Source organism: Salvelinus alpinus, chromosome 18, assembly GCF_045679555.1.
Source record: "Salvelinus alpinus chromosome 18, SLU_Salpinus.1, whole genome shotgun sequence".
NCBI classification, from domain to species: domain Eukaryota; kingdom Metazoa; phylum Chordata; class Actinopteri; order Salmoniformes; family Salmonidae; genus Salvelinus; species Salvelinus alpinus.
This window is the reverse complement of record NC_092103.1, coordinates 13086887-13231065: the sequence shown is the minus strand read 5'-3', so window position 1 is coordinate 13231065 and position 144179 is coordinate 13086887. Positions and strand designations below refer to the sequence as shown.

At 43.1% G+C, this 144179-nt stretch overlaps 5 protein-coding genes, 1 long non-coding RNA gene and 4 other non-coding genes across 17 annotated transcripts; all 10 read left to right on the top strand.

Annotated features, from left to right (window-relative positions):
- The first annotated feature begins 20024 nt into the window (after window positions 1–20024).
- Window positions 20025–24803, top strand: ppp1r3b (protein phosphatase 1, regulatory subunit 3B). 4 transcript variants are annotated; one of them, XM_071350251.1, is made up of 3 exons: window positions 20096–20217; window positions 21620–21673; window positions 22147–24803. In XM_071350251.1, the coding sequence occupies exon 3, from the start codon at window positions 22178–22180 to the stop codon at window positions 23039–23041; it is 864 nt and encodes a 287-aa protein (XP_071206352.1). In that variant the 5' UTR covers window positions 20096–20217; window positions 21620–21673; window positions 22147–22177; the 3' UTR covers window positions 23042–24803. The 4 variants fall into 4 exon arrangements, with proteins under 4 accessions (XP_071206353.1, XP_071206352.1, XP_071206351.1 ...); XM_071350249.1 differs by lacking the exon at window positions 20096–20217 and adding an exon at window positions 20256–20493; XM_071350252.1 differs by lacking the exon at window positions 21620–21673 and having other exon boundaries at window positions 20025–20217; window positions 22147–23192.
- A 9574-nt stretch (window positions 24804–34377) lies between these two features.
- On the top strand, window positions 34378–37224 carry LOC139543812 (3'-5' exoribonuclease 1-like). Its single transcript, XM_071350247.1, has 7 exons — window positions 34378–34908; window positions 35029–35201; window positions 35363–35585; window positions 35753–35836; window positions 35959–36068; window positions 36179–36293; window positions 36400–37224. Exons 1-7 carry the CDS (start codon window positions 34831–34833, stop codon window positions 36640–36642), a joined length of 1026 nt encoding a protein of 341 aa, XP_071206348.1. The 5' UTR covers window positions 34378–34830; the 3' UTR covers window positions 36643–37224.
- A 1645-nt stretch (window positions 37225–38869) lies between these two features.
- On the top strand, window positions 38870–73161 carry LOC139543811 (malignant fibrous histiocytoma-amplified sequence 1 homolog). The gene is made up of 3 exons (XM_071350246.1): window positions 38870–42261; window positions 71419–71748; window positions 71949–73161. The coding sequence occupies exons 1-2, from the start codon at window positions 39306–39308 to the stop codon at window positions 71547–71549; spliced, it is 3087 nt and encodes a 1028-aa protein (XP_071206347.1). The 5' UTR covers window positions 38870–39305; the 3' UTR covers window positions 71550–71748; window positions 71949–73161.
- A 3051-nt stretch (window positions 73162–76212) lies between these two features.
- Window positions 76213–82006, top strand: LOC139543814 (large ribosomal subunit protein uL22-like). 2 transcript variants are annotated; one of them, XM_071350253.1, is made up of 7 exons: window positions 76213–76354; window positions 76821–76870; window positions 77121–77161; window positions 77463–77597; window positions 78040–78138; window positions 81353–81544; window positions 81928–82006. In XM_071350253.1, exons 2-7 carry the CDS (start codon window positions 76831–76833, stop codon window positions 81973–81975), a joined length of 555 nt encoding a protein of 184 aa, XP_071206354.1. In that variant the 5' UTR covers window positions 76213–76354; window positions 76821–76830; the 3' UTR covers window positions 81976–82006. The 2 variants fall into 2 exon arrangements, with proteins under 2 accessions (XP_071206354.1, XP_071206355.1); XM_071350254.1 differs by having other exon boundaries at window positions 76330–76392.
- On the top strand, window positions 76962–77031 carry LOC139544706 (small nucleolar RNA SNORD58). Its single transcript, XR_011668943.1, has one exon. It is a non-coding gene; the product is annotated as a small nucleolar RNA SNORD58 (small nucleolar RNA).
- Window positions 77861–77930, top strand: LOC139544704 (small nucleolar RNA SNORD58). Its single transcript, XR_011668941.1, has one exon. It is a non-coding gene; the product is annotated as a small nucleolar RNA SNORD58 (small nucleolar RNA).
- Window positions 78264–78324, top strand: LOC139544707 (small nucleolar RNA SNORD58). Its single transcript, XR_011668944.1, has one exon. It is a non-coding gene; the product is annotated as a small nucleolar RNA SNORD58 (small nucleolar RNA).
- Window positions 81758–81827, top strand: LOC139544705 (small nucleolar RNA SNORD58). The gene has a single exon (XR_011668942.1). It is a non-coding gene; the product is annotated as a small nucleolar RNA SNORD58 (small nucleolar RNA).
- A 13780-nt stretch (window positions 82007–95786) lies between the features above and the next one.
- On the top strand, window positions 95787–99214 carry nkx6.1 (NK6 homeobox 1). 2 transcript variants are annotated; one of them, XM_071350243.1, is made up of 3 exons: window positions 95787–96854; window positions 97181–97377; window positions 98160–99214. In XM_071350243.1, the coding sequence occupies exons 1-3, from the start codon at window positions 96302–96304 to the stop codon at window positions 98403–98405; spliced, it is 996 nt and encodes a 331-aa protein (XP_071206344.1). In that variant the 5' UTR covers window positions 95787–96301; the 3' UTR covers window positions 98406–99214. The 2 variants fall into 2 exon arrangements, with proteins under 2 accessions (XP_071206344.1, XP_071206346.1); XM_071350245.1 differs by having other exon boundaries at window positions 95788–96854; window positions 97205–97377.
- A 1758-nt stretch (window positions 99215–100972) lies between these two features.
- LOC139544657 (uncharacterized) lies at window positions 100973–129084 on the top strand. 3 transcript variants are annotated; one of them, XR_011668910.1, is made up of 5 exons: window positions 100973–101040; window positions 128007–128185; window positions 128437–128552; window positions 128677–128723; window positions 128966–129084. It is a non-coding gene; the product is annotated as an uncharacterized lncRNA (long non-coding RNA). The 3 variants fall into 3 exon arrangements; XR_011668908.1 differs by having other exon boundaries at window positions 128437–128556; XR_011668909.1 differs by lacking the exon at window positions 100973–101040 and adding an exon at window positions 115515–116056 and having other exon boundaries at window positions 128437–128556.
- The last annotated feature ends 15095 nt before the right edge of the window (window positions 129085–144179 follow it).

Below are 144179 nucleotides of genomic sequence, written 5' to 3'. Positions count from 1 at the left end.
GTTATGTAAGTTCTCATGTCCAGGTCTGTTGACGTCGTTTATTGTTTTGTAGTTTGTTCAAGTGTATTTTCGTCTTCGTTATTATTATTAAAATCATTATGTCTTCATACCTCGCTGTGTTTTGGTCCGATCCATGCTCCTCCTCAGACTAGGAGAACAATCGTTACAAGTACCTTGTGCACTTCTCCCCTTCTTCTAATTCCCTGTCCTTACTTCTTAAAATAACCCCCTTACTTTTCTGTTCTGCTAAAATGCCATTTCCTTTTTTACTTTAATTTCATGGTTAAAATCAAAGCCCTGTTGACCTAGATTAAAATACCTTTCCAGTCGCCTCTGCAGTCCCACCATGGTTCTATCTTTTTCTTTCCTTTTCTTCTTTCCTATCCCTCTAAAGAAGGTCCTCGTCCTACCCTTCACCATTTCCCACCACTGTGCTCGTGTGTCAAAGAAGTCCTGTAGCGTCTGCCACTGGCTGAACTGCTCCCTGTACTGACTAACTACTCTATCATCTTCTAAAAGGTAGCAGTTCAGTTTCCAGGGCCCTCTTCCCACAGTCACACCCGAAGTTAGTGAAAAGGTGCACGTCAGCATTACGTGATCTGAGTAGAAAGCAGGGGTTATTCTAGCATCAGTTGGGGGACAGTCCCGGGTAAACAGATAGTCAATGCGAGAGGCTCTGGTGCCGTCACCACTGGTCCAGGTGAAGCCCTCCTCTCTTGGATGCAGAGTTATAAAACAGTCAGTCAGTTTAAAATCCTTGCACAACCCTTGCAATAAAACACTTGACCTATCTACCTTAAAATCCTCTACCGCCCCTCGTCTATCTGCTCTACTTAAAACACAGTTCAAATCCCCACCCACAACTAGAGGATCCCTCCTTAGCATGTGGGACTGCAGGTCTTCTAAAACTGTGCACCGGTCATGTTTATCGTTAAAACCATACACATTTAGCACATTAAAATCCCTCCTCATAAAAGTGCAATTGGCTAAAAGAGCACACCCACCAACCAACACCGTGCTCACCCTCACCACCACCTGTGGGGTCTTGATTAAAATGGCAACACCGTCATTTTTGTAAAAATGGAACCACTCCAAATGGAGGGCCCGTGCTGCCACTTATCCTCCCATTTAATGTAAGAAGATAAAAAGGGTAGACCACACTCCTGTAATAAAAACACATCTAAATGAAACCTTTCTAAAAAGGATAAAACCGACTGTGCCTGTGTCTCTGATTTTACACTCCTTACATTAATAGTTGTGATGTTAATAGCCATAAAAGGGGTGAGTAAAAACAGTGCTAATAGAAAAGAAGGCATTTTGAATAGTTAAAAGGGGTTACTTTCCGGGTACTTTCTCTCTCTCCCTCCGGGGTAAAGGGGGTGGCAGGGAGAGGAGGTTAAAACAGGACTTAAAAAGGAGATTTTGTTGGAGGAGTTGAGGGGGAAGGTTCTAGATTCTTCCTCCCCCTGGGAGCTCTCCCATTCCAACTTGCCCTTTTTTTCCTCACCCTGTTCGGGGTCAGAGAGCTCCTCAGCATTTCTTTTTCGTGGGGGAAGGTGTTCCTCCAGAATCTCCCCCACATCTCCTGTATCTCCTGACACCGTCCCCATGCTGTTTGACCCACTTAGGAAGCTCTCGCTCAAAAACTCTCCAGAGCCGTCTTTCTCGGCCCTTTCTCCTTCAGGGGTCATAGCAGTCTGGGTCAGGGGGACTGGGGTGGGGAGGGTTTTTTCCTCTCCTCCCACTTCTTCCACTTCTCTCCTCCCACTTTCCTCTCTTCCCACTTCTTTACATACGAATAATAACGGGACTCCTGGGTGTTCAGTGCGTTCTGGAGTTTCCCCCAGAACTCCCTCAGGAAGCTGGCACACGTAAAACTAACATTGAAGCCTTTCCCATAGGAGAGGGCTAGGATGCAGTTCACATGCGCGGGTTTGAAAACGAGCTCTTTCTGGAGGAATTTTCTGGAGAAATCCGATCGGGATAACTTCCCTCCCTTCTCCTTTAAGAGGAGGCGCACATCATGGTGCCTCCTCATGCCAGCCTGTGCTGCTGACATGATGGAGGCCCACTCCCTTTAAAACCAAACACCAGTGAAAAGGGGGAGGGGAAGTGGAAAATGGGAGTGGGAAGGGAGAGGGGGTTAGGAGGAAGGGAGAGGGGGTTGGGAGGAAGGGGGAGGAGTGTAGGCAACCGAGGAAGGTAGCAGGCTCAGCTAGGCTATGCTAACAGGGCCTACCAGCACCACGGGACACACAACAAACTATCTAGCGCAGCACCAAACTAATCTTATCGACAATGGGAAGGGACACTAGAACGGGAATTTCAACTATCCACAAAGGGGAAGGGCACAAGTACACCACAAACCAAATAAAGGCTAGGAGGCCACACCAGCAGGTCAGGCTAAGCCTACCAGCTAGCAGGCCTGCCAGCCAAGAGGCCTCACAACAAAAACAAACAAAACACACAAACCAAAAGGAGGGACAAACTAGGGGGTAAAACTAGCGAAACAAAGATGGTTGGGGTAAAGAGGAATGAGGGGACAACAAAAACACTGACCAACAATACTTGCCAAACTTAAGGGACGAGAAAGCTAGCAAGCCTCGCCAGCAGGCCAGGCTAACCAGCTAGCAGGCCGGCCAGCAAAAAGGTCCCTCAGTTGACAACACAAAACAACAAGAAACTGAACAATGGGCAATTTGGGGAATAAACTAAGGGTACAAGATGGGTGGGGTCAAAAGTGGATAACGAAAGACTATCAAACAATGCCTGCCACGCCTAAGGGGCCAGGAGGCTAGCAGGCCAAGCCAAGCTAAAGCTAGCAGGCCGGCAAGCCAGAAAGCCACCCCAGCTAGCAGACAACACAAAACTGAACACAGTGGGAGGAGCTAGGGGAAGACTATAGGATACACGGGGGGAGGGGAGATGCAAAACAGGACAGGCAAAAGGAAAAACAAAAATTGAATTAATAAAGAAAAAGGACCAGAGGGCCTTAACTCACCCTACAGGTGCTAGTGCACCTGTAGTCCACCACCTGAACCACCACCTAACCCAGGACAAAAGAAAACAATGGTGAAACAGAACAAGAATAACACATTTAACAAAAATAACCCGGGCCCCCCCGGCTTATGATCGCCTCTCCGATCAAATGCAGCAACTGTTAAAGAAACTACACTTGATCTTAGCCAAAAGGCCGAGAAGCTGACTTCCTTCATACTGGACACGGACTTCATCATTGGCAGTGTACAATATATATTTTTTTAAACATTACACAACAGAACACTTAAACTGGAATGATACTCTCAGTAACGGTTGCACAAGAGGGAACTTGTGACTTTAGAACTACACCCATGTATCCCTGTCCTTTGCTTTCATCAAGCCCACCAAAGCCAAGGGACATGCTAATGAGGGGCTATTTTAGGCTCACAGTCTGACAAGTTCAGAGTCTACCTCGGCTGACTGCCAGTGCAAATGTTTGGCTTATCACAAACCTGGGCCTCTTTGAACTTCACCAGGCTGCTGATAAACGACTGGATCAATATTGACATGTGGCCCATCAGTCTGCCAAACACACTCTATTTCATAATTTTGTGTGCCAGTAACCGGTTCAGAGGATGGTGCTAGTTAGTGAGAAGCTCACCTGACTGGACCAGTGTAATGCTGAGAAGGAGGTGGCATGTTTGGGAGACGAAGAAACACATTTATTTCTGAATAGAGCAATTCCCTACGGAGACATTAAATTATTTTAATCTGCTCTCTTGTGAAATGCGCCTTTGCTCATAGGCTCCACATTGGCCCCAAGGCTTTGGCCCAGTTTTGCCCAGTGTGGGCAGCCCACAGGTGCTTCATTCTGTAGCTAGAGGATTCCTGATATCTCCAGGAGTGATTAGTATAATTTTTGTCTTTATCTGTTGTTGTCTAGTACTGTCTTTTTGCTAGCTAGGGCCATTTACTTTAGGTGCTGCCTGTCTTCCCAGTAGACTACTTGGTGTGTGAACTGCTGACTGCTATTAACTTGCAGATGATTGTTGACACAACCAGGATTAAGGGGCAGGGCAATTTGCGCTGTTGTTGTTTTGGTAATCAGAGGCTGTATTGGAGGGGGGGTGGTTTCTCCTCTCCTAGGCAATTAGTACCGGGAGGTGTGCTCTTCACCTTTGCAAAGCAATTTGCTATTATACTGAACAAAAATATGAAACGTAACATGCAACAATTTCTAAGATTTTACTGATTTACAGTTCATATAAGGAAATCAGTCAATTGAAATAAATTAATTAGGCCCTAATCTATGGATTTCACATGACTGGGAATACAGATATGCATGTGTTGGGCACAGATACCCCCCCAAAAAGTAGGGGTGTGTATCAGGAAACCAGTCAGTATCTGGTGTGACCCCTTTTTGCCTCATGCTGCGTGACACATCTCCTTCGCATAGAGTTGATCAGGCAGTTGATTGCCATACACATCGATCCAGAGCATCCCAAACATCCTCAATGAGTGACAGGCCATGGAAGAACTGAGACATTTTCAGAACTGAGACATCCTTGCGACATGGGGCCATGCATTATCATGCTTTAAATATGAGGTGATGGCGGAGGATGAATGGCACGACAATGGGCCTCAGGATGTCGTGCCATTCATGTCCGAAATCGTGTCCGTTTTCCTTAGCTTATGACTGTCCATACCAAAACCCCACTGCCACCATGGGGCACTCTGTTCACAACGTTGACATCAGCAACTGCTCACCCACACAACGCAATACTGGTCTGCAGTTCTGAGGCCGGTTGGACATACTGCCAAATTCTCTGAAACGACGTTGGAGGAGGCTTATGGTAGAGAAATTAACATTAAATGATCTGGCAATAGCTCTGGTGGACATTCCTGCAGTCAGCATGTCAATGTCATTCTCCCTCAAAACTTGAGACATCTGTGGCATTGTGTTGTGTGACAAAACTGCACATTTTAAAGTCGCCTTTTATTGTCCCCAGCACAAAGTGCAGCTGTGTAATGATTGTGATGTTTCATCAGCTTCTTGATATGCCACACCTGTCAGGTGGATGGAATATCTTGGCAAATGAGAAATGCTCACTAAAAGGGATGTAAACAAATTTGTGCAAAAAGCTTTTTGTGCACATGGAAAATTTCAGGGATCTTTTATTTCAGCTCATGAAATATGGGACCAACACTTTACTTGTTGCATTTATATTTTTGTTCAGTGTAGTATTAGTACTTCAGTCTCCCATTTTCTAAGTGGCAGCCGAAGACCGTTGCCGAAACAAAGACGATTATGCAGAGTTGTTCGAGGAAGGAAAGAGAGTAAGGCCCCACACCACTCTCTCACTTGAGTATTTTACACAGTTATTTTCAGATGATCTCACTTTGCTCTTTTGTAGCTTTGGCATCTATGTGTGTGTTTTCTATCCCTGTTTACTCCTCTCCCTGTAGGCTTTACAGACGCTCTCACCCCCTGGCTGCAACCCTTCTGATATAGATGCACGCACAACCCATTTGGAATTCCTGGTCTTTGGCAGCGTTTGGAACTGCCAATCTGAGCATATGGTGCCCTTCAGTCCCTCGACTCTGTGGCCCTGACGGAGACATGGATCACCCCAGAGAACACTGCTACTCCAGCTGCTCCCTCTTAATCTGACTATATTTTCTCTCATAGTCCAAGAGCATCCGGTCGTCACGGTGGTGGCACAGGGCTACTCATTCCTCCTAAGTGGAGATTTTCTGTTTTCTCCCTCTCTCACCTGTCCATCTCCTCGTTTGAATTCCATGCTGTCACTATCCCTTGTCCACTCGAGCTTAAACTTGTTGTCATCTGTCGCCCACCAGGTGTCCTTAGAGAGTTCCTCAATGAGCTTGACACCTTGATAAGCTCAGTTCCTGACGATGGCTTACCGCTTTTCATACTTGGCAACTTCAACCTCCCGACGTCTGCCTGATTCATTTCTTTCCAACTCTCTTGCCTCTTTTTACCTCACTCTTTCCCAGTCCCTTTCCACTCACAAGGCAGGTAATACGCTTGACGTCATCTTTACTAGAGGCTGTTAGCCTACGAACCTCACTGCAACCCCCTTCAGGTCTCTGATCACTACTTTGTTTCTTTTTCTGTGTCCCTTTCGTCCAACCTTAGCCATTTAGCCTCTACACAAATGGCTCTCCCCTCCTGCTCTGTGGCTGAGTGACCCCCTCCCCTCCTCCCTTCTCCAGACCATCTCTTGAGACCTTCTACCGTTCCTAACATCCCTCATCCTTGACCACTGGCTACATCCCCTCTGACTTCAAAATTGCCCGTGTCGCTCCCCTCATCAAGAAACCAACAGTCGACTCCTCTGATGTCAAAAACTACAGACAAGTATCGATTCTTTCTTTTCTTTCCAAAACATTTGAGAGTGCTGTCTCTGACCAAGCTCTCTCAAAACGATCTTCTTGCCCCTAACCTGTCAGACTTCAAGACCTGTCACTCGACCGAGACTGCTTTTCTCTGTGTCACGGAGGCTTTCCGCACTGCCAAAGCTGACTCTCTCCCCTCTGTTCTCGTCCTCCTAGATCGATCCACTGCTTTCAACAACATGAACCATCAGATCCTCCTCTCCACTCTCTCAGGGCTGGGCGTCTCTGGCTCTGCACACTCTTGGATTGTATCCTACCTGGCAGGCCGCTCCTACCAGGTGACAAGGAGAGGATCTGTCTGCACTTAATTATTTTTATTTTATTTTATTTTTTTATTTCACCTTTATTTAACCAGGTAGGCTAGTTGAGAACAAGTTCTCATTTGCAACTGCGACCTGGCCAAGATAAAGCATAGCAGTGTGAACAGACAACACAGAGTTACACATGGAGTAAACAATAAACAAGTCAATAACATGGTAGAAAAAAAGAGAATCTATATACAATGTGTGCAAAAGGCATGAGGTAGGCAATCAATCGAATAATTACAATTTAGCAGATTAACACTGGAGTGATAAATCATCAGATGATCATGTGCAAGAAGAGATACTGGTGTGCAAAAGAGCAGAAAAGTAAATAAATAAAAGCAGTATGGGGGGTGAGGTAGGTAAATTGGGTGGGTAGTTTACAGATGGACTATGTACAGCTGCAGCGATCGGTTAGCTGCTCGGATAGCAGATTTTTAAAGTTGTTGAGGGAGATAAAAGTCTCCAACTTCAGAGATTTTTGCAATTCGTTCCAGTCGCAGGCAGCAGAGAACTGGAAGGAAAGGCGTCCAAATGAGGTTTTGGCTTTAGGGATGATCAGTGAGATACACCTGCTGGAGCGCGTGCTGCGGGTGGGTGTAGCCATCGTGACCAGTGAACTGAGATAAGGCGGCACTTTACCTAGCATAGCCTTGTAGATGACCTGGAGCCAGTGGGTCTGACGACGAACATGTAGCGAGGGCCAGCCGACTAGGGCATACAGGTCGCAGTGGTGGGTCGTATAAGGTGCTTTAGTAACAAAACGAATGGCACTGTGATAAACTGCATCCAGTTTGCTGAGTAGAGTATTGGAAGCTATTTTGTAGATGACATCGCCGAAGTCGAGGATCGGTAGGATAGTCAGTTTTACTAGGGTAAGTTTGGCGGCGTGAGTGAAGGAGGCTTTGTTGCGGAATAGAAAGCCGATTCTTGATTTGATTTTGGATTGGAGATGTTTGATATGAGTCTGGAAGGAGAGTTTGCAGTCTAGCCAGACACCTAGGTACTTATAGATGTCCACATATTCTAGGTCGGAACCGTCCAGGGTGGTGATGCTAGTCGGGCGTGCGGGTGCAGGCAGCGAACGGTTGAAAAGCATGCATTTGGTTTTACTAGCGTTTAAGAGCAGTTGGAGGCCACGGAAGGAGTGTTGTATGGCATTGAAGCTCGTTTGGAGGTTAGATAGCACAGTGTCCAAGGAAGGGCCGGAAGTATATAGAATGGTGTCGTCTGCGTAGAGGTGGATCAGGGAATCGCCCGCAGCAAGAGCAACATCATTGATGTATACAGAGAAAAGAGTCGGCCCGAGAATTGAACCCTGTGGTACCCCCATAGAGACTGCCAGAGGACCGGACAACATGCCCTCCGATTTGACACACTGAACTCTGTCTGCAAAGTAGTTGGCGAACCAGGCAAGGCAGTCATTAGAAAAACCGAGGCTACTGAGTCTGCCGATAAGAATATGGTGATTGACAGAGTCGAAAGCCTTGGCCAGGTCGATGAAGACGGCTGCACAGTAATGTCTTTTATCGATGGCGGTTATGATATCGTTTAGTACCTTGAGCGTGGCTGAGGTGCACCCGTGACCGGCTCGGAAACCGGATTGCACAGCGGAGAAGGTACGGTGGGATTCGAGATGGTCAGTGATCTGTTTGTTGACTTGGCTTTCGAAGACCTTAGATAGGCAGGGCAGGATGCAGGGCACTATACACTTTAGATAGGCAGGGCACTATACACTCTCACTACTGGTGTCCCCCAGTGCTCGGTTCTAGGCCCTCTCCTCTTCTCTCTATACACCAAGTCACTCTGCTCCATCATATCCTCACATGGTCTCTCCTATTATTGTTATGCAGATGACACTCAACTACTTCTCTCCTTCCCCCCTTCTGACACCCAGGTGGTGACACACCACATCTCTGCGTGCCAGGCAGATATCTCAGCTTGAATGTCGGCCCACCACCTCAAGCTCAACCTCGACAAGATGGAGCTGCTCTTCCTCCCGGGAAGGCCTGCCCACTCCAAGACTTCTCCGTCATGGTTGACAACTCCACAACTCTGTCGTTTTCTGTAAACATCAAAGCAGTGACTCGCTCCTGCAGGATCATGCTCGACACCATATCATGTCAGCCCGCTCCTCCGCACACTCCACTGGCTTCCAGTCGAAGCTCGCATCCACTACAAGACCATGGTACCTGCCTACGGAGCAGCAGGAGGAACTGCCCATCTCTACCTTCAGGATGTGCTCAAACTCTGCACTCCAACCCATGCACTCCATTCTGCCATCTCTGGTCTCTTGGCCCTCCCACCCCTACGGGAAGGCAGCACAACAATGGTGGAACCAGCTTCCCCCTGAAGCTAGGACAGCAGAGTCCCTGCCCATCTTCTGAAAACATCTGAAACCCTACCTCTTCAAAGAGTCTTAAATAATCCCACAGCACCCACCCCCCCACAAAAAAAATTATTTTGTGAACTAACCCTCGCACTTGACTTTGTTTTCCACCTTACGAGCTCTGACCTTGCTGATAGCTACCTTGAGGAAAAACATGTACTTACTATGACTGTGATATGTGTTTGTCCCACCTAGCTATCTTAAGATGAATCTACTAACTGTAAGTCACTCTGGATAAGAGCGCCTGCTAAATGTCTAAAATGTAAATGCAGTCCATATCTGGTGAGGGCAGCCCTCACTTTGCCAGAAATTAGCCCATCTTTTGCCACTAAACATACCAATATTGGTGTAACGGATGTGAAATGGCTAGCTAGTTAGCGGGTACGCGCTACTAGCGTTTCAATCAGTTACGTCACTTGCTCTGAGACTTAAGTAGGGTTTCCCCTTGATCTGCGAGAGCCGCGGCCTTTGTGGCGCGATGGGTAACGATGCTTCGTGGGCGACCGTTGTTGATGTGTGCAGAAGGTCCCTGGTTCGCGCCCGTGTCGGGGCGAGGGGACGGTTTAAAGTTATACTGTTACATTGATGCTGTTGACCCGGATCACTGGTTGCTGCGGAAAAGGAGGAGGTTGAAAGGGGGGTGAGTGTAACGGATGTGAAATGGCTAGCTAGTTAGCGGGTACGCGCTACTAGCATTTCAATCAGTTACGTCACTTGCTCTGAGACTTAAGTAGGGTTTCCCCTTGCTCTGCAAGGGCCGCAGCTTTTGTGGAGCGATGGGTAACGACGCTTCGTGGGTGTCAGTTGTTGATGTGTGCAGAGGGTCCCTGGTTCGCGCCCGTGTCGGGGCGAGGGGACGTACTAAAGTTATACTGTTACATTGGCATGATGTGGGCTCAATGCGGGTTAAAACATTGGGCCCATGAAGGCTGCCCACATAGAGAGCAATAGTAATGGTGTCTTTTTGTAGGTACTAACTCCACCATGGGCAAAGCCTATGGGGATAATGAATAGAGTTTTTCGATAAATGCCAAAAATAAGGTCTGTGGTAAACACAGGCTTAGGAGATCTTACACGTTTTATTCTAATCAAATCAAATTGGTCACATACACATATTTAGCAGATGTTATTGTGGGTGTAGCGAAATGCATGTGTTCCTAACTCCAACAGTGCAGTAGTATCTAACAATTCACAACAATACACACAAATCTAAAAGTAAAATAATGGAATTAAGAAATATATAAACATTAGGACGAGCAATGTCGGAGTGGCATTGACAAAAATACAGTAGAATAGAATAAAGTATATACATATGAGATGAGTAAAGCAGTATGAAAACATTATTAAAGGGACTAGTGTTCCATTATTAAAGTGGCCAGTGATTCCATGTCTATGTATATAGGGCAGGAATGAGTAACCGGGTGGTAGCCGGCTAGTGATGGCTATTTAACAGTCTGATGGCCTTGAGATAGAAGCTGTTTTTCAGTCTCTCGGTCCCAGCTTTGATGCACCTGTACTGACCTCGCCTTCTGGATGATAGCGGGGTGAACAGGCAATGGCTCGGGTGGTTGATGTCCTTGATGATCTTATTTTTTTTTAATATATATTTTTTACAATTTTTATCCCCTTTCCTCCCCAATTTTCGTGGAATCCAATCGCTAGTAATTACTATCTTGTCTCATCGCTACAACTCCCGTACGGGCTCGGGAGAGACGAAGGTCGAAAGTCATGCGTCCTCCGAAGCACAACCCAACCAAGCCGCACTACTTCTTAACACAGCGCGCCTCCAACCCAGAAGCCAGCCGCACCAATGTGTCGGAGGAAACACCGTGCACCCGCCCCCCTCGGTTAGCGCGCACTGCGCCCGGCCCGCCACAGGAGTCGCTGGAGCGCGATGAGACAAGGATATCCCTACCGGCCAAACCCTCCCTAACCCGGACGACGCTAAGCCAATTGTGCGTCGCCCCACGGACCTCCCGGTCGCGGCCGGCTGCGACAGAGCCTGGGCGCGAACCCAGACTCTGGTGGCGCAGCATAGCACTGCGATGCAGTGCTCTAGACCACTGCGCCACCCGGGAGGCCTTGATGATCTTTTTGGCCTTCCTGTGACATCGGGTGCTGTAAGTGTCCTGGAGGGTAGGCGGTGTGCCCCTGGTGATGCGTTGGGCAGACCGCACCACCCTCTGGAGAGGCCTGTAGTTGCGGGTGGTGCAGTTGCCATACCAGGTGGTGATATAGCCCGACAGGATGCTCTCAATTGTGCATCTGTAAAAGTTTCTGAGGGTCTTAGGGGCCAAGCCGAATGTCTTCAGCCTCCTGAGGTTGAAGAGGCGCTGTTACGCCTTCTTCACCGCACTGTCTGTGTGGGTGGACCATTTCAAATTCTCAGTGACGTGTACGCCGAGGAACTTGAAACTTTCCACCTTCTCCACTGCGGTCCCGTCCATGTGGATAGGGGCATGCTCCCTCTGCTGTTTCCTGAAGTCCACTATCAGCTCCTTCGTTTTGTTGACATTGATGGACAGGTTATTTTCCTGGCACCACTCCGCCAGGGCCCTCACCTCCTCCTTGTAGGCTGTCTCGTCATTGTTGGTAATCAGGTCTACTACTGTTGTGTCGTCTGAAAACTTGATGATTGAGTTGGAGACATGCATGGCCACGCAGTCATGGGTGAACAGGGAGTGCAGGAGGGGGCTGAGCACGCACCCTTGTGGGGCCCTTGTGTTGAGGATCAGCGAAGTGGAGGTATTGTTTCCTACCTTCATCACCCGGGGTTGGCCAGTCAGGAAATCCAGGACACAGTTGCACAGGGTGGGGTTCAGACCCAGGGCCCCGAGCATAATGATGACCTTGGAGGGTACTATGGTGTTGAAGGCTGAGCTATAGTCAATGAACAGCATTCTGACGTAGGCATTCCTCTTGTCCAAATGGGATCGGGCAGTGTGCAGTGTGATGGCGATTGCATCGTCTGTAGATCTAATGGGGCGGTAAGCAAATTGAAGTGGGTCTAGGGTGTCAGGTAAGGTAGAGGTGATATGATCCTTATCTAGCCTCTTAAAGCACTTCATGATGACAGAAGTGATTGCTACGGGGCGATAGTTCAGTTACCTTTGCTTTCTTGGGTACAGAAAGTGGGGACAGCAAGTGGGGACAGCAAACTGGGATAGGGAGAGATTGAATATGTCCGTTAACACTTCAATGTGTCCGTAAACACTTAAATGTGTTACTCAAATGTCTTACCAGTGTCGGTGGCACTGTGTTATCCTCAAAGCGGGCAAAGAAGGTGTTTAGCTTGAATGGGAACAAGACGTCGGTGTCCGCGACGTGGCTGGTTTCCCTTAGTAATCCGTGATTGTCTGTGGACCCTGCCACATATGTCTCGTGTCTGAGCCGTTGAATTGCGACTCCACTTTGTGTCTGGACTGACTTTTTGCCTGTTTGGTTGTCTTACGGAGGGAATAACTACACTGTTTGTATTCAACCATATTCTGAGTCACCTTGTCATGGTTAAATGCGGTGGTTCGTGCTTTCAGTTTTGCGCAAATGCTGCTATCTATCCACAGTTTCTGGTTTGGGTAGGTTATAATAGTCACCGTGGGAACAACATCCCCTATACACTTCCTGATGAACTCAGTACCCATGTCCGTGTAAACGTCAATATTATTCTCAGAGGCTACCCTGAACATATCGCAGTCCACGTGATTAAAATAAACAATCTTGAAGCATGGATTTCGATTGGTCAGACCATCGTTGAATAGACCTTAGCACGGGTACTTCTTGTTTGAGTTTCTGCCTATAGGAAGTGAGGAGCAAAATGGAGTCGTGATCTGATTTGCTGAAAGGAGGGCGGGGGAGTGCCTTGTAGTAGTGGTCTAGTGTTTTTCCTAAGCGAGTACTACAGTCAATTTGTTGATAGAACTTCGGTAGCATTTTCCTCAAATTTGCTTTGTTAAAATCCCCAGCTACAATAAATGCGGCCTCAGGATATGTGGTTGCCAGTTTGCATAAAGTCCAGTATAGTTCCTTGAAGGCAGTTGTGGTATCGACTTGAGGGGGAATATACATGGCTGTAACTATAACTGAAGTGAATTCTCTTGAGAGGTAATACGGTCGGCATTTGATTGTGAGGTATTCTAGATGGGGTGAACAAAAGGACTTGAGTTTTTGTATGTTATCACAATCACACAATGAGTAGTTAATCATGAAACATACACCCCGCCTTTCTTCTTCCCGGAGAGTGATTAATTCCTGTCTGCGTGAATAACTGAGAACCCAGCTGGCTGTATGGACGGGGACAGTATATCCAAAGAGAGCCATGATTCCATGAAACAGAGTATGCTACAGTCCCTGATGTCTCTCTGGAAGGAGATCCTCTCCCTGAGCTTGTCTACTTTACTGTCCAGAGACTGAGTAATATACTCAGAAGAGGTGGATGGTGTGCCCGCCTCCTGAGTCGGACTAGAAGTCCACTCCAAGTACCTCTTCTCCACCGGCGGCGTCTTGGAGCAGGCTCTGGGATAAGTTAATTTGCCCTGTGGGGTACGAACAAAGGATCCAATTCGGGAAGTCGTAATGCTGGTGAGCTACCGCCACTCTGATATCCAAAAGTTATTTCTGGCTGTATGTAATAACACGAAAAACGTTCTGGGCAAATAATGTAAGAAATAACATACAAAAAAAACAAAATACTGCAAAGTTTCTTAGGAGCTAGAAGCAGAGCTGCCATGTCTGTCGGCGCCACATATAAACCTATAAGATCTTCATCAGCTAACATCAATTTTTGTGAATTTTGAAGCATTTATATAATATTAAAAAACACAAAGCACATAAACGCCTCAAAATTCATGAAGGTCATGTTAACTGACTGCTATTATCTTATAGAATAAAACGTATAAGGTCACCTAAGCCTGCGTTAACCTCAGACCATATTTCCTGAGTTTATCCCAAAACCCTATTCTTTCTCCATAGGAATGGCTGAACGAACCAGCGGTAACTTATTTAGGGTGTTAATGACTACAAGCTGGCGAGCTCTATTGGGCCTTTGCTCTTCAGCTCCACATTGGCCCCAAGGCAAGTTATATATGTGTAGCTATATACTACTGGTTTTTCTTTCTTTTTACTATTTTCTACATAGTAGAATAATAGTGAAGACATCAAAACTATGAAATAACACATGTGGAATCATGTACTAATCAAAAAAGTGTTAATCAAATCAAAATATATTTTATATGAGATACTTCAAATAGCCACCCTTTGTCTTGATGACAGCTTCGCACACTCTTTACATTCTCTCAACCAGCTTCACCTGGAATGCTTTCCCAAGTCTTGAAGGAGTTCCCACATATGCTGAGCACTTGTTGGCTGCTTTTCCTTCACTCTGCGGTCCAACTCATCCCAAACCATCTCACTTTGGTTGAGGTTGTGGGATTGTGGAGGCCAGGTCAGGCCAGGTTATCTGATGCATCTGATGCAGCATTCCATCACTCTCCTTCTGGGTAAAATAGCCCTTACACAGCCTGAAGGTGTTTTCCTGTTGAAAAACAAATGATAGTCCCACTAAGCTCAAACCAGATGGGATGGCGTATGGCTGCAGAATGCTGTGGAAGCCATGCTTGTTAAGTGTGCCTTGAATTCAAAATAAATCACAGACAGTCATCAGCAAAGCACTCCCACACCATAACACCTCCTCTTCCATGCTTTACGGTGGGAAATACACACGTGGAGATCATCCGTTCACCCACACCATGTCTCACAAAGACACAGTGGTAGGAACCAAAAATCTCCAATTTGGACTCCAGACCAAAGGACAAATTTCCGCCGGTCTAATGTCCATTGCTCGTGTTTCTTGGCCCAAGCAAGTCTTCTTCTTATTGGTGTCCTTTAGTAGCGGTTTCTTTGCAGTAATTCGACCATGAAGGCCTGATTCACACAGTCCCCTCTGAACAGTTGATGTTGAGATGTGTCTGTTACTTGAACTCTGTGAAGCATGTATTTGGGCTGCAATTTCTGAGGCTGGTAACTCTAATGAACTTATCATCTGCAGCAGAGGTAACTCTGGGTCTTCCATTCCTGTGGCGGTCCTCATGAGAGTCAGTTTCATCATAGCGCTTAATGGTTTTTGCGACTGCACTTGAAGAAACTTTCAAAGTTCTTGAAATGTTCCGCATTGACTGACCTTCATGTGTTAAAGTAATGATAGATTGCCGTATCTCTTTGCTTATTTGAGCTGTTCCTGCCATAATATGGTATTTTGCTGTATACCCCCCTACCTTGTCACAACACAACTGACTGGCTCAAATGCATTAAGAAGGAAAGAAATTCCACAAAATATATTTTAAGATGTTAATTGAAATGCATTCCAGGTGGCTACCTCATGAAGCTGGTTAAGAGAATGCCAAGAGTGTGCAAAGCTGTCATCAAGGCAAAGGGTGACTATTTGAAGAATCTCAAATATAAAATATATTTTGAATGTTTAACACTTTTTTGGTTACTACATGATTCCATGTGTGTTATTTCATAGTTTTGATGTCTTCACTATTATTCTACAGTGTAGAAAATAGTAAAAATTAAGAAAAACCTTTGAATGAGTAAGTGTTCCTAAACTTTTGACAGGTAATGTATATATACAGTGGGGAGAACAAGTATTTGATACACTGCCGATTTTGCAGGTTTTCCTACTTACAAAGCATGTAGAGGTCTGTAATTTTTTATCATAGGTACACTTCAACTGTGAGAGACGGAATCTAAAACAAAAATCCAGAAAATCACATTGTTTGATTTTTAAGTAATTAATTTGCATTTTATTGCATGACATAAGTATTTGATCACCTACCAACCAGTAAGAATTCCGGCTCTCACAGACCTGTTCGTTTTTCTTTAAGAAACCCTCCTGTTCTCCACTCAATACCTGTATTAACTGCACCTGTTTGAACTCATTAGCTGTATAAAAGACACCTGTCCACACACTCAATCAAACAGACTCCAACCTCTCCACAATGGCCAAGACCAGAGAGCTGTGTAAGGACATCAGGGATAAAATTGCAGACCTGCACAAGGCTGGGATGGGCTACAGGACAATAGGCAAGCAGCTTGGTGAGAAGGCAACAACTGTTGGCGCAATTATTAGAAAATGGAAGAAGTTCAAGATGACGGTCAATCACCCTTGGTCTGGGGCTCCATGCAAGATCTCACCTCGTGGGGCATCAATGATCATGAGGAAGGTGAGGGATCAGCCCAGAACTACACGGCAGGACCTGGTCAATGACCTGAAGAGAGCTGGGACCACAGTCTCAAAGAAAACCATTAGTAACACACTACGCCATCATGGATTAAAATCCTGCAGCGCACGCAAGGTCCCCCTGCTCAAGCCAGCGCATGTCCAGGCCCATCTGAAGTTTGCCAATGACCATCTGGATGATCCAGAGGAGGAATGGGAGAAGGTCATGTGGTCTGATGAGACAAAAATAGAGCTTTTTGGTCTAAACTCCACTCGCCGTGTTTGGAGGAAGAAGAAGGATGAGTACAACCCCAAGAACACCATCCCAACCGTGAAGCATGGAGGTTGAAACATCATTCTTTGGGGATGCTTTTCTGCAAAGGGGACAGGATGACTGCACCGTATTGAGGGGAGGATGGATGGGGCCATGTATCGCGAGATCTTGGCCAACAACCTCCTTCCCTCAGTAAGAGCATTGAAGATGGGTCGTGGCTGGATCTTCCAGCATGACAACGACCCGAAACACACAGCCAGGGCAACTAAGGAGTGGCTCCGTAAGAAGCATCTCAAGGTCCTGGAGTGGCCTAGCCAGTCTCCAGACCTGAACCCAATAGAAAATCTTTGGAGGGAGCTGAAAGTCTGTATTGCCCAGCGACAGCCCCGAAACCTGAAGGATCTGGAGAAGGTCTGTATGGAGGAGTGGGACAAAATCCCTGCTGCAGTGTGTGCAAACCTGGTCAAGAACTACAGGAAACGTATGATCTCTGTAATTGCAAACAAAGGTTTCTGTACCAAATATTTAAGTTCTGCTTTTCTGATGTATCAAATACTTATGTCATGCAATAAAATGCAAATTAATTACTTAAAAATCATACAATGTGATTTTCTGGATTTTTGTTTTAGATTCCGTCTCTCACAGTTGAAGTGTACCTATGATAAAAATTACAGACCTCTACATGCTTTGTAAGTAGGAAAACCTGCAAAATCGGCAGTGTATCAAATACTTGTTCTCCCCACTGTATATACAGTGCAATTGAAAACTATTCAGATCCTTTGAATTTTTCCACATTTTGTTACGTTATTGTCTTATTCTAAAATGGATTAAATCACTTTTCCACATCAATCTACACACATTATCCCATAACGACAAAGTAAAAAATGGTTTTTAGCCATTTTTGCAAATGTATATAAAAGAAAAAGAAATACTATGTTGACATAAGTATTTAGATCCTTTACTCAGTACCTTTGGCAGCGATTACAGCATTGAGTCTTCTTGGGTATGACACTACAAGCTTGGCACACCTGTATTTGGGGAGTTTCTCCCATTCTTCTCTGCAGATCCTCTCAAGCTCTGTCAGGTTGGATGAGGAGCGTCACTGCACAGCTATTTTCAGGTCTCTCCAGAGATGTTCGATAGGGTTCAAGTCCTGGCTCTGGCTGGGCCACTCAAGGACATTCAGAGACTTGTCCTGAAGCCACTCCTGTGTTGTCTTGGCTGTGTGCTTAGGGTCATTGTCCTGTTGGAAGGTGAACCATCGCCCCAGTCTGAGGTCCTGAGCGCTCTGGAGCAGGTTTTCAACAAGGATCCCTCTGTACTTTGCTACGTTCATCTTTCCCTCGATCCTGACTAGTCTTCGAGTCCCTGCCGCTGAACAAGATCCCCACAGCAGGATGCTGCCACTACCATGCTTCACCGTAGGGACGGTGCCAGGTTTCCTCCAGACGTGATGGTTGGTATTCAGGCCAAAGAGTTCAATCCTGGTTTAATCAGACCAGAGAATCTTGTTTCCCATTGACTGAGAGTCCTTTAGGTGCCTATTGAAAAACTCCAAGCGGGCTGTCATGCGCCTTTTACTGAGGAGTGCCATAAAGGCCTGATTGGTGGAGTGCTGGAGAGATGGTCGTGTTTCTGGAAAGTTCTCCCATCTCCACAGAGGAACTCTGGAGCTCTGTCAGAGCTCTTGGTGGTTCCAAACTTCTTCCATTTAAGAATGATGGAGGCCACTGTGTTCTTGGGGACCTTCAAGGCTGCAACAATTCCTTAGACCTCATGGCTTGGTTTCTGCTCTGACATGCACTGTCAACTGTGGGTTTTTATATTTGTGCCTTTCCAAATCATGTCCAATCAATTGAACTTACCACAGGTGGACTCCAATCAAGTTGTAAAACATCTCAAAGATGATCAATGGAAACAGGATGCACCTGAGCTAAATTTTCGAGTCTCATAACAAAGGGTCTGAATACTTATGTAAATAAGGTATTTCTGTTTTTTATTTGTAACACATTTGCAAAAATGTTTAAGAACCTGTTTTTGCATTGTCATTTTGGTGTATTGTGTGTAGATTGTGAGGGAAAACATTAATTTAATCAATTTTAGAATACGGCTGTAATGTAACAAAATTTGGAAAAAGTCAAGTGGTCTGAATACTTTCCGAATGCACTGTATATCCAGGTATCTCTGCCCTGGCACTTAATCCCATTACATTACACATAAGTCATTGAATAAAAGTGTCTTCTGTAGGGGATGAGATTTGTTAAGAGCCGTGACGCATGGTCTGAATCATAACAAGCATTGCTTGTGGTATGGTTTTGGAAACATAAGGATCTTATCTTTAATATCAGAGAGAAATACTTTTCAAAAAACAAAAGGTTGTTGATACACACCTTTTAATAGGGCTAGGGTTCCCACAAGGTCATATTTCCATGTTACAGCTCTTGTTTACGGAAAACAGACAGAAGACCATGGACTACCTGTACTAGTTAGCCATCTTTGTCTCCGAACACCTGTGTGTAAACGGAAGACCGACGACACAAACCTGTTGTCACTGAAAAATACTGTAGGCTGCAACTGTATACAGTACAGTAAGTGTGTATTTTGCATTTGTGAAATGATTGATGTGATATGAAAGTAGAGGGATTTATGTTGCTAGTACCATTCCGCAATTGAACATCGGGCAATTGAATATTGGGCATACTTGCCTTAAAATGCTTAAGCAGACTGGAAGTGTGACAACAAAAAAGTAATGGTAAACGGCCTGAGTGGGACATCTTCATTGATCCACCATCTTTGATTTTGCTTTAGGACCTAGGCAGAAAGTAAGATGAGAAGCGAGAGGGTTTGCTCAGCCTAAAATCTGTCCAGGATAATAAAACCAAGAAGTGAGGATTTTTTTATGGAAGTCAAAAATGCTACGTGAGTCGTATTTTATCGAATAGAAGTTGTATGCATACCTCACAAGACATGCCACAAGAGGTCTATTCACAGTCCCTAAGTCCAGAACAGACTATGGGAGGCACACAGTACTACATAGAGCAATTACACGGAACTCTATTCCACATCAAGTAGCTCATGCCAGCAGTAAAATTTGATTTTTAAAAATGATTAAAAAACACCATATGGGACAGCGGGGACTGTGAAGCAACACAAACATTGGCACAGACACATGCATACACACACGATAACATACGCACTTTACATACACATGGATTTAGTACTGTATAAATGTTGTATTGGTGGAGTAGGGGCCTGAGGCCGCACAGTGTGTTGTGAAATCTGTGAATGTATTGTAATGTTTTTTAAATTGTATAAACTGCCTTAATTTTGCTAGACCCCAGGAAGAGTAGCTGCTGCCGGGGATCCATAATAAATACAAATGGTTAGGTTGTTAAGACGCACGTGGCATTCCGGCAATAAATAAATAAAAACGACTATATTGGTGTTGTGCCACTTGTTGACAAGCAAAACTACCCTCTCATTTGCTAGAAAGGTCCCGCCTGATCTTGCCTGCCTTCTATTTTTGAGGACATGTATTTCCATCGTTAGAGCGGTCATTCGACTATCTCTAGATTTTCTTTCACCAAGTTGATGATTCACCGAGCGCTTCTCCACGGCCCACTGTGATTGGCTACAGGTAGGCCTACATGTTCACTTGAACCCAGTATGGTGTTTGAAACGGTGGCATGACCAAAACTGGATACAGTTTGTGAAGTTGCTAGTTACATTTTATTTGTAGCAATAGTAGAGTAGCATTGCAGCAAAATTGATTATAGCCTACATGTAAACGACAAGGAAGAGGCGCTTTCACCGCTGAGAGGGCAATGGTGATTTCTGACTGGTAGAGTAGACGTAGCCTATCACGTCAAGCCTACCTGAATTCATTGCAAATGTTTTAAACCAACTGCACAAGGTAAGCTTGTTTCATGACTAACGTTAGATAGATAAAAGTATCACTTTTGCAGGATTGTAATCCAATTCGCAGTGGTAGTTTATAACATTGCGTTAGTTCATAGCCAATGAACTCAAACCTCAGCCTCTGAGGTCGAGAATACATAGTCACTGAATATGGCCCATAGACAATGCAGTCATACAACATTCAACTAACCTTTACTTGCCGGTACTTTCTTCAGAAAGCTGCGGTGTATTATACACATCTGTCTCCAGTTGCAGGTGGAACGCCCAAAAAAAGAAAATATCCAGGAAAATCTTAAATCCACTTTTTGTATTAAGAGAGATGCGTCTTGCATGTGTGTAGATCTTTGTTTGGGTCGCGTGGCAGCGGCGTTGTCACTTAACTGAATAGTTGATGGAAACGTGAAATGTCTCCTAACTAAAATGTATCCTCACTCTGTGCAAAAATTGCTTTTAATATCTTTCTGATGAATATTACCTCATTATTGGGTTTCTACCTGCAACTAAAACAGGAGTTTATAAGACAATGCGGACTCCCGAATCGAGATTTAATAAAGTATCGCCAAGTAGTCTGAAGGAATGGCAAAACATTTGCTGATTAGGCAAATCATTAAACAGCACCATCATATCAATGGCTATTCGCAAGCTTTAACATGTAATGTTGGGTATAGTTTATTGGCTAGTTAGTGTACATTGTTTTTTGTTTCACAATGAACTTTCAGAAAAAACTGAAACCTGAAAAAGACACAATTATGTGTCTTGTGTTGCTCAGTTGCAACACCAGGGTTGTGGGTTCGATTCCAACGGGGGACCAGTATGCTAATGTATGCGCTCACCACTGTAAGTTGCACTGGATAAAATCGTCTGCTAAATTGCCCTTGTCTGGCATATTAGAAAATAAAGGACAACATGTGTGTAACACTGAGTAAGTAATGACCCTATCTGTAGCGTTTCAGTTCTGAAGTTCATGTTAGTAAAGTGGGACAAGTTTAGTGCATTAAGAATGGGCTTTAAAGTGATACTTCGGGATTTTGGCAATGAGGCCCTTTATTTACTTCCCCAGAGTCAGATGAACTTGTGGATACTAGCATTTTTAAATACTTTCTTAACTCTATTTCTGTCAGATATCAGATGCGTGCCTATGCCTCACCTCAAGACAAGGCTATCCAATAAAATAGGTAAAGTACAAGAAATTTGGATATTATGGAGACCTCAAACTCATTTAGCATTTCAGAAGAAAACCCCCCATAGCATTTCAGGATAAGGCTATACATGATCATCTTTGCTTTTCCAAATGATTGCATGATGGATTGTACAAATGCTAAAGCATACCCATGATTATACACATCGGGCAAGTAGGTCAGAGAAGACCTTTTGACAACTTAAATAGTGATATTATACGGCAGACAACCAAATACATGTGATGGTTGGCTGAACAAGAGTAACTTGGGGGTTGATCTATCAGCTGATGAAATTGATGCAATGTTTGCTCTGGCCATGCACTTAGCCTACGGTTGCTTAATGTTTCACATGCAAATTCGGCAATAAAGATACTGTATACATTTCACAAGAGAATGTGTATCCTGTCAAACATTGTTTGAAGCAACTGGACGAATGACAACTTTCTGGTATCTTTGTTTTTTCCCCTCAGTCTATTCAGCCTCTTTCCTCACAAGTCCACCATGCCGATTGAATTGGCCATGCCGCTCTACCTGTCAAACGACGACTTCTGCTACACGAGGTCCCCGAAATCACTACAACCACTACGACCCTGTCTGAAGCCCTGCATGCGGTTCAAACCCTCTGCCCCTCCTATGCAGACTGAACCAGATTTGCTTCATGAGAAGAATGGGAAACCTAAAAGGCGAGTGTCCTTCGCCGACCACAAGGGCCTGGCCCTCACCAAGGTGAAGTTTTTTTCTCATTTTGACACTATTGACATCCCGCTCAACATCACAGCGCTGTTCAGCTCTTCGCTCAAGTTACCATATGAGGAGGACAGACTGGTAATGGGCTTCACCCAGCCCTCCTCTGATTATCTGCTGTTCCGTCAGCGTCTGGAGACTGAGCTTGTCTGCCTAGAGCACTGCATGCTGAAAGAGAAGGCACTGTCTGGAACCGTGAAGGTCAAAAACCTGTCCTTTGAGAAGTCTGTCAAGGTGCGTGTAACCTTTGACACTTGGAAAAGCTACATGGACTTGGAGTGCCAGTACTTGAAGGACAACTACACAGGCTCGAACTATGACACCTTCGCCTTCGAGGTTTCCCTTCCAGCTGAGCTGAGGCCGCACAAGCACATAGAGTTTGCCATCTGCTACGAAGTCAATGGCCAGACATACTGGGACGGTAACCAGGGCCGAAACTACAGGATCATCTGGTCTGCTTTGAAGATGGACGGCCAGGGCAGCTTCAGCAGTAACCAGCAGAGACACTCGTTTGATCTTGGAATTCAATTCGACTTCTATGGAAGTCCCAGATGCTCCCATGGGATGTTCCCAGAGTGGCCAAGTTATGCAGGATATGAGGATATTAGACCTTACTACTGAAAAGCCGTCATCCTTAGAGTAAAATGTTTTTTTTGTTCAGAGAAAGTGCTGTTCCCGAAAATGAGTGATTTTTCAGGCCAGGCCCGTCCAGCCATGCTCGGGGGAACAAAAGCAATAAGAAAAATTTATACGTTTTGGGATGGGGGTTGTATACTCTGTGGATTATTAGAATATTCAGATGTGACATTTACTGATTGCATAGCAGGTTTAATTAACAGGCATATCCCAGTGTAGATGTTGACTGAACCAAGAGGAAAACATAATTAATATCTAGCTTTTGTACTTGATCTACAGTGGGTTCTGGAATTATTGGATCCCTTGATAAAGATTAGTAAAAAACGAACAATTCAAACTGGTCTCTATTCTATGGTCAAAAAATGTAGAAATTATTATATTTTATACTAATACAATTGCTGAGACAAAGATTTTGTTAAACAAGTCATTTAAAAAAATCTCAAAGATGAGGTCAAAAAGATTGGACCCCATGTTTTCAATAAGCCAGCAGCCTTCCTGTGCGAGGATAATGACAATTGATCCTTTTTCAAAAATGTTTTATTAGATCGGAGAACATGTTGGAAGGGATCTTAGTTATTGTCTTGCTGGAAGATTCACTTGCGGCCAAGTTTCAGCCTCCTGGCAGAGGCAACCAGGTTTTTGGCTAAAATGTCCCGGTCATGGGTAAATTTCATGATGCCATTGACCTTAACAAGGGCGCCAGGACCGAAATAGCCTCATAACATCAAAGATGCACCACTATATTTTACAGTAGGGATTAGGTATTTTCTGCATATGCGTTCTTTTGAAGGCTAAACCCATCATTGGTGTACATGGTCAAAGAGCTCTATTTTCATGTCATATGACCATAGCACCGCCTGAAGTTTGCTAAACGGCAATGGCACTTGGATTGGAACCGGTGCTATTGTCATAAGACATGAAAATAGTGGTCTTTGGCCACACACACCAATGGTGGGTTTAGCTTTGGAAAGAACAATGCCCACGCAGAAAATACCTCATCCCTACTGTGAATTGTGTCGTTATCCTCAAAAAGGGAGGGTGCTGGACTATTGAAAACAGAGGATCCAATAATTTTGGCCCTTTATCTTTTTGAGATTGTTTAACAAGTAATAGATAAAATATACAATTCATGCAATATAGCTCAGTATTTATTTTATACAGTGTATTTTGCCCATCTTTGTCAAGGGATCCAGTAATTCTGGACCCCACTGTATGTGTTGGGATAAGCCATTGTTGACTCAACAGGAAATTACACTAACTGGTAAAACTATGTACACTGTTATGTGTGATGCAGGTCAAAATAATTGGAAGAGCAATGTTTATGATGAAACTTTCAATGATTTTTAACAAATAGATTTGGAATCAAAATGTCTATGTACTTTCACATCACATTTCCTGTACTGAGTTCTTTAAGTTGATTTATGTTAAGTGATATGACTTCAGAATAGACATAGGTATTTTTAAGTCACTTCAGGATTTGCACCATGTTTGTACTGAGCTCATTCTGGTATGTGGGTGTTTGAGTTCAAATCCTTTAATTTTTAAAGGGGTGGGAATGGCAGGAATTTACTTGGGACGGGAACCTTAGAAATACACATTTCTGTCTGCTCCTGATGATGATTTAAAATGTTTTACAGTGTTCACTATGCTGCTCTATGTAAATAAGAGTCATTGGATATGTTTTTAAAGGAACAAGTATGAAGGATGGATTTTTGTATGTCAGAATTAAATATGTTTTGCAAGAATATTACATATTTTGTTTATTTAAACTCCTCATTGAAACCTTCAGTACAGAAGTGGTATTATTACTGTGGGTGATATGAAACGAGCCTTTTTATGTCAATTCAGTGAATGATAGGAGAGCTAAGCAAAGGTTTGTTTGACTTATCAATCCCATGACCTCGTCACTATGAACTATGATACTCAAACAGATGTCTATAGAAGTGACTGATGAAGCCTGTTCAACGCATAGCAACCTGTACAAAGGTCTGCCAGCTGAACTATATTCAGCAAGACCCTTAGACACCATTCACCAAGCCATACATTAACAGATAAGACTGTTTACTGTGGAGTTCACTACTATATCAAACACACGAAAAACAAAAATGAACTGAGTGAGGGGGAATAAATCTTTCTTGGTCACTAAGAACAATTTGCTGCCTTTTATAAAGGGTCTTATAAGAGGTGGCAATTTTAGCATGTAAATCTTGGTGGGGCAAACAAAAAATATAAGGGATTTGAAATGATTTATACTTTAACCTCTACTTTTGATACTTAAGTATATTTTAGCAATTACATTTACTTTTAGACTTTCTCAAGTAGTATTTTGCTGGGTGACTTTCACTTTTACTTGAGTAACTTTCTATTAAGGTATCTATACTTTTACTCAAGTATGGCAATTGGGTACTTTATCCATCACTGACAAACGGTGCCCACAAACTGTTAGGGCCTACATGAAGCTTTCCCAACTGCGGAGTACCAACATCAGTCCCAATGCCTTACCACTGCTACACCTGGCAATCAGCGGAGCCTTGTGTGGAAGCGAAACAGTTCATTCAGCCTCATTTACTGCCTTTAAAAAAAAATCATAGCTGACATGGCTGACTTGCTTAAACAAATGTGTTTTCTACTGACAATTGAGATGTACAAAATATGGCATAAGGGGACGACAAGCGGAAAAGAGGCAAATACGTAATTTTAAGACATTAATGAGCGAGCTAGGTTGGAGGTAGCCATAACTATTTGTTCACCACTTTTGAAATGTACAGTGACAAAATTCAGAACATGGGCCATTCTTCCAGTGTTCTGTAAGACCAAGTCAGAACCGTAGCATAGATAATGGGGGCATATAAGCAGACAATGAAAGCTCTTACAATATTCAATGATTACATTTCTCTAAAACTTGAACCCGATCGAACATGTCTGGAGAGACCTGAAAATAGCTGTGCAGCTACGCTCCCCATCCAACCTGATGGAGCTTGAGAGGATCTGCAGAGAAGAATGGGAGAAACTCCCCAAATACAGGTGTGCCAAGCTTGTAGCATCATACCCAAGAAGATTCGAGGCTGTAATCGATGCCAAAGGTGCTTAAACAAAGTACTGATTAAAGGGTCTGAATACTTACTACCGTTCAAAAGTTTGGGCTCACTTCGAAATGTTTTTGTAAGAAAAGCTTTTTTTTGTCCATTAAAATAGCATCAAATTGATCAGAAATAGTGAAGACATTGTTAATGTTGTAAATTTCTATTGTAGCTGCATAGAAAAAGCCATATCTCAGACTGGCCAATAAAAATAAAATATTCAGATGGGCAAAAGAACCCAGACACTGGACAGAAGAACTCTGCCTAGAAGGCCAGCATCCCGCAGTCGCCTCTTCACTGTTGACGTTGAGACAGGGGCGAAAATCTGATATCAACCTTGGAGGGGACAATTACATTAAATTTTCTCAAGAGCAATTCCTGAGGGGGACACCAAAAGTAGTGCTGTAACACATAGCATACGTTGTTATATGTTAAATGTATATTGAGGAACCATAATTCCTACAACTGGATAATTGATAGGTACAGTAGTTAACTGAAGGGTTTTCCCAACTTGTTCAAATGTTTAAATCATTATAATTCTACTACTAATAATAGTTATAGCAGTGCTCCTTACCAGTCCAGTATGTATGCAGGTATTTGTACTTACAACCAGCAATATCAAGAAAGGTCAGTAGGTGACAATGGTACTGTACACTGTATGGGTGTAGTTTTCATAAATACAATGAACATGGTGTGATCACATCTAAAAGAATCTCCATTGAGAACCATCACAAAGTTGGTCTCCGTATTGAATTGACCTTTTAATTTTACTTTTTCTGATACATTTATATAGTCATTAAATATGTGCACCTGGCCTGAGTCTAATACAATATCTTTGCAAGAACAAAAAGCTTAAAATAAGTACAGTTCTAAAAGCAAAATAACTACTTCAATGAAAAACCCAAATAAATCAAACAAAATATCCTTCAGTCAGTGTCTCAACTCTTCAAACAGCAGCTATGGACAAGTATGTCGCACAAAGTATGCAATTTTAAATAAAATAACATGAAATAAATCATTTGTAAGTGTACTGAAAACTACTAAACAAAAGAACAAATATCAATTACACCAGGGGTTCTCAAACAGGGGTCCATGGACTAATTGCAAGGGGTCCGTGAAATAAAAAAGTGTAATGAATGTAGTCAGTACCACAAGGTTTCCAGTAAGTTTACATATAATATAGAGGGGGTGGAGGTCCCTGAGGACCGCTCAAAACCTTGCCTGCCTTGCCTCAAAATATGCAGGGGTTCCAGTACCCCAAAAAGGTTGAGAACCACTGCTATACACACTACTGAACAAAAGAACCGAGCATATGTTTGCGGGTTTCCTCAACAACACATCAGTTGCCACTTTCGCAATGCCCTCGCCTGTTGTCTCAGACACCCTGTATAGCCCAATAAACTCCTTGTGAGGGACATGGTCATGGTCAACATAACGCAGACAGACATTCTCCTGTTCAGCACCAGAGACATCTTGAGTACCATCAACAATTAATGAAAATTGTACAATCGGAAGAGACCTAATCTCAGCTGCAATGCCTCGATTGACTATTGGCCATGATGTTCAGAATTTCATTCTGTGCTTTGGGGCCTGTGTACAATTGTGGTACGCTCTGTTAACCACTTCAGTAAAATGGGATCATCCTCTTCTGCCCTAAGTTTCAAAATCTGGTATAAATTCCCACTGTCATCCGTGTGGCCTCTAAAGGCTTGTCCCTGTCTTACTACATGCCGCACCGAACTAACAATTTTCATCAAGCAATGCCTTGCGTCATCCTGCTGTTTACCCCACGCGCTGGATAACTGGACACTGATTGGATTTAGCTGGTGTGCTGTTACAATTACAAAGTGGCGGTGGGTTTGGCAGTTTTGATGTGCTGTGAATTTTTCAATGGCTTTTCTCCAGTTCCTAAATCCTGCACTAATGAAGGCAGCATCTGCTCTTTGGCCAAAAGATGGCTGGCTTGAAAACCCTTGGCTACAGTGAAAACACAACACTCCTTTTATTGATGGATTATAATGTAGCCAGGGGAAATCGCGAAACCATCTCTCTTGAAACGTCAACACTCTGTTGGCAAGAGTTTGCGGTTCTATAAATTGTGGGTGTGGCTGATATGGTTTTGTGCCATCACTGAGGTAACTGGACAATGCTGTGCCACTGTCCCCTATACTGGTGCTGCTGGCAACAAGGGTGACACTTGGTCCTGCCGTGGCTGTGACACTGTCCTCTGAAGTCTCTCTCCCTGGCTCTTTCCCTTTCACCACCCTAACTGACTCACAGTCTGTCTCCTAGAAAATAAATAAGGTGTTTGCCGTACTCCTAACTACCGGTACCCAAAACTACACAATTAATCACAACAGCAATACCATTGCCGTAAACAAATCTTAGTTTAGTCACCAGTTTAAGTTGAGAGTGGGGGTATCCATGGCATTTTCCAATTATGTCCCTATTTTACAAGTCAAAAAAATTGAGAACCTTTCATAATGTTGCCAAACAAAGACTCAACAAACTTACCTGAGACTCCCTGTCTCTGCCAATCTGTCCCTGCATATCTGTCCCCAGCTCTGCTGTCTGTGTGCCATCTGTTGCCTGCTCTGCCTAATGACATCATTGTGAAACATTTCCATTAGCATTTCACTTCTTTCTTATGAACATTTTATCAACTAGTCTTTGAGATTAGGCTACTAGAGTTCTTACTATGCGTTTTGGTGTACTGACAAATACTCTGATGTCCGTCTTCTTACTTTTTTCTGCCATTTTTCTACCTGGCTGGCTGGCCTAGCTGCACACACACACATTTACACAACACATGCTGCAACCTTTTGTAATTTTAATAGTTTGTTTCATATTGGCTGGCTTCCAACAATAGCTGAATTTGGAAAGCTAGCGAGCACCAATTCCGTTTCTGTGTGTTTGCTATAATCTTTGCTACCTGGTTAAATAAAGGTGAAATAAAATAAAAAATAAAAAGTTCACTAGCGACAATTTATCTTTTGCAACGAGACCATTATATATATTTAAGACAATGGTAGAAGAGAGTGTAGTTCTGTTCTGTTCAGTTTGGACTGATCTTGGAATAAACTGACGATAGCAAAGATTCCATCTTTGACGACGCCACATAAATGGAATAGGTACTAGCTAGCTTGATAGTTAATGTTTGCTTTAGTTTGCGCGCTAGCTCTGCAAATTCAGCTAGTGTGTGAACCCTGCCAACGTAAAAATAAATAAATAACATTGCTATGGACCTGCTATGGATTGACTGGATTAACCTCACGTCAGTTACGTACATGTCCCTTTCGGACAGTATTTACGAACCCTCTATTACCTTGCCAGCTAAAGAACTGGCAGTGGATCAAACCATTGTGAGGCAAAGGGCGGGGGGGGTCGCAATCTTTTGAAACTTAAAAACGCGCTATTAAGTGTCTATAATCAGCACAAGTGCTTTCATTGCGTATTATTAATATTATTGAAATTACATAGTTATGTTTACAGTGATATATTGGGGGGGACAAATCATATTTTTCCCAAGATGGGGGGGTCGTGTCCCCCCCGTCCCCCCTGGGATTTCCGCCTATGCGTTGAGACTGGTGTTTTGCGGGTACTATTTAATGAAGCTGCCAGTTGAGGACTTGTGAGGTGTCTGTTTCTCAAACTAGACACTCTACTGTACTTGTCCTCTTGCTCAGTTGTGCACCGGGGCCTCCCACTCCTCTTTCTATTCTGGTTAGAGCCAGTTTACGTTGTTCTGTGAAAGGAGTAGTACACAGATCTAGTACACAGATCTCGTACACAGCTTTGCACGATATCTTCAATTTGCTTTTCTTTCAAAAACAAGGACATTTCTAAGTGTATGTAAATGTGATATTTCCATTTTTAATTTTGTATACATTTGCAAACATTAAAAAAAACTGTTTTTGCTTTGTCATTATGGGGTGTTGTGTGTACATTGAGGAAGAAAAAAACGATTTAATACATTTTAGAATAAGGCTGTAATGTAACAAAATGTGGGAAAAGTCAAGGGGTCTGAATCCTTTCCGAATACACTGTATGTACAGTACCAGTCAAACGTTTGGACACACCTACTCATTCAAGGGTTTATTTTTTATTTTTTACTATTTTCTACATTGTAGAATAATAGTGAAGACGTCAAAACTATTAAATAACACATATGGAATCATGTAGTAACCAAAAAAGTGTTAAACAAATCAAAATATATTTTAGATTATTGAAAGTAGCCACCCTTTGCCTTGATGACAGCTTTGCACACTCTTTGCTTTCTCTCAACCAGCTTCATGAGGTAGTCACTTGGAATGCATTTCAATTAACAGGTGTGCCTTATTAAAAGTTCATTTTTAATGCGTTTGAGCCAATCAGTTGTGTTGTGACAAGGTTGGGGTGGTATACAGAAGATAGCCCTATATGGTAAATGACCAAGTCCATATTATGACAAGAATGAGTAGATGTGTCCAAACCTTTGACTAGTACTGTATGTGGAACAACCCCTTACAAGTATGTTTAGTTATTCATTTAATTTGAGAATAATTCACATCCCACTGTTAAATCAACTTTCCATGCACAGTGTAAGCACCAGTATTTCTGCCTGAGTTGTGCTGTGACCAATGTACTGTAGCTTCACCATTATTGTATACTGAAGAACAATATCAACGCAACATACAACAATTTCAAAGATTTTACTGAGTTACAGTTCATTTAAGGAAATCAGTCAATTGAAGTAAATTCATTAAACCCTAATCTATGGATTTCACATGACTGGGAATACAGATATGCATTTGTTGGTCACAGATACCAACAAAAAAAGAGGTAGGGGTGTGGATCAGAAAACCAGTCAATATCTGGTGTGACCACCATTTGCCTCATACATTGCGACACATTTCCATAGCATAGAGTTGATCAGGCTGTTGATTGTGGCCTGTGGAATGTTGTCCCACTCCTCTTCAATGGCTGTGCGAAGTTACTGGATATTGGCAGGAACTTGAACACGCTGTTGTACACGTCGATCCAGAGCATCCCAAACATGCTCAATGGATGACATGTTACATTTACATTTACATTTAAGTCATTTAGCAGACGCTCTTATCCAGAGCGACTTACAAATTGGTGCATTCACCTTCTGATATCCAGTGGAACAACCACTTTACAATAGTGCATCTAACTCTTTTAAGGGGGGGGGGGGGGGGGTTAGAAGGATTACTTTATCCTATCCTAGGTATTCCTTAAAGAGGTGGGGTTTCAGGTGTCTCCGGAAGGTGGTGATTGACTCCGCTGACCTGGCGTCGTGAGGGAGTTTGTTCCACCATTGGGGTGCCAGAGCAGCGAACAGTTTTGACTGGGCTGAGCGGGAACTGTACTTCCTCAGAGGTAGGGAGGCGAGCAGGCCAGAGGTGGATGAACGCAGTGCCCTTGTTTGGGTGTAGGGCCTGATCAGAGCCTGAAGGTACGGAGGTGCCGTTCCCCTCACAGCTCCGTAGGCAAGCACCATGGTCTTGTAGCGGATGCGAGCTTCAACTGGAAGCCAGTGGAGAGAGCGGAGGAGCGGGGTGACGTGAGAGAACTTGGGAAGGTTGAACACCAGACGGGCTGCGGCGTTCTGGATGAGTTGTAGGGGTTTAATAGCACAGGCAGGGAGCCCAGCCAACAGCGAGTTGCAGTAATCCAGACGGGAGATGACAAGTGCCTGGATTAGGACCTGCGCCGCTTCCTGTGTGAGGCAGGGTCGTACTCTGCGAATATTGTAGAGCATGAACCTACAGGAACGGGTCACCGCCTTGATGTGAGTTGAGAACGACAGGCTGTTGTCCAGGATCACGCCAAGGTTCTTAGCACTCTGGGAGGAGGACACAATGGAGTTGTCAACCGTGATGGCGAGATCATGGAACGGGCAGTCCTTCCCCGGGAGGAAGAACAGCTCCGTCTTGCCGAGGTTCAGCTTGAGGTGGTGATCCGTCATCCACACTGATATGTCTGCCAGACATGCAGAGATGCGATTCGCCACCTGGTTATCAGAGGGGGGAAAGGAGAAGATTAATTGTGTGTCGTCTGCATAGCAATGATAGGAGAGACCATGTGAGGATATGACAGAGCCAAGTGACTTGGTGTATAGCGAGAATAGGAGAGGGCCTAGAACAGAGCCCTGGGGGACACCAGTGGTGAGAGCACGTGGTGCGGAGACAGATTCTCGCCACGCCACCTGGTAGGAGCGACCTGTCAGGTAGGACGCAATCCAAGCGTGGGCCGCGCCGGAGATGCCCAGCTCGGAGAGGGTGGAGAGGAGGATCTGATGGTTCACAGTATCAAAGGCAGCCGATAGGTCTAGAAGGATGAGAGCAGAGGAGAGAGAGTTAGCTTTAGCAGTGCGGAGCGCCTCCGTGACACAGAGAAGAGCAGTCTCAGTTGAATGACTAGTCTTGAAACCTGACTGATTTGGATCAAGAAGGTCATTCTGAGAGAGATAGCAGGAGAGCTGGCCAAGGACGGCACGTTCAAGAGTTTTGGAGAGAAAAGAAAGAGGTGATACTGGTCTGTAGTTGTTGACATCGGAGGGATCGAGTGTAGGTTTTTTCAGAAGGGGTGCAACTCTCGCTCTCTTGAAGACGGAAGGGACGTAGCCAGCGGTCAAGGATGAGTTGATGAGCGAGGTGAGGTAAGGGAGAAGGTCTCCGGAAATGGTCTGGAGAAGAGAGGAGGGGATAGGGTCAAGCGGGCAGGTTGTTGGGCGGCCGGCCGTCACAAGACGCGAGATTTCATCTGGAGAGAGAGGGGAGAAAGAGGTCAAAGCACAGGGTAGGGCAGTGTGAGCAGAACCAGCTGTGTCGTTTGACTTAGCAAACGAGGATCGGATGTCGTCGACCTTCTTTTCAAAATGGTTGACGAAGTCATCCGCAGAGAGGGAGGAGGAGGGGGAGGAGGATTCAGGAGGGAGGAGAAGGTGGCAAAGAGCTTCCTAGGGTTAGAGGCAGATGCTTGGAATTTAGAGTGGTAGAAAGTGGCTTTAGCAGCAGAGACAGAAGAGGAGAATGTAGAGAGGAGGGAGTGAAAGGATGCCAGGTCCGCAGGGAGGCGAGTTTTCCTCCATTTCCGCTCGGCTGCCCGGAGCCCTGTTCTGTGAGCTCGCAGTGAGTCGTCGAGCCACGGAGCAGGAGGGGAGGACCGAGCCGGCCTGGAGGATAGGGGACATAGAGAGTCAAAGGATGCAGAAAGGGAGGAGAGGAGGGTTGAGGAGGCAGAATCAGGAGATAGGTTGGAGAAGGTTTGAGCAGAGGGAAGAGATGATAGGATGGAAGAGGAGAGAGTAGCGGGGGAGAGAGAGCGAAGATTGGGACGGCGCGATACCATCCGAGTAGGGGCAGTGTGGGAAGTGTTGGATGAGAGCGAGAGGGAAAAGGATACAAGGTAGTGGTCGGAGACTTGGAGGGGAGTTGCAATGAGATTAGTGTCTGGTGAGTATGCAGGCCATGGAGGAACTCTGGTATTTTCAGCTTCCAGAAAATGTGTACAGAACCTTCCGACATGGGGCTGTGCATTATCATGCTGAAACATGAGTTGATGACAGCAGATGAATGGCACGACAATGGTTCTCAGGATCTCGTCACGGTATCTCAGTGCATTCAAATTGCCATCGGTAAAATTAAATTGTGTTCATTGTCTAGTTTATGCCTGCCCATACCATAATCCCACAACCACCATAGGGCACTTTGTTCACAACGTTGACATCAGAAAATCTCTGGCTCACACAACGCCATACATGTGGTCTGCGGTTGTGAGGCCGGTTGGACGTACTGCCAAATTCTCTATAATTATGTTGGGTATGGTATGGTAGAGAAATTAACATTAAATTCTCTGGTAACAGCTCTGGTGGACATTCCTGCAGTCAGCATGCAAATTGCTCATCCCTCAAAACTTGAGACATTGTGTTGTGTGACAAAACTGCACATTTTAGAGCTGCACCTGTGTAATGATCATCCTGTTTAATCAGCTTCTTGATATGCCACACCTGTCAGGTGGATGGATTATCTTGGCAAAGGGATGTAAACAAATTTGTTTACATTTGAGAGAAATAAGCTTTTGTGCTTGTGGAAAATGTCTAGTATATTTTATTTCAGCTCATTAAACATGGGACCAACACTTTATATTTTGCGTTTATATTTTTGTTTCGTAAATTAGATTGGTTGTTTATTACTTTCTAGTGACTCCTTGCTTAGATTCAACTAAAAAGAGGAGTCTGGCAGTCGATTTACTGGTGTAATGGTCTTCCCTGTCAGCAAGTGGCGCTAATGTATTTTAGGCGTCAAGTTTAACCGGAACTGCAACCGGAGATTACGTTTGATTGTTTATATTTTCCCAAAATGTTACGTTTTAGTTTGCTTGCCAGCTAGCTATCCAAATGTATATGTAAAATGTTTATTGTCTGAATAAGGTTGGAAAGATATGATTAAAGGGAAGTGTCTAATATCATGTAACGTTAACGTTGTTCCGCGACAAACTTCGGATAAATATTTTTTTTAAGCGCTGACCACTGGCACGGACACGCGGGAAGAACGCGCGGAAACAGGACATGACAGGAGGATTGTTTGCTACGAGAGACATCTACCAGTTAGCTAGCAAGTAGCACGCAAACATTTTATTTCCAGTCAACATACTTGGATTAGTTGGTTGAGACAATCCTATCCCTCAATAATGGAGGAATACAAGGAGAATATTCAAGACAAGGGTGACAATGTGAAATTGTCTTCTAAACCCGAGGAAGATGACAAGGTGAATAACTTACTGTACAGCTAATGTTAACTCTGCTACATTAGGAATAACAGCCAGATGATATTTTAAACGAGTTACCTACTTGTGAGACTAACGCTATATTCCTTTCTCTATTTCAAGTCTTGCAACAAGGTGTGTAGTAACATTGGTGAACCTGTCCCTCAAGTATCTTCTACTCGTGGCGAGTTCAGTGATCCTGTTTACAAAGAGATTGCTCTTGCAAATGGACAGATCAACCGCATGAACAAGGATGAGCTTCGGTCTAAACTGTCAGAGTGTAAGCTTGACACAAGGTATGTAGGAACACTTGTTTCAGCAGGAGATTGCTACAAACGTAATCCATTGGGGTTCAGGATTTCTATGTTAGGAAATCCCAGAGCTGCTTGACATGTCACTGGAAAAATATCTATCACTGAACATGATCCCAAGTGTGTGTCTCTCTCACTGTGTGTAGAGGTGTGAAGGATGTGATGAAGAAGCGGCTGAAGAACTACTACAAGAAGCAGAAGCTGTCTTTGATGCAGTCTGTGACAGAGGGTGCACCAACTGATGCCTACTACGATTTCATCTGTGTGGTGGACTTTGAGGCAACGTGTGAACAGGACAACCCCCTTGACTTCACGCATGAAATCATTGAGTTCCCAATGGTCCTGTTCAACACCCACACTTTAGACATTGTGAGTAAGTGAGGAGGGGACATTGTTAGAATCATTGCATTGTAAGGCTTGTGTGTACTATCAGATGTATGGCCCTTTTGAGTTCACATTAGTAGTTGATGCAAATAATACAACTTAAACACACACAAATGTTTTGTTATCATGAATGACACTGGATTTCATTGTAGGAGGACAGCTTTCAGGAATATGTCAGGCCAGAAGTCAACACACAGCTGTCAGAGTTCTGCATAAAGTTGACAGGGATAACACAGGTGAGACACCAGACAGATGTTGTCTAAATCAATTTTGAAGGACTAGAATACTATGATCCACAATACTTCACACATTGTAATGTTAATATAAGAGTTTTCTAACTGTGCTTTTTTTGGGCCAGAAAATGGTGGATGAAGCAGACACATTCCCCAATGTTCTTAAGCGGGTGGTGCTTTGGCTTCAGGAGAAAGAGCTTGGCACAAAATACAAATATGCCATTCTTACAGATGGGTACGTACGTGTTGTCAGAGGGTACTAACACTGCTTTTGTGTATCAATGATAACTAGCGAGATATTACATGTTCTCATTAGTACAACTATGTGCTTTGTTATTTCCACAGATCTTGGGACATGAGCAAGTTCATGAACACCCAGTGCCGTTTAAGTCGGCTCAGATATCCACAGTTTGCAAAGAAGTGGATCAACATCAAGAAATTCTATGGAAACTTCTATAAGGTTGTGATAATAAAATTATCAGAAATATCTCTAAATGTAGAGACATGTTAGACACGATCTGTTGAGTAGAACAATAGAACTAGAATCCTCACTTTCTTTTTCACAGGTCCCTCGTACCCAGACCAAGCTGAGCAGCATGCTAGAGAAGCTGGGACTTCAATACGAGGGCCGCCCTCACTCTGGCCTGGATGACTCGCGCAACATTGCTCGCATTGCGCTGCGCATGCTGCAGGATGGCTGCCAACTGCGCATCAACGAGCGCATGCACGAAGGACAGCTGCGGACTGTGCCCAGCTCTGCCCCTGTGGAAGGAGCCCCACCCCCACATACTCCTCGCAGCAGAGACTAGCCCCCCACCTCGACTTTAGCTCCACATCCCCTGGCTCTGACTTCCACATTGGGGCCTTCAAGCAGGCATCCCGTGTCTGTTTTACTCCCATGACTTGAAGATAATACATAGCATTTTCCCCACTCAATCTGAGTCTACTTTTTGTCCCAAATTGTGGGACTCTGTGGATAGTTTTTTAATTTTATTAGTAGTGCCACTTACCACAATAAAAATGTTGTTTCTGCCTTTTGACTACTTCTGTAGATTTCCACAGTAGCACTCAGACATTGTTTGCTACGAGTTTCTTTAAAGAATAATTGTTATTTCGCTGGGCTTTTGTATTTCATATTGTCTGAAAACAAAACAACCTTGCTGACCCTCAAATTTACTGTGTCTGTTAGAGGCCTGACTTCAGTTTTTTATTTTTTATTTTACAGAGCATGGCCTTTGTACTTATTTAACTTGGGTCCACTCTAAAACAGGTTCAAGAAAATTGAGGATATGTTTGGTGTAAGCAATGCACAAACTCGTGGGCTAAGAATGTATGAGCTATTGTCTTAAACCAATTCTCGTTTAATACTAATAAATATTTCCTTCGTTTTAGCTTGTTTTCTTTACTTTCTGGGGGGATGAATATTTTAAATGGCTTTTGTGGGAAAAATACCCAATTGTCATACTTAAGAAAAGTAAAGATACATTTTTAATAGAAAATGACTCAAGTGAAAGTCACCCAGTGAAATACTACTTGAGTGAAAGAATTTCGTTTTAAATATACTTAAGCATAAAAGTAAATGTAATTGCTAACATACTTAAGTAGTTAAAAGTACAAATCATTTCAAATGTCTTATATTAAGCAAACCAGATGGCACCATTTCATTTTTTTCTTTTTATTTATGGATAGTCGGGCACACCAACACTCAGACATCTTTTTAAAACGAGCGTTTGTGTTTAATGAGTCCGCCAGATCAGAGGCAATAGGGATGACCAGGGATGTTCTCTTGATAAGTGTGTGAATTGGACCATTTTCTTGTCCTGCCAAGCATTCAAAATGTAACGAGTACATTTGGGTGTCAGGGAAAATGTATGGAGTAAAAAGTGCATCATTTTCTTTAGGAATTTAGTGAAGTAAAAGTTGTTAAAAATATAAATAGTAAAGTACAGATACTCCCAAAACGACTTATGCTGTACTTTAAAGTATTTTTACTTAAGTACTTTACACCACTGGTCCTTAACATGTATCGTTTATCTCGGTTTTTGTTTGTGCTGCGTTTTTTAATCAGTTTGAACTTCATGGACTCATGACTGTTCAATGTACAGTTCCAATGCCAAAAGAGGGAGAAGGACAATTGCAATACAAACTACCATCGCATTTGCATAAAATATAATTTACAAATGGTACAACATCTAACATTCCTAACATTTCTGTGCATCATGGTATCGGTTTCACGAGAAAAGCATTATGCCCTTTTTATGTTGTGTACAAATCCAATCAAATTTCAACTTTGGGCTCCCGAGTGGTGCAGCGGTCTAAGGCACGAGAATGTGTTCTTAACTGACTTGCCTAGTTAAATAAAGGTAAAATAAAAATGTCTAATTTCAACACATAATCCAATGTGATATGGTGACGTAATGGTTTTACCAAACCCCGTGCATTCACATCATATCCGTTAGATGGAGACAAATCACATGTAACTCACCGTACAAAGAACACGCAGTTTCCCGTCAAGGAATACCAAGAGAAAGTGGTACAGTGTTTTGTATTTGCCCCCAATGAGACATCAAATCAAATGTTATTTATCACATGCGCCGAATACAACTGGTGTAGACTTTAAAGTGAAATGCTTGCTTACGAACCTTTCCTTACGATGCCTAGAACTCATTACATCATGTACGTTTCAGTGTCTGCTACTAAAAAATACCTTTGGAAGGGGGACATTAAATATGGTGCTTGATAAAAATAACATTCCAGAAACTTAATTCTGTACTATTTGGTCTGTATTTCTTATAAGCATTTTATATCCCATCTATGACCAGAATAATTATGTGGAAAATGAGCTCAATATAGAATCATTAATTCAACTTTTTCAACTCATCAGTTGGTGGGGAAAATATATCTAAATAAAATGGAAAACAGTTGTCTTCTCTGGATTAAATATACATATTCCTTTATTTATTATTATCAATTTTCTTTCCAAGCAATAATAATAGCTTTTCCTCATCATGGTCAATAGAATAAATAACTTAACGAAGAAGGTGTGCTCAAAAGCTGACGCAGTGTGTTCTAGGCGTTGGTGCTCTTTCCACACGTCCCTGAGCAGGAAGGACTGCAGTCACGAGAGAACACGGGCAGAGAGAGTAGCAACTAGCGAGACAAAAGGAGTGACCGTTCCCGTTGTTTGATTTCATGAATTGTTTGTTTGAATAAGGGACGCGATTGGATGCTACGATACCAGATAATGCTATGGAGTGGCCAGCCGAAACGCATGGGTTTTAAAATAGACTTGAAATTGCGGTAGGTTTCCCTTTTCATTGTGTGGTTCGCGGCCGTAGATAAAAGATGCGTGAAGCGCTGCTGCCCAGGTCCAATCGTCTTGATAGGATTGAAAAGCATGTTTTCTTGCTCCTACTCGAAATGGAGTTGTCGTTTTCCCCGTTGTTTGTATTGTTGATAAGAACAATAAACGATGAAACAAGCACCTAGACCACCATGCGACCAGGATAACAAGGAGGGGTCGGTCTGCAAAGCCATGGAGGACAAGGAGAACAATCTCAAAACGGCTACGCTGTGGAGAGATGCTGCTGTCCGCTCTAGGAAGCTGCGAAGCAACCTGCGTCAGCTCACTATCTGCTCCAAAGACAGGGAGAGGATAATTCTACCTGAAAATATAAGCGAGATAGAGGTGCTCAATCTGGGCAATAACTCGCTGCACGAGCTACCAGAAGGATTGGGGGCTACCCTCACAAACCTGCGTATCCTTATCCTCCGCAGGAACAAATTTGTCACAGTTCCTTTTGTGGTGTTTGAACTAGGTCAACTTGTGGAGCTGGACATGAGCCACAACTGCTTGAGCCACTTCTCTGAGGATATAGGCCTGCTGAAGGGGCTGAAAAAGCTCTGCATCAGTCACAACAAGATCCAGTACCTGCCGTCACAGATTGGGGCACTGCAGTGCTTGGAGGAGCTGGACATAAGCTTCAATGACATACGTGATTTCCCCAGGTCCTTCTCACAGCTCAAGAGGCTCCGTACTCTGGATGCCGACCACAACAACCTGGACCAGTGTCCCCCGGAGATTCTTGCCTTCAGTGACCTGGAGGAGCTCGACTGCTCTGGGAATACGTTTGCGTGTCTACCAGGGGACATCATGAAGCTGCAGTTCATCAAGATCCTGTGGCTCAGCAGCATTCACATCTCCTCATTACCTGACACCTTCTGTCAGCTGCACAACCTGGAGAGCCTGATGCTGGACAGTAACAACCTCTCAGCTCTGCCTCGTTCCTTTGGCAACCTGCAGAGACTTAAAATGGTCAATCTTTCATCTAATGAGTTTGAGGAGTTTCCCCAGGTTATCCTGAACATCACAGGACTAGATGAGCTTTACCTGAGCAGAAATCAACTGTCTTTTGTCCCAGATGAGATAGGACAGTTGCATAGGCTGGCAAACCTCTGGTTGGACAATAATAAGATTACTTATCTGCCTGACTCTATTGTGGAGCTAGAGAGATTGGAAGAGCTTGTTTTACAGGGTAATCAAATAGCCATACTTCCAGATAACTTTGGAAAACTCTCCAAGGTAAACATTTGGAAGGTGAAGGATAACCCCCTCATCCAGCCTCCCTATGAGGTCTGTATGAAAGGAATCCCCTACATCGCTGCCTATCAAAAGGAACTCGCACATTCCCAGCTCGCTGTGAAGCCCAGATTAAAACTGGTCCTGATGGGAATGAAAAATGCTGGGAAAACACGGCTCAGACAGAGTGTGGTGAGTGAGCAGCAGGATGCCAACTCTGCTCAGGGGAACAAAGGGATTGCTGTGACTAACTGGGTAGCGGACGCCGATCGCAGTCTTACATTTTTAGTGTATGACCTGTCAGGGAAGCCAAATTATGACCTCATCAAACCGTTTTTTCTCTCACCCGGTGCTCTGTATATCCTTGTTGTGAATCTGAAAACGTACTCACCCAAGAGCTTTTACGCCCACGTGGGGTACTTCCTCCACCTCCTCAGTGCCAAAGTGCCCCACGCTGTGGTCTGCATGGTGGGCACACATACAGACCTGTGTGGAGACATGGAGGTGGAGGAGAAGAGCCTGGATATTCACAGACAGATTGCCCTGCAGGAGAAGTGGGACAGCCATTGCCTGCGGACCCTCGCCCACCAGGTGGACCAGGCCCTGGAACAGGGCTACAACATCCGCACCTCCAGCCCTCACATCCTCTTCTACGGCGTCACCGACAAGAACCTGAGGCGGAAGAAAGCCCAGCTGCAGTACATGCTGAACCACAGGCTGCAGCTCCTGTCCCCTGTCCTGTGTGTCAGCTGCACGGAGAGCCAGAGGAACATCCAGAGGCTGAGGGAGAAGCTCATGTCAGTGGCTGACCATCGCGACATCTTCCCCAACCTCCACCGCGTGCTGCCCAAGTCCTGGCAGATGCTGGAGGAGCTGCACTTTAAGCCCCAGGACCTGTGGCTCTCGTGGTGGGACTCGGCCCGCTTGGGCCTCCAGGCAGGACTCACAGAGGACCGCCTGCAGAGTGCCCTGTCCTACCTGCACGAGAGCGGGAAACTACTCTACTTCGAGGACAGTCTGACACTAAAAGAGTACGTCTTCCACAACCTGCCACGCTTCATCGCCATCCTCAATGTCTTCTTCCAGAGTGATGAGTCCACGCTGCTGGAGAGGCTACTGTCAGATGGGGAGAGGGGGGACAAAAGGAGGGCCAGTGTGGTTATGGAGGGGGAGAAGGAAGAGGACCTCCGGGCTACCCATCTACAGCACCATGTGGAGGGCTTCCTCAGCCACGGCCTCCTGCCTTCCAACGTCATCCGGCTGCTCCTGAGACCTCTCATCCAGACCCAACAGGACCTCCACCTCATCATGGAGCTGCTGGAGAAGATGGGGGTCTGCTACTGCATCAACAAGCCCCGCAGCAAGCCTCTGAACGGGGCCACCGTCTGGTACAAGTTCCCCAGCTATGTCAGCAATGAGGAGCCCCATGCCGAGGCCTGGGTGAACGGGAGCTCAGTGGCTGCTAGTCCGTTCTTCTCTGTGGAGCAGTTGAAGATTGAATACAGCTTCCCCTTTCTCTTCCCACCTGGACTGTTTGCACGCTACAGTGTGCAGATCAACAGCCATGTGGTTCAGAGATCAGATGGGCGGCACCAGATATTTGCCTACCGTGGTAAAGTGCCTGTGGTAGTCAGCTACCGTCCGGCTCAGGGCAGACAGCAGTCCGAGACACTGTCCATAGCCAGCCATGCCTCCCTGCCAAATATCTGGACTGCTTGGCAAGCTATAACACCACTGGTTGAGGAGCTGAATGTCCTTCTGCAGGAGTGGCCCGGGCTCTACTACACTGTTCATGTTCTGTGTTCAAAGTGCCTCAAAAGAGGGTCACCCAACCCACACACCTTCCCAGGTAAATATGCTTTCTCCTCTCTCTGACTCTTTGATTCTCTGTCCCTCTCTTTCTCTATCACATCCCTCTCTCTATCGAGTCCCTTGTCAAGCCTCCCAGAAGTAGGCACATTTTCATTGGCACCCTTCTAATTTAGCAAAGATGTGTAAAGGACTTTAGTTTACATTGCCCCACCCTAATTTTCATTATTTTAATGACAATATTGAGGGTTATATGTGGTGAGAGCAACTGGAAGTGTAAAACTATACTCAAGTATATCAGTTACCAGTGGTTTAGAATCATCATGGCATTATGGAAATATCTCATGGAGGGGACATCTGATACAGGTGTTTTTCATGACATACTCCTCTCCTGGGATTCATTTGAATGGATGAAAGAGAATAATGAACTGCTAATAACAACAGATTTGAGTCAGCATCACGCCGTGGAATTACCCAACAGTAATGTGTTCTGACCTATTATGAATGTGTCTAACAATCTTTGGAGGTTTGAGTGAGAAAGTGAAAGCCGTTCTGTACACTCATTCACTGCTCTTGTGCTATAGTCAATCAAAATAGGGGTTTATTGCTGTGTTTGTGTGAGGATGACTCATTAGGTTTAAGTTCAGTCAGTCAGTGGGGGATGGAGGCTACACAAAGGCTACAGTGCCGCTGTAGGTGACATTAGCTCAGCTAAAAGAGGGAGGGAGGAAGAGCTCCGTGGGCTCAAGCCCCACCTCTGATACACAAATTGACCTCGGAGTTGTCTATTCTCGGCCTCTGGCTGAGTTCATGGACAAGTTCTGACGTGGTGTAGACTTGACGGTTGCCATGGCAACACACTGCCTTTATTGTCTTGGAATGTGACTATAGTAGATGGATCATGCAGCGCGAGCAAGCCCAATGTCGGCTCTTTTGTTATGATGCACAATGCCATCCAGACATCAGTAGACCAGTGCAAGCTCATATGGTGAAATCAGTAAAAGTCTCCCTTCATGCATTCAGTGGGAAGAAGTGTAGGCCTACAGTACATTGTCTCGTTACTGCTGCTAGTATGAGATTGATTTTGTTGTGATGTCATTGTATTACCACCTCGAGTGCACTCTTTTTTTTGTATGAGAATAGAGTGCCTACTCATTTTCCAGCTCCTATGAATGACAGAAAATCTGCCAGACTGATATCTTTCCCTTTTTTTAAATAGTGCTTTTAAATGGGCCTTTTCATACTGCAGATCTTGTTTGTATCTTCTGCTGAAGCAGTCTGTAGTGCTGGAGCTATGCGCCAACCAGGATTGTTGATATCGTAAGTTAGGTGAGGTCTGGAATTGAGCAGACAGCTGGGTCTTGGCTGGATGGGTAGCTACCCCAATCCCTGGCCCTCCTACCCTAATTTTATTTCTCCCTCTTTTCTTCTCTCTGTGTCAGTTCCCCACACTCGTGTTTTCACGCTTCAATCCCCACATCCACCTCTCCCTCTCTGGCCCAGGGAGGGCTTTGGCGGTCTTTTGGGGATTAGTTCACGTCTGTGGCGTGGCTGGTTTGAATCATTAGACATGAGACCGTGCTTTTTCAGAGCTGTTTCACTGGCATGCCTAGGCTTCCGGAGCAACCGTCTGTCTGACTGGCTCGGGAGCCGGGACACAGACCAGCGCCTGCTATACTAATAGACTGGAGCTTAGCTAGGCACAGAAACTGGCCGGTAGATCGAAATAAGGCAGTTCTCTGGCAGATAGACTAATGTCATATACTGTAGTAGAAACCTAGGAGGAACATACGAACTGTTGTAGTTTGCCACATTTCGGAAGGCACAACATACAGGGATTAAGTTTAGCAAGGTGATTGTCCTGTAGACACCAACAGTTTATTTAACTGAGTAGTAACTATATGGTGACTGCTTCGTGCTTATGTAAATCTGTCACATTTCATTGCAAGCGTCATTCTAATTTCTGCTAGATAGGAGTGAGTGAGTTACTCTACCACAAGCTCGTCTTTCTGCTTGGGTATTTATTGAAGCAAGGCTGGATGTGATATCATGCTTGGGAGACTTTGACAAATTTAATGGGGTGGGAGGGAAGGGAGGAGACGGTTTTGTTTGCGTGGGTGGGGGATGTAATGTGTTGCAGGTTAGTGATTTGGAATTAAATTAATAGCCCTGTGCACTGTAGCCTTCTTCTGACCAACCCCAGCTGTGCGCTTCTTAATTTCGACTGGCCAATAGCTGAACTTGAACAACTCACTCAAGTAGTTACTTTGCAGGTGACTGGCTCTCAGCTGCACCTGCCTGTTTCCATGGGAATGTGCCCTCTTGTTGTGTTCACTGGAGCAACTCAATGGTAGCTATAGGTTTGCTCTTCTGTAAAAACATTGGTGATTCAACTCCTATAGAATGTCCCTTTACCGCTGCTTTGTCCTTGTAGAAATGAAAATGTTCTACCTTTTTCCACAACCTGTGTTCCTCCTCCATTTAGCTGCACAGCTTTTCATATGTCCTAATATGGCCATGTTTTTGGCTGCTGCAGCTTGTTGACTCAGTGTTGGGGCTCCTCTCTTTCCGGCAGACTAAACATGGAGGACTCTTGAATATAATCTTTCTTCTGTGGAATCTAGGGAGAAGACCTCCATCGCAATAATCTTTTCCTTGCATCTGTTTTGGCCTGACATCTCTGAATCAAAGGCATGTACTCCCCTTTTTATTCATGGCCTGATCTGCCTTTATATGGCTGGAAAAAAATCTCGGCCATGCAGACCAATTTCCCCCCTACACGATGCAACCCCCCACAAACCTTGTATTCTGTGTGTGTTTGTGTACGTGAGAGTCTGTTTGTGCTTTTGCTTGTGTTGAATGTATGTGTAAAGTGACAGCGGATGGTGAGTGAGTAATTAGTAATGTGCAGTTAATTGTCATTTCCTCTTCCACACACTTCCAGATTCGTTTGTTGCCTTCTGCTGATCTGACAGATAATGACACTTGTTGTAAGCAGAAAGGATGTGATCCTTCACGTTCCACAGGGGTTAGTCACAAAGGTTATCCTTAGAATTGATGTGCCCACTCGCTCCTGACCACACAAATGGTGTTTTTAAAATACTGTTCAAATAGCCCTCGTTTTGGTGGAACTGTTATTGACCTCTTGAGTTTTTTGCGGGGGTACAGTACATGTTCCTGAAAATCGTCTCAAAGCTGCCGTCAGTCGACCCTGAGTGGAAGACGTGTGAGAAACCAGAGCATGATCTCTGGCTGGGCGCCCAGGGTCTGCCCTTCTCCTGTACTTCGTGTAGCAACCTTCTCCCCTGCCCAGTGCTTAAGCCTACTCTGTGAATTTCAGTACAGTAACAGCACAACAAATAAACCTGCTGGCCCACTGGCCTATATATCTGGTTAATCAACCTGTGAACTTTTAAACATGCTTGGTGCAATTTACATTCCAAGTTGCTAAGTGCATTAGATATATTTCAGGTGCCTACCAAGATGCCTTATCTCACAGCTCATTCGTGCCCATCATACAAGTTCAAAGGAAGAGGATAGTATTTTGTGTACATCTGCTCTTTTCAAATCAAATTTGATTGGTCACATCCAAATATTTCGCGGATGTTATTGCGGATGTAGCGAAATGCTTGTCTACCTAGCTCCAACAGTGCAGTAGTATATAACAATACATACATCTGAAGTAAAACAATGGAATTAAGAAATATATAAATATTAGGACGAGCAATGTTGGAGTGGCATTGCCTAGAATACAGTATATACATATGAAATGAGTAAAACAGTATGTAAACATTAAAGTGACCAATGATTCCATGTCTATGTACGTAGGGCATCAGCCTCTAAGGTGCAGGGTTGAGTAACCGGGTGGTAGCCGGCTAGTGACAGTGACTAAGTTCAGGGCAGGATACTGGGTGGAGGCCGGTTAGTAATGGCTATTTAACTGTCTGATGGCCTTGAGATAGAAGCTGTTTTTCAGTCTCTCTGTCCCAGCTTTGATGCACCTGTACTGATCTCGCTTTCTGGATGATAGCGGGGTGAACAGGCCGTGGCTCGGGTAATTGATGATCTTTCTGGCCTTCCTGTGACATCTGGTGCTGTAGGTGTCCTGGAGGGCAGGCAGTGCCCCCGGTGATGCTTTGGGCAGACCGCACCATCCTCTGGAGAGCCCTGCGCTTGCGGGCCGTGCAGTTGCCATACCAGGCGGTGATACAACCCGACAGGATGCTCTCGATTGTGCATCTGTAAAAGTTTGTGAGGGTCTTTGGGGCCAAGCCGAATTTCTTCAGCCTCGTAATGATGATGAAGCGCTGTTGCGCCTTCACCACACTGTCTGTGTGGGTGGACCATTTTCAGATTGTCAGTGATGTGTACATGAGGAACTTGAAGCTTTTCACCTTCTCCACTGTGGTCCCGTCCATGTGGATGGGGGCGTGCTCCCGCTGCTGTTTCCTGAAGTCAATGATCAGCTCCTTTGTTTTGTTGACGTTGAGGGAGAGGTTATTTTCCTGGCACCACTCCACCAGGGCCCTCACCTCCTCCCTGTAGGCTGTCTCTACTGTTGTGTCGTCTGCAAACTTGATGATTGAGTTGGAGGCATGCATGGCCACACAGTCATGGGTGAACAGGGAGTACAGGAGGGGGCTGAGCACGCACCCATGTGGGGCCCCTGTGTTGAGGATCAGCGTAGTGGAGGTGTTGTTTCCTACCTTCACCTGGGGGAGGCCCGTCAGAAAGTTCAGGACCCAGTTCCACAGGGTAGAGTTTAAACCCAGGGCCTGAGCTTAATGATGAGCTTGGTGGGTACTGTGGTGTTGGAAGGCTGAGCTGTAATAATCAAAGTATCTGTTGTTGAAGGGCAGAGATCTAGGGAGTGGTGTCCAAAGCCGGCTTTGATTCTTAGTGTCAAAGGCGAGTCCTCCAGCACTTTCCCTCTCTGTGTGGATCCTCAAGTCCAGTTTGACTCTGTACCACTGGACAAACCCCTCTAATCCAGTTAGGGGATCTGCTAGGATCAGGCTGCTAGTGATAATGGTCATTCAGGGGACTGGCCTAGAAGGCAAAGCTGAGTTGGTTAGATTATCACAGAAACACAGACGCATAGTCACATAGACACACGACCAAACACATTCATCATTTCACTTACCCTCAAGCTCCTCACAGCCTCATCCACCCATACCTTTAGAGGTATAGTAGTTACATTGAACTTTTTCCTGTATCATTTCATCGTTCTTTTGTATTCTAAAAATGAAAGAGATGAGATTACTGAAAGCTCACGACTTTAGGCTACCTGCCCAGCAACGACGGTATGAAGACATTTCAGTTCACTGGAACATTTGTTGGGACATGTTCCCACATAATTTTAATTTCATTCTGACTTTTTAGTGAATAAGAAAAACTGACTTTTCACTGTGGACGAACTGCTAGCTGCTTGCTGAGGAATTGGATGAGTAGCGATGAGCCGTAAGTGCCCATAGGGCTCCCTGCTTGCTAGTTATTACAGTCGGTACAGGCAGTCTATCCTCTTCCTCCCAGTAAGCCATGGATATACTGTATCAAGAAGGAGCATAGATCAGTCATACAATCATGTAAATGTTTTCTCACCACATGGCGGTCAATTTAATTGGACTCCTTAAATGTTATTTAGATCCCCTGGGGAATATCTGGAAAATTCTTAGGCCAACTTAAGATAAATTATTCTGCTTTACCCCAAGAGATAGAACTGGTGGGTGCTCCAAATATAGCCAAAGGCCTCCAAGGCTAACTTTACGAGAAAGTAAGACGAGCCACTACATTGATACCTGTCACAGGAATCACAGAGAAGATGTCTATGTGGTAGTATCGGCTAAGTTTCATTGTTTAAAAATGTAGCAAACCACCTTTCGAAGTCTTGAGCAATATGGAGCTGTCATTACCAGTAATTGAGTACAGGGGTTGGCGATGAAGTCTAAATGAGGAAAAAGTTGAAAACCTGTCAGTCTCTCTTGCAGCTCTTCAGCTGGAACTTCTCTGTCCGGTTATGACTGTGTGTTTGGCCCATTAAAACATTCCGCTGGTGGAAGTGCTGGGAAATGACGCAGCTTAGACGTTCTGGCCAAGGACTGACTGCAGGGTCAAGAGGAAACTGAGAGGCTGGTGATGATTGTTACCTCAGTAACAGCCAAGCACAAGGAACTCTGGAAGAATGAGCCAGAATCTAACAACCAAAGTAGAGCTGTTTTCAGGAACGGTTCGGAGACTGGAGATCTGAGAGGCACAGACTAAACTACAAATGCAGTGTGTTGATTAATACAAACTTAGTAAGCTGCTGAAGGGCCTGACTTGTGGCTGTATCTAGTGAATGTGGGCCAGTCACAACTGTTGAGGCAGGGAGAGAGTTATCATATTAGTGATTGTGGCAGGAAACCTGGGGCTGGTTCTGTTATAAGGGAGAGGTTCAGATGTCTTGCGTTTCCCGGCTCAGGGACAAGGCTGGAAGTGAAAGTGATAGAGCTCATATTGCCCCTCGGACTGATGTGCTGCTGTGGCCTTCTGAATTGTCTGTCTGTTCAGTACAGTTAGCCTAAAGTGTTCTTCTCGGTCGTGTATGTCTGTGTTGGTGACGTGAATGAGCCGTTGACCTGAAAGAAGGTGAGCCTAAAGGGTATTTTGTTTTGTTTTTAACTCTGTGGATATCACATGGGAAATGGTCTTATGGATGTGACCCTCTGATGACCTTACATGAAGTTAAATAGGGCTGCATAGGCCTACCTATGATTGTCTTCCTGTACAGCTCATGCTGAAATGGTTTTATTTTCTACCTGTGAATTCTAATTCTTGCTGTAGTCTGAGGAATTATTCCTGTCCGCACCTACCTGTGTACTCTTAACCACACACTAACTACACTTAGGTGGATAAGACACCAGTGAGCTAAATTCGTTTTCAGAGTTGCTGTGGGTTTTGGATGGTTTGGTCTGCTCTAAATGTTGTTTTCAATATCACCTACTTGTTTTGTTTTTTATTGCGCTGTATGAAATCTGTCCTCAACGCAGCCTAGTAATCTCTGAGAGGACGTCAATCCTGTTATGTCACCAGTTGGCTGCCCAACTGGAGTTGTGTGCAGTAAGCCTGTCCACTGTATTATCTCTTAGACATGTGACAGACAGTGGCTGTCGGGTTTGGATGGGTTCATAGCTTCTATCCCGTGGGAACGCAGAGTCAATGGTCACTTGGCCTCTGCCGAGTCCCCAACAATCGGCTGTTCAGGTTTTGTTGCTGTATTCATAATGTATGGGTTTTGCAAGCCTGGTCACCAGCCTTCGTTTTGTGTGATTGAATTATATCAAACCCTTTTCAGCATAGCTTTCCCCTTTTGCCCGCTAGCATCAGTCAAAATCCTGAATGTGTTGACCAAAGCCATCAAGGCTCAAACTTGTAGTTTCCTAGAAGGGAGCAGAGTTATTTTTTTTCTCCATTTGGCAGGCCATTGTCTGCCTTGAAAGGGAAATGGTGTCTGGAAATAAAATTAGGGCACTCTCATTTATAGTTCTTCACATTCAGGCCTTTCTTCCGGTCAGCGCACACTCCTTTGACGTGGTCAGATATCTAGAGCTGATAGCAATGGTGGAAATGGGCTGTTTTGGTCACCGTTGGACAGTTCACGTCTTGAGCACAATGTTCCTCTAGGCCAGGGATAGACAACTTTGATGGGGGAAGGAGCCATAAAAAATCTGAACTGATCATGAGGGGCCGCAGTTGCTCACGGATTTGCCTATCCACCCCCCCCCCCCCCCCCCCCACTGCGAGCAAAACATTTTAGTGACCCCCTCTTTTGCAATTACACACATTTTGCCATGGGGTGTAGAGAAATGTTTGGTTTACAGCTAATTTTCTGCAGTTCTACACATTTTGCCATAGGGTGGATAGAAATGTTTGCCGTTTTTAATATGATATCAGAGTCAGACTAACAAAATCAATAGGGGCCCCCTAGCTGGTAATTCAACCATGCTAACAAGGAGAATGAACCTGTTCTCCGATCATTTCAGTCCCTGGCAGATTGCCTTGCCAGCTGCCAATTACTCAGCTCCGCCTGAGGAATGATACATTTATCCACTTTAAACCCAACCAATGAGTGTACGTATTTATAGGGTTTATTTTCACCATTGGTGGACATATACAGTTGAAGTCGGAAGTTTACATACACTTTAGCCAAATACATTTAAACTCATTTTTTCACAATTCCTGACACTTAATCCTGGTGTAAATTCCCTGTCATAGTTCAGTTAGGATCCCCACTTTATTTTAAGAACGTGAAATGTCAGAATAATAGTAGAGAGAATGATTTATTTCAGCTTTTATTTCTTTTATCAGATTCCCAGTAGGTCAGAAGTTTGCATACACTCAATTAGTATTTGGTAGCATTGCCTTTAAATTGTTTAACTTGGGTCAAATGTTTAAGGTAGCCTTCCACAAGCTTCCCACAATAAGTTGGGTGAATTGTGGCCCATTCCTCCGGACAGAGCTGGTGTAACTGAGTCAGGTTTGTAGGCCTCATTGCTCGCACACACTTTTTCAGTTCTGCCCATGTAACGGATGTGAAATGGCTAGCTAGTTAGCGGGTACGCGCTACTAGCATTTCAATCAGTTACGTCACTTGCTCTGAGACTTAAGTAGGGTTTCCCCTTGCTCTGCAAGGGCCGCGGCTTTTGTGGAGCGATGGGTAACGCTTCGTGGGCGACTGTTGTTGACGTGTGCAGAGGGTCCCTGGTTCGCGCCCGTGTCGGGGCGAGGGGACGTACTAAAGTTATACTGTTACACCCACAAATTATCTATGGGTTTGAGGTCAGGGCTTTGTGATGGCCACTCCAATACCTTAACTTTGGAAGACCGAACGCGTCTCCTTCCTGAGTGGTATGACGGCTGCGTGGTCCCATGGTGTTTATACTTGCGTACTATTGTTTGTACAGATGAACGTGGTACCTTCAAGCGTTTGGAAATTGCTTCCAAGGATGAACCAGACTTGTGGAGGTCTACAATTTTTTTTCTGAGGTCTTGGCTGATCTCTTTTGATTTTCCCATGATGTCAAGCAAAGAGGCACTGAGTTTGAAGGTAGGCCCTGAAATACATCCACAGATACACCTACAATTGAGTCAAGTGATGTCAGTTAGCCTATCAAAAGCATCTAAAGCCATGACATAATTTTCTGGAATTTTCCAAGCTGTTTAAAGGCACAGTCAACTTAGTGTATGTAAACTTCTGACCAACTGGAATTGTGATGCAGTGAATTATAAGTGAAATAATCTGTCTGTAAACAATTGTTGGAAAGATTACTTGTGTCATGCACAAAGTAGATGTCCGACTTGCCAAAACTATAGTTTGTTAACAAGAAATAGATAACCGACTTGCCAAAACTATAGTTTGTTAACAAGAAATTTGTGGAGCGGTTGAACAACTAGTTTTAATGACAGCAACCTAAGTGTATGTAAACTTCCGACTTCAACTGTATCTGGTTCTCTCATGTTGTGACATTACCGTGTAATTTAATGTATCCATGCTCAAGCTGATTTTTAAGAGGATACTGGACTGTCCATTTTCAGTGTTGATATGGGCTACATTTGAATGTGACAGATTTTATGAAAGACATTTACACACAGGAAAAAAAATATTGCTCGAGTGGACAATAATTGCATGGATTTTGCTGTAGGGAATCTTAAAAAAAAAAAAAAAAAATTTTAAACTGTCCCCTGCTCTCTCCCATTTCCTTTGGGCAGACTGAGGCATATTTGCTAGTCACATCACTTGGTGTATTTTCCTGCGTTATACAGTCGCCAAGTGTTACAGGTGTTACCATTTAAACCCATATTTAGTAATTTTCTTGTTTGCATATATGACCTTGCTACAACAACCCGATATACAGCACACAGTGTTTTTAAACGGATATCCGTTTAATATGCATTACTCTATATTAGCATTCCTTTAGTTAAGCCCAAGGATTGTCTCATTCAAAATGAACATGATTGTGATGTAGGGCCTTAAGTCATCCGCACCAGCCAGGCCCATCAGTGTGAGTGGGCTGATAATGTGATTGGACAGCTTCAGTGTCAAAGGGAGAGGAGGGCAGTGGGGCTGTTTTTGACTGCTGTGCTGCATCAGGGTGATCATCTCATTATGCACCAGATGTTAACATCTGGCCCTGCAGCACGCACACACGTTCGCTCGTGCATGCACACACCACTGTCCGGACAGATGAGCAGCAACTGTCTCTGTGCGCACAATATACAGGAGAGAATATAATGGTCTGCTAGTAGTTATTCCATATCCTGCCCTGGCTGTGATAGGAGCCTGTCTGCCCTATGTTACTGCCCTGGCTGTGATAGGAGCCTGTCTGCCCTATGTTACTGCCCTGGCTGTGATAGGAGCCTGTCTGCCCTATGTTACTGCCCTGGTTATGATAAGTGCCTGTCTGCCCTATGTTACTGCCCTGGCTGTGATAGGAGCCTGTCTGCCCTATGTTACTGCCCTGGCTGTGATAGGAGCCTGTCTGCCCTATGTTACTGCCCTGGTTATGATAAGTGCCTGTCTGCCCTATGTTACTGCCCTGGCTGTGATAGGAGCCTGTCTGCCCTATGTTACTGCCCTGGTTATGATAAGTGCCTGTCTGCCCTATGTTACTGCCCTGGCTGTGATAGGAGCCTGTCTGCCCTATGTTACTGCCCTGGTTATGATAAGTGCCTGTCTGCCCTATGTTACTGCCCTGGCTGTGATAGGAGCCTGTCTGCACTATGCTACTGCCCTGGCTGTGATAGGAGCCTGTCTGCACTATGCTACTGCCCTGGCTGTGATAGGAGCTTGTCTGCGCTATGCTACTGCCCTGGCTCTGATAGGAGCCTGTCTGCGCTATGTTACTGCCCTGGCTATGATGGGAGCCTGTCTGCACTATGCTGCTACCCTGGCTATGATAATGCAGACAGGCTCCTATGTTACTGCCTCCTCTCTCTCTCTCTTTAGTGCAGATGTGTTCATGTTCAGGATAATGCCGCTGTGATTAAACTCTCTTCTCTCCCTGCCAGGATTAAGCTCCACTTTAACCACAGCCATCTTAAACACACAAGTGCTGCTGGCTGGTTCTCCCGTCTTCACCTCTTCAGCCTAAATTACCCCAGAAGGCTGCCTTTGACACTGCCAGATTCTCGTCTGGCCTACTTGCTGTTTGCCAGGCAGGCCCAACTCAGTCTCCAAGGCAACCCACTGTGGCATGGCCAGAATGGGTTATTTTTGTGCCATCTCCTCTGGCAGAGAAATAGGGCACACATTCCTCAGGCTGTGGGCCTGTCTGTGTCAGGAGGCAGGAGCCACTCGCTGTTCAAAAGGGATTAGTCTAATTTAACGTGTTTGAGAGACTGGTCACGTTATCTTCCCGTCTCTTTGTTAAGCTGCCTCTAAGATAGTCATGTCTCCAAACGAACTCCCTCTGTCTGTGTAACCCTGACTCTTATCAGACTAGTCAGCGAAGTGTTTCTACATTTGTTTCTAGTGTTTGTTTTACCCCACATCCTGTTCTATAGCGGACTACAGTGCTTTATGTAACTGATAGGAGCAACTATTTTATGATTTGGTCAATATTTCCCTCCTTTGGGATTTATGGAGTTTGTTAGAACTAGACTAGAATGCCAAGCAGCAAATTCTGATGTGTAATTATCCTCCCCCACTTTCTGGCAATGTGCATTGTTCATAAACAAACAGTCAGTTACCTCATCAGACAAATGATGATCTCATCGAGGTGGTGGTCCAAAGTGATGCAGCAACTAAAACTGGAACACTTACATTTGCTGGCCAAGGAAAGCCCCTCCAACACTCAAAGCCAATCAAATTGCAGGCTTTTTTTGTTGTTGTGGAGACTGAGTAGGTCTTGGCTGAGGCTACCAAGACCAAAGTTTATGCTCCACACCAGACGTCACAGACATAGGCTAGTAACAACAGAACGTTAAGTGATTTAAAACCCTTGTTATGCAGTACGTGTAAGGTAACGACCCTGGTGATCAAAATGTGTGTTACTTAAAGTAGAAAGAATGTGGTTTTCGTTAGGACATTTTTAAATGGCGTTCTGTTTGGGCCTCGTCCTGGGCCTTCTCACCTGCACAGCACAGAGTGGGCAGAGCAGACAGCTGCCTGTGTGGAAATCTCATTCGCAACCAGCCCTGACTCAACTGCATCTGACCACCAGATGGCTGCTGAACTCTGTGTGTTTGGGTGTCGTGGAAAACCGAACTGTGTGTGTGTTTGGGTATATGTAGCACTGCTATATGTCGGTCTGTGTCAGTGAGACAGAGTGAGTTGTCTCTGGCCATGTTTGTTGATCATGACCGGCTGCTTCATGTGATGTGCTTGGCCTGACTGTTGTTTTAACACACTGTGGTGTTAATCCTCTGACTGAGCTGCTGGCCTCTGGATCTGAACTCAGAGCAGCTGCCTCTCTCTGCCCTATGTCTACCACTGACTCACTGCTCTCTCTCTGCCTGCCCTGGGCACTACCACGTGGTCTGATGCTGCACTGGTGGCAACCTGAGCGCTGTGTCTACTCTACTGTCCAAGATGTCTGATCTGTTTACTAGAAACTCAAAGGTCAGAGTATGCCAGTACTCTGGCATCCAAACATCCTGAGGTCCTGACTGTACGAGCGACACTGTCTTTACTCAGGAAGAACCTGAACTGATCAGACTATGTACAGGCAAGCCGAGCTCTCTTTCCCTGTACTAGTGTAGATTTCCGTCACTGTTCTCTGTGAGGGGTCAAATGGTAGGCTGCTGATGAGGGACATTTAGTTGAAGTCGGAAGTTTACATACACCTTAGCCAAATACATTTAATCTGTTTTTCACAATTCCTGGCATTTAATCCTAGTAAAATTCCCTGTCTTAGGTCAGTTAGGATCACCACTTTACTTTAAGAATGTGAAATGTCAGAACAATAGTAGAGAGAATGATTTAGTTCAGCTTTTATTTCTTTCATCACATTCCCAGTGGGTCAGAAGTTTACATACACTCAATTAGTATTTGGTAGCATTGCCTTTTTAAAGTGTTTAACCTGGGCCAAATGTTTTGGGTAGCCTTCCACAAGCTTCCCACAATAAGTTGGGTGAATTGTGGCCCATTCTTCCTGACAGAGCTGGTGTAACTGAGTCAGGTTCGTAGGCCTCTTGCTCGCACACGCCTTTTCAGTTCTGCCCACTAATTATCTATGGGTTTGAGGTCAGGGCTTGGTGATGGCCACTCCAATACCTTGACTTTGTTGTCCTTAAGCCATTTTGCCACAACTTTGGAAGTATGCTTGGGGGTCATTGTCCATTTGGAAGACCTATTTGTGACCAAACTTTAACTTCCTGACTGTCTTGCTTCAATATATCCACATACTTTTCCTCCCTCATGATGCCATCTATTTTGTGAAGTGCACCAGTCCCTCCTGTAGCAAAGCACCCCCACAACATGATGCTACCACCCCCTTGCTTCACGTTTGGGATGGTGTTCTTTGGCTTGCAAGCATCCCACTTTTTCCTCCAAACCTAACGATGGTCATTATGGCCAAACAGTTATATTTTTGTTTCATCAGAACAGAGGACATTTCTCCAAAAAGTACGATCTTTCTCCCCATGTGCAGTTGCAAACCATAGTCTGGCTTTTTTATGGCTGTTTTGGAGCTGTGGCTTCTTCCTTGCTGAGTGGCCTTTCAGGTTATGTCGATATAGGACTCGTTTTACTGTGGATATTGATACTTTTGTACCGGTTTCCTCCAGCATCTTCACAAGGTCCTTTGCTGTTGTTCTGGGATTGATTTGCACTTCTCGCACCAAAGTACGTTCATCTCTAGGAGAGAGAACGCATCTCCTTCCTGAGCAGTATGACGGCGTACTATTGTTTGTACAGATGAACGTGGTACCTTCAGGTGTTTGGAAATTGCTTCCAAGGATGAACCAGACTTGTGGAGGTCTACAATATTTTTTCTGAGGTCTTGGCTGATTTTTCTTTTGATTTTCCCATGATGTCAAGCAAACTGGCACTGAATTTGAAGGTTGGCTTTGAAATGCATCCACAGGTACACCTACAATTGACTCAAATGATGTCAATTAGCCTAACAGAAGCTTCTAAAGCCATGACATAATTTTCAGGAATTTTCCAAGCTGTTTAAAGGCACAGTATGTCCTAACCGACTTAACAAAACTATAGTTTGTTAACAAGAAATTTGTGGAGTGGTTGAAAAACACGTTTTAATGACTCCAACCTAAGTGTATGTAAACTTCTGACCTCAACTGTATGTGGGCCAGTTGAACTGTAGGACAGAGGACACTCTGAGGTTGTTGAGATACAGGCAAGTCTACTGTCATGATAAATCACCCTGAAAATACCACAATTATTTAGGCCTGGTGCTGTTTGCCTCAGAAAATATGTCTCTCTTCATGATCAGTGTTGGCTAACTGTGAGCTGAATTTAGACAGAAAATTGTTTGAGCAACTGTATTCCAGTCATACATACGGTACAGCTGTTTGTTGTGTCCCTTGAACACTTAAGGTACATTCCCGGAGAGCTGGAAATACTTGACCCAAGTTTGACAGAAGCATGTCTCTGCTGGATGCGCTGGTGAAAACGTAATGGTATGTCAGGACTGGATAGTTATCATAGGATATTATTACAACACAAACATTACAGTAGTAGCTCTGCCATTATCTCAGCTTTGTGTTTGTGGGTCGTAGTTCAAATTCAGTAGGTTTACAACAACACATCAGTTATTGCGTTGGGAGGTCTGACTCATTTCTTTCATGAGTCATATCAAATCAATTACCCTGGTTAGTTGAGGTAATTGAGTTAATATGTACATGTAGGTGGAGTTATTAAAGTGACTATGCGTAGATAATAACAGTAGCAGCAGTGTAAAAGGGGAGGGGGGGGGTAATGCAAATAGTCTGGGTAGACATTTGATTAGATGTTCAGGAGTCCACATGCCGTGCGGTAGCGGAGAGAACAGTCTACGATTAGGGTGGCTGGAGTCTGACAATTTTTAGGGCCTTTCTCTGACACCGCCTGGTATAGAGATCATGGATGGCAGGAAGCTTGGCCCCAGTGATGTACTGGGCCGTACGCACTACCCTCTGTAGTACCTTGCGGTCGGAGGCCGAGCAGTTGCCTACCAGGCAGTGATGCAACCTGTCAGGATGCTCTCGATGGTGCAGCTGTAGAACTTTTTGAGGATCTGAGGACCAGTCTCCCGAGGGGGAAGAGGCGTTGTCGTGCCCTCTTCACGACTGTTGATGTGCTTGGACCATGATAGTTTGTTAGTTATGTGAACACCAAGGAACGTGAAGCTGTCAACCTGCTCCACTACAACCCCGTCGATGTGAATGAGGTTGTGCTCGGTCCTCCTTTTCCTGTAGTCCACAATCATCTCCTTTGTGTTGATCACGTTGAGGGAGAGGTTGTCCTGGCACCACACAGCCATGTCTCTGACCTCCACCCTATAGGCTGTCTCATCGTTGTCGGTGATCAGGCCTAACACTGTTGTGTCATCTGCAAACTTAATGATGGTGTTGGAGTCGTGCCTGGCCATGAAGTCATCAGTGAACAGGGAGTACAGGAGGGGACTGAGCACACACCCCTGAGGGGCCCCCGTGTTGAGGATCAGCGTGGCGGCTGTGTTACCTACCCTTACCAACTGGGGGAGGCCCGTCAGGAAGTCCAGGATCCAGTTTCAGAGGGAGGTGTTTAGTCCCAGGTAGAGGTCGACCGAATATGATTTTTCAACGCCGATACCGATTATTGGAGGACAAAAAAAGCCGATGCCGATTTAAAAAATGTCTTTGTAATAATGTAAATTACAACAATACTGAATAAACACTTATTTTAACTTAATATAATACATCAATAAAATCAATTTAGCCTCAAATAAATAATGAAACATGTTCAATTTGGTTTAAATAATGCAAAAAGAAAGTGTTGGAGAAGAAAGTAAAAGTGCAATATGTACCATGTAAGAAAGCTCATGTTTAAGTTCCTTGCTCAGAACATGAGAACATATGAAAGCTGGTGGTTCCTTTTTAACAGGAGTCTTCAATATTCCCAGGTAATACGTTTTTGGTTGTAGTTATTATAGGAATTATAGGACTATTTCTCTCTATACCATTTGTATTTCATATACCTTTGACTATTGGATGTTCTTATAGGCACTTTAGTATTGCCAGTGTAACAGTATAGCTTCCGTCCCTCTCCTCGCTCCTACCTGGGCTCGAACCAGGAACACATCGACAACAGCCACCCTCGACGCAGCATTACCCATGCAGAGCAAGGTGAACAACTACTCCAAGTCTCAGAGCGAGTGACGTTTGAAACGCTATTAGCGCGCACCCCACTAACTAGCTAGCCATTTCACATCGGTTACACCAGCCTAATCTCGGGAGTTGATAGGCTTGGAGTTGATAGGCTTGAATTCATAAACAGCAGAGCTGCTGGCAAAACGCAGGAAAGTGCTGTTTGAATGAATGCTTACGAGCCTGCTGGTGCCCACCATCGCTCAGTCAGACTGCTCTATCAAATCGTAGACTTAATTATAACTTAATAACACACAGAAATACGAGCCTTAGGTCATTAATATGGTCGAATCCGGAAACTATCATCTCGAAAACAAAACATTTATTCTTTCAGTGAAATACGGAACCGTTCCGTATTTTATCTAACGGGTGGCATCCATCAGTCTAAATATTCCCGTTACATTGCACAACCTTCAATGTTATGTCATAATTACGTAAAATTCTGGCAAATTAGTTTGCAATGAGCCAGGCGGCCCAAACTGGTGCATATACCCTGACTCTGCGTGCAATGAACGCAAGAGAAGTGACACAATTTCACATGGTTAATATTGCCTGCTAACCTGGATTTATTTTTAGCTAAATATGCAGGTTTAAAAATATATACTTCTGTATTGATTTTAAGAAAGGCATTGATGTTTATGGTTAGGTACACGTTGGAGCAACGACAGTGCTTTTTCGTGAATGCGCACTGCATCGATTATATGCAACGCAGGACACGCTAGATAAACTAGTAATATCATCAACCATGTGTAGTTATAACTAGTGATTATGATTGATTGATTTGTTTTTTTATAAGATAAGTTTAATGCTAGCTAGCAACTTACCTTGGCTTCTTACTGCATTTGCGTAACAGGCGGGCTCCTCGTGAGGCAGGTGGTTAGAGCGTTGGACTAGTTAACCGTAAGGTTGCAAGATTGAATCCCTGAGCTGACAAGGTAAAAATCTGTCGTTCTGCCCTTGAACAAGGCAGTTAACCCACCGTGTGTAAAAATAATAAATAAAAATCGGCGTCCAAAATTACCGATTTCCGATTTTGTTATGAAAACTTGTAATCGGCTTCCGATTAATCGGTCGACCTCTAGTTCCAGGGTCCTTAGCTTAGTGATGAGCTTTGAGGGCACTATGGTGTTGAACGCTGAGCAATGAATAGCATTCTCACATAGGTGTTCCTTTTGTCCAGGTGTGAAAGGGCAGTGTGGAGTGCAATTGAGATGGCATCATCTGTTGGAGCGGTATGCAAATTGGAAGGGGTCTAGTTTTTCCAGGATGATGGTGTTGATATGAGCCATGACCAGCCTTTCAAAGCACTTCATGGCTACAGATGTGAGTGCTATGGGTCGGTAGTCATTTAGGCAGGTTACCTTAGTGTTCTTGGGCATAGGGACTATGGTGATCTGCTTGAAACATGTTGGTATTACAGTCTTGGGACAGAGAGAGTTTGAAAATGTCAGTGAAGATATTTGCCAGTAGGTGAGCGCATGCTCGGAGTACACGTCCTGGTAATCCATCTGGCCCTGCGGCCTTGTGAATGTTGACCTGTTTAAAGGTCTTACTCACATCGGCTACGGCGAGCGTGGTCACAGTCGTCTGGAACAGCTGATGCGAGCGTAGAAGTAATTTAGCTCGTCTGGTAGGTGCATGTCACTGGGCAGCTCGCAGCTGTGCTTCCCTTTTGTAGTCTAATAGTTTGCAAGCCCTGCCACATCCGACGAGCGTTGGAGCCGTTGTAGTACAATTCAATCTTAGTCCTGTATTGATGCTTTGCCTGTTAGATGGTTCTTCGGAGGGCATAGCGGGATTTCTTATAAGTTTCCGGGTTAGAGTCCCGCTCCTTGAAAGCGGCAGCTCTACCTTTTAGCTCAGTGTGGATGTTGCCTGTAATCTGTGGCTTCTGATTGAGGTATGTACGTACAGTCACTGTGGGAACGACGTCATCGATCATCTTATTGATGAAGCCAATGACTGATATAGTGTACTCCTCAATGCCATCGGGAGAGTCCCGGAACATATCAAATAAATAAAAATATTTGTCACATACACATGGTTAGCAGATGTTAATGCGAGTGTAGTGAAATGCTTGTGCTTCTAGTTCCGACAATGCAGTAATAACCAACGAGTAATCTAACCTAACAATTTCACAACAACTACCTTATACACACAAGTGTAAAGGGATGAAGAATATGTACATAAAAATATATGAATGCGTGATGGTACAGAACGGCATAGGCAAGATGCAGTAGATGGCATAGAGTACAGTATATACTTATGAGATGAGTAATGTAGGGTATGTAAACATATAAAAGTGGCATTGTTTAAAGTGGCTAGTGATACATGTATTACATAAAGATGGCAAGATGCAGTAGATGGTATAGAGTACAGTATATACATATGAGATGAGTAATGTAGGGTATGTAAACATTATATTAACTTCTCTGGGATACTGTAAAAAGTTTGACGCTAACGTCCCACTTGGCCAAAAGCCAGAAAAAATGCAGTGCGCCAAATTCAAATATATTACTAGAACAATCAATCTTTCATGAAATCACACATGAAAGACACCAAATTAAAGCTACACATGTTGTGAATCCAGCCAACATGTCTGATTTCAAAAAGGATTTACGGCGAAAGCACACCAAACGATTATGTTTGGAAAACAGAAAAACACAGCCATTTTCCCAGCCAAAGATAGGAGTCACAAAAAGCAGAAATAGAGATAAAATTAATCACTAACCTTTGATGATCTTCATCAGATGACACTCATAGGACATCATGTTACACAATACATGTATGTTTTGTTCGATAATGTGCATATTTATATCCAAAACTCTTAGTTTGCATTGGCGCCATGTTCAGAAATGCCTCAAATATCTGGAGAAATTGCAGAGAGCCACATCTAATAACAGGAATACTCATCATACACTTTGATGAAAGATACATGTTTTACATAGAATTAAAGATACACTTGTTCTTAATGCAACCGCTGTGTCAGATTTCAAAAAAACTTTACGGAAAAAGCACACCATGCAATAATCTGAGACGGCGCTCAGATATAACAACATTTCTCCGCCATGTTGGAGTCAACAGAAATACGAAATTACATCATAAATATTCCCTTTGATGATCTTCATCAGAATGCACTCCCAGGAATCCTAGTTCCACAAATTGTTTTGTTCGATAATGTCCATTACTTATGTCTAAGTAGCTACTTTTGCTAGCACGTTTAGTGCACATGTCCAAACGCTCGCGCAGATGCAGGCGAACTCGGACGAAAACTTCAAAAAGTTATATTACAGGTCGAATAAACTGGTCAAACTAAGTAGCGAATCAATCTTCAGGATGTTGTTATCATAACTATCCAATAACGTTCCAACCGGAGAATTCCTTTGTGTCTCTAGAAGTAATGGAAAGCAAGACAATATCGTTTGGAATGCACGTGACCAGGAACTGGCATTCTGCCAGACCAATGACTGAAACACCTCCCATCCGGCGTAGGAAGTGCAAACAGATCCATATCTTACAGGGAATTGAATAGGCGATGAGTTGAACATCGACCAGCCTCAGAATTCTCACTTCCTGTTTGGATTTTTTGCCGGCCATATGAGTTCTGTTATACTCACAGACATCATTCAAACAGTTTTAGAAACTTCAGTGTTTTATATCCAATAGTAGTAATAATAATATGCATATATTAGCATCTGGGACAGAGTAGAAGGCAGTTCACATTTCCAAAAGTGAAAATGCTGCCCCCTATCACAAGTTAAGTGGCATTGTTTAAAGTGGCTAGTGATACATTTTTTACATACATTTTTCCATTATTAAAGTGGCTGGAGTTGAGTCAGTATGTTGGCAGGAGCCACTCAATGTTAGTGGTGGCTGTTTAACAGTCTGATGGCCTTGAGATAGAAGCTGTTTTTCAGTCTCTCGGTCCCTGCTTTGATGCACCTGTACTGACCTCGCCTTCTGGATGATAGCGGGGTGAACAGGCAGTGGCTCAGGTGGTTGTTGTCCTTGATGATCTTTATGGCCTTCCTGTGACATCGGGTGGTGTAGGTGTCCTGGAGGGCAGGTAGTTTGCCCCCGGTGATGCGTTGTGCAGACCTCACTACCCTCTGGAGAGCCTTACGGTTGTGGGCGGAGCAGTTGCCGTACCAGGCGGTGATACAGCCCGACAGGATGCTCTCAATTGTGCATCTGTAAAAGTTTGAGTGCTTTTGGTGACAAGACGAATTTCTTCAGCCTCCTGAGGTTGAAGAGGCACTGCTGAGTGGTGCCTTCTTCACCGCGCTGTCTGTGTGGGTGGACCAATTCAGTTTGTCCGTGATGTGTACGCCGAGGAACTTAACTTACTACCCTCTCCACTACTGTCCCGTCGATGTGGATAGGGGGGTGCTCCCTCTGCTGTTTCCTGAAGTCCACGATCATCTCCTTTGTTTTGTTGAGTGTGAGGTTATTTTCCTGACACCACACTCCGAGGGCCCTCACCTCCTCCCTGTAGGCCGTCTCGTCGTTGTTGGTAATCAAGCCTACCACTGTAGTGTCGTCTGCAAACTTGATGATTGAGTTGGAGGCGTGTATGGCCACGCAGTCGTGGGTGAACAGGGAGTACAGGAGAGGGCTCAGAACGCACCCTTGTGTGGCCCCAGTGTTGAGGATCAGCGGGGTGGAGATGATGTTATCTACCCTCACCACCTGGGGGCAGCCTGTCAGGAAGTCCAGTACACAGTTGCACAGGGTGGGGTCGAGACCCAGGGTCTCGAGCTTGATGATGAGTTTGGAGGGTACTATGGTGTTAAATGCTGAGCTGTAGTCGATGAACAGCATTCTTACATAGGTATTCCTCTTGTCCAGATGGGTTAGGGCAGTGAGGTTGCGATTGCGTCGTCTGTGGACCTATTGTGGCGGTAAGCAAATTGGAGTGGGTCTAGGGTGTCAGGTAGGGTGGGGGTGATATGGTCCTTGACTAGTCTCTCAAAGCACTTCATGATGACGGAAGTGAGTGCTACGGGGGGTAGTCGTTTAGCTCAGTTACCTTAGCTTTCTTGAACAGGAACAATGGTGGCCCTCTTGAAGCATGTGGGAACAGCAGACTGGGATAAGGATTGATTGAATATGTCCATAAACACACCAGCCAGCTGGTCTGCGCATGCTCTGAGGACGCGGCTGGGGATGCCGTCTGGGCCTGCAGCCTTGCGAGGGTTGCAGACGCTCTTATCCAGAGCGACTTACAAATTGGTGCATTCACCTTATGATATCCAGTGGAACAACCACTTTACAATAGTGCATCTAACTCTTTTAAGGGGGAGGGGGGGGTTAGAAGGATTACTTTATCCTATCCTAGGTATTCCTTAAAGAGGTGGGGTTTCAGGTGTCTCCGGAAGGTGGTGATTGACTCCGCTGACCTGGCGTCGTGAGGGAGTTTGTTCCACCATTGGGGTGCCAGAGCAGCGAACAGTTTTGACTGGGCTGAGCGGGAACTGTACTTCCTCAGAGGTAGGGAGGCGAGCAGGCCAGAGGTGGATGAACGCAGTGCCCTTGTTTGGGTGTAGGGCCTGATCAGAGCCTGAAGGTTTTACTCGCGTCGGCTGCAGTGAAGGAGAGTCCACAAGTTTTGGTAGCGGGCCGTGTCAGTGGCACTGTGTTGTCCTCAAAGCGAGCAAAGAAGTTGTTTAGTCTGTCTGGGAGCAAGACATCCTGGTCCGCGACGGGGCTGGTTTTCTTTTTGTAATCCGTGATTGACTGTAGACCCTGCCACATACCTCGTGCTTGAGCCGTTGAATTGCGACTCTACTTTGTCTCTATACTGACGCTTAGCTTGTTTGATTGCCTTGCGGAGGGAATAGCTACACTGTTTGTATTCGGTCATGTTTCCGGTCACCTTGCCCTGGTTAAAAGCAGTGGTTCGCGCTTTCAGTTTCGCGCGAATGCTGCCATCCGTCCACGGTTTCTGGTTTGGGAATGTTTTAATAGTTGCTATGGGTAAGACATTGCCGATGCACTTGCTAATAAACTCGCTCACCGAATCAACGTATTCGTCAATGTTGTTGTTTGACGCAGTGCGGAACATATCCCAATCCACGTGATCCAAGCAATCTTGAAGCGTGGAATCAGATTGGTCGGACCAGCGTTGAACAGACCTGTGTGCGGGAGCTTCCTGTTTTAGTCTGTCTATAGGCTGGGAGCAACAAAATGGAGTTGTGGTCAGCTTTTCCAAAAGGAGGGCGGGGGAGGGCCTTATATGCATCGCGAAGGTTAGAATAACAATGATCTAGGGTTTTACCAGCCCTGGTAGCACAATCGATATGCTGATAGATTTTAGGGAGTCTTGTTTTCAGATTAGCCTTGTTAAAATCCCCAGCTACAATGAATGCAGCCTCAGGATATGTGGTTTACATAGAGTCAAATAAAGTTCGTTCAGGGCCATCGATGTGTCTGCTTGGGGGGGAATATATGCGGCTGTGATTATAATCGAAGAGAATTCTCTTGGTAGATAATGCGGTCGACATTTGATTGTGAGGAATTCTAAGTCAGGTGAACAGAAGGACTTGAGTTCCTGTATGTTATGATCCCACCACGTCTCGTTAATCATAAGGCATACCCCCCCGCCCCTCTTCTTACCAGAAAGATGCTTGTTTCTGTCGGCGCGATGCGTGAAGAAACCAGCTGGCTGTACCGACTCCGATAGCGTGTCTCGAGTGAGCCATGTTTCCGTGAAGCAAAGAACGAGAAGTCTCTTATGTCTCTCTGGAATGCTACCCTTGCTCGGATTTCAACAACCTTGTTGTCAAGAGACTGGACATTGGCGAGTAGTATGCTCGGGAGCGGTGCGCGATGTGCCCGTCTCCAGAGCCTGACCAGAAGACCGCTTCGTCTGCCCCTTTTACGGTGACGTTGTTTTGGTTCGCTGGCTGGGATCTGATCCATTGTCCTGGGTGGTGGGCAAAACAGAGGATCCGCTTCGGGAAAGTCGTATTCCTGGTTGTAATGATGGTGAGTTGACGTTGCTCTTATATCCAGTAGTTCCTCCCAACTGTATGTAATAAAACCTAAGATTACCTGGGGTACCAATGTAAGAAATAACACGTAAAAAAACAAAATACTGCATAGTTTCCTAGGAACGCGAAGCGAAGCGGCCATCTCTGTCGGCGCCGGAAGTACCGGAATATTCCAGTCTGTGCTAGCAAAACAGTCCTGTAGCTTAGCATCTACTTCATCTGACCACATTTTTATTGATCTAGTCACTGGTGCTCCCTGCTTTAGTTTTTGCTTTTAAGCAGGAATCGGGAGGATAGAATTATGGTCAGATTTGCCAAATGGAGGGAGAACTTTGTACACCTCTCTGTGTGTGGAGTAAAGGTGTTTTTTCCCCCCTCTGTTTGCACATGTAACATGCTGGTAGAAATGAGGTAAAACGGATTTAAGTTTCCCTGCATTAAAGTCCCCGGCCTCTAGGATCACCACCTCTGGATGAGCATTTTCTTGTTTGCTTATGGCTTTATGCAGCTCGTTGAGTGCGGTCTTAGTACCAGCATCGGTTTGTGGTGGTAAATAGACAGCTACGAAGAATATAATGAAAACGTCTTGGTAAATAGTGTGGTCTACAGCTTATCATGTGATACTCTACCTCAGGCGAGCAAAACCTTGAGACTTCCTTAAATTTCATGCACCAGCTGTTGTTTACAACTATACATAGACCGCCACCCCTTGTCATACCAGAGGCGGCTGTTCTATCCTGCCGAAAAAGTGTAAAACCCGCCAGCTGTATGTTATTCATGTCGTCGTTCAGCCACGACTCGGTGAAACATAAGATTTTAATGTCCCGTTGGTAGAATATACTTGCTCGTAGTTCGTCTATTTTATTAGACGAACAGTGATTGTACGTTGACTAATAGGTTTGATGGTAAAGGCAGATTACCCTCTCGCCGTCAGATCCTTACATGGCACCCAGACCTACGTCCCCGATATCTCCGTCTCTTTCTCCTGCGAATGAGGGCCTTGTCAGGTGTCTGGAGTAAATCCTTAGCGTCAGACTCGTTGAAGGAAAAAGTATATATATCTTCCAGTACAGGGTGAGTAATCGCTGTCTTGATATCTAGAAGCTCTTTTCGGTCTTAAGAGACGGTGGCAGAAACATTATGTACAAAATAAGTTACAAATAACGTTTAAAAACATTCACAATTGGTTAGGGGACCGTAAAATGGCAGCCATCTCCTCCGGCGCCTTTCTCAGATAAACATAATGTGTTTTTTAAGTTACTCGTGACGTGGCGAATTCGGTGTTTTAGGTCGATTCCCTGTCCGAATATTCTGTTTGTTTCAACAGAAAACTGCAGTCAGTCCCGTGTGACTAATTAGAGCACGGGAGCTGGTGGAAATCCTCCTCTGGTGTGTGTGCATGCTAATGATGGTGAGTGTGGATACAGCGGCGGGGGTTCCAGGATCTCTCACACACAGCCCCTCCCAGTTGTAGCTCCATTGTGTCCACACAGCCCCCCCCCCCCCAACAGGACTGAGGCTGCAGGGGTGTAGCTTGAATACAGCCACTGTCCTCCTTTGTCCCCCTGCCTCAGAAAGGCTGGTGCTTCCTCCCTGTTTCAATCCACGAGTCCCAGCGGTATCTTTGTGTGCACACACACACACACACACACACACTAGTTATACATCTAGAAGGCTAGACCTGTGGGGCATGTTGTTTTGTGAAAGTGGCTGGCAGTGGCAGGCTGTAGGCTGATAGGAGGTTGGTAGTGTTGTTCTGTTACCCTTTGTATGGATATGCTCCAATAGGATAATAATGTAATGCTGCAGTAGACGGGTGGGGCTGGGACATGTGCAGATGCTATCACGAGGACCATCATCCATGGGGTTGGGGATTAAACTGTGGAATTGGTTCCTAAAATCCCTTTGCTGTGACCTAAGCTGATTTTTAGTATTGAAACCAAATATGATCTTTTGTGCTTTGTCCAATCCCCCCTCTGCCCTGTTTAGCCTTAAAGGTGATTATGAATATGGCTATGACATGCTCACTGTGTTTGTCCTGTGTGTATTCTTCTGTTTGGTGTAGTGTATAGGAGTTCTCCTCTTTACCCTTCATTAATATGGAGTAACCTAATGTAGTAGGCGTAAAAGAAATGCCTGAGCGGGGTCGTCAGAACCCGTACGCATCCGGTTTTCAGGCTTCACCTCTACTCTCATTTCCCCCTGAAAACTGGGTGCTTCTACAAACCCCCTGAGGGTGAGTGTGGATACTGGGCAGAAGGCAGCTAGCTGCCCGCCCTGTTTGCTTTAGGCCAGACCTGGGCACACTGCCAGCTTTGTCACGGCATTGGCTGTTAGTCTGCGAGGGAAAGTCGCCTCTTCTCGGTGGCATTGCCTTTTCTACACAGCTGTTCTAACAGAAACACTCTGGCTTTTTATCGATCTTCTCAAACCCCAGTGTGAGTTCTCACCTTCCAGTGTGGAGCGTGGCAGATGTGGAAAGAGGGAGGGACCCCTCCTTTTTGTTGTATAATGAATGATGTAACCTGAGGATGAGTAAGAGGGAATTAGTGTGTAAGAAGACGATGATTGAAATTTGGGGAAATGTTGATGTTGTGACAGAATGGAAGAGGGACGAGGCCTGTAAAATAAGTCTTGATTGGATGCTGAGGGTCATTCCCTTTGCGGGGGATGGAGGCTGACTACAAGTGACCCATTTGATCTTCCTACAGAAACATTGTGTACAGAGAAAGATGTATGAACGAGAAAGTCATTGAGTCCGACACCCTCAGAAACCAGGCCCTTTCATGTGTTCACATGCCCCTCCTCCATCCCTCTGAGTGTGCGTTGCTATCGATCATTGTCAATAGCCTTCTTTGAAATGAACCTCCTTCTATGACCCCCCCCCCCCAACCCCTCTTCACCCCTCTCCCTCTCTTTCCAATGATGCCTAAAGCCGGGGAAAAAGGGGAAGTGGAAGCGAAGGACTGAGTCCATTGTGAAAAGACCAGACGTGGACATTCTCAGCTAGACTCCTCCTGTGTATTTCCAAACACATCCAACATCCTACTGGGACATTCTTGGAAACAGGAAAATATATATATATTTTTTTTTTTTCTTCTAGCAAGCCTGGAGAAATATCAGTTTTCCTTTTATGGTGGCAGTGGTAGAGTTCAGTGGAGAGGAAAAAGAGCAGAAATGGACAACCTGGCAGAAAATCAAGCCTAGCAGAGCAGGGCAGCAGCACAGGAATGTACATGCTCATTATCCTACCTGCTTGCTGATGCTATTGTGAGGAGGGGGGAGTGGAGGTGAATAGCACATTCCTAGTCCTTGATGTCAGGGCCAACAGAGTCCTCTGTCCATCTACATACTGTATGACTAGTCTACACCCAGTGAGCAGTGAAGGAGGTGAGACTGGAGTGAGCGTTTTTACTGTCCTCTGTCTGACTCTCTGACCCAGATGAGGGGAGCGGCAGAGATAACTAACTGGCTGTGTGATTCGGCACGTATGCTTCCTGTAACAGACTCCCCACTGTTTCCACACAGAGCGATCTGGTGCCAGCAACATTCTCAGGAATGAACCACTAATACATCATGTCAGGACGTCCTGTATAGCAAAACTGTGATGTTATACATTCCGACTGTATTGCAGTGAACAGCAGCACTACAAGCACAATACTGTAAAAATCACATCTTTTTACCAGGACAAAAAACACCATGACTTTAACTTTTATTCCAGTCTGTCTGTTTCCGGTGCTAAACAACTCCAGCATGCTAGTTGGACCCCCTGCTTTGTCCTGATGAGAAGAGAAAATCAATGGGTTAAGTGCTGCTTAGGACAGGCTATTAGATTGGGTGTGTAGAGCAGTAGCCTGAGGGAAGAACAGGCATTGGGATGAATCCTATACATTGTGTTGAGTGTAGGGAAGAAAATCTGTGTGAACTAAGTTTTCAGGACTAAGACACACAGAGAAATGAACAGCGCTTGAAATTATTAGACATACCAAGACCAGAGCAAATATCAACCATGGTAACAAACTAGCCATATCCTTGGTAACAAAAAAATCCCCATTGCCTTTTGGATAGGGTTGCTACGAGGGTTTTAGTTTTACAGCATGGTGACAGTCATGGTCACACAGCCTCGGAGACAGTACTGGAGCTGAACAGTGTTGATCCAGCAGGTCATGACGATATGAGGTGCAGATAGTAAAACCAGGTCAATCTTTTTCTGTAGCAGATAAGCCCAGATCAGACCCTGCCGGTGATGGGCCAGTACAATATTAGTCAGCTATCTAGGCAGACTAACAAAGACAAACAAGAGGGGTGCATCATTGGTTAACCAAGGAAAAGGATCATCGGGCCTAATCCATTCCTATAGCTAAACCATTCAAATCATGTGAGCTCTGAGCATGGTACAAGCCAGTGAGTATAGATGATTCTGTCAAAGTAGCATGCAACATCTGTCTCTCTCTCCACCCCCCAACAACATATTGATTGGGTTTGCCTTTAAATCACACAACAGAGATTTTATAATAAAACCATTAATGATAGAGAATGTAGTGACATAGTATTACTGATGGGATTTAACCACAGTTTGTCTCATGGACTTCCAAGCACTATGTGAGTATATTATCCAGTTGGCTATAGTAGCAGTGCGTGGTCAGACTGTCTGTGTACAGACAGAGCATGTACTAAACCCACTCACTGTCTGATGGGTGTAGTCTCGTGCTGCACTGCATTACTGTCAGAGGCAGCCAGCCAGCCAGGCAGGATGACCGTAATCTTATTCAGTGACGGATGATGTAACAACATTGTTTCTGCCTGCCTCAATCGGACCGATACCCCGCCATCATCACAAACAGACCTACGCACAGCATCCCAACATGCCCTGTTAGTTGCGAACTGGCTGACAGCGTTTGGAGGAACCCTGGCTGTGCCACACAGGACTTCTCTTAGAACCACAGTCTCTTTCCATTAAGGATGCAGCAGAGAATGAAGGAGAATTGGGATGTTTGTTTTTACCTTTAGCTGGGTTTCTGATTCTGTTCGTGCTGCACCTGCTCTGTTTCCTGCTATTGTTCTGAAAACAGAGAAGTCTTTCAAAAATGTTCCGCATAGATCCCTCCATTCAAACAAACTAAGGCTTTAAGGGTAATAATTAAGGTTTAGTTTTCTAGAAGATGACCAGTAAATCTACCAACAACTGAAGTCTGTTTTACATGTTGCTCTTTCGATATGAAGTGGTCCTGGATAGAGAATGAAGTTCAGGCATGTTTTTCTGTACATTCACAATCACACAACACAGTGGTTAAAGGCCTGCAGATGGCCTGTTAGTGAGACAAATGGGGCGTTTTTGTTTTTCCTATAATTAGAAGGCCATAACATGTGACGTACAGCCTGTTCTGTGCAGATAGTCAGGAAACGGCCTTGGTTACAGAACATGTGGTGATAAACACCCATGCACGTTCACATGCACGCGCATATTCAAACACACGCAGGCATACACGCACAAGCGCTTCCTCTCACTAACATACATTCCCCAACAAACTGCCAGTACCTTGTGATTTTGCTGACGAGGACACACCCTTTGAATATGAGGGGATCTGCAGCTATTAAACAAAGCCTGTTAGAGCCCTCCACTCCAGAGGTCTCAAGGGAAATGAACATGCAGTTATTTTTCTCTGTAGCAGGCTCTGGCAATCAGTGGTAATGCAGTGAAATTGCCATCTAGTGGACAAATAAAGAATTATTTTGTTACAGCTCAAATTTTGGATCCTGTACAAAATCCACTATATCCTGATATCATTGGATAAATAATCTCTGTTGGTTGGATAATTAGAGTATTATTTTAAAACTAACTCTCCCCCCCCCCCTCCCCCTGTCTTGCTCTTTCTTAGGTGAGCTTCTAAGCCAGCCGCGCCCTGAGGGGCTGACTGAGATAATCTGCCCAAAGAATGGTTTGGAGCGGGTCGACGTGGCGCTGGTTTACCCACCTACGCCCACTGTGGTCAGCCCCTGTCTCAAATGAGCCCTGCGGCCTGGCCTCTACTGTCCTGTCTGACTGTACCCTCACGCCCGGCTCTCTAGCCAACACCTGAGTCTGAACCCCACACCCCAGCTCTCCCTCTGAATCCCCTCAACCCACCCAGGCAGCAGCCAGACTGGACACAGCCATGCAAGGTCACAGAGATATGCACCGTCAGCTGGATGCAGCAGAGCTGATAACTGTAAGTATCTACCAGAAAGGGTCATAGGTTGGTAACTAGAGGGTTAGATGCTTAGAAGCTTCTATATACTGTGTAAATGGATCGACATCTAACCTTTAATTGAGTATACCTGATAGCATTGATGATAGTGAAGCTGTACTACATATGACAAAGTATATAAGTAAGAGTATGTTATATTCTTTGTATTTTTTTATTTGCAGGTTATCCAACTGTTCTTACACTGCCTCACTATGATGACAAAGACCATATTACAGGACTTTGGCTGAAAGCAAACCTTCACCTTGGTTGTTTTAAGACCCATCAACAAGCAGTCTTTTTTTCCAACTCTCTTACTCCACGCTGCCCTCCAGATCTATGACAAACCTCTGCCTACAACCTAACCAAGACGAAACACAGGAAATCCACCGTATCAACTATCTATCCATGCTATCAATTATACAATCGAGAGACGAGGGGGCAAAGACTTGGACGGATTTCTCTCTTTACTACTTAGTGGCGTCATGAAATGTTGGAGACCTCTTGGCTGGACTGCTACCCCATTCTAATTTCCTGTAATGCTCATTTTCCTGTCCACGTGTAAAGGCTGTGATTGTAAGAACATAGGAAAGAGAACTGACTGAACCTCCTACTATATCATGCTATGACTGACAGTTGTGGGGTTCTATCCGCCTGTCTGTTTCTATGTCTGTAAACCAAATACAGTCTTGTATAGCCAAACACATGAATACCACCTACTCTTAAAGAACACAACACACGTTACCCATGTACGGACCTTAACCTTTTGCTTTAGCTTGCAAAGGGGCAGATGTATCATATGAAGTAAATGCTGGGATTACATATTATGTGAAGTCAGTGGACTGTGTTTATGCCAAGGAAATTCCATCTTGAATTCCATCACTTCATCTGGACTTGTTTCATTGTAGCATATCCTGACTATGGTGTGACGTATTTGTGATTTGCCATTTCAGCTTTAGTAAGAAAAGTACTCAGTTTCACTTTAGACTCGTTCAAAAATGATCATTGTATGTAAATAAAAGATGATCATGTTCTCTAAAGGAAACAGAAAAAAGATGTCTGTAGGTATTGAGTTTGAAGTCTTCATAATCTTTGGTCATGTTGGAATAGAGGAATTTATTTCAAGATGGTTTTCACTGGTATGGGGGAGATACTGCAATATGTTTAAAACATGCAAGAAAAAAGTTTAATTTTGTATATATCTTTATTTTTGTATATTGACACAAGTTGTCACCACCCTCTTTCGACATTATTTGCAGTGCAACGTTGTGCATGGCTCACTTAGCCATTGTGAGAGTAAGGCTACATACAATTTTATAAGTAGCAGGTCAAACTATCTCACAGCACAACATAAAAAGCACCAAATACAAAATAAACCAACTACTGGTTTAAATATGACCACGTGTCTTTTTCATTTGTCTTTCTCTACACACTAATACTGATTATACATCTTTATGGGAAAGATCATTTGATATTGGTCGCTGTGTTTAAATGACTTTACATAGAGGCCGATTAGTCATGACTGATGGCAGCAAACTGTCTCCCAGCACTGTGTATATCACATGTTTGATTGATTAAAGTCAGGAATGTAGTCTCTGAGCAGTAAAACTGCTCTAGCAGTAGAGCATGGGCGCTTAGTTGAAACGCCATGATAGTGGGTTCAGTTCCCAGGACCACCCAATATTTTATAAAGTGTATGAGCACAACTACGTCACTTTGAATAAAAGCGTCTACTAAATGGCATATATTATATTGAATGACCACGCTCATCTCCGCCAACTACACACACCCAGTTTAATTAGCTGAGGTCACGTTCCTGACCTGGACTCCCAGTCCAGGCCAGAACGCAAGGATATTACACTGATTAGATTGACTAGAGTTCAAAAAAAGATGACCTGCCATTTTTGAAACTCCTAATCTAGAATCTACATTAGATCTACTTAGAGGGGGCACCTCCACTGCAAACTGATCAGGTCAGAGATCAATAATGTTCTAGCTAGGGCAACAAGAGAAGAGGGGATGAGATACAGGATATTGTGCTGCTTAGGTGAGTTATTCCACACAACAACATATGCGCTGAACTCATATAGGTGATCGAGACAGTCTAGAATCAAGGGAAAAAATACAACATGCTGCATAGACCATATATTTTACAACCTGAATTTCACAGACTAGTTCACAGCACTTTCTGATAAAAAGGAGCTCTCGTATATCAGTTACTTACGTCACAGCTGGTCCAATGTTGACTATTTGCCAAGGTGGCAGCATCACAAAATCAGAGACTCCTACAAGCATTTGAATGATTAGCCCCTCTAGTGATAAAACAGACCTCAGCAGCACACCTAATCATTTGAAGTGGAGATGAGTGGTCCCAAAAACTCAGTGGTAGAAAAGGTACCCAATTGTCATACTTGAGTAAAAGTAAAGATTCCTAATAGAAAATGACTTGAGTAGAAGTCACCCAGTAAAATACTACTAGTAAAAGTCTAAATAATTTCAAATTCCTTAAATTAAGCAAACCAGACAGCACAATGTTCTAGTTTTTAAAATGTTTTTACAGATATCCAGGGGCACACTCCAACATCATGAAGCATTTGTGTTTAGCAAGTCCACCAGATCAGAGGCATGTTCTCTTGATAAGTGCATGAATTGTACCATTTTCCTGCTAAGCATTTTTATTTGAACCTTTATTTAACTAGGCAAGTCAGTTAAGAACAAATTCTTATTTACAATGACGGCCTACCCAGGCCAAACCCGGACGATGCTGGGCCAATTGTACACCACCCTATGAGACTCCCAATCACAGCCAGATGTGATACAGCTTGGATTTGAACCAGGAACTGTAGTGGCGCCCCTTGCACTGAGATGCAATGCCTTAGACCACTGCACCACTCGGGAACCCCAGCATTCAAAATGTAACAAGTACTTTGAGTGTCAGGGAAAATGTATGGAGTAAAAAGTACATTATTTTCTTAGAGGAATGTAGTGGATTAAAAGTAAAAGTTCTCAAAAATATAAATAGTAAAGTACAGATACCCCGAAAAACTACTAAAATAGTACTTTGAAGTATTTTTACTTAAGTACTTTACACCACTGCAAAAACTCCAGTACAAGAACATGATCTTATATTAAATACATATAAAGGTAGTTAGTGTGGTTTATGAAAAACAAGGCAACAGGAAACATGTTGTCCCTCACGAATGATGCAGCCTCCCACCTTGTACCAATCAGTGGAATTTAGTAAATGCCAGATCTCTTTGGCAAGATGCATCATTCACCCAAGTTTTGTCAAAATCCAGCTAGTGCTGTCTGAGATATCACATGTGACTAACGTACAAACGTACTAGAGAACGGAGACAGATGCACAGTTACCTCCCCGATTTCATCGTGGGGGTTAATCATTGAATTACTTACAGTATATGATCCCATCAAAATACTAGACTATTGGTCCTATCAGGCCTTTATTCTTATATTGATTTAGACAGGGGTCCTGAACTGCTCTGACTGAAAAACAGAAACCAAAATATATATTTTTAAAGGCAACAGTAAATATGTCGTCCCCCCACAAATGATGCAGCACCCCCCTTGGGCCAATCGGTGTAATTGTCTAAGTGATGGATCCCCTTGGCAAGACGCATCATTCACCCAAGTGTCGTCAAAATCGGGCCAGTGGTGTTTGATATATCACATGGGATAGCTAGACTCGTATCCCTGAGAATGTGTGCCAAATTTCAGCACTCTGAGTCAAACAGATCAAGCGATATAAACATGTCCCCATTATAGCACAACTGTGTGGTTGATATTAATGTTCTTTCGTGTACTGAGTCTTCACAGGGAAATACTCATATATGTAATAAACGGATGTAGTAAATGTATCACTAGTCACTTTAAACAATGCCACTTTATATAATGTTTACATACCTTACATTACTCATCTCATATGTATATACTGTACTCTATACCATCTACTGCATCTTGCCTATGCCGTTCGGCCATCGCTCATCCATATATTTTTATGTACATATTCTTATTCATTCCTTTACACTTGTGTGTAAAAGGTAGTTGTTGTGAAATTGTTAGATTACTTGTTAGATATTACTGCATGGTCGGAACTAGAAGCACAAACATTTTGCTGCACTTGCATTAATATCTGATAAACATGTGTACGTGACCAATAAAATTTGATTTGATAACTTTTTACGACGAAATTCCCTATTCAATTCCATTCATTTTTCAGCCCGGTATCGGTTTACCTTCAGACGAGTCCCGTGACACTTGTTTATTTTTATTTTTATGCCCAGCTCATGAGGCCTCTTGATGACGTGAGGCCTCTTCTGCCTAATGTTAAGTCCGCCAGTGCATCTAGTACATAAACGTTTCACAGTGCTTGTTCAAAACGAGAATGTAATGTCTTTGTAATACAACAGGAGGCGGTAAACTCTGTGTATTGGAATAAATGCCTGTCAGAAATTACACTAAAGAAGAACACCTAATCCCGTTCAAAGATCTCTGAATATATCGCGAGACGACATTCACGATTTCCACTCCCAGAATGCTTCTTTCTACCTCTTCCCTTCCGCGGCCTTAGAAAGTAAGTGAGCCGATATTCAACTGCTGCCGAGAATCCATGTAATCGCTTTAATATCTATGGCATCCCGATTCTTAAATGTTCAATTTACATGTATTTAAACCACTACTTAGAAACGTCGGTGTCCAAGTGTGTATCGGTGGCTATTTTCACCAAAAGTCATATTTGTGATATGCTTGGCCCCCAGCCACTTTTAGCATTGCTAACGAAACCATGACCATAATGTCGTCCCCGGCCCTACGAATGAGTTTTGATGAAATACATAGTCCCAGTGATGTGGTCTTTTGTGATTTTCTCGTTGTCTTGGGTTGTAATTACCCTACAGTTGCTGGTTTAACGTTTGCTATCTATCAACTAACACGTAGCGCATCCTCCAAGGTGTCTGACTTGTTTCTCAGTCAAGCAACACACTAACACGTTCTCCGACTAGTTTTAGTTAGCTAGTTAACAACCCGTTTATCTTTTGCAGATCTCTGAAAATGGTCCGCTACTCGCTCGACCCCGAGAACCCGACTAAGTGTGAGTACCAGTGTGATTGTTGCCCTGGCTTTATTCATTAGCTCGCTAATGCAAGTTAACTAGCTAGCTAGCTTATCAGACTTAACCATTGTTGCAATGATGACTTTCTTAGGACACCTTTAGATTACCCATGAAAATTAATATGAACGAGGCTGAGCAACCACACATTTGCACATAAATGGTTTATTCGCCATGTAAGGTTATTTCTGTCTTGTGACCTCACTGATCATTGCTGTATTTTCTTCTGAAGCATGCAAGTCGAGGGGTTCTAATCTCCGGGTTCACTTCAAGGTAAGGTGTTCTCTTTTCTGATTCACATGAGAAGTTGCCTTCAGACATTTTGTCTACTGTAGTTGTATCAGTGTGTGAGTTAGTTGCTGTTATGTATTGGTAGTCATAAATGTGTGCAGACTGAAAGGTATGATGCATTGCTTTGATGACAACTTTGGAGACCTTTGGAATCAAATGTGACAATATCTAACAAATAACTGAGCAATTTTGCATTCATGCCTATCAAGACAATTATAACAATCTGTTATTGATATAGCTAGCTATTACAGTATATGGATGCTTCTTGTTTGTTTCCCATCAGAACACCCGTGAGACAGCTCAGACCATCAAAGGCATGCACATCCGCAAGGCCACCAAGTACCTGAAGGATGTTACCATCAAGCACCAGTGTGTTCCCTTCCGTCGCTACAATGGGGGTGTCGGCAGGTGTGCCCAGGTAAACGCCAATCCAATTACATTTACTCTCGCCTCAATTTAAATGTGTATAGGGGACTTTGGTTGGTTATCTTCTGACAATGTTTACGCTTTATTATATTTCCCATGTAAAAGTATTGGGATTAGCAGGTATGAAAGGGATCTTTAAATAAAAAAATACATTTGTTCAACATGGGCTTTGGAGAGGGGCACGAAATGACTTAAAATCTTTCTGGCTTATCAGACCTGGCACTTATGGTTTTAATGCATGTCTGTATGAAATGGTTGCAATGATGACTTTCTTAGGACACCTTTGGATTACCCATGAAAATAAATACGAACGAGGCTGAGCAACCACACATTTGCGCTTATGTCTACATAAATTTTCCCCGGTGTTGACCAGAAATGAGGGCACCTATTATGTCCCAGTCTTGTACACGACTGACCCAACTGTTCCTCTGCAGGCCAAGCAGTTTGACTGGACACAGGGCCGCTGGCCCAAGAAGAGTGCAGAGTTCCTTCTCCACATGCTGAAGAACGCTGAGAGCAACGCTGAGCTTAAGGTAAGGTTGATAGTTTTGTTAGGCCTGCCTCTCATCGTGGCATGCCTGTAGTGGAGAGATTTGTGAAAAGTATGATGCTACCAAGCTTGTTGGGGTTCAAACTGTGAAATGGGCACAATTCATGATTGCAACGATGACCATTTGGGACACCTTTGTATTAACCATGAAAAATTACGTCTGAGCCACCGTGATGCTTGTATGAACAATATAATTTAAAGCTGGAATCCTTCATTGAGAAGATTGTTTTGGTCAAAAGCTGCGGGATGGGCCTGAAATGTTAACCCTTTCAAATTCAAAGCGAGAGCTTTGAATGCATGGACTGACATCCATGATATAAGCATTGGGTTCAACCGTGTTTTGAGGCTATAGTATTTGTTTAATATACTTTTTCAAACATTGGACTATAACAAGCTTATTGTGGGTTCTGATGGGGTACAACAGTTGAATTAAGCTCATGAGGCATTTAGAAATTATTTTCTTCCCGAATCAATGAGTACATATTATTAATCCTAAAATTGATGTAGCAATTAAGGATTCTAGCTTTGCCATTTTCAACACTTATATGAGTGTAAAGAATTAGATTTGTATGCTGATACGCCCCTAAATTGGAACGTAGTGGCTGTACAGTGACATGCAATACATGTCAGAGTTCTGGCTCTGCGCTGAATGGGTTTTGACTGATGGCCGTTCTGAACTTGAGCACCACGAATGACAAGTTGCTCCACCCCTCCCGCTGTTTGAGGAACTTTTGCAAATTTTGCTTGAACGAGGGAATTGCTGTAAACTAAGATGACAATGTATTTTGACAGATGAGATGTTGAGGATTATAATAAATACCGCTTTGATGTAGCAAGCCAAACAGATGTCCAAATGTGCACTTCACATGTCCAAATCATAAAACTCATGTCATAGTGTCAACGTTTATGATCACATTTAGCTGTAAAGTTACAAAGATGACATGTCTTTGAACAAAATTAGCTTGTTTATTGAGAACAGAATTCGCTGCAGCACACGCACCTGAATGCACTCATGACTCCTTTCTACTGTGCATTCGGGAAGTATTCAGACCCCTTCACTTTTCCCACATTTTCTTACGTTACAGCCTTATTCTAAAATGGATTACCTTTTTTCCCGTCGTGATTCTACACAATACCCCATAATGACAAAGCGTAAACAGGTTTTTAGTGCTCGGGTGCATCCTGCTTCCATTGCTCATCCTCAATGTTTCTACAACTTGATTGGAGTCCACCTGTGGTACATAAAGTTGATTGGACATAATTTGGAAAGGCACACCTATCTATATAAGGTCCCACAGTTGAGGATTGTGTCGAGGCACCGATCTTGGGAAGGGTACCAAAACATTTCTGCAGCATTGAAGGTCCCCAAGAACAGTGGCCTACATCATTCTTAAATGGAAGAAGTTTGTAATCACCAATAGTCTTCCTAGAGCTGGCCGCCTGGCCAATCGGAGGAGAAGGGAGCTGACCAAGAACCCGATGGTCACCGAAAGAGCTCCAGAGTTCCTCTGTGGAGATGGAAGGACCTTCCAGAAGGACAACCATTTCTGCAGCACTCCACCAATCAAACCTTTATGGTAGACTGGCCAGACCAAGATTGAACTCTTTGGCCTGAATGCCAAGCGTCACGTCTGGAGGAAAACAGGCACCGCTCATCACCTGGCCAATACCATCCCTACGGTGAAGCATGGTGGCAGCATCATGCTGTGGGGATGTTTTTCAGTGGCAAGGACTGGGAGACTAGTCATGATTGCGGGAAAAGATGAACGGAGCAAAGTGCATAGAGATCCTTGATGAAAATCTGCTCCAGAGCACTCAGGACCTCAGACTGGGGTAAAGGTTCACCTTCCAACAGGACAATACCCTAAGCACACAGCCAAGACAATGCAGGAATGGCTTCGGGACAAGTCTCTCAAGGTCCTTGAGTGGCCCAGCCAGAACCCGGACTTGAACCCGACCAAACATCTCTGGAGAGACCTGAAAATAACTGTGCAGCAATGCTCCCCATCCAACCTGACAGAGCTTGAGAGAAGAATGGGAGAAACTCCCAAATACATATGTGCCAAGCTTGTAGCGTCATACCCAAGAAGACTCAAGGCTGTAATTGCTGCCAAAGGTACTTCAGCAAAGTACTGAGTGAAGGGTCTGACTACTAATATAAATGTGATATTTCAGTTTTATTTTTAATCGATTTGCAAAAATGTCACCTTTTTTTGCTTTGTCATTATGGGGTATTGTGTGTAGATTGGGGGGGGGGGGGGGCAATTGAATCCATTTTAGAATACGGCTGTAATGTAACACATTTGGAACTCGCGAAGGGGTCTCAATACTTTCCGAATTCACTTTATGCCCACCAATTACGATGTTTCTCTGAATTACCTTAACACTGTAAAATTTTATTTTATTACTTAGCTAGTCATGTTGGTAATAGAACAAGCTTTCAAATCATGCCCACCTGACTCAGATTGGGACTTAAAATGGACCGTTGTTGTGTTCCAAAAGAAACCACTACAAGTGTGCCTGCTCTAGTTCAACGGCACAGCTAGGATAGCTCAAAGTACTTCGTAAACTAGGTTCCTATCTAATTGGCGACAGATTTTTATGCAAATATTCTCATCTGCATAAAAACAATATCTGCATTTTCCCTCCAGAGATGTTTCCATCAAATTGACCTGTTGCGGATAAAAGGCTGTGAGTGATGACGTAGTGCACATAGAAATAAATACAAGTGAAATGGTTTTGTCAAAAACAAAAGTTCTATTGCGACTGTGCCCAATCTGGTCTTGGCACGTATGCTCTAGCCGACAGCTCACAGATACAGTGTGGGTAGGATGACCTGCATGAGATTATTAGGGACGAGTGAGATTTTTTTTGTCGAAGGGCAGCCACGCCTCGAGTATATCTCCAGAAGAGTACCCTCTATTTCCTGGAGAGGAACATTAATCACTGTGCACTTTCACCACCTTGTGAAGTTCATCGCTTATTTCATTTGTAGCCTAATAAACTGCATTCTGTCAATTGCTACTTTGCATGTACTTTTCGTATTTCTTTTGTAAAAAAACATTGTAATTTAGCCCTATACACATGGGCCAATTCCCACAAGTGTCAAGGTTAAGTACTGTATCCCACAGACAACTGGCCATGTAAGTGGATTATTTGACTTGTTAACCGGTTTAATCTTTGCTCTATTCTGACAGGGTCTGGATGTAGACTCCCTGGTGATCGAGCACATCCAGGTGAACAAGGCCCCCAAGATGCGCAGACGCACATACCGTGCCCACGGTCGCATCAACCCCTACATGAGCTCCCCATGCCACATTGAGATGATCCTCACAGAGAAGGAGCAGATCGTTCCCAAACCAGAGGAGGAAGTCGCCACTAAGAAAAAGGTACGCATGCCAACGCCTTTTGCAGAAGACTGCTTGGTATTTTTCTGAAAATATGCACTTGTTCCCATATTTCCCATGTAAAAGCAGTGTGATTAGAAGGTACAAGCTCTTGTTGAACAAGAGCTCTGTAGACTGTAACGAAATAGTTTACTATCCTTCTGGCATTACTCGTTAAATCTTATCAGACCTTTCACATAAGTGTGTTTGAAATGGTTGCAATGATGACTTTCTTAGGACACCTTTGGATTACCCATGAAAATAAATGTGAATGAGGCTGAGCAACCACAACTTTGCATTTAAGTCTACATCATTCTGTCCCTATGAGGGTAGTATCAGAATCATTATGGTGTATGTTGGTCTAATACAATTTCTTTGTCCTGCAGATTTCTCAGAAGAAGCTGAAGAAGCAGAAACTCATGGCACGGGAGTAATGTAAATTAAATGGAACCATTCGTACCAAAATGGAATGTCTCTGTCTTTTCATGCTTCTTCATAAGTATTATGAAATCCCTACTGCTCATGTAAAGTTGGCTTTAATCCATCTAAAGGCTCCGGGTTTGATATGACCCAAATAGATAGGATACATGATTCATGACTAAGATCAATGCTGTTAAAAAGTTGCAGGTGAGACGGGTTATTTGGGTTACTTACTGAAATGTCACGTGCCGAACTAATCATATTCCGGCTTTAAGAGATATCTATTATTCACATCAGTATGTACATTGTAAAATCAAGCTGTTGGCACTTGTGACTCCAATGCTGTCTTTCATATGAGGGGCAAAGGGATTTATGTAAAAATGGAGGTGCTAGGCCACAATGTGCTATGAGGATTACATTTCAGATTAGTGCACATGACATTTCAACCTCATTTTCATTATTTCTAGAACATTGGGAAGGTGTTTTTATGTTTAATAGAAAAAAATGTGTTAAACATTTCTACTCGACGACATCAAAAGTTTAAACATTTTAACCTCTACGTCAGGGGTGTCAAACTGAAATACCCAGTGGGCCAAAATGTAAAACCTGAACAAAGTCGCGAGCCAACATTGAACAAATTAACCTTTTAATATGGACCCAAACAAGTTTTGCTTTAACATTGAATATGGAACAAGCATCGCTTATTACCATACAATATATAAGTTAATAGTGGAGACATGCAAAATCGAATTTCAAATGAAAAAACACATCAATGGCATTCATTTATTAAATAAATAAAACTCGTATGCCTCTTTTCTATTTGCAGCCTTCTGATTTAAATACCAAAATAAACTTTTTCCACTGGCTAATAATTTTACAAATAAAATGATAATAAATCAATCAACCATTCAAGCCCATGCCTTGTAGCAAGAAAAGGTGCACAAAGAAAACGTTAATTATTGCACACTGATCTAATCTGCCCAAGCCAGATACCTGGCATCTCTTCTTGGATGCTAGTTCATCAATGTCTGGGCTCAGGCCAGAGCCTGAAGAAATCCTCAGTATCGAGCGAAGGTGTTCATCAGTCAGACGTATCCTGTGAGTTGTTTTGGTCATCTTCATCGAGGAGAAAAGTTGCTCGCATAGATAAGTGCTGCCGAACATGGAGAGCATCTGAGCAGCTTGGGTGCGGAGCTGAGGCATTGTGTCAGGGATGAACCGTGGAAACTGCGGCGCTGACAGTTGTAGCGTCTATGTTGCTATGACTACTGTCACAGAGGAGAGGGCATTTCTGGGTCCTGTCCTGATTGGCGCGCGAAAACAACAGCAGAGCATTATGGGATTCGTAGTATTAGCGGTGAATGCGCTGTATAATACCGGCGGGCCAGCTCTAGTAGTAATTTGGTATTGTCTCGCGGGCCAAATATAATTACCCCGCGGGCCAGAGTTTGACACCCATGCTCTACGTGATCTCCAGCCCCCCTCCCCCCCGCTGAACGGTTGAGCTAAAGGGATTAGCATGACGTAAGTAACAATAATTTCCCAGGACCTAGACAAGTTTTATACGGGCAGAAAGCTTAAATTCTTGTTAATCCAACTGCACTGTCCAATTTACAGTAGCTAGTACAGTGAAAAAATACTATGCTATTGTTTAAGGAGAGTGCACAACTTTTATTACGGCAACTGGTATGATGTATTAGTCTCTGAAGGTAAATAATGTACTTAAGTAATCTTGCTCTGATTTGTCATCTTGATGGTACCAGAGAGAAAATGTAGCACAGTTTTGTTTGAAAAAATACATTTTTGTATTAAAATGTAGGAACTGGGTTCTACAGTTTGAACCCATGCTGTGTCTGCACCCCCCTGTCAAGGTTGGTGTATTTTCTGTAGGGAAGCTAATTATCCATCATTTATGACATTACTGAGTGTGTAAACTTAAATGTATTACCATATCATATTTGTGTGTTCTCTAAAGTTATGTACTTAAATGTATCAATTGACCATTTTGGCAGACTTGATACATTTTGAACAGTAATGCAATGGTTCATTAGATTAGTCTAAATCTTTGCATATACAGTGCTGCCGTCTAGTGGCCAAAATAATTGCGTCTGGAGTCCTAAGTGATATACTGGTGTACTCTTGCATTTCAAAGATGGAACAACAAATAGAAAATGCATGTTTTTTTTGTTTTATCTTATACCTGATCCAACGTGTGTTTTCTACATTAATTTCACATTTCCACAAACTTAAGTGTTTACTTTCAAATGGTATCAAGAATATGCATATCCTTGCTTCAGGTCCTGAGCTACAGGCAGTTAGATTTGGGTTTGTCATTTTAGGTGAAAATTTAAAAAAGGTGATGTGGAGTGTGAGGAAATACCCTCTCTTGCTCTAAAGTTGTTGCAGGTTATGAAAATGTACTTTTAATCCTACCCTGTGATGTGAGACAAGCATTGTTGTAGGACCTAATCCTTTTTAACCACAGATCATAGAAAAGCTCTGTTCACGTGTAGATACTGGTTTGGTGCTGGAGTTGATGAATGAGGTTAGTGGCAGAATTGGCCTTTAATCCATTGACTTGGAAAGGAGTTTACACCAATGATTTATTTATACGAACAAAAAATATAAACACAACACGTAAAGTGTTGGTCCCATTTTCATGAGCTGAAATAAAAGATCCCGGGTATGTTCCATATGCACATAGCTTATTTCTGTCATTTGTATTTCTCCTTTGCAAGATAAACCATCCACTTGACAGGTGTGGCATATAAAGACGCTGATTAAACAGCATGATCGTTATACAGGTGCACCTTGTGCTGGGGACAATAAAAATCCACTCTAAAATGTGCAGTTTCGGCGCAGAATACTGCCACAGATGTCTCAAGTTTTGAGGGAGTGTGCAATTGGCATGCCGACATCAGGGATGTCCAACGGAGCGGTTGCCAGAGAATGTAATGTTAATTTATTTACCGTAAGCCGCCTCCGATGTCTTTTTAGAGAATTTGGCAGTACATCCAACCGGCTTTGCAACCGCAGACCACTTGTAACCACTTCAGCCCAGGACCTCCACATACGGCTTCACCTGCAGGGTCAACGGGGCAAGGTGGGTGCTAAGAGTGTTTCTGTTGTAATAGCCTTTTTGTGGGGAAAAACGTATTCTGATTGGCTGCCCTGTTATGGGAAATCCATAGATCAGGGCCTAATGAATTTATTTAAACTGACTGATTTCCTTATGAACTGTAACTCAGTTGCAATTATATTTTTGTTATGTGTGTATATATACAGTGCCTTCAGAAAGTATTCAGACCCCTTGACCTTTTCCTCATTTTGTTAAGTTACAGCCGTATTCTAAAATTGAATCTTGTTTTTTTCCCTCATCAGTCTACAGTCGTGGCCAAAAGTTTTGAGAATGACACAAATATACATTTTCACAAAGTTTGCTGCTTCAGTTGTCTTTAGATATTTTTGTCAGGTGTTACTATGGAATACTTAAGTATAATTACAAGCATTTCATAAGTGTCAAAGGCTTTTATTGACAATTACATGAAGTTGATGCAAAGAGTCAATATTTGCAGTGTTGACCCTTCTTTTTTAAGACCTCTGCAATCTGCCCTGGCATGCTGTCAATTAACTTATGGGCCACATTCTGACTGATGGCAGCCCATTCTTGCATAATCAATGCTTGGAGTTTGTCAGAATTTGTGGGGTTTTGTTTGTCCACCCGCCTCTTGAGGATTGACCACAAGTTCTCAATTGGGATTAAGGTCTGGGGAGTTTCCTGGCCATGGACCCAAAATATCGATGTTTTGTTCCCCGAGCCACTTAGTTATCACTTTTGCCTTATGGCAAGGTGCTCCATCATGCTGGAAAAGGCATTGTTCGTCACCAAACTGTTCCTGGATGGTTGGGAGAAGTTGTGAGTGAGCCCACTCCCTTGGCTGAGAAGCAACCCCACACATGAATGGTCTCAGGATGCTTTACTTTTGGCATGACACAGGGCTGATGGTAGCACTCACCTTGTCTTCTCCGGACAAGCTTTTTTCCGGATGCCCCAAACCATCGGAAGGGGATACATCAGAGAAAATGACTTTACCCCAGTCCTCAGCAGTCCAATCCCTGTACCTTTTGCAGAATATCAGTCTGTCCTTGATGTTTTACCTGTAGAGAAGTGGCTTCTTTGCTGCCCTTCTTGACACCAGGCCATCCTCCAAAAGTCTTCGCCTCACTGTGCGTGCAGATGCACTCGCACCTGCCTGCTGCCATTCCTGAGCAAGCTCTGTACTGGTGGTGCCCCGATCCCGCAGCTGAATCAACTTTAGGAGACGGTCCTGGCACTTGCTGGACTATCTTGTGCGCCCTGAAGCCTTCTTCACAACAATTGAACCACTCTCCTTGAAGTTCTTGATGATCAGATAAATGGTTGATTTAGGTGCAATCTTACAGGAAGCAATATCCTTGCCTGTGAAGCCCTTTTTGTGCAAAGCAATGATGACGGCAGGTAACCATGGCTGACAGAGATAACAGAGTGATCTCCAGCCTTGTCCTCGTCAACACTTACACCTGTGTTAACGAGAGAATCACTGACATGATGTCAGCTGGTCCTTTTGTGGCAGGGCTGAAATGCAGTGGAAATGTTTCTTTGGGATTCAGTACATTTGCATGGCAAAGAGGGACTTTGCAATTAATTTCAATTAATCTGATCTCTCTTCATAACATTCTGGAGTATATGCAAATTGCCATCATACAAACTGAGGCAGCAGACTGTGAAAATGTATATTTGTGTCATTCTCAAAACTTTTGGCCACAACTACACACAATATCCTATAATGACAACAAAAATAGTTGTAGAAAAATTAGCAAATTTATTGCAAAAAAAAAAAAACTGAACTATTACGTTTATATAAGTATTCAGACCCTTGACTCAGTACTTTGAAGCCCCTTTGGCAGTGATTACTGCATTAAGTCTTCTTGGGGAGGATGCTACAACTTTGGCAGACCTGTATTTGGGGAGTTTCTACCACCGTTTGATATGAGACTTGAAAATGAGCTCAGGTGCATCCTGTTTCCATGGATAATCCTTGAGCTGTTTCTACAACTTGATTGGAGTCCACCTGTGGTAAATTCAATTGATTGTACATGATTTTAAAGGGCACACACCTGTCTATATAAGGTCCCACAGTTGACAGTGCATGTCAGAGCAAAAACCAAGCCACGAGGTTGAAGGAATTGTCCGTAGAGCGCTGAGACAGGATTGTGTCGAGGCACAGATCTGGGGAAGGGTACCAAAAAATGTCTGCAGCATCAAAGGTCCCCAAAAACACTGGCCTCCAGCAATCTTAAATGGAGTTTGGAAGTTTGGAACCACCTTAGACTCTTCTAGAGCTGGCTGCCAGGCCAAACTGAGCATCTTAAATAAGCATGCCCCATTCAAAAAATGTAGAACCAGGAACAGATATAGCACTTGGTTCACTCCAGACCTGACTGCCTTTGACCAGCACAAAAACATCCTGTGGTGTACTGCATTAGCATCGAATAGCCCCCACGATATGCAACTTTTCAGGGAAGTTAGGAATCAATATACACAGGCAATTAGGAAAGCAAAGGCTAGCTTTTTCAAACAGAAATTTGCATCCTGTAACGCTAACTCCAAAAAGTTCTGGGACACTGTAAAGTTCATGGAGAATAAGAGCACCTCCTCCCAGCTGCCCACTGCACTGAGGCTAGGAAACACTGTCACCACCGTTAAATCCGCGATAATTGCTCATTTCAATAAGCATTTTTCTACGGCTGGCCATGTTTTCCACCTGGCTACCCCTACCCTGGTCAACAGCTCTGCACCCCTCACTGCAACTTACCCAAGCCGCACCCATTTCTCCTTCACCCAAATCCAGATAGCTGATGTTCTGAAAGAGCTGCAACATCTGGACCCCTACAAATCAGCAGGGCTAGACAATCTGGACCCTCTCTTTCTAAAATGATCTGCCGAAATTGTTGCAACCCCTATTACTAGCTTGTTCAAACTCTCTTTCGTATCGTCTGAGAACCCCAAAGATTGGAAAGCTGCTGCGGTCATCCCCCTCTTCAAAGGGGGAGACACTCTAGACCCAAACTGCTACAGACCTATATCTATCCTACCCTGCCTTTCTAAGGTCTTCGAAAGCCAAGTTAACAAACAGATCACCGACCATTTCGAATCCCACCCTACCTTCTCCGCTATGCAATCTGGTTTCCGAGCTGGTCATGGGTGCACCTCAGCCACGCTCAAGGTCCTAAACGACATCATAACCGCCATCGATAAGAGACAATACTGTGCAGCTGTATTCATCGACCTGGCCAAAGCTTTCGACTCTGTCAATCACCACAATCTTATCGGCAGACTCAACAGCCTTGGTTTCTCAAATGACTGCCTCGCCTGGTTCACCAACTACTTCTCAGACAGAGTTCAGTGTGTCAAATCGGAGGGCCTGTTGTCCGGACCTCTGGCAGTCTATGGGGGTGCCACAGGGTTCAATCCTCGGGCCGACTCTTTTCTCTGTATACATCAATGATGTCGCTCTTGCTGCTGGTGATTCTCTGATCCACCTCTACGCAGACAACACCATTCTGTATACCTCTGGCTCTTCTTTGGACACTGTGTTAACTAACCTCCAGACAAGCTTCAATGGCATACAACTCTCCTTCCGTGGCCTCCAACTGCTCTTAAATGCAAGCAAAACTAAATGCATGCTCTTCAACCGATCGCTGCCCACACCTACCCACCCGTCCAGCATCACTACACTGGATGGTTCTGACTTAGAATATGTGGACAACTACAAATACCTAGGTGTCTGGTTAGACTCTAAACTCTCCTTCCAGACTCACATTAAGCATCTCCAATCCAAAATTAAATCTAGAATCGGCTTCCTATTTCGCAACAAAGCATCCTTCACTCATGCTGCCAAACATACCCTCGTAAAACTGACTATCCTACTGATCCTTGACTTCGGCAATGTCATTTACAAAATAGCCTCCAACACTCTACTCAGCAAATTGGATGCAGTATATCACAGTGCCATCCGTTTTGTCACCAAAGCCCCATATACTACCCACCACTGCGACCTGTATGCTCTCGTTGGCTGGCCCTCGCTTCATATTTGTCGCCAAACCCACTGGCTCCAGGTCATCTATAAGTATTTACTAGGTAAAGCCCCGCCTTATCTCAGCTCACTGGTCACCATAGTAGCACCCACCCGCAGCACTCGCTCCAGCGGGTATATTTCACTGGTCACCCCCAAAGCCAATTCCTCCTTCGGCCGCCTTTGCTTCCAGTTCTCTGCTGCCAATGACTGGAACGAACTGCAAAAATCACTGAAGCTGGAGACTCATATCTCCCTCTCTAGCTTTAAGCACCAGCGGTCAGAGCAGCTCACAGATCACTGCACCTGTACATAGCCAATCTGTAAATAGCCCATCCAACTACCTCATCACCATCCTTTGCACCCCAGTACTGCTGGGGTGCACCCCAGTACTTGTACACTCATCTTCTGCACATCTATCACCCCAGTGTTTAATTTGCCATACTGTAATAATTTCGCCACTATGGCCTATTTATTGCCTATTAGAATTATTAGAATTTTTGGACCAAGAAATGGTCGAGCAATTTCTGCGTAGTGCAGCTATAATCTCAAGTACTAATGTTACTGTTGCCACTACAACAAAATACTGAAATGTCCTTAAATTTAAATTAAATGCTGTAGAATTACATATTTTTGTCGGCACTAACTCCGCCATGGTTCGTTGGACAAAGCGTATGGGATAATGAATGGCGTTTGATAAATGCCGGAAATGTCTGGCAAACACAGGTTTAGGAGATCTTATTTGTTTTGATCTACAAGAATCTTAATCTGCTAACAACTTTTGTTTGTGAATTTTGACAAATTTATGTAAAAAAAAAAGCACAAAGGCTTCATAATTCATAAAGGTTGTAACTGACTGCTATTATCGTATAGAACGATCTTATTTTCTGCATTTATTCCTAACCCTATTCTTTCCCCATTCATTTTCCCCATAGGGATGGATTCACGAACCAGAGGTAACTAATTTCTGGGTTTTAGAACTACAAACTAAAGAGCTCTATAAGGCTGACAGGTGGCTTCAAAGCCTCTTTGGTCAATAGAGCCCCACAGTGGAGGTGTCATAATATCCATAAAACCTAGCGGTCAACAGGGAAATGGTTCCAATTGTTTTTCCACCATTCATTTTTCCCATAGGGAATTTTAGCAACACAAAATAAGGTCTGTGTTTCATGTAGGCTTACCCTGGAGTGGCATTTTGATTACCATGTAAATCTCTCTCGGACAAGGTAACTCAGTATATTCGGCTCTATTTTCTCTGATTGGAAAATGCTAATTAGCATCAAAGTAGACATCATGCAAGACTACAAGTCTCTGCAAACTCGCATGTAATCTCTAGCTGACACCTTTGATAACAGGTATTGTGTCAATTTAAAACTTGCACAAGACAGTTCACAGAATTTTCAATTTAAAGAAATGTAGCCAATTTATTCATTACTAAATGTAGCTAACATTAGATAGTTAATCCAGAGATTCTTATCCTTGCCTCGATTTGGGAGTCTAGTCCAGATCATCATTACATTTATAGTTCTTTATGATAGCCACATTAGCAGCTAATTAGCAATTCATTTTTGGGGGGTGAATACAGGTGTTTTGGTAACTGTGTAATTCTCTCTTGGATAAGGTGAGTTTTAACAATATATTTGCCTCAATTTACTCTCAAATTCGAAATGCTAATTAGCAACAGAGAAGACCCCAGCAAGACTATACATTCCTACAGGAAGCTCCTGCACGTCATCTCTAGCCGATACTGTCAGCTACCATTCGCCAGTTCAATCAAAGAGACCTGTGCTCAATCCATGATGAATCCATGTGCTGTATTGAAATTAACTGAATAAAGTGTTGAACTTCCATCCCCTGCTCTCTTATAGCATCAGCAATCCAGAGATCTATATATAATGACGAGATGCTCATGTCTCTGCCCTAAAATGGGAGTTGTTGTCCCAAAGACGAGTAGGCAGGCGACAAGCGCTACCTCTCGCTTCGCCTCTTCCTCTCCGTTTATATACATCATTGGTCTACACTGGGATAAAATCTAAATTTGGTTGCGCCCATGTCCAGATTTCTGATCCCTACACTGGATGTAGGCTTCAATACAGGTTTATCATGGCAGAATTGTTACCTTTTTTTATTCGGAGAATAAAGGCACTTGAAAGAGTCACATCACATGAGTAATATCTGCCCATGTGTAAATAGGTCTAAACCATTTCTACATTTTGTCTACAATTAGTTTTCAACTTCTCATGAATCTGTCAGTTTATCTGTTAACTGGCCTCTGTAAAATGGTATAGAATCAGCTTGATCCCCTCTGTCAAATGCACTTAGACCTTCTTTTTTTTAAAGGAAAATGAGAATTAAAAAGAGGTTCAGCCCCTGGTTCGACCGTGATCTTGCAGAGTTACTCCACCTCAAGAATTACATTTGGCGAAAGGCTTGGCACACACATACTCAGGCTGACTGGCTATAGTTCAGGCAAATGAGAAATAAGTGCACTCAGGCTATCCGGAAGGCCAAAATGAGTTACTTTAAGGAGCAGTTCTCTCTCTGTGGGTCTAACCCAAAGAAGTTCTGGAAAACGGTTAAAGACCAGGAGAATAAACCCTCCTCCTCACAGCTGCCCATGTCCCTTAATGTTGATGATGTGGTTGTTACTGACAAGAAGCACATGGCTGAGCTCTTTAATCACCACTTCATTAAGTCAGGATTCCTATTTGACTCAACCTTGCTTCCTTGCCCGTCCAACATTTCCTCATCTCCCACCCCTTCTAATGCGACTATCCCCGATGCTTCTCCCTCTTTTTCCCCTGCCCCGCTACAAAGTTTCTCCCTGCAGGCAGTTACTGAGCGAGGTGCTAAAGGAGCTCCTTAAACTTGACCCCAAAAAAACATCTGGGCCAGATGGTTTAGACCAGGGGTGTCAAACTCATTTCGCATCGTGGGCCACATACGGCCTAGGGAGATGTCAAGTGGGCCGGACCATTAAAATTATACCATATGCTAATGCTATTTCGCTAGCAATTAGGTAGCTGGCTTTTACCGCTGCTTCACTGACTTCTCGGCTCTGGATGAAAGTTGACTGCTGTTTCCTCAGACCCGCCAGCAATTCGTTAATCTTATCTCTTCTCAGTTGTCCTTGCAAGCCGTCATATTTTTCGCTGTGATGAGTCTCGTAGTGGCGTCGAATATTATATTCCTTCAATACCGAAACTTGTTGCAAACACACCAAGCACGAAGGTTTTCCGTGCATCTCTGTAAATAAATAGGACGTGGTCCATTTTTCTTTGAAAATTCTACACTCCTTATCTACTTTTCTCCGTTTGGATAACGACATTTTGGCTAATGAGGGTGTAGCGGAGAGGTAGAGACCAAGGTATTAACAACGTCGTAACAAGCAGCAGATGGCGCATTGATACCGTCTGCTGTTTTCAGTCTGTCTCAGTGATGCGGCTTGTCTTCTACTCTGATGGAAAGAGTGCGCCCCTTAGCGGATAATCCATGAATTGCAGCGAATTAAAAATATTAATTCCATGTCTTTTATGCATTTTTTCCACTTTCAAATTATCCTGCGGGCCTGATCGAACCTCCTTGGGGGCCGGTTCCGGCCCGCGGGCCGTATGTTTGACACCCCTGGTTTAGACCCTTTCTCCTTTAAGGTTGTTGCCCATATCATTGCCAAGCCTATCTCCAACCTTTTTAACCCGTCTCTCCTTTCTTGGTAGGTTCCCATTGCTTGGAAGGCAATGGTTCGTCCTTTATTTAAAGGGGGAGATCAAGCTGATCCTAACTGTTATAGGCCTATTTCTATTTTGCCCTGTTTTTCAAAAGTGTTGGAAAACTTGTCAATAATCAACTGACTGGCTTTCTTGATGTCTATATTATTCTCTCGGGTATACAATTTGGTTTCCGCTCAGGTTATGGATGTGTCACTGCAACCTTAAAGGTCCTCAGTGATGTCACCATTGCCCTTGATTCTAAGCAATATAGTGATGCTATTTTTATTGACTTGGCCAAAGCTTTTGATACGGTAGACCATTCCATTCTTGTGGACCGGCTAAGGACTATCGTTGTCTCTGAGGGGTCTTAGGCCTGATTTGCTAACTACCTCTCTCAAAGAGTGCAGTATATAAAGTCAGAAAAACTGCTGTCTCAGCCACTGTGTTGCTACCTTGCTATGTTGTTGTCTTAGGTCTCTCTTTATGTAGTGCTGTGTTGTCTCTCTTGTTGTGATATGTATTTTGTCCTATATTTATATTGTGTTCATTTTGCATTTTGGTAGGCCGTTATTGTAATTAAGAATTTGTTCTTAACTGACTTTCCTAGTTAAATATAGGTTAAATGAATACATTTAAAAACTTGTGGGTAATTGAACGCTAGTAACAAACTGCCTAGTCAAGACTGCGACCTAAAAAGAGGCCATGGGGGACTACTGTTCAGTCGTGTGGTCAGGTGTCACAAAGAGGGACTTAGGAAAATTACAATTTGTTCAGAATAGGGCAGCACGGCTGGCCCTTAAATGTACACAGAGTGCAAACCCTTAATAGTATTTGGTATTTTATTATTAGGATCAAACTCTTCCTGGGGTCCACACAAAACATGAAACAAAGTACAAAATGAAATAATACAGAACATCAATAGACAAGAACAGCTCAAGGACAGAACTACATACATTTATGCTTGTCAATCTCTCATGGCTCAAAGTGGAGGAGAGATTGACTTCATCACTACTTGTTTTTGTAGGAAGTGTTGACAAGCTGAATGCACGGAGCTGTCTGTTTAAACTACTAGCACACAGCACGGACACCCCATGCATACCCCACAAGACATGTTGTAACGGCCCTGAATTTTTCTGAACCGTCTCAGTGCTTCTCCTTCCAATAGGGCGCTCCCCCTTTCATTCCCAATTAAATAGCCAGCATCAGCTGCGCAAAGTGGGGTTGTAATAACCTCAAGTCAAACCGTAACAATGTGGCCAGAGGTCTCTTCACAATCCCCAAGTCCAGAACAGACTAGGGGAGGTGTACAGTACTACATAGAGCCATGGCTACATGGTACTCTTCCACATCAGGTAACTGATGCAAGCAGTAGAATCAGATTTTTTAAAAACAGATAACAATACACCATATGGAAGAGCGGGGACTGCGAAGAGAGACACACACACAGGTACAGACACACGCATACGCAGACTGTCGCTAGCACACGCAATCTACATACACGTATATGCTAATATTGCTGTATGGTGGTATTATACATTTTGTATTGTAGATATGTAGTGGTGTAATATTGTTATGATGTACAGTTTTATCTTTTGTTTTATGTGTGATGTAAGTGCCTTAATGTGTTTGGACCCCAGGAAGAGTAGCTGCTGCCTTGGCTAATTGGGATCCCTAGTAAATACAAATACAGGGGTAGCCTACTCAAATCTGAGCCTGGAGTTCTGGAGGAGCCTACTGCTTTCTTTTCTCCTTGGTAGTTAGTTAGATGAATGTCATTGACTGGCCAGACATCCCACTCATCCAGAGCCCTATATTTCTGAATCAGTGTTAGGTTAGAGGGGGGAAATTACAATCATCATCAGTAGAGGTAGAGGTCCAGATTTGAGAAAAAGTCATGTAATTGCAAGAAAATATTGGGGAAATGCAGCATTCCATTAACTGCAGTATTAGGTTCTACCACTGGGTGTCACTAGTGTCTGTCTTGCAATCCTTCAGTCGTTCTTTAGGAACAGCTTGCAATGTGGCATAGGGAGGCCTACTCAAACATTGATCCATATCATCCATATATGAGCCATATAACTTTTTTTCCAATACAGGAGAATATTATTGACATCCATTGTTCAAGATTTTTAAATCGTCAGTAGACAATTTATTTAATGGTTATTGGTGCATTTGATTTTGTCACTGAATTGATAGCCTATGCCCAGTCTTTCAGCCTATGATTGATTTCAAGTCAATACCGGATAGTTACCAAAAAACATCTGATAATGATATAGCCTGTTGAACAATATCCCAATAGATACATGTACAATTCTGTTTGTCAGAAAGTCATAGTATGAATTCATATTCGAATAGTGGAAGTGTTGTACTCAATTGATCTAATTAGTCTGATCACAGACACACACGCACACACAAACTAGTACCCTATTTTCTCAAAGTAGTAGTTTTAAACCTAAATAAGTGGGCTACAAAACTGGATGAAAACGGCTAGGCTACTCAAGGCTATATTTATTCCAAATTTTGTTTGGGCTTCAATTTCATGATGGACCTCCAACATAAACGAAAACGTTAGGGCTAGCCTACTATTTGTCCTTGTTGAACGGACAATAAATATGTCATGAGTCATATTTAGGTCTATGGCTGAAAGCATCTCTCAATAGCCTAAGCTACAGCTTCTTTAATATGAATGGGTATGGATAGACAAAAGTTACATTTGGATATAGTTACCTAGGCTACTAGGCTATGTCACATGATGAGCACATGCAGATGTCCCTTTATCTAAAAAGTAGATCTAGAATTGACTGGATTGATTCTGTTCCTTTTGTGTTTCGGCTAATAGTGGGTCGGGTGGCAACTCTTTTAATGTGCAAATCAAAGCTATGATGGAGAGCCAATGAGGACACACTCCTAAATCCTGTTGGCGCTCACGCTTGACACACCGCCTACGTCACCGTTGGGTTACCCAATCGCAACAGAAACACCCCGTCTACTTTCTGTTTTCTACTCTCAAAGTTTTTACTTTTGCGGTAAAAGACAGCGGAAAGTGATGATAATGTTTTATTATCTCAATGATCGTCTTGTGCATCGGAAAGAAATGGTGGCGTTTTATCAATAGATTTTCAAACATTCAATAATATCATCTCTAAAGCAGTCTGTCCAAGTTAGCGAGGACGACGTGGGAAATTCATCCTATTTGAACGACTTTATTCTCAAGATTTGCAAGGTTGAAGAAGCGGAGTTATCCCTGTAATAATGGGTATTGGATCTCGGCTAAATTAATCTGGGATTTCATCTAGCATGGTTTCGTTTTAAAACACGACATTTTCATTTTAGAGACAATTTTTCAGGCGCTCAGTTTGCAAATGTTGAAGTTGGGCTAATATAGGCCTACCTCCAAGGAGACTTGTATTATTTTGTCTGTTTGATGAGAACAACTTTGCATTATCACTTGAGAACGTGAGCATTGCGGGTATTTTTGTTGTTGACATAACCGTCGCATTTACCTATTCTCGGTTATGTTAGCCGTGGGGCAGATGGACGGGTCCAGACAGAGCGCTTTCCTCTTAAGCACCCCACCTTTAGCAGCTCTGCATAGCATGGCGGAGATGAAGACCCCACTCTACCCAGCCTACCCGTTATCTTCCACCGGGCCGGCCTCTTCTACCTCACCTAGTGCCACCTCTCCAAACCCCGGTGGCATCCCGGTGTCCTCACCGGGGATCAAACCATCCTCCGGAATGTCATCTCTCGGATCCCCCCATCAATGCAGCGCGCTAGGAACACCTCATGGAATAAACGACATCCTCAGTCGTCCCTCGATCCTTTCCCCAGGAGCTGCTGCTGCCGTTGCTGCGTCCTCTTCTGCCGGAATCTTGTCCGGAATGCCCCGCTTCAGTAGCTTGAGCCCCCCGCCACCCCATGGGCTCTACTTCAGCCCCAGCGCTGCAGCAGTGGCAGTGGCTCGCTACCCCAAGCCGTTGACAGACCTTCCAGGCAGGACCCCGATATTCTGGCCAGGAGTCATGCAAAGCCCACACTGGAGAGACGCCAGATTCGCATGTTCACCCCGTAAGTAACTAGTCCACGTTTTTGAGCTATCTGAACTTCAATTTAACTTATTTTTATGGTTAATGTATAGGCTACAGGGGTTATTAATAATTTCCCAGTAGCTTATGGTATTTATTCCTAAAAACCGAAGCTGATCTGACTTGAATGTCTAGCTGCAATGTGCATTATTATAATGGACCGAACAAAAGTTTATATTATAACAGCTCAAATTCAATTGATTATGATATCGTATGAGAATATTTTAACATTACTAATATCATATAAATATTAAATAGCTTACTATTGGCATATTCTATCAATAGGCTACATTTAGTTTAATGGACTAGATGCTTTATGTTTTACATTTTCAGATCAGAATTCTGTACTGCTCGACAAAGATGGAAAAAGAAAACATACACGTCCCACCTTCTCTGGACAACAAATCTTTGCCCTGGAAAAGACTTTTGAACAAACGAAATACCTCGCTGGGCCAGAGAGAGCACGACTGGCCTATTCGTTGGGAATGACAGAGAGCCAAGTGAAGGTAAGACATATTATGAAATAGTCTTTATAAAATCCAATGCATAATAATATTGTTTAATAAGTAGCCTGTAGTTAACCTGCAACTAAAGGGGAGCACACTAGCCCCTTGTAGCCTCTGCTACTCAATTTGACAATTTCTCACGCTTTCCATTTGAAGTGCCTCGTGTATTTTAGACAATGTTTTGTCTTTCGTTTCAATATTTCTAAATAGAAAGATATAGCCTACACTTTCAGTCGAATAACAGTGGTCAAACGAATCTAAATAGAAATGACTGTCTATTGCATTTCATATGAATGAATCGTTAAAGAGAATTCTCAGATAGGCCTAATTGTGGTTATAGTCACAACTATAAATATTTCTAAAATATTAGTATGTATATTTAATAAATTAATAATAACGTAAACTACAATTTAACGAAGCATTTTGTTAATTTATGTCATGGAAATAATGGTAGCAACGTTTTGCAGTGCAGAGCAGCATGTAGATGTTTGCCAACAACATGGAAGGACGTAAATTAAACCTATATTTTCTCTTTAAAAAAATATTTTGTCAATTTTTCTAAACGAACGATTAGAATGAAATATAACCTACAATTATTTGGACATGTGGTGACTTCACGTGACCTAGGCATATGCCCTTTTCATTTGGCATATTAGCAACGTTTGTAGGCCCAGGCTACATAAATGATATGCAAATTATGTCTGATGGTTGTTAATCAATATCTTTGCAATAGATTAAGAGGTCCTTTGTTTGCATGTAATCAATGAATATCAACTTTTTAGGTGTGGTTTCAAAACCGAAGAACTAAATGGAGAAAACGGCACGCGGCTGAGATGGCTTCGGCAAAGAAGAAGCAGGATTCTGAGACCGAGAGGCTGAAAGGGGCTTCGGAGAACGAAGATGATGATGATGATTATAACAAGCCGTTGGACCCTAACTCAGACGACGAGAAAATAACACAACTACTGAAAAAACACAAACCAAACTCCTCACTCCTTATTCATACGTCAGAAAACGACAGTTCGTAGACAGACACGGGGGGAAAATACTTTTGACGCAACATTTCAAAGTGGAACTGGTGCAGGTTGTCCCTTTTCTCGTCCAAGTTTTGAAATTAATACATTTGCACGAGGACGGAGGACGCATGCCAGATCAAAGGACTAGACGCAATTTTGTAGTCTGGATCATTGGCCAAAACATGGACTCTTCAATTTATAGAAGTTTCAGCATTAAGAAGATGGTACTTACATGTAAATAGAAACGTGAGTTGTATTAAATAGAAATTATATTACTGTGAATATTTATGTGTAAAAAAAAAACATTTTTTTTTGTATCAAGTACTGCTGAGTCTCTTCCTCTCAGTTCTGACGTCTGACATTGTTATAGCTTTGTCAATTGTTAAAAGCGTAGCCTATATTCTCATCTTCATTTTCGTTTAGTATTTGAAATTTACATTACATTTCATAGTGAAGTAATAAGATACACCTGTTTATAGGACCCAATTTTCAACCTTTATGGACTCCGAAACAATATCAGAACAAGCTTACCTAAACCTATTGGCTTTGTATACTGAGTATAAGAGAAAAAAAAGAAATTAAATTGGCCACATATTTTACGTGTAAAAAATACTGGTTGTGACACAATTGAAGTACATTTGTAATATACATGAATACTGTTTGTCTCCCTATTGGTAAAATGTTTTTTTCCCCCACATGTTACTTAATTTATATAATGTTTTAAGTTTGTAACAGTGATTGAATCCTGCATAAATGTGTAGGCCTAACGTTACCGCAGGTTCATATGTAATGCACTTTTATTTAATAAAAGATAAAATGCATGAACGTTGCTTTACTCTGGACATAAAACAATTACATGTTGTTCTCGGCAGCATTAAGCTAATGGAGAACATAATGGGAAAAGCATAGGGGGAGGGTCAACTAAATTATTTAGTTTTATTTTATCTACCTATAGGCCTACATTTCTATTTGTGTACATTAACGAAAGACATTTGAAGATATAAACAGGCTTTTGAGACACTGTTACTATTCATCTTAATGTAGGGGTAATCTCTTTTTGCAGGGCAGCGTAAAGTTTTATATTTGTTTATGTAAACAGTTATTATTATTGCTGGTGTTGTCATGCCACGTTTCCTTGCTATGATATAGCACCAGCAATATGCACATCTATTGTTGTAGGCCTATAACCACGCTATAATAATAATAATAATAATCATTTATAGTAAATCAATAACAGTATATTCCCTTTGCAGTGCTTTTATAAAAATTATTCTGCACTCTTTCCCTAGATTACTGGATTATAGAATAGATTTTTGAATGTCGAATCGAATAAGTAAGCCTAGACCCCAGAGGGTACAACTAGTATGGACTTGCGTTCACAGTATCGTATGAGCCGATATTAATGAATTATAATTGTCTATCCGGCTGAAATTGTTCCTCGTGCGATGGCGTGAAGATATAGTCGATGGGCAGAATATTCCAACAGTCACAGACAGTTAAAACATGGCCTGAAAAGTTCATAATTAATTTATCTGTCGAAGAATCTAGAAATTCACTCCGCAGTGTCTATGCCTCTTCAGGTTCGCATGATTACATCAGCATGTTCTTTTAAAATTGGAAATCACTCAACCGATTCACAGCGCTAGTAAATATTTAATTTATCAGATGTGGATATAAGTAAGTAGAGGCATTTGCCAAGTCATTTTGGAGAGACTCACTGTTAGTAAATGCTAGATTTAAGACGTTGGCCTTTTGAGAAGGGTATGTGATAGTGTCATCAAAATTTGGTCTAAGTTATATAGACTAGGTCTAGAGATAAATGCACATTTTTAAATCTAATCGGCAATTTTATTGTACATTTGCAATATGGTAGTCCTAATAGCAATCTACATATATACAATGAACAGTTTGAAATAAAAGTAAGTTCAGGACACTGAAAGAACACAACGATGTCTCTCAGTTAGATATCATTTCGAGTGCAGAAATGGTTAGTTACTCCGATGTAAGCCTATACGAAATATATGCTACCAGACAGAAGGACCTGTAGCTTATGGGTGCACAATGAGGGCAGTTATACAGTAAATGGTTTGTAGACTTGAAAGGTAGGCCAATGCGTGCCAGTAGAGGCTGCTATTTGTATAACCATTTGAGATTCAAGCTATTACCTACTAAGTAACATTCTCAATTAACATCATGTTAAAAATGTGGTGGCAGTGTATTTTGTTTGACCACTTTTTCTGTCCACTTTCTCTTTGAATATGTAGCACAACTACAACTGCAGGATTTCAATAAATACATTTTGATCTGCCATTTTGTCTCAAATCTACACTGCCACCACATTTTTTAACATGAAGTTAATTGATAAAAGTATGCACTGATGGAGAACAACAGCTGACAATGAGGATTTGTATGTCTTACATTATAAATATTATTGTGGCATATTTTCGAACGTCATTAGCAATTTTTTTGCCTACTAATTCAGGCGATATATTTTATGCCATTTATAAACCGCACTAGGGCATAACAGGAACCTAATAGTTCCGACCTTCATGTTGCACAGCGTAACGCATGCGCCTCTTCAGGGTTGAAACTTTTTTTTATAGCTGTCCGGTCGCAGTGGCAGAAAAGTCGAATGAAAACTGCACAGGTAAGCATGTTTTTATATTTTCACAGACATTATGTGAGCGTCAATTGACAAGATCATGAACACGTGAAACATCCGACCGGTTCAAGTTAGATATTTGGGCAATAGGCCCACTGTAGGCTATTGTCGATCCTATAGTCCTATTCAGTGCATCATGTTTGTAGGCTATGCCAATATGACTGGAATGCATTTTCTATGTGTACTGGAGTAAAATGCTTACCATATTATACTTTTTTGTTTGATGAAAAAGGCAATATTTGACGTGTATCCTTTTTACTCGGTTCCTCCTATTGCTCCCATGCTGCTTCTGTTCACACTTGCAGTGAACATGAATCTCTCTAGCACAAACCTGTGATTAGTTCCTTAAAGGCATCCATCCCAATAAGGGAAACTAATTCCAACCTAATCCATTCATGGACGCTCACTACCTTTAGCGCCTAACGACGATAGTATCTTCTGTCCGGGGGTGTTTTGTTAAGAGACCCGATACTCGTTCGGGACATTAAAACGCATCGCATGCAACAAGGATTTGGAAACATGAGGACAGTATATTTTATACCAGCTATAAATAATTTTCAAAAAATAAAAGTTTCAATTATCTCACACCTTTATAGGGTTAGAGTTAGTGTTCCCACACGGCCATATGATGACTACCTACTCCATTATTATTACATTGAGTAGCTAGGTCCTTTTCAGTGGCCACACTCAATGGAAGTATTTCAGATTGGGGGCGGTATGGCGATGTCAAGTCATGGCGTTTGGGGATAGCTCCTCCATATAACTGGCATCTCACACTGCCACAGGGGTCAGTGCAGCCACTGCATTGTGTGCTACTTGTCATTCTTAGCGGCTGCTTTTCAATTTGCTGCCTGTGCTATAATATCAGTCAGCACCAAAAGCACTCAACATGGGCTTTGTCCCGTCCACCTCTTCAAATGGATTTTGAATGAGGAATTAAATACAGACTCACTCTGGGTGAGATCTAAAGAGTGCATGTTTGATGACAGAAATGGAGTTATGCTGAAAAGCGGCAACAACAGTGGTTATCACTGGACATGGTTTTCATTTTGTCACGATAAGGCCACAATATATAACACTAGTGATTTTATTCTTGTGAGATTTTGATAAAATTTGATTTTTTAGCACAGATAGTTTTATTTGGGGGAAAATACTATTTGTTGATGCACCAGATAACACTGGTTCTGTGCATTCCAGGTGTAGGCCTAGTGAACACTGGTTCATTGGTTTGCATTGTGGGTACCACCAGACCTAGATTATTTAGGGTATTTCAATTACTTTCAAAGTATTTAGATATGTTTTATTTGAAAAGACAAGTAGGCCTAGTTGAATATTGGAATCTATTTTTAAAATAATACTTATATACTCAAGTACACTCGCATGCATTTAACCCAGGTATTTGAAAATAGTATTTGAAATAAGTATTTGAAAATACGTTCAAATAGTTGGCTATTTATAGGGAATTATTTGAAAATACTTCAATAGAAGTAGTTGATTCGGGCCACATTATTTGAAGATACTCAAATACACAGAAAATAAGTGAAAATAAGTGTAAATATGTAAATAACAAATAATCAAAAACATTTTGAACCCAGGTGTGGAGAACATTGGTTCTGTGGGTTCCAGGTGTGGAGAAGACTAGTTCTATGAGTTCCAGGTGTGGAGAATGTGGGTGGTGTTCCTCGGGGACTGGCAGCAGCATCTGTTGACCAACTGCTCTGCCAGACTGCCAGCCAGCATGCTTGCTGACTATGCTCACCTACACCATTCTGCCAACCACAGCTATCCTGCTACATCTACCCAGATGCTACAGAGTCTCCAGCTTCCCACATGAAACACATCCTGGAGGAGAGGTTAATTAGTAGATAAATACATCGTCTGCTTCTAAAAAGGGCATTTGCACTGTCTCACCTGCACAGTCTCGCTATGCCTCAACCCTTCATGTACATTGTTATATACAATAGTGTTATTCTTATGCCACATAGTGAATTTCTGGTATTTTGTCTTCAAAAACATTTAGCTTGAAGCAATGTAATGGCAGGATGACTAACTGCATGGTGTTGAAAATAACATGTTTTTGGGAAAGTGTTGCTGAGGTTTAACAGAACCCCCAAATGGATTCATCATAATACCCCAAATATTCAATACAGCTGAAGGTTTTAACTCTTGCTTCATATCCCTGCCTGTTGAATTCCCAATCGGCCAAAATAATTAGCTATTTAGTGGTGCGACTAATGTGTTAGCCTTACCCGGCTATCTTTATAAAGAGCCCATTGATTGGGCTCTCAGTTGACCATGTACTACAAGAGATTACGCACAACGACATGTGTCAAAGGGGACTGTAGATCCCACACTGTGAATTGTGTCTCACATTTGCCTGCAGCCTTATCTCTCCCCTCTCCCGTTTGGAGGCTTGTGATAAGGAGCGCCTTGGGAGCCCCCATTATGAAAACCTATCCGGCCACACAGTAATTGACTGTCAGAGAGGAACAGAACAGGGGCTTTTCACAGTGTTCACATTAGAGACTGATTCCCTTCTTTATGTTGTAACTTCTCCCCTGTTTCTTCCCATTTATGCTTGAATAAAAACTTTGTGTGGTCTAGAGCTCTGATTGCACCTCGTTCCATAAGAATGTAACTAATTCATTCTTGCAGTGTTACACTGCTCAGTGAGCGTAGTAATCAGTGGCCCATAGGGCCTGGAAATAAAGTAAATGTTAATTGCTCTGTCTGCTTGAGCAAATAAATTACAACTTATGTTGATGATTAACTCAATCCTACAGTGGATGAGGGTTTATGCAGGTGACAGGTGCTTCTGGAATCTAGAAGAATTTACCTGGTGTTGTGTGTGTGTGTATTTGGTCAGTCAGATAAAATCTACAGTCTTTAGGCTTTGTGGTGTTGTCACCATGTCCCCCGACTGTCCCCTGACTCTGTTTTTGGGGAAGACACCCTGGGTGGGAGGTTCTCTCAAGTATTTATTCTGAGATAATCTCCCCTAATGATGTCTCTCCTCTCTGCTTCTGTCAATGCCACCGCTCCTTCACAGGCTTATGAACAGATGTAGATGCTCAAATATAGAGTTTTGTGTAAACATGATTATAACCACACTTCAACCTAATCCTTACACAGAGACACCAGCACAGTGACTGTACACGCTTAGAAAAAAAGGTGCTATAGGAGAACCCTCTGAAGAACCCTTTTTGGTTCCAGGTAGAACCCTTTTGGTTCCAGGTAGAACCCCTTTGGGTTCCATGTAGAACCCTATCCACAGGGGGTTCTACATGGAACCCAAAAGGGTTCTACCTGGAACCAAAAAAGGTTATCTTATGGGGATATTGTGTACGTGTACTAGTAATAACAAATTCTCACTTTGTTCTGTCTGTGCACAGCTTCCCATTGCTGTAATGTTGTTTCTTATTAAAAAAGGGACACAAACTGCTGTGATTGATGAGGAGGCTAAAGTTTGTTATGGCCTTATTCAAAGGGCTCTTCGCAGACGCTCGCTGCTTGGTGAAAGACTGTGTCATTTCTCCTGCTTTGGAATAGGGGAAGGAGGGCAAGGGTAAGGCTGGGCTAAGTAATGACAAAATGAGCACCTTCAGTAGACTCTGGCTGTGAAAAAACCTGCCCTCATCACCCAAGTATTTTGTTCTGAATTTTATTAGCACTAGCCGTGCTAAAATAACCTGTTAATACGTATCATAGTGCAGCAATAATAACCTCCTCAATCATATTTTAAAAGTCACGTCAAGCCGGCCCAGTATAATTCATCTCTATGCAAATACATCAGTGTCAGCCCATTAATGTATTGCAAAGGGGATTTAATAAAATGCATTCTTCCTTCTTTTTTTACTCAGGAACAATAAAACACGAGCCCTGTTGCTCAAGAATTATAGCAACTATTACAGTAACACATGGACAGCATGCACTCTGAAAATAAAAACCAACAGATAAAGTGGCAGGGTCATGGTGGGGTGCAGACACTTAGGAAAATGGCAGTGAAGTAATAGATTGCGCCCTGGCTGTCTGAGGAGGCCTTAGCCTCCCTTGGAAATCAAAGCCTGATTATACATTCATTTGGGTCTGGATCCCCGACGTAGGATGCATAGCCCTCACTCACCAAGGTGGAGTTATTGCCAGCACAAAGTATAGTGAGGGTAATGAATTAAGGAGGCAGTAAAAAGGTGATGAAGTGCATTCAGAATGTGTTATGCCCGTAATGAAATTAAAGCAGCAGTGTGGCACGGGATATGGAGTGTATAGGCTCTAGCTATAGAGAAGGTAGGAAGGGAGGGAAAGTGTCCACTGGTTGGTGTAGGTTGAATAATGGTCAAAAGCTTACATGTAGAGTTCCCAGTTTGGCGTTGTTAATGGGAGGTGATATTTTACAGCAGTAGTTGCTAAGTCGTGTTGGAGGAGTCCAGGTCGGGAACGTTTACCTTCTGTCTGTCTGTTGTATTGCTCACACCATGCTGTCATAAGACTGCTCTTTTCTTGTTTCATATACATAATGACTGATGCTCAGTTAAACTATCAAATGGCATGACCCAGCCCAACTGTACTCCAATTGGTGATGGAGTTTCAGTGATTTAGCATGTGTTGTTCGAAGAAGATCGTTGTATGTAACCCTAGAATAGCTTCACAGCATGTGTTCTCTGACTTATATAGACAGCAGCAAGTTTCTCGTCCAGAATTTTGACTTTAATAGTGTATTTATCTTAGGGGGTGGTGGGGCGGGAGCGTACCCCCCCCCCCCCCGTACGGCCTGATGATGAGGCGCCCCACCCCCTGATTATCTGTCATTTAACGGTTTATCAAAGTCCCAAGATCCTGTCATGGCTGTGTGAACGGTGGATTTCTCTTTTTTATGGAGTCATTAATTTCATGTGGATCATTAGCTTCTATACACATCCTGTGTTTTGACAAATGCAGCCTGGGAATTATGTACATAATGTCCCTCCCACGGCCGTCTTCGTAGGCCCCCCTTCCCATCCGGCAAATGCATCACGTGATAAACAGGGAAGTGCACCCCCCCATATTACCCAAATGTGTTTCAAGGGGTGTCTCTGCTCAGGCCCATCACTCCATTTCTGTAGACGGCTCATTCAATAGCAACCGCTGTGTCGCTGTGACACATGTGGCCATTGACAGCATTTTCATTGTGACTATTGGTGCGTTTGGGGAAAACAGGATTAAATATTAGGTCTGTATGATAAATGATGAAAAGGTGAACAACTGTAGCCACAGTAATATTATGATCACATCTGATGTCGCTTTACTGTGACCAGTGATGTTTTGGGGGGAATAAGGGGTTCACGTCTCATTCAAGATGCATTTGGTTGGTTTTAGAGGATTGCTCAGATTAGTAATTTGTCTGTGGTCCCAAGGTTGTCGCTTCTGCACGAATAACTGCATTTGAAAATAGTGATTTTAAAACTTTCCCCCTGAAATTCACTCTGTCCCGAAAGTATTATTGGGCTAATGTCTTTAAAATCCCTTTACTGTGAATAAGTAATTGCAGCAAGTAATGGAATTTTCAGGATGAAAATGGAATTGAAACCATTGCCTCTAAACACCTCCACTATGTTATTGAACCTGGGGTGGAGATGATTGTTCTAATGTTACATTTTTTGGCGACTCATTGTAAATGTGGACGATTCACCCATATGTTCTCAGAGTTTATTGCTCTGGTGAAAGCTTAAGTGAGAGGCAGGAGCATGAACTCCAGACAGCCTCACTTTGTAAAGCGCTAATATCTAAAATGCGTCTTATGACGTACTTATGAAGTCAATCTGGGAGAATCTATTGATCTGAATGCCAAATCATAGGATGTCTGTCTATGCCAAATCAGGCCGGACCAAGGAGAGAGGGGTACTTAAGTGCATGGTCCTGACCTGGCTCTCCTTCCTGCGACCCTCATGACTACTGCTCCAGACGCTCCCCAGTGTCAAAGGGCAAAGGTCAAACAAGGTCACCCGACATCAACATTGCTGGGCATTTCATTTCATTTTCAAGACAACATAGTGTATACACAAAAAATGAAATCCTTTTTAACAGTGGTGATTTCGTGCGGTGAGGGGGAGAGGCTAATTGAATAATACTCTGATTTAACTGCCAAAGTATTTTCTCTGTTGTATTTAATCAATACTTAAGACTCATAATACCCCAGGTCATCAGGAGAAACATTTCCATAATCAATGATAAGAGGCTCTCAAGTTCAGCAGGTTATTGTGCTCTCCCTCCTTCCTCATCTTTCATATACTTATTTATTGTCAGGCTGCCTGTCAGATAGATAGGGAAAACACTACAGGAGCCCAGGAGGTATCTCAGAGGACTCTCAGCTGTGCCAGTTGCCTGGGTAACCAACCACTCTCACTCTCTCTGTGTGGCCCTCTCACTCAGAGGTCAGGGTGAGATCACTGGTGCTGTGGACCTTGGTTCAGGCCTGACCTGACGTAGTAAAGGCTCTTTCTGTGAGAACTTGTGATGACCTCATCTGACACTGTGCTTCTATGACCCCTCACTCTGGTCAGAGTGGTCATTTTGGTGGGACAGTTTTCTCAGACCAAGTAGCAGTAATGGAAAGGGGTTTGTTGTCAGATGGTTAATGATACCCACGTAATGCCACTCCTCTGTTAGGCACTTGAAGTGCTCAGTATAGTGTACCTTTTGTAAAAACGGAAGAATGTGTAAAATATGTAACGTTTTGTAAGATGGTAATGGTGGCATTGTAACACAATGTTTTCACACAAAGTGCATATTCACTTGTTACGCATGTCGTTTCAGGTATGAATTGTAGATACATCAGCATATACGGTATATCAACAGCAGCTATGTATTCCTGTTGTAAATCATCACCTAGTGTAAGCCCCATGTCCTCTCTGTCTGTTTGTTCTCAGTGGACGTCATGGCATGACTGTTGTTCTTTAAATTTTATTTCATTTTGTTTTATTTTTACGAGAGCCAATAAAACACACATTGATGCCCCGAGCTGTTAAACTCGTAAGAGCTTCAACAAAACTCCTCAGTCATTGGCCTGCCAATAAAAAATGAAAACCCATTTAACCCAGTGGAGGTGCTGTGGTCAGTCAATAAACCAAACAAGGCGGAGTGCAGGTTGGACCGGACTGCGCAGGCCTCTGGTGAAGATGGCAAGGTCAGAGAAGAGATTGTAGTGAAAGGTTCAACAGACAACAAAGAACAATCCGATTCTAATATGGATATGTGCGGACCTAGTAGTGTGTCAGGGGAGTGGTGAGAGAAAGTTGGGAAAGTCATGCTTCTCTTGCAGTTACAGAAACATTTACGCATATCCTTTTGGTGTATGGTGTGTTGTGTTCGTGTGTTAATGTGTGGGCGGGAAGGACACTAGAGAGATCAGTGAAGTTGATTCGGCTTTGCATTTTCGAAAATCAACTGCAAGCCCAAATGACTTCGTTAATAAAGACCAATAGCAATTGTTCCTCCGTACATACAGAGAGAAAAAAGCACTGGGCTTGGCTGTGGTCTTTAGTATACTCTCTGAGGTATCTAGGCTAATGGGGCCTGCAGCTTTTCCCTCCTCATGTATGAAAGGAATGAGGATAGGGGCATATGATCACATTCATTCACTAGTCTTTACACTATCTCTGGTATCATTGACTAGTAAACCTTAACAAATTATCTGTAGCAAGATGTGGTCACGTGTTCTGTACTGTAACTAGAAATAAGCCTCCAGGATGCTGTATGATTTCATTACAGAAGGATGTTCTCTGTTTGAGAGAGAAATAGGGAAATAGTGACAAGTTTCTATCATGTATAGTAACTTTCCCAGGCAGAATCATGTCCATATACTGTAAGGCCCTGTTCCTGTGTGTGAGGTGATGCATCAGGCTTGCGGGATCTTTCCTCTCTCTCACCTCTCTCTCACCTCTCTCCCAGCACAAACAACAAGCAAACAGACACAGCTCCGTCTATTCTCAGGGATGCACGGCCCTGCAGGTCTCTCAAGCTTGTGGCAGAAACTAGGCCACCATCTCAATCCTGTTCTGTTGACCTACTCACTTACTGACCCTAGACAGGATAGATTTAATTGATACTCTTTACTCAATATCTAGATATAAATTCACAGGTGCCTGTTCATTTATCAAATTAATTTATTCTCAAAATATCCAAAGGCCAAAACCAGTCAAAAATGTAAATGGTAACTTAACAACGTCCTCTAAATCTTTATGGCATCATTGCAATACTTTTACTCCTCAAGTCAATATCATAAGAGTATACCTTAGTAACAGCATTACCAGCATTAATGTACCATTGCACGTCAGGTTGTCAAGGATCAGTTGTCCTGAGGTGTCGCCGTATGGCCTGGTCTGGCTGCAGGGTAAGGAGGGGACTGACCCTGACAGCAGTTGGCAGCTAATTCCCTGAGCCTCTTTGTTCATTAACAGCCCGTGTCTCCCTCCCTGCTGCTGCTGCTGCTGTCTGCTGGTCCTGGCCCATGGAGACGCCCGTTAGGGGCCCTTTTGTAATCCTATAAAGAGGAAAAATACCAATTTGTCACAATTTGTCTCACAGCTTTGTAGGATGTTAAAGAGGGGGTTGATAACGCCTCTCTCTGCCCACCACCAGCCCCCATCACACAAACTCAACATGGGATCCTAGCTGACTGTCACCTACTACAGATATATACTGGGAAAGTCATTGGAAGGGTTAAAGTGGCGGTTGGTGCCGTTGAAGATGAGGAATGACAAAACATTTTTTTTATGAGCATGGCCTTATTTCTATTACAGCATATTGGATGACTGTCATTCATATTCCATTCACCCAGCTCAATGTAACATCGATATGTTTAGGCTACTATATATTAAATTAGAATTTGCTCTATACCCATCATGAGGTTGCTACAACCTAGCCACAGGTCAGGAGACAAATTTGAGAAGTCAAGGTGACAGAGAGTGACACATTCAATATCGCCTTGAATACTTTTGCCTGCATCTGATCACTCGCACACACAGTTCCTTTTCATAGCAGCCGTGTACAGCACCATCACTTTGCTCACATCTACGCGATCTGCCCTTCCCTTCGCTTGTGGACTTCACCGCACAACACAACAGCTGTCTGTGACCAGGCGCAATAACCTCTCCAAGCCAAACCTTCATACCATAACCGCTAACCTCTACACAGCCTACAACATAGTTGTCACCATATTAATGTTATAGTCAACAAACTATAACTAACGTGTTAGTAAACACACAATCCAATCCATGTGTACAATCACGCAGGACAGTGTACAGCAAGCAGTTTAACAGTTACACAGGCAGGCCCTGGTGGCAATACCTTAATAAAACCGAAAGCTTACCTTGACTTGAAAGAGTTTCAGTGTTGGATAGCCTTAGCCAGCTAGCTAACATAAATAGTATTCCTCTCTGTTTGAGTCAGGTTGTTGAGTAGGCTAAATTAGCTGCATTACCTAGCTAAGTAAGTGAAAGGTAAACTAAGAAGAAAAAAATATGATGAAATATAGCTCTCTTTCTCTCTCACTCTTTGCTGCTTCCCCTTAATTAAAAAATATATAATTTGTTCAAAACTGTTAAACTATTGTCTTTCTCTCTCTTTGAGCCAACTACTCACCACACTTTATGCACTGCAGTCATTGCTAGCTAGCTAGCTGTAGCTTATACTTTCAGTACTAGATTCATTTTATGATCCTTTGATTGGGTGGACAACATGTCAGTTCATGCTGCAAGAGCTCTAATAGGTTGGAGGATGTCCTCCAGAAATGGTCATAATTACTATGGAAGTCTATGGAAGGGGGTGAGAACCATGAGCCTCCTAGGTTTTGTATTGAAGTCAATGTACCCAGAGGAGGACAGAAGCTAGCTGTCCTCCGGCTACACCATGGTGCTACCCTACAGAGTGCTGTTAAGGCTACTGTAGACGTTCATTCCAAAACAGTGTGTTTTAATCAATTATTTGGTGACGTGAATATATTTATTATATTCATTTTATTATCTAAAAAGGATAACTTTTGTAATGTTTCACTATTATTATTATTTTTTTTATTCACGAAGGATGATGGTCCTTCCCTTCCTCCTCTGAGGAGCCTCCCTGGTGTGAGGCTACTGTTGACCTTCATTGTAAAACAGTGTGTTTTATTCAGTTATTTGCTGACGTGAATATAAGTTAGTATGGTTTTATCTAAAAAGGATAGCTTTTTAAATGTTTCACTAGTCAAATGTTTATGAAATTCACTGAGTTAGATGGTCCTCCCCTTCCTCCTCTGAGGAGCCCACTGAAGGGTTATGTATGGCACAACTTTTATTGAGTACAGGCGAAGTAAGTTTAATATGAATGTTACAGTGTCTTAAAAACTTTAGATCTTTACAAAATAAGCAAAATATAGAATGTGAATGAAAAAAGAAACAACACAGCACATTGGTCTGTTGGTCTTGCGAGTGAAAGAGGTCTCTGTGGAATGTTTCTGTATTTAATTACAGCCTGTGTCGTCTTTCAATGGACAGATCATTTTATATTTATTTATGTTTAATGGAGGGCTGCTTCATAGCTTTCTACTTAATTCCTGAATTCAGTAAGAAATAGAGTATACGTCACATGGAATAAGGAGTGCAATGAAAGTATATGAGGCAGGGGCTGTATTTTTAGAATTGGTCATTTGATTTCCATACCAACTTAAGGACAGATGAGGAATTTATAATATAATGATAAACAAATTATAATGAGAATGGCATAGGGAGAAGCAGAAGCAGGCCAGCCAGACATTCTTAAAGTAAACCATTATAGAATTACATACTTAAGGATCAATCCATTTTCCTTCCAGAAGACCCAAGACTCGCACGCACGCACACACGCACGCACGCACGCACACACACACACACACACACACACACATACATAATCTAACCTTAAGTTACCTCTATTCTCTATTAAAATACAGTAGGTCCATAATAAAGGCACAGTGGGACACAAAGCAATTAGTACTAAAGAATTAAATGCAAAATGAGCTTTCCAGAGTTATTGGAGTGGTGCTGTTGACTTATTGATCAATAGACAGACCAGAACTCCAAACCGTGTTACAAACAGCATGGATCTCCTGGAATGATCTGCAACTGTGACACGCTGACTCATGAGAATCAAAGACATTTCATTGGTTTTTGTACCACAGAAATACTCAAAGCTGCCAATCAGCAACATGTAGAACACGGCAGAACATCAGCATAGTTAGGAGCTGTATAGATGGAGCAATCAATCTATCAATTGGTCATTCAGAGCTACCCAGACCAGAGAGGAGGTGTTTAGGCTTGTTCAATACATTGGACCCACAGTGTGATAATTAATGTGACAATGACCTTAAATAATTCAGTTTGCTGTATATGTTTGCGGGGAACGACGACAGGAGTGTTAAAGCAAAGCAATCCACAGTCCACAAAGCAATACTTCACACGTTCTAAGCAATTTCTTCACCGGATCACTCTCAGGCAGATTATAATGGGTCTATAAAGTCTGGTGACCTCACAGTCTCTCTCATTTACAGCCAATGACTTTAAGTGTGTCCAATCCAATCCTCAGGTATTTATTGAGAGGGAAGCACAGAGCTGCTCTCTAAGTAAATTGAAATCTTTCCTCCCCCTTGGGATATCTTTTCAACTGAATCCGATGACTTGAAAATAGCCTCAGGACTTGAGGGAGGCGGGGGATCATGCACTTAAGTGCCTGGAAATCTAAATATGTGTATATTTCTACCAATATTTGAATTATTCTATATTATTAAAAAAGTGAATATTGTCGTTTTAGGAGTTATGTGTGATCGTCTTTCGAGAAAAAAACCACAATTGAACAATTGAGATAATACTCAATAGCTAATGTGACACACATTTTGTTGTTACACATACATTTAGACCATACAAGAAAACGCAACTTGATGTATATGAGCCACTTCTCACATGATGTAAAGTCTGGGTTTGAACCATATAACTCTGTACACAAACTCCCTCAGCCGTTGGGAGTGAGTGTCCAGCTCTGTGGCCCTCCAAGGCACTCTGCTGCAGCTGTATCAATGGGTTATGTGTGAAATGTAAGCTATGCAGGTCAGAATGGGAAAGAGTCCTGCTAGGCAAATAAACAGTGTGATGTAATAACACAAAGAGACTTTTTCAGCCCTTCCAGGTTCAACCCACACTTCATTACCAATGAAACAAGTTTAACCCCATACAAGAACTCTTATGTCCCCATGGCCCCTTTCAATGATGAGGCATCAATCAAATAATGGTAAATATGCTGTTCAAAACGTGCACTTTAGTGTGTCTATGGTGGGTTATAATGCAGAAAGATGGATCCTAAAATCAATACAGTATATTCTGTAGAAAGGTGTCAGCATTTAGTATTATGGATCATTTTGACAGATAAGCGGTGGCTATTTTAAGATGAAAACGTTATGGTTCTGTCAATCGATGAAGGGTCCACTCCTTTGAGCATGGTCCCTTTTCACAGAGCATTCATCTTTTTAAGTATACTTAAACAGGTCACATCCGATTCTCTGGATAGACTAATGGTGATTTCCGAGGCAGAATTCTCTGTCCATTTAAGGCTAATTGTGGATATCTCAGTAAATGTAATATGCTTAATGCTTCGTTTTGCATTTTGTCCCCTCAACCCCTCAACCCATAGGTTAACACTCGTCCTGCTTCCATCTAATCTTTTGTCCAGGGCATTACCCTGGAGGGATCGAGAGAGAGCAACAACTACGGGGAGAGGAGAGGGTCAGGTGGTCTGGTCCCTATCCAGAGGGTCAGGTCGTCGGTCCATATCCACTTCTCTGCTTCCTTCATCCCATTTTATCGATCGCACAGCCTCATAAAACACTTATTTTTTTGTTGGTCCTATTCTTTGAGAATCAGTGATTGCTGTGTCTATTTGACATCCTGTTTCACACTGCCAAGGAGAAAAACATCCACCAAAGCCATGGAGGATGAAGTATTTCAGCACCTGTGAATTTTATTTGACGCTGAGTTCTTGTTTGGGTGCTTGTGATCGTGCTTGGCATTTCCACACGTTGACACCGTTCTCTCTGTCTTGTGGTTTGAGAGATGCAGACATGTAGATGAAGACATTAATGGTCCAGCACCTCCTTATTGTTATATAAACCAAGTGTAGAGACAGACAAGCCAATCTCAGATTGATTATGCTGTTCCTCTCCATTGATTGTCCCACTGATGTCCTCTGAAGTGTGTAAAAAACAAGAGCGAAAGTATTATTCAGAAAAAAATGACAAAAACACTCATTTCTATTTGTATTTATTATTTTCTACCATGAAGAGAGGCGAGTGATTGAAGAATAGTTTTTTTTATTAATTTCATGGATTATTTGCTCATTATGCATTAATCATGGTGTCCCATCTGGAGGGTGCAGGCGTGACTGTGTGAGAAACAGCCATTCTGATCTCAATTAGATTATGCCTCTCCTCTCCGTCTAGCCATAAATCACTTCTCCAAAGTGAAATTAACAGTTACTGGAGCGCATTAATAACCCGCGTCAGGCATGAGGGAAGGGCAGCCACTGGAACCCCCACCCATCTCTCACAATGTTGAAAACATCATTTTGTTTGTGAAATATCAACATTTCACGCCAAGGTTGCTGCCCCCCCTCTCTCGCTCTCTCTCGCGGCGCTATGACAGGGAAAAATGACAGTACGTAGAGCACCAGACATCCACTTACCCGGTCACCAGACACTAGCTGTGCTGTGCGTGTGCTGTGCGCAGCAGTTAAACCAGACCGCGGTCCATATGGGCTCGTAGCTGAACACAAACTCAGCCCACATAACAACCTCTCTGGATGGAATCACCAGGATAGGGGATGTCTTAATCCCAGTGTAAAGTCATTAAATAGATAATAATTATTTGCCCTAGAAAATAGCTAATGATTATTTGCTTAAAGCTGGAATCCATAGCGGTGAAACTGCCACGTCCGTTTGCGACATGTTACTTCAAACAATAACCACTGTCATCTGCCATCATCGAACATCATTGCACGCAATAGAGCAGCAGAATATTTTTTTTAACCACTATGCTGGATTCTAATTTCCTCAAAAATTGTTATAATAACAAATGCTCCTGGGGCAGCCAGTGAGGCTGTTTTCGCCTGTGACAGATCTCAACTTTAAAGAAATAGTATAAATAATATTAAGATCGACATCAACAACACAAAAATATTATGTGTTGTCATCATTATGGGCCATATGAATAATCCTCGTGGTTTTAAATCCAGAGATAGACATTGGTTGCATTCCAAACACTTAAAAGACACACCCTATCCCCTCAGCCCTCAAATTAAGTGGACACTTCTGATGACATGACGTCTGACCAGTATACACTTTCAGGGCAAAGGGCGAGGGAGGGAGGAAGGAATGATTTTAAATGTATCGTCCTTGCCCGGAAATTCGTCACTAGTTCATCCCGCGATTATTGTGTTTTCAGCCATCGGTATCTTGTGGGTGCTTTATATGCGCTACAGTAAATTATGATTGCATGTCTACTTATATTAACTATATAATTATTAATATAGGCCTACTGTATGATAGCTAGCAAATTCATTAGCTAACTAACGTTAGCCTGCCTAGCTGGAATTTCTGAAGAAGGAAAATGTTTTATTTCTACAATTTCCAAAAGATAACCAAACAAAACATAATTACTTTTACGAGATGTATTTGTGCAGTAGTAGCACAATTTTGAACCTTTTTGCATTCGTTTTTACTTACACTCGTATGTTGACTTATCCATATTGACGTTGAGGTTTTAAATTTCGGCAGATTTTTCTTAGCGATCATCGCAAATTGAATTAATGGGGCGTTTCAGGCCCCGAAGTGAACATAATTGTACACTCGCAAACTCGATCAAAAATGAGGGCTGAGGGGCTTACGTTGCAAACCTCCCTTGTTTGGCTAATCGTTTGGACCTTTTGTCCAAGATGGTGACGGGGCTTCCCACAAGGGCATAAGGCGAGGGTAAGTGGACGAGGGTGTGTCTTTTATGATTTTGAAACGCAGCCATTTGTGTCTTATACTGTATCCTCTATCACAGGGGTGTAAATGAATGGCGTTTTGACAGTGAGGTATCCTCACACACTTCCAATGCCTCGGAGGCAGTCAGTTGTGACCTGGCCAATAGTGTTACTACACAAGGGGCAACAGATAGTGAGATATGAGGGGTAATTCTGCTGACTACCCAGGTGAAGGCACAGGGGCCCTGTGATTTATGAAGAGCACTTAAACCCTTTGTGCCGTGTACATCACATCTTTGATAGATTAGAAGTGTGACATTAAAATGGAAATTACTTCGGGGAAGCTTGACCAGGGACTGTGGACCACCCCTGACCTCCCAGTGAGACCACAAGCTGACCGTGCAATCCCTCAGAGAAAGAGTGACAGAGAAACAGAGAGAGAGAGAGAGAGAGAGAGAGAGAGAGAATGGAGATGGGGTAAGATAGGTGAGAGAGTGTAAATAATGTATGATAACACCTGTTTGAGATCAATGAGATTAAGACCAATCTACCAATCCATCAATGAAACCCGACACAAGTTATTTTTAGTTCTCTCTTGCTAAGAGCTCTCCCTTGCCACCACAACGGTTATATTTCACCAGCTCAACAAGAGATTACTTATTTCATTATTTTAACAAGAGCAGAGCAGCATGTTTCTATCAGATTAACAAGACCTTTCAGTCACATAGGATGAATGAGGAACAAGAGCCAGGAGCCAGGAACCAGAGACATTGTACATTACTCAGAGATGAGAGAGAGAGAGAGAATGAGAGAGAGTATGTGTGTGAGAGAAAGAGAGAATTAAAGGGTGATAAAGAACAGTAGATAGAGAGAGAGAGAGCGCTGGATTCTGCGACTGAGGAATTCCCCAAACCGCTGATTGGTCGTCTTACATCTGCCATGTGAACCAGAGGAGTGCCTTCTTCTGTCGTTTTCTCCCAGCAGCACTCTGACACCACCATCCATAATTAATGGCATCATTTCCATTAGACTATTGACTAAACAAATACATAAATCACACAGGCCTGAGTCTATAGACGCAGACATATTTAATCATGTTCTAAATAATGATTACTGTTCCCATAATACAATCATTATTTTCAGCAGTTGACTTGAATCAATCCTCTGTCACTGTGCCATCAAATACAGAGAGAGAGGTTGAGAGCGAGAGAGGCAGAGAAAGAGGGAGAGGCAGAGAAAGGGAGAGGGAGAGGGAGAGAAAGAGAGTTTGGAAGGCTAACGTGTGAGTGACAGTGATAGAGAAAAAAGACATGAGAATTTGGGGGCCGCATGTCTCTTTATGTGGAGTGGCAGGTGAAAAGTGGCTGTCAGAAATGCACTGGATATTTGCTGTTTTGTTTATCAGCTGGCTGGCGCTGAATAAAAGAGGAGGAACATGTATTGCCTGTCCGTCTGTCTTTTCATCTGTTCCCTAAATGGGTCTGGGGATTGGAGAGTGGAGTTTATCCCCTCCATTCCCCCTGACAGAGAAACCATTTAAAGCTCACCGCCAAGGAGACAGCAGTCTGTCACCAGAGACACCGCTCAAATCAACTCCTCAAACGCTGCTAGCCTGTTTAGCCATGGCACCGCACGGTGCTCTGAGTTTCATTAGGTTGTCGCCCCCGCCTCATTTTCCTTGTCTTACCATATGTGAGCGATACATTACCATGACTCCCATGGCTTCTCTCTCCATTTTATCTCAATAGTCATTGGGAAACTGTCATGATGATTAACCAAATATATTGTTTTCCTTTTAATTTATTTAATTTCCTGCTCTTTTCCCTGTGGATATAGGTAATACATTGTATTTGCTGTGAGTGGACTCTCCCGAGCACATTACAAACATGAATGGAGATTTATACAGGTTAACAACTGTCATTATCACTGTGAAGGTAAAGCCAATTTGATGAGCCCATTTCTTTCTGAAACCTCCCAAAGCTCCTGGGAATCTCCTTTTCAAACAGTGGGATGAGGAGATCACCATCCCCCAGCCTGTGATCGAGCGAGGTCAGAGGTTAATGACTTTGTGTTTACCATCCAACCCGCTCTTTGATAACAGGACAGCCCTCCCGTTTCTACTTTTCCACTGTTTTAATAAAGACGCTCAGTATAGCAACATGGAATGTGATGCCAGAAATGGCTTTGTGAGGAGAACAAGCACCCTCAAGCTGGAGGGAGAGTGAGAACCACTAATATTTATTCATGATAGAGAGAAAGTAGTGGAGTGTTGGCACAGGCTACTTCATTTACATGTTGTTATAGACTCTGTCTCCAAATAGATGAACCTGTCTTGCTCACTCCCTTTCCTTGTCATCCTGTCTTCCTGCTGGGGAAAGAGAATGTCTTCAAAACTCCTTGTCCCTCCATCCTCTTGCATCCGTCGCCTGGTTGTTGTTCTCAGTAATGGGGTTGAGACGCCAAGGTGAAAATATTCTATCATAATCATATTAGATCATCACAATAGGTTTGAAAATCAGGCAATTAGCTAATGCACAAATAGTTCTCTCTCAAGAATATGATTAGCAATGTGTTGGAGTACTTCAACTTGAGAGCTGATGAATCATGGGAATCTAAAGATATTTCACTCATTTCAGTTCTGATTGCGTGGGAACCAGACATCATTGACAAAGTTTCTCATGATAAATGTGATGATGACGATTGCTCTGGCTGGCAGGATTAGATTTGGACACTGAATCACTTGTGTGCGAGAGAGAGACTAGGAGGGTAGTAGATAAGGCAGATGGGAGACCTGTGGCGTTGAACACTGGATATATTGACTACCACTGACACCAACTGCAGTGTTTCTCACCATTACGATAGCCTTATCAGAGTCTTACGACAAGGCTGAATATCTCACTAACTAGAGGGGCAACTGGCCATAGACTAGTGGAATTTTCTCAGGAACATTTGTCGGTGTTGTGGGTGTGTTGTTTGACATGCTGTTTAAATACGTTACAACAGACAGATACACAGAGCCAGAAACACATGGTTAAACATAGCCCTAGTCTTTCGATTTTTATAGGTGCAACTCTGAAAGAAGCTCTTTATTCGGTGTCTGAGAAGGTGTATTTTAGCGTTTACCACAAACCTCTACCTGAACAGGGGCTACCTGAAAGGGAGCTGAGTCTGTTTGAATCGACTTTCCCTTCGCTGCATGTCAGCAAAACTCTAACCTGTGCATCCTTAATAACACATGTTTAATTTGCACCTCAAACAGGATCATTTTCTTTTTCAGCCTCAAGTTGTTAAATTGCCCTCTTCCTGGTAAAATGTATTGCCATTTAAACATGACAAAGAGGCCGTTGAGGTGATCATTACAATAATCCATCATGTCTACCACTACTGGTAGCCAGTGTTGCGGTAAATCCCATCTGGACAAGGTCAACAGTGGGGTTTCTCCCCAACATGGCTGCATGCTCTGTCTCTTTGAATGTCATCCGTTTGCTTTTGTCAACAGAAGGCCACCAGAAAGTTAATGCTGCAGATGATCTGACGAGCGGCTGAGAACAAACAAACCCACGAATACCTGTTGATTGTCAGATTAGCTGATTCAGAGACACTCTAGCTATTGCCTTACATATGCATAACATCTATTTACATGGTTAGAAACTGGCCTGCCATTAACATCATAATACTGCCATATAGCCTAGTACATACTATATATAGCATGCTTCAGCACCACTGTGTATGTGGTGTGAATTAATCATATTGTAGTAAGTACACAAGGTGTGGGCTAGAGTACCTATGCCCATAAATGAGGTATAGACATATAATGAGGAGACATATCAATAGTATGTACTAATCCCTTAAACATCGCCTTTTGTTTATGGATTGTGTGTCTTCCTATAGCATTATCAGAGTCCCAGACATCCTCAGGGCAGCCTAAGGAACCCCCGCATAGAGTTAATCATTGCATCCCAACCCCTACCCCCATTGATTACCCACATAGTAAAGCCTCTGGAACAGTCAATCTTGCCTTCGATGCAGATTGCAGTGGCAGAGCAGTCGCCTCAGCCCTTAAAAGTGCTTTCATTTTGTGTGGTTGTGCTTAAGAAGTATCGATCTGCCCATTGGTTCAACTCAAGAAGTTTGTGCCGAGTCGGGCTTCAGCACAACCGTGCTATATCAAATACTGTTTTAGCACCCGCACAGCCTTTCTTTCCAACACACACACATACACACACACACACACACACACACACACACATTCCTATGTGAATTGAGTTTTCATCTAAGTTTAATTGACTTTTTCTTTTCTCGCTGCTTGTGAGGCTTCAGCTATCTGCTGAGACCTGTTTGTGATGTGGCCTCGAAAAATGGTGAGGCAGGATACACAAGTTTAACTGAGCCCGATGATGAACTAGATTCCCATGGCTGAAACCCTATCCTGAGGCATACGCTGTCGACCATCTAAGAATCTTTCTTTTCACAATCACAGAATCCCATTTGCATCCCCTGGAGCTGATTGGCTGTACACAAGCATTTCTGCATGAATGTGTAAGCATCAGCACCTTATGACATCGTAGTATATCCCTATATCACATTTGTACCACTGACAATGAAATATGCTTGTTTACTTTCTTGAGAACATTAACTATTTCATTTGATCTGAAATACTTATTACTATAAGTGCCCCTGCCTTTTATCAATAATATAACTTCAGGTTAATCAATTCTGTGGAATGGCCAGCAGTCACAGACAGAGACAGTCTTTCCTGAACGACGGCAGGCAGAGCAACATTACATTCTCCAGTTGTAAATCTGAAGGGTCATACGCATCATTCAACGCAGGGCCCTTTAAAACATGGACCAATGAAGACGCTCTAAAAAAACAACCCTGCTCAGACAAAAGAGTGAAATGAGCGTTTTACATGCTTTTTCCAAGTCAAGAAAAGCTGGCTGGTGTTTCAGGCAATAGTTAAATACTGGAGAGTCTGTGTTGACCCACAGCTGTTTAAATAGGGCCACGCCACCTCCACTCACTGAGTGTTACAATGACTCTTTGCTTAGTTTCAAGAGAAAAATCTCCGCACTGTCTCCAAGTGCTGTGCACAACTGTCAAGTTACATCTCAATAAACTTTGACCACAGCTGCAGCTAAATGAAAAACACTCAGATAACAGAGAAAGAAGGAGAGTTGTTCCTTTTTCAAAGCAATTTTTCTGAGCTGAAAGAAATGTCCACTTTCAATAATCGTAGTCAACAACGGAGGATGTATTTCTTTATTCCGAGAAAGACAACTTCACTTTAAAAGCAACTTCACTTTAATCTCTACTTAAACCACAAGAGATAAAGACCATCTCCTTTGCCATGGCATTTTCCTCCCCAACATCCTAAAAGTGATCACTGTCTGTCTGCTGCAGGAGGATTTGAGTAGCTTAGCCTTGAGATGGCAACATCTCCTTGTGACTTCGGCTCCGGTTTATAAGATGTAAAATCTTTGTTATAGATGTGCTAACTCAAAATATGTTCCCCCTCCCTCCGGCTCCCTCGAGACATTAAGCAAATGTGCAAAAAGCTTAATCTGTCTTGATTAATATTTCCTCCCAGGGAATGAGTTACAGGGCTTTAAAGTCCCTGCTATTATACCCCCGGCACAGTTATAAGAAATGTTGGAGGACTTATTTAAGTCTTTTGCAATTTATAGCTCTGAATTTCTGGTTTCCCATCATATCAGCCAACTAATGTACATGCCCTGGTTTGGATGGAACAGATAATTGTATTAATATATATGTTTTATTAGGTAATTTTCTGATATGAAACTATTAAAAGTCTGATATAACAGGAAGGACAAGCTGAATCCAACATGGTAGTACAGCTTCATGAATACCCCTATTATTTGTATAGATTGTAGACTAATTGCAATGTTTGATGGGGAATTAATATTACATAGTCTCCAATAGGCTGTATGGTGAAAAAGTAAATCACAATAAAGACATATGTCAAATTATCACAAGAATAATTCTCAAACCGTACTGATTCTTCTTCCATTGGTAGTCTACCTATAAAGGATCCACACACATCGCTTTCGTCCGTTGTGGTTTATGTTGATCTCAGCCAGGCCAGCAGGGTTGTTCACCTTGTCCCTGTGCTTATCTAATGTTTACATCAGAGATGTAAAAGTGCCTGAGTAAACTCCATTTAATGTGCCCGGCTGTATCTGAAATACATAAATATGCCAAGTAAAGGAGCCTTAATAGACCTGCGTAGGCTGGTAAGTGCAGCAGTATTGTTTCTCCCTGATTAGGACAAAAGCGGTCCCAGAGGACCCCCCATCCTTCAGCAGTTTCATCTGCATTAGCTTGCTCTTCCTCTGCTTTAATCTTGTCCATGCTCAGGTATTTAGAATAAATCAATGGGAATACATGATTGTTTAATGATTTTTGGAGGAGCTCTCTTCGACCACAGCTGCATGATTTAGAATGACTAATTCCACTTTTTACCATTGATCCACCGCTATGGGAACCATGCATCCTTGCCAGGGAATGTCCGCAGAGAGAGAGAGAGAGTGTTTGTGTTTGTGTGATGAGATTGCTGAACGTTATGGAGAAAGTAGGAAATAATAGATTTACTTCTGTGTGTGTCGTGAGGTGAGACTGTGTGTGTCGTGAAGTGAGACTGTGTGTGTCGTGAAGTGAGACTGTGTGTGTCGTGAGGTGAGACTGTGTGTGTCGTGAAGTGAGACTGTGTGTGTCGTGAAGTGAGACTGTGTGTGTCGTGAAGTGAGACTGTGTGTGTCGTGAAGTGAGACTATGTGTCGTGAAGTGAGACTGTGTGTGTCGTGAAGTGAGACTGTGTGTGTCGTGAAGTGAGACTGTGTGTGTCGTGAAGTGAGACTGTGTGTGTCGTGAAGTGAGACTGTGTGTGTCGTGAAGTGAGACTGTGTGTCGTGAAGTGAGACTGTGTGTGTCGTGAAGTGAGACTGTGTGTGTCGTGAAGTGAGACTGTGTGTGTCGTGAAGTGAGACTGTGTGTGTCGTGAGGTGAGACTGTGTGTGTCGTGAGGTGAGACTGTGTGTGTCGTGAGGTGAGACTGTGTGTGTCGTGAAGTGAGACTGTGTGTGTCGTGAAGTGAGACTGTGTGTGTCGTGAAGTGAGACTGTGTGTGTCGTGAAGTGAGACTGTGTGTGTCGTGAGACTGTGTGTGTCGTGAGACTGTGTGTGTCGTGAAGTGAGACTGTGTGTGTCGTGAAGTGAGACTGTGTGTGCGTAGATCTTTTCTCCAAAATACTAAGACACATTTAATGATAAAATTATTGCTTGCAACATACACTGAGTATACAAAACATTAAGAACACCTGCTTTTTCCATTACATAAACTGACCAGTTGAATCCAGGTGAAAGATATGATCCCTTATTGATGTCAGCTGTTAAATCCACTAAAATCAGTGTAGATGAAGGGGAGACAATTGAGACATGTATTGTGTATGTGCGCCATTCAGAGGGTGAATTGGCAAGACAAAATATTGAAGTGCCTTTGAATGGGGTATGGTAGTAGGTGCCAGGCGCACCAGTTTGTGACAAGAACTGCAACTCTGCTGGGTTTTTTCACACTTAACAATTTCCCGTGTGTATCAAGAATGGTCCACCACCCGAAGGACATCCAGCCAACTTGACACAACTGTGGGAAGTATTGGAGTCAACATGGGCCAGCATCCCTGTGGAACACTTTCAACACCTTGTAGAGTCCATACCCCAACAAATTGAGGCTGTTCTGGGGGAAAACCCAGAGATTCACAATATTAGAATAGTGGGCTGTACAGTGAAGTTAAAACCTATGCCATTTAAAAAAAATGAATCATACCTACCTGCCTTGGTCATTTGTGATAAAGGGATTAATTAACTACATGTTGTTAACATGCATAGGCTGTTAATTTAATACCATGCCAGTTACAGGTTAATTCATTATTCCGGCAGGTCTGAAACGATGCTACAGCTCCAGGGCAGCAGGGCTGCAGGACAGACACTGTGACACAGTATCCTTGCTTGTTGATGGACACCTTAATTACACTGGAAGCTGATTAATTATGGGTCTGCCAGTTGCCACTCATCTCAGCCCAGGTCTGCTTTCTGCTCAACCTCTCAGAGTAGCTGCTTATGAAAGGTGCTTCCCCTGAACCTCACAGTGCCAGTGAGATGAATGCAGCGTATGGTGGTTCCTCTGTGTCTTATCAGTGCATTTCGCTGTGTTGAGAGAATATAAATCCACAACCCACTCAAAATGAATGGAAATAAATAGATGGATGTGTTAACATTTCCAATCAGTGGCTTTGCTCTGCTTTGCTTCAAACAGCCTGCGCTGTAAAAAGTAATTAGATCTGCTAACAAGATTTTTTGGTGGAAACCCGTTGCCTAGAACCATTCGAGTAACCCAACTCAAAGATGGCAGTGTTCAATACTTAAAGTAATAAAGTGACATCATCACCCATATGGTTTTTAAGTTGTAAATACTTTACTGTTTTGTGTTTTATGACACTAAATTGCATGATGTATTCTGAACTATAACAATTAAAGTTACTTGAACATGAATATTTGTTGTATTGAACATAAACATTTAGGGTCCCTTCTACTTAAATATTCAAGTGTAAGTCGTAAGTAGTTCTGATTAGTAACCCGCCTTTTAACCCACCTTAGCAGGCTTTGTTGAGCACAGCGCTCATTCCTCTAGCAGTAACTGGAGGTAGAGCTGTACACATGACAGGATTCTGCATTTGCCTCTATCATTTAGAGTGGTCCCCATCTTGTTGATGGTGGGAATGGCTGGTCTCATTATTTAACGTCATGATCAATTACATCTCATAGCACAACAAACTGCTTAAAACTATTTTAGAAATATACTTTTCTTTCTTCAAACATGCATACAACATTGTTTAAAAGACTCTTAAAGTCTAAGCATTTTGAATTACCCACAATCCTTTAACAACAGAGCCACGTGACACTATTAAGTATTCACAAATTGCAAAAACCTAATAATTCTATATCAGCACAAGACAGATAAATTAAGTGTTTTTTACTCAAAATTCAATGTCTGACTGCTACTTTTATTATTTTCAGTAAAAACTTAAAACGTAATAGAATCAAGTAAAAACAACTTATACATGTTAGATTGACTTTAAAATATTCAATAATCATAACTTGTAAGAACTCAACTTTAGATTAGCAGAACACAAATAGATAAAGTTATACTTACTCAATAACCTAATATTTGTTAACAGTATTCAAACATATTAAGTGATAAGAAATCTTATTGATATCTGAGTTAGTACCATTTTTATGATTTGAGTTCTACTGACCGTTGGAGATTTTATGATTTAGGTGGTTACTTTTTACAGTGTATGGATGTTATCCTGTACCCCACAGGAAGCCTGTTCTCAATGTGTTACAGTGTAGTATTAAGGTGTTGAAATGAGGTTAAGTGACCTAGGCTGGTCTGGCCTGGCATATGTCCTGGTCTGTCATCCCTGTTTACCTGTAGACGTGCCTTGAAACTGGGGCTTAAATGGCCGCCAATGGAGACTTGTAACGTAGAAATCAGCACCTCGGACCTCCACTCTTGCCTGTTCACCTCCACTGCTCCGGGCTCATAATGCAGCCAGAGGTTCCATGGACTGGTGGACCCTTCTGCCCTCCCACCCAGCTGCAGCTACTGTGGAGATCACAGATGGGTGTCCATGGGGAGCCTAATGAGCTGTTGAATATTCACGAGGATATTCTGGGAATTTGTGGACTGTAGTAAAGGGATGGGATTGTGAGGACTTTACCCTGGTCATTGGGGATGGGGTTGTCATGTACGTCTTGGGTTTACTAAACATTAATGAACAGTAAAGATGATATTCAAATACGGTTGTCAAAGACTGCAATGTTTTAGGGGTCATTTATATGCTTTATTTTACATTAAATATAGCACAGTCATTTAAAAAGAACACCACCAAGCTAAAACAAAAAATGAACTCTGCATTAGGATCAATTTAAACTCATTTGAATTCTAATTAAAAAAAACATTCAAATAATTCCATCCTAAATCCTCATTATACTGCTTATACCTTGGTCTGTGGGCACAGCAAAGCACAGCACAGCACTCCCTATTCATCCTAACATTTGCTTTTCCAAAGTGGAGGGAGCACAGCATTTAAAAGTCACTTCCTCTCACCGACCAATGCTCTTAGCCCCCCTTCCCTCCCAGACCACCCCTTTCTGTCGCCTTCCCATCAGAAGAGCCCCAAGTCAGACTGTTTACCCACAGAGTAAACTTATTAAGTCAGTGATGTCAGATTACTGGAAGAATGGAGGCTGAATCAAAGCTGTTGGTATGTCGGGGCTTAAGGGACAGAGCAGCAGAAACCAGACTGTCCAGTGTTCAACCTCAGTCGTTTGCATCCGGTGAGCAGGGGGCAGTTTGCCACTGGCTGTCTTCATGGTCCTTTACTTACTCAGAATACTGTTGTGCAGTGTTGGATTCTCAACACTCTCATCCTTCTCGTGACAGGTGAAATGGAAAAATAAATCAAATTTATACTTTATTTGCGAGTGCTGCCTGTGTTGTTGTATGTGTCGAATTGCTATGCTTTATCTTGGCAGGTCGCAGTTGCAAATGAGAACTTGTTCTCAACTAGCCTACCTGGTTAAATTAAGATGAAATATAAAATATAAAAAATATTTCTCATTCTCATCCCACCTTCCTCACACATCTAGGAGAAGTGACAGGAACTGGCAAAACAAAGAAAGCTTTAAAGTCTCGGGTGGCAATGAAAATGTCCTTAGCCTTATTTCAGTTATTGGGCTTTAATCATAATTACTTTGTAATTGGTGTCTGATTAGATTAGTTGTAATAAAGTCAACCTCCCCTTTTTTAAAGGATTAAGGCGAATAAAAAAGCAGCCATTAAAAAGTGTTCATTCTAAACTCTGTAGATGAGGGTGGGATGGTGGATAGAAATGTAATCTTGTAAAAAAGAAGAAAAAAACGATGAAGAAAAAACGTTGACTTGTTGGGAATGCAAATCAGCCCAATCGCATTTTATGCTAATAAAAGGAATGGCAAAACATTTCAATGTATTCTTGTCTTGTTACAGCCAGGCTAAGAGCTTCTAAATCCCTACCATTTACCAAATTAAACTAATTTAAAGTGCTTCCAAAAGGCACATCTGTAGGCTGACGTTTGTCCCAAGCCTTGAGAGTGGGCTGCTAAAGCATTCAACATTCCATTGATCCTTGAATAGTCATGCCTGTCATGGAGCCATATCAACCATTATCATTCTAATTTTACTGCCTTTCTTGGCCCCTAATCTAATTTGCAATGATGCTGGAGCATTTCCTGAGGCCACTGCACTTTCTTCAGAATTTCAACAAGGGCATTAAAGCCCCCCAATTTACATTAATGAAGTGCACATTTAATTAAACAGTGACTGCCCCTAAAAACCAACTAATCCCTTTGAATATATATATATTTCAAATGTAACCTTTATTTAACTAGCCAAATCAGTTAAGAACAAATTCTTATTTACACCGGCAAAACCTAGACGACGCTGGGGCCAATTGTGTGCCACCCTATGGGACTCCAATTATGGCCGGTTGAGATACAGCCTGGAATCAAACCAGGGTGTCTGTAGCGACGCCTCAAGCAGTTTGTGACACCTCCTCCGTTGATGCCAGTCTCCCTCGACTCCTATGAAAAGGCCATGCCATCATGAGGCCTCTGATAGTGACCTGAGTTGCTGCCCTGATCCACAGACAACTTCATCAACAATGTCAGTTAATGTGTATTATGCCAAATAGGAAAAGTTCTATAAAAAAATACCCGGCTTGAGAAACTAGTAGGTTAATTCCCCAGCCAAGCAGATACAACTAGTACAGTCATTTTGGTTGTGAAGAACATTAGCAAAAATCTTTGTCCTTTCTTATATCACCATATCACAGGCCCTCCCAGTCAACACCACCTCATATGACTGCCTGCTGCAGTTGTTCGAGAGATGTTCAGTCTGCAGCCGAACATGCAGCATAAAGAAGACCAGCAAGGGGCCCCTCGTCCGGCCAGCAACCTTCACCTGTCAGCAGCAACAGCTTTCATAAGCTCATCATTTGTACAAATACAGAAGGTAACCCACTTCATTACTTTTGATACATTCGATAACCAATTGTTGGTAATTATCTGCTTCTTAGATGCATATAATGTCCAGGGCACTACCTAGCCTGGTGGAACCAGCCTCATCGCCATTCTATTTCACTTCACATTTGATGATATCTGAAGTGAAATAGAAAGGCGACCAGGTTGGTTTCACCAGGCTATTCATAACCACCATTGATAATGTAATCAGTGCTCTGTGTGTGTATGTGTGTGACCGACTAGCATCTTTGATGAGGGGCCAGGAGCTGATCTACGCTGCTATACCCATCAATGGGGCTCTGGCAAAGACCTCACCTCCAGCCTCACCTCTTGCCGGTCGTCGATGGGGAGAACAAAATGTAGGTAGGTTTAGTCTGACCTGTTCAAACTTCAACATAGTTTATATTTGTGTGTCAGATATCACCTATCCAGAACTACCACTGGTAATAGAACAGTGACTGTGTGTACTGTATGTGTTCACAGATGCATGAGATGCAGAGAGACCTGGCGCTCAACACATCCACAATGAGGTGATTACTAATAATACAGTACAGCACAACTGTCCAGTAATAGCAACACACTTTTCATTCTATGTGTCACTGATGAACACTGACTCAACTCTGCCTATTTCTACAGATGGACTGGGGGGGGGCTTTTGCCAGACCATAATTGTGTAGTTTTTATCTGACCTGTTCAAACTTTAACATAGGATAGGTAATACAGTAAAGTACTAACTGCCATTGGTAATAGAACAGTGACTATGTGTTCACAGAAACATGTATGGAGCCAGCACATGGAGACTTGCAAGATGATGTGATGAAGTCCAGACTGACAGATGGTCTCGATACTGGTGTCTCTGAATGGAGAGATACCTATCACTCTGCATATACATTTTATTAAACACAACTTTTACATATTTTGTCTTTTTTTAAATTATTGAATTGAATGGTATCAGTCAATATGGGGAGGGAGAAATCCTGGGATTTCTGCACCAGGATCAGGGAACTCCTGTTGTGAACAATGAAAGGTGCACCAATGAAAGGTGCACATTGTTATATTAGCATAACACCGCTTCTATGGTATTATGTAAAGGGTTGTTTATTCTTCATGGACCTGTTACTACATTTGAAAGTTATCACTTAGAATATCTACATACTGTAAATTAAGCAATTTCATTCTTCTCATATTACTCTGTAGGCTACTGACCTATTTAAAGCTTCTTCCTTCATCTCACCATACATCTGCCAGTAGTTACTGAACTCAACCTGCAGGAGGTTTGTTTGTTGTGATTGAGTGGAAGGAAACAGCTGCGGGCAAGGTTCTGACCGATAGGCATGTCTTGTTTGTGACACTCCCAAGAAACATCCACATCAAACCACACCCTCAAGCCAACTCACGTTTGGCTTCTGTCATGGCCGCCAGCATTTCTTGAGGAGCAAGCCAAAAAACGAGGCCAAATCAGCAGGTGCAGTTCCCCGTTAAGGGGGAAAGGAAGGAGGAGAGATGGAAGAGGAGAAATGGAGGAGTTGAGCAGGTTGAGGAGAGATGGAAGATTGGAGGAAGAAAGATGGACAAGGAGAGCTGAAGGGCTCAAATGGGGTGGGAAATGATCTCCTTTTCAAGTGTTCCATAGTAATGTCAATGATCTCCAGCCACTGAGGACCTCAACGCGTCCCTATCTTCTCTCACTATGTTTCTCCAGGAACCAGATAATCCCATAGAAGGTCATTGGGGGACTGATCATCTAAAAGAGAATGTATTGTTTAATTTTTGTGTTTCTCTTTCTTCTAAAAGTATGTAGTGTCTGTCTCAAGAGTCCTAAGCAAACACCTGCTATAATTCAATATTAAAATTATTCAACGAGATAATGTTTTTCAGTACCCTTGATGAGAACATTAGCTATCCCATCCCATGGAGTTGAATAACAAATTGTTTTTAGACATTACTTCCTGTCCATTGTGATTGGCTTAACTGTGACTATTCTGTTCGATGTCTGGCATCTCCTTCAGACAGGGATTAAGAAGAGAACGCCTTGGTCAGGGCTGTCTGCCAATCAACAGGGGCTTGGACCTTTTTGGACTCCCCCCGCCGCCACCACCCTCTTCTGTGTGTCAGAATTTTCCCCCTTTCCCTCATCGCTCTCCATGATAGGGCTGGGGGGAATAAGGGAGGAGGGCCAGTACCAATGTCCTGGGCTGCTGAGAATGGGGGAGGCCAGATTCAGTTTGGGTGGTATGGAGGGGGAGAAAAGGCCCTGTTTTGAGACTGAGTGGTGCTTTCTGGACTGGAACAGCGGGGGGAGGGGGGGGCAGACGGGACACAATATCCTCCGCTCCACTCGCAACGTGAAAAGGCAAAAGTTATAAATTCATCTATTTGCTCTCTGCTGACCCCAGCTTTCAGGCTGATCCATGCAGGGAGTGGAGGCTCAGACACAATGCATGAGCCTGTCACAATATTGAGCAACATTGAAAAGAGTAAGAAAGACCACCAGATGCTTTATTGTCTTTGCCATTTCCACATAATTAGCTGGGAAGAAAAGTTCCTGCTCTGGTTTAATCGCGCCGAATGAACTTGAGGATTGCCATTCTTCCTGACGACACCAGAAAGGGCAACCACTGTTCGGCCTCTGTCCTCTTCCTCCTCCTCCACTTCCCCTGTACGTACCCTGTGAGTATCCTGGGGTCTCTCTGCCAAAAATGTGTTGGTGGAAAGTTTAACTGTGCGTGACAGATGGGCGTGAAATTGGTTAACACACACGCTCGCACGCACACACACACACACACACACACACACTCACACAGAGGCTACTGGCTGCGTTAAGGCAGCTGACCTGCACCATGCTGACTGTTGGTGTAGTTTAACAGATTAGGCAAATCAATCTGTTAACACCTCCCAACATTAACTTGGGCAGGCTGATTTAATGGAGCTACACTGATGGCTAGGCCCTGTCATTAGTTAAGACTTCATATGCAGCACAATCAAAGGGACGTTAGTGTATTGATGATGTATAATTTGCTTTTGATATGCGACCTGAAAGTTGTCCTCAGTTGATGATCTTAATAGTTACTAATTATGAAGAAATGATGAATAGATTAAAAATGCATTAACTTCATTGACTTAAACTACTCAATCACTCCGGCTGGCATATAGTTCAACTTCTAAGTAACTTTGGGTTGCTGCTAAGTCGTCATCTCCAACATTGTGACCTTCCATTACGGAACTTTGCTTTGGTGTGGATTAAGGCTAGTAACCGAAAGGTTGCAAGTTCGAATCCCCGAGCTGACAAGGTACAAATCTGTCGTTCTGCCCCTGACCAAGGCAGTTAACTCACTGTTCCTAGGCCATCATTGAAAATAAGAATTTGTTCTTAACTGACTTGTCTAGTTAAATAAAGGTAAAATAAATTTTAAAACATTTAAAAGGGCTATACCAGGGTTCCCAACGGGTGGCCCGCAGGTGGTTTTAAATCGCCCCCCCCCCCGAGCAAAAATATATATATATTTTTTGTACATTTTCATTGTAGGACATAAAAGACTGTAAAAACACCAGGAAATCAACTCCAAATGGTTTTAATTTCAGAAATCTGTTCCCTACTATTCCCACGCATAACAGAGACACACGTGATCTTACACACACGTAAGCAAGGTATGAAATTATTATGTTTTAGTCAAATATGATATTTGTTTGGGCTTCTTGCGGTCAATTTGCAGTCTAACAAATTATTTTTTGTGATTATGTTCCGGCCCCACGACCATCCACTAAAATTGTCCCGTGGCTGAAGCGGGTTGATGATCCCTGGCCTATGAATTCATACACGTTGTGTTCCTCCACAGTATTCACCTGTCCTTTTTTCATATGGGGATTGTGTTTCTGCTTGCTGATGAATAGTCTATTAACCTATGAGCAATTGAGCCTATGTATTGAATACATGGAATTGGCTTGTGACGATACCAGCGGTGAATATTCTGCACACAATGTGCTTATTTTCCATTTTCCTCTTCATTAGGAATAATATTTGATTTGATGTAGACATTTGGTGAAATATGCATAAGAGGAGAGTAATTACCCATAATTCTGCACCTTTTGATAGTTCGAATTTTGATCATCATGATTTAGTGACTGCAAATAAAATGTATTGATTTTTAAAAGACAGACTAACTTTATGTTTTGTCTGCTTGGACTACGGTTAAGTTAATTGTTTTGTGGGCAGTTGGGTCCTTTTGATGAATGTATTTCAATTTTTACGGTATAATATAGTTTTGAATAACGTATTTATGTTTTGAGAAGGCAACTACATTTTGAAAACACATTGACTGTTTTGAAAAAGTCCACAGAGTGCTTTCTTTTGGACTCTGTTTTGAAAATCGACAACATTGTTCCAAATAATTATTGTACGCGATTGAGAAAAACTGGAATATCTTATTATCTTATTGCCTAGAAACCCCAGCATAACAACATTTCAGTGAATCCAAAATAAATATGACGGTACATATTCAATAGATCTACAGCAAATTGTCAATATATAACAAAATATAAGGGAAGATCTGCTAAACATTTGTAAAGGTTTTGCTTCGGGTGGTCAGTATTTTAAGATGCTAACGTGTTGAGGCAGCTCTCCTCCTCTGATCTGCCTGCATGGTGTTCAAGTGGTGGTGACTACTTACTCCACCACTGGAAGAGTGGCCAGTCATCCTCATAATCTCATACCACAGCTCTCCCTCTGACAATAGCAGGAGGAAGAAGAGCCAGGAAATGGGGAACAGAAAAGCCACCTTAAGATGTGTGTGCATGAATCCAAAAGATCAATTCAATCTATTGCAGCTGGCTGTGCTTTGGCACTCCATACACAAGCACCCTACCCTAAACTACCCCCTCAGTGAGTCAGTGAAAGGGAGCGTGGGATGAATGGGCCACTTTATTACAGCGTGCCATGATCGGTCAAACGGCAGTGCCGGGCCCATTCTCTCCCCTTCAGATCCATTATTAACCAGGCTTTAGGGGGGCTTGTAAAAGTGTTCTCTCCACAGGGGGAAGTGGGAGGGGGCTGCATAACAAAAATCAGTCTCGAATTAAAGCCCCCGCCGACAGACCGAGCCCAAAAGACTGTGGGTGGGCTAGCTACTGTAGCTACCCGCCTGACCTGAACCCCGTTGTGACAGAACATTCCCACCGTCTTTTAGCCGACCCTGGCCTGGCCTAACCGCCTCTATGGGGCTCTATGGGCCCGACAGCTTCATGGGCGAAGAAGATGCTAACTATTCACTAATGCTACAACTTCATGCCAGTTCTCCATTATAAAACATGCTGCATGTCTCTTCAAACTCCAATCATACATTGTGGTTTGATTACTGGTGAAAGGAACAGTTTCACATTAACATATTAGATGTTTAGGACAATATTGTAGCTTTTCTGACTGATGGTTCCAGTGTGTTTAGGAACAGAGGGCTTACCACAGAGGTGAACATGGCATGAAATCAGCCACAAAAGGAGAGGCAGCGGGTGAGCAAACACCAAGCAGGCAGTGATGAGAGCGACAGAGGGAGGACAGAGGGAGACTGAAGAGACAGATGTCCACAAAAAAGACCTGAGAGGAGGAGGTTAACCTGATCAGGACAAGGATGAGCAGATACCAGGAGTGAGAGACAGAGAATAGGAACAAATTGAAAAGATGTGAGGAGCTAGAGGCCAGACAGACTGACTGACTGACAGACTGACTCTGGGAGGTCTGGATGAGGAGAAGGGGAAGATGAGATATGGTGGCTGAGTAAAAATGTGGAGGAAAGAGTGGAGGAGGGTTTTTTTGGGGGGTGAAGTTGGGAATGGAGGGTGCAGGGGGGGGTTGCATGTGTAGGGGGTTGGGGTGGTGGTGGCGGGATGGGGCAGGGTGTGTAAAGCCAATGAATAAATCAGGGCCTGGTAACAGTAGCAAAATAATAGGGCGGTGGGAGGGGACCGGGGCTGAATATGCTAAAGTGTTTTTCTTTCTGTAGAGAGAACAGGACTGGTCCTTTGCAGCTGTAACACTTAGCAGACAATGGCAACTCAACAGATGGGGAGAGTTTGGTAAAAGAAACTCAGTGTGGCTTAGTTAAGGAGAACACCGCCCCCAAGTCCTCTCCAGCCAATCCCACAGACAGACCTGCTGTGTTGTGTGTCTGCTTTGGCAGGTGTCCTCTGACGGGGAACATCACTCAGCTCAGGCTCATGCCTTTCACCCAGAAGGTGTAACAGTTTGCCTCCTGATTTCACAGGGGTGTGCCTCATTGTTTTCAGAGGCTACTATTGGTAAAGGCACTGAGGTCCAGGCAGGGGCTTTATATGTCCCTTGCTAATCCTTATCCTATTCTCTGAAGACATGTAAGGAAATGATAAAGCCACAGCTGTCTCATCATGATATTCTCATTTAGAGCACACAGAACGTTTCTACTGTGTGTGGCGGGAGGGGTTTGGACAGACACATATCCATGGAAGAACTTTCTTTTATCTGTCGGTTCTGGAATTGCATATAAAGTGCTAAAATTTTTCCCTGAAACAAGGCTGGATCTGATTTTAAACATGGAGACTTAGGGAAGCTTAAATTATAGCAATTTAATCAACACTTTTACAGTTTTACAAGTCTTCAAGCCCAGCCCCTAATCTGTAGCGTGTCATAGTGTTTGTGAACAGAATATTAATATACGAATGTGGATCACTGTACAGAATCAGAATCAAACGTTAATGTATGACTTCTTGATGGAACATGAGCCAATCTGTAATTTCACAACATAACGGATTGCTGGAAAAAAGATCTGTGAGCCATAGTTTGTTCATTTTTCTTGTGCATGGTCACACACTTACCCTACAGATGGATTGACCCAATCTGACATCCACACATTCAGGGATAATATTCTAGATCTATGTCTGAACACCTCCATAAAAGCACTTGGGATGACATACTACAAGATAAAGACCCCCCCTCTCTTGATGATGTATATTGTATTGTAATAGTTGAGTAGAAGAATCAGATCCACATTTTTCAGGGTTTTTTTCTCTCCCATTTGTCCTCTACAGTGGTAGTTCACACTGTGAAGATGAGAACGGTATTAAGTAGAGAGGTCTGCGCTCAAGAAAAAAGACAGGTTAAGTGTTTTTGCATGGTTTTATTTCTATTCAAATATACAAGAAACCAATGTACTGTATCACATATAATTAATTTGCTTATCCACGTCTGTTATATATCACACAAGCCAGATAGCAAACAAAGCAATAGGCCTAGCCTTACATTCTCAGATGTTAATGTAAATTCACATATACAATGTTGAATAAATAATGTTGACATTTACACGTCAGACACGTGGTTTTCAGACACATGGGTGAAGTTTCACATGTACATTTGTTGTTGTTTTTTCCTCGTGAATTATTTTTTCTCCATGTGTTTATTTTTCACCACTTACAGCTATATCTGGTCTCCCATCCAGGGACCGACCAGGACCGACCTTCCCGACGCAAACCAGCAGTGGGATGGATGCAGGGTAATATGTTTCCGGAAGGAATGTGCCAAAACTTGCAACTGGAAAAATGCCAGCGAAAGCAAAGGCCAGGGTAACATATCCAAAGATAGGGAAAATTGCAGGAAAGTGGGAGGCCTTTTATTTAATCGTGTTGTCATAAAAATCTTTTCACAGATTTGTCTTTTTTTTGCATCCATTTACAACTTATTTGTTCTCGTATTTCGAAATGATTTCCTTGCAATATTTTGTTTTGCTATCAATACTTTTGGGGTTTATGTTTTGTTTTCAATGTCATTATTTTTGTTTGTAATGCTACAAATCTTGCTCTCGACTTCACAAGTTTTGCTTGATATGAATTTTGCTTGATATTAATGACACAAAGGTCACTCACTCACTGAAGTATTGCACCATATAATAACACTATTACATCATTAAAGGTGTTTAAAGCGACATTCCTTAATTTAAACATGAAAACTGTTCTCCACACCACAGTTTCAGTAAAAAGCTGAGGGATGGGGCTGGAGAAATGCAACCACCGTCAAATCCATAAACTACGTTATAGATGCAAGGACTGACCATCCATGATATAAAATTATAGTTTTAACCGTTTTTAGTGGTTGTTTATATTTACTTTGTTTACAAACATTGGAGCAAAACAAGTTTATATTTTGGCAGTGACCTTCACATAGCAGAACTACAATATGTCGCCACATTTTCACATGTGGAGTTCTTACATGTGAACCTGCAAATGTGATTTTCATGTGATTGATTTTCACATGTAAACTTGCAATTCCATATTTTTTAATGCAATTCACAAGTGAGGCGAAAACATGTAATTCTCCTCACATGTGAAAAGGCGGCGTTAACAGGTACATTCTAAATGTAATACTTGTGAAAATATGGTTTCATGTGTGAAATTTAACTTCAACATGTGAAAACAGCTATTTCACATGTGAAATCTGTAAATTTGACATGTGTATTTTTTACAAGGACTCTTATGCTCTCATGCTGCTAAATCTACATCTCTTGAGTCTAGGGACGTTGAGGACATCTGAGTTAATCACTCTGTCTCTGCTTTTGGCTTGCGCCGTGCGTTCACTCGTTCCCGCTCTAATATCGCTCAAACCGATAATGATATTTCCCCTCATTGGGATAAGGGCCTCTTACTCTTCCCTGTGAAGGTTGAAATTAAAAGTGTGGTTGTCGTTAGAAGGAAGGACAAACCTTCCGGTGTTATCCCCCGTTCCTCAGTTGGTGATTGTCTTTGAATGAATTATGAATGGATATTTCTTTTAACTGAATTAGCCAGGATGCATGGACATGAAGGAAAGCTTGATTCGGAGCTTTGTAGAATCCAATTAAGAACAGCTTCGTTAGGGCGGAGCCCCGCTAATGACATGCAGAAGGCTTGGAACGGCCACAGGTCTGCTTATATTGTGGCTGATTCATGGAACTTTGATTGCTGTGTAGAATTGGATTAAAGGATCATCTTGGTTCCTAAACACTGCATAAAAATAAATGGCTTATGCCCGTGCCAAACTATGAGCAGTTGCACAGCCGCCTCCTGCTTTGCATACATCAGCGCGTCGCACAAGGAGAGGTGAAAGGCAACTTAAAGTTCACGCTTCCACTGTAAAACGGCTCTGCTGGGATGATCATGTTGTACCCCTTGTGTTGCACCTCTTGTAATGTTTGTTCCTCAAAGGTATCTTTCTTGCACTTTTTTTTTACAATAGAAAATGGTATAAAATGTTGACAAAAACCACAGCATAGAAAGATAAGATACAACTAAATGCCCAGGTTTGTCATGTCATTCAGTGGGGTTGATGAAAGTGATTATGATGGTTTAAGATACTCTCTGCTCTACGCTTTAAGGCTGGGCGCTCAAACCACTGGCCTGCCTCTCTTCAGGGTCTTGGGACTCTTTAAAACGAGATGATTATGATCAAACTCACTGAATTAATGACACATTACATACAGGCACGTGTGGAGAGTAAGCCGCACAACCACACTGGGCTTTGGCATGAGGAGCAGTATCTCCCAAGGGTCAAGGGTCAAACCAAAATCACAGATGGGTCATCAGCAAACCACCGTCCCCATTCAGAGACCCACCCCTCCTCTCTCCTATAGCCCCCACACCCTCCAATTTATGAGCGATATATTCATTACCCACCATCCCTGCGCACTTGATTAAAGATCAGGCGTCCATGACTGTCACCCCTGCTCACCGTGACATCTCCCTCCCGGCCTAATGTCTCAACGTGGATCCCGGACATCAAAACCCCCCCCCGGTAACCCTCCCACCCCCACTTCCTGTGTGTCCCTGCGTGGCGGTGTGTGTGGATCATGTGACAGGGGTTATTAATGGCCGTAGTCTCTCCGCCACTTGACACGTTGCTCCAGCTGTCACTCTGCTAGTGAGGCCGTATGAGTCTTGGTCTGGGGTAGTGCCAGTGGCGGGCTGACCCATCCGTCACTGTCAGCGCCAGCCTGGTGATGAATGGTTCGGGGATCCACACCGTGGACAGAGGGGAGAGGTGTGTGTGTGGGGCGTGTGTAGGGGGTGTATGTTTGGGACGTGCGTGGATGTGTGTTTCGGTGTGTGTGTCGGCATATATGTGTGTGTGTATAGGTGGGGTGGACCCAGTGATGAATTGGTCTGGAATCCGCTGTGTGGACATTAGAAAGGTGCATTATGGGTAAACACTACCTGATACTCCCAGGTCTTTTCTGCCATACATATGCCAAATACTGTGTGCCAAACCACTGTCCACCACGCAACATCTGTGTTGTCCACGCAATTCACTTTAGTCACTTTCTCTTCATTCAGAATCAGCACACATTTTTTTAGTTACTCATAATATTTACACTTACTTACCAAAATCCTCACCTGTTGCAACTACCTGACCGCTAACTTCCTAAACCTCACACTATTCTCTAGCGCCATATCCAGTCCCATGTTCCATATCTGTATCCCCTCTCAGTCTCACTCACTAGCAGTGGCATGCTATCCCTGCATCTCTTCCTCCCTCCATTCCTCCCTCCCTTTCTTCTTCACTCGCGCACAAACACAAAGGATTCCATACTAATGTAATTGTATCACTAATTATGCATTTAATTCAGTTATAAGGAGCTAACAGCTCCCTCAGTGGCAGCTTATACTGCTAAAAGGCAATTCATCCCTGAGATTGAGAAATCTAATTAGGAGGAAATGCTTAGTGGAGAAATCCTTTCTGAGGATAATCCTGTTTGCTGGCATTAACATCCCAGCTGTGGCTGCTGTTTGCCCATTATGAGTGTGTGTGTGTGTGCATATGGGTGCATTTGAGTGTGTGTGTACGTGTATGTGTGTGTACTGATATGTCTTGTTTTTTTCAAGCAGCACTTGAATGCCTATGGGATGGATCCTCATCCCCAACACATCTGTTCACCTTATGGGTTCAGACCCGGGCTAAGGCAGGAGGTGACCTCTACAGGACCAGGGTGTTCGTACCCCTAACAGCTATTTATCGCTGGTGTATTGACACAAGCAGGACATTCAAGAGTTTCAGGCCTGAACTTCACTTACGCTCTATGAGCTGCTGATATCATCTGTAAACATTGGAGGTGGGCCAAATATGACTATAATTTGACCCAGAGTGGATATGAGAGGAGAAGAAGGGAAACGACAGGCTGGAACTTAGTGATATCATGATATTGTTATTTTTGTCTTTGCCACATTCTCTCTATTCTAACCTGGATTTCTTGCACATTGTCAAATATGAAGAAAACAACGTAAGCAGAAATATTACTGCTACATTACTCAAGGATATGTAATATGCTACTGCTACATTACTCAAGGATATGTAACATGCTAATGCTATATTACTCAAGGATATGTAATATGCTACTGCAACATTACTCGAGGATATGTAACATGCTACTGCTACATTACTCGAGGATATGTAACATGCTACTGCTACATTACTCGAGGATATGTAACATGCTACTGCTACATTACTTGAGGATATGTAACATGCTACTGCTACATTACTCGAGGATATTTAACATGCTAGTGCTACATTACTCGAGGATATGTAACATGCTACTGCTACATTACTTTAGGATATGTAACATGCTACTGCTACATTACTTTAGGATATGTAACATGCTACTGCTACATTACTTGAGGATATGTAACATGCTACTGATACATTACTTGAGGATATGTAACATGCTACTCCTACATTACTTGAGGATATGTAACATGCTACTGCTACATTACTTGTTGATATGTAACATGCTACTGATACATTACTTGAGGATATGTAACATGCTCCTTCTACATTACTTGAGGATATGTAACATGCTACTGCTACATTACTCGAGGATATGTAACATGCTACTGCTACATTACTCGAGGATATGTAACATGCTACTGCTACATTACTTGAGGATATGTAACATGCTACTGCTACATTACTCGAGGATATGTAACATGCTACTGCTACATTACTCAAGGATATGTAACATGCTACTGCTACATTACTTGAGGATATGTAACATGCTACTGCTACATTACTCGAGGATATGTAGCATGCTACTGCTACATTACTTGAGGATATGTAACATGCTACTGCTACATTACTTGAGGATATGTAACATGCTACTGCTACATTACTCGAGGATATGTAACATGCTACTGCTACATTACTCGAGGATATGTAACATGCTACTGCTACATTACTTGAGGATATGTAACATGCTACTGCTACATTACTCAAGGATATGTAACATGCTACTGCTACATTACTCGAGGATATGTAACATGCTACTGCTACAGTACTTGTTGATATGTAACATGCTACTGATACATTGCTTGAGGATATGTAACATGCTACTGCTACATTACTCGAGGATATGTAACATGCTCCTTCTACATTACTCGTGGATATGTAACATGCTACTGCTACATTACTTGTTGATATGTAACATGCTACTGATACATTACTCGAGGATATGTAACATGCTACTGATACATTACTCGAGGATATGTAACATGCTACTGATACATTACTGGAGGATATGTAACATGCTACTGATACATTACTCAAGGATATGTAACATGCTACTGATACATTACTCGAGGATATGTAACATGCTACTGATACATTACTCAAGGATATGTAACATGCTACTGATACATTACTCGAGGATATGTAACATGCTACTGATACATTACTCAAGGATATGTAACATGCTACTGATACATTACTCAAGGATATGTAACATGCTACTGCTACATTACTTGAGGATATGTAACATGCTTAAGCGTAACTCTGTGAGATATATAAAAAGCTGTGGTATTGTTGTGTTCATAATAAAATCAGGTGGCTAGTACCAGAACAGTTGGTACAGACAGAGAGAGAGAGTCTGTGTGTTGTGGCATGTGATGTGTGCAATGCCTCCCTGCCATTAGCTTAGTGACACAGACATGCTCCCTAAACACATGTTCTAACAGCCTCTAAATGGCAGCCATCCATAAGCATCCCCAGGCTGGTGGGGAGAGCACAGAGAAGTCTCACATTCATTTGAATGTGTGCTGAGCAGAGGGGGCTTATTGCAAAGTTACAGTCTGCTGTGCGTGTGCGTGTGCGTATGTGTGTGTGTGTGTGTGTGTGTGCGCGCGCATACGCCAGTATATGTGTGTGTTTTTTCCGGAAAAGGGACAGCATGAGTAGAGGCAGAACCTCCCAAGCTGAGACTTCTGGGAACCCCCGGCCCTATTCTCCCTATCCTCTCCATCTCTGTCAACATGGAGGACCCCTTACATAATTTCATTTACTACGTGAATGATTACATAGCTCATTGCCTGGCCATTGTCTCGCTGATGGATTTAATTAAGTTGAGATTATTCACGGCAGGTGATATTTAATGTTTGGGATGAGAGAGCAGGAAAGAGGGCCCATGGATGGGAGAAATCCACTGTAGTATCATCTACCGTCTAGCCAGTCAGAGGTTGGATGGGAGAAATCCACTGTAGTATCATCTACCGTCTAGCCAGTCAGAGGTTGGATGGGGAGAAATCCACTGTAGTATCATCTACCGTCTAGCCAGTCAGAGGTTGGATGGGGAGAAATCCACTGTAGTATCATCTACCGTCTAGCCAGTCAGAGGTTGGATGGGGAGAAATCCACTGTAGTATCATCTACCGTCTAGCCAGTCAGAGGTTGGATGGGGAGAAATCCACTGTAGTATCATCTACCGTCTAGCCAGTCAGAGGTTGGATGGGAGAAATCCACTGTAGTATCATCTACCGTCTAGCCAGTCAGAGGTTGGATGGGGAGAAATCCACTGCAGTATCATCTACCGTCTAGCCAGTCAGAGGTTGGATGGGAGAAATCCACTGCAGTATCATCTACCGTCTAGCCAGTCAGAGGTTGCCGTTAGATTAATGCACTTTGTGGACAGGGGTTGGAAAAGAAATGTCACCCCTGTTCTGGCTGTTAGCTTTTCCTTTTCTCTCTGAATTCTTTCCACATCATGGACTGCTGATTCCCTTCCCATCCTGTCTGTTACTGTGTGGGGATGACTTATTTTAAGTTGGGAAGAAATAGATAGGTCAGAGGAAATAGAAGCCCTTTCACACACCTCACCCGCATGCAAGCACACACACACACACCTTACCCGCATGCAAGCACAGACACACACACACACACACACACACACACACACACACACACACACACACACACACACACACACACACACACACACACACACACACACACACACACACACACACACACACACACACACACACACACACACACACACACACACGATTAACAAGGTCTGTAATAGACCCCCGATAGGTCCACATGGCACATGCTGCTCACACACCCACTGGAGCTAACCCACCGATCTTATCAGGTCACAATCAGATTGATCAGCTTCATGCCTGGCTGAGCCCGCCACAGCTGTATAGACGCGTTCAGGTTTGAACACAAACACAGTAGAGGTGGATCCCAGCTTTCTCTGCTCGGGGATTCCCTCGGCTTGTGCCTCATATGTTCCAAACACTACAGATCCTCCTCTGGGATGCCATCTTTGGCCTGGCAATGCTTCTGATTGTTATCTGGTAGAAAAAGCTTTGAATATGATTATCTGACCCGGGGCCTGCTATCATTAACATTGTAATAGGGCATCTGTCAGTGTTGTGACCTGCTGCTCAGGGTTGGATGGCAGGCCCATGTCTTTCTCCCTGAGCCTGGATCAGTTCATTAATTAACCCCGCTCCCCACGCTACACATTACACGCCACACGCCACACACGTGCAGAACTCATTACCTCCCCATTTGGAACCTCCAACACCGTCACCTGGAGCTCATAGCTCCAAATGTACAGAGGTACAACCTGGCAGAACCTGGCACAACCTGGCACAACCTGGCACAACCTGGTACAACCTGGTACAACTCGACACCGTGGCTTAATACAAGGCTGTACACCATAGGGGTATTGACCTTTTTTTATACCGTCCTCTCAACTAAATTAGTCAGCCATGTAAATCAGAAGGGTGCAATTCTGGCGACAACAAAACACCTGTCAGAGTCACGCATTCATTACCAGCCCTTTAATTGAAAGAGGTGGGTCATAAAAGCACCTTATAATCAGCATAATAATTCACATTACGGGAAGTCATGAATATGCTGAGGGATAATGGTTTAACAGTGGCAGTAAGGATTATAATGAGGCAGCTTACACAAACTAGACTCTCACCCTCTCTAGTCTCTAGCGCCTGAGAACCAATGGCTATGTGCTGAATCACATGGCGGGATGGTGATGTGGCCTTCTATTGACATAAGAGCTTTTTCCACAAATTAAATATTGTGTGTCAGTTGATTATATTCCCATATAAATAATTGGTGAGTCAGAAATGATCATTAAATCATTCTGGGCTCTTTGTTGGGGTCAAAATGAGCTGTTTTCCATGGGCCATCTGTTAGTGCTATCACCTCTGTGACTAGCCTCTGACTCACATAGACAACAACGCAGCATTGTAGACTCATGCAGTTTGGCACTACATCGAATCCCCCATCTCCATCACATATCACAACACAATTATACAGTACCGTATGAAATATAGGTGATATTACCTTTTTGATAGTCGTAAAGATACCATGTTTGTGGAGACAGGATATTCACATAGGCTATATGACCCGTTGCGAGTGATTGTCTTCTATTGTGCACAACAAAATGGAAGGATACAGTGATTATATAAAACGTACAGTATATTGGCATAGTTATTCAGATGATGTTTTAACTAAGGGCTATATTCAATCCGTATTGTGAAAGTTCAGCGGTAGAGCGTGAATTATATTTAAAGGCAATGTTTTGCGTTAGCGGTAAACGTAGCGTATGTCGACTAAATGGGAACTTGCCTTTCCATTTCTGTCATACTTCAGCGATACAGATTGAGTAGAGTCACTTCAACTGAGATGTTTCAGAATGTTT

Coding starts and splice junctions, on each gene's coding strand:
- ppp1r3b (XM_071350251.1), top strand. CDS start 22,178: ATGCCGATTGAATTGGCCATGCCGCTCTACCTGTCAAACGACGACTTC.
- LOC139543812 (XM_071350247.1), top strand. CDS start 34,831: ATGGAGGAATACAAGGAGAATATTCAAGACAAGGGTGACAATGTGAAA. Junction 35,586..35,752: donor ACACCCACACTTTAGACATT/GTGAGTAAGTGA, acceptor ATTTCATTGTAG/GAGGACAGCTTTCAGGAATA. Junction 35,837..35,958: donor AGTTGACAGGGATAACACAG/GTGAGACACCAG, acceptor TTTTTGGGCCAG/AAAATGGTGGATGAAGCAGA.
- LOC139543811 (XM_071350246.1), top strand. CDS start 39,306: ATGAAACAAGCACCTAGACCACCATGCGACCAGGATAACAAGGAGGGG. Junction 42,262..71,418: donor CAACCCACACACCTTCCCAG/GTAAATATGCTT, acceptor GCTCTTTCTTAG/GTGAGCTTCTAAGCCAGCCG.
- LOC139543814 (XM_071350253.1), top strand. CDS start 76,831: ATGGTCCGCTACTCGCTCGACCCCGAGAACCCGACTAAGT. Junction 77,162..77,462: donor ATCTCCGGGTTCACTTCAAG/GTAAGGTGTTCT, acceptor GTTTCCCATCAG/AACACCCGTGAGACAGCTCA. Junction 78,139..81,352: donor AGAGCAACGCTGAGCTTAAG/GTAAGGTTGATA, acceptor CTATTCTGACAG/GGTCTGGATGTAGACTCCCT.
- nkx6.1 (XM_071350243.1), top strand. CDS start 96,302: ATGTTAGCCGTGGGGCAGATGGACGGGTCCAGACAGAGCGCTTTCCTC. Junction 96,855..97,180: donor CAGATTCGCATGTTCACCCC/GTAAGTAACTAG, acceptor TTAATGGACTAG/ATGCTTTATGTTTTACATTT. Junction 97,378..98,159: donor TGACAGAGAGCCAAGTGAAG/GTAAGACATATT, acceptor TCAACTTTTTAG/GTGTGGTTTCAAAACCGAAG.